At 38.3% G+C, this 144179-nt stretch overlaps 5 protein-coding genes across 8 annotated transcripts; all 5 read left to right on the top strand.

The window, feature by feature from the left end:
- Positions 1-379: 379 nt before the first annotated feature.
- LOC143890137 (very-long-chain aldehyde decarbonylase GL1-5-like) lies at positions 380-10340 on the top strand. The gene is made up of 10 exons (XM_077394700.1): positions 380-538; positions 656-879; positions 1044-1276; positions 5714-5933; positions 6824-7199; positions 7291-7398; positions 8130-8330; positions 8486-8584; positions 9377-9550; positions 10030-10340. The coding sequence occupies exons 1-10, from the start codon at positions 479-481 to the stop codon at positions 10189-10191; spliced, it is 1857 nt and encodes a 618-aa protein (XP_077250815.1). The 5' UTR covers positions 380-478; the 3' UTR covers positions 10192-10340.
- A 40567-nt stretch (positions 10341-50907) lies between these two features.
- Positions 50908-118559, top strand: LOC143890134 (very-long-chain aldehyde decarbonylase GL1-5-like). 2 transcript variants are annotated; one of them, XM_077394697.1, is made up of 11 exons: positions 50908-51066; positions 51184-51407; positions 51559-51791; positions 56229-56448; positions 57315-57690; positions 57782-57889; positions 58621-58821; positions 58977-59075; positions 59868-60041; positions 60521-60721; positions 118412-118559. In XM_077394697.1, exons 1-10 carry the CDS (start codon positions 51007-51009, stop codon positions 60680-60682), a joined length of 1857 nt encoding a protein of 618 aa, XP_077250812.1. In that variant the 5' UTR covers positions 50908-51006; the 3' UTR covers positions 60683-60721; positions 118412-118559. The 2 variants fall into 2 exon arrangements, with proteins under 2 accessions (XP_077250812.1, XP_077250811.1); XM_077394696.1 differs by lacking the exon at positions 118412-118559 and having other exon boundaries at positions 60521-62270.
- LOC143889182 (uncharacterized) lies at positions 66231-68796 on the top strand. Of its 2 annotated transcripts, none has more exons than XM_077393380.1 (4): positions 66231-66569; positions 66668-66762; positions 67256-68336; positions 68458-68796. In XM_077393380.1, exons 1-4 carry the CDS (start codon positions 66489-66491, stop codon positions 68563-68565), a joined length of 1365 nt encoding a protein of 454 aa, XP_077249495.1. In that variant the 5' UTR covers positions 66231-66488; the 3' UTR covers positions 68566-68796. The 2 variants fall into 2 exon arrangements, with proteins under 2 accessions (XP_077249495.1, XP_077249496.1); XM_077393381.1 differs by having other exon boundaries at positions 67256-68367.
- LOC143890135 (very-long-chain aldehyde decarbonylase GL1-5-like) lies at positions 98622-118559 on the top strand. 2 transcript variants are annotated; one of them, XM_077394699.1, is made up of 10 exons: positions 98622-98730; positions 98929-99152; positions 99277-99500; positions 102650-102848; positions 105736-106111; positions 106253-106357; positions 110667-110867; positions 114231-114329; positions 115126-115299; positions 118191-118559. In XM_077394699.1, the coding sequence occupies exons 1-10, from the start codon at positions 98671-98673 to the stop codon at positions 118350-118352; spliced, it is 1824 nt and encodes a 607-aa protein (XP_077250814.1). In that variant the 5' UTR covers positions 98622-98670; the 3' UTR covers positions 118353-118559. The 2 variants fall into 2 exon arrangements, with proteins under 2 accessions (XP_077250814.1, XP_077250813.1); XM_077394698.1 differs by having other exon boundaries at positions 102650-102869.
- An 8494-nt stretch (positions 118560-127053) lies between these two features.
- On the top strand, positions 127054-129252 carry LOC143891257 (uncharacterized). Its single transcript, XM_077395878.1, has 3 exons — positions 127054-127110; positions 128153-128485; positions 128575-129252. The coding sequence occupies exons 1-3, from the start codon at positions 127054-127056 to the stop codon at positions 129250-129252; spliced, it is 1068 nt and encodes a 355-aa protein (XP_077251993.1).
- Positions 129253-144179: the final 14927 nt, after the last annotated feature.

Below are 144179 nucleotides of genomic sequence, written 5' to 3'. Positions count from 1 at the left end.
AAGAAGAATATTACACAAGACTGTAATCAAGGTTAACACAAGAAGAAAATTCTAAAACAATTAGGCTCTATTGATAATATCTAGAGTTTGACTTTTACAGTTGAATTCACCTACCCTAATAAATATTTTAATGTATGTACCAAATGCACCAGGTATCATTCAACACTAATTTTACAAGGTACTATGGATTTACATGGATAGAGAATTATGAATGTAACTTAGATTTACTAATGCATGAGAATTACCTCTTTTGGAGTAATTTGTTGACAGGAGGAAAGCCCGTTGCACTTTGACTGAATGTTACAACTACTATCTCCTCTGGCTTGAATGCTGGATGAATTTTTAGGTTGTATTTCTTATGTTATATATAGTGAGATCCCCCAAAGTCATCTAAAGCCATTAGAAGTGGGCAAAGCCTATATACATTCCTCTAAGTAGGCAAACCAACAAAGAAGAGAAAAGGTTGGAAGAAAAAAAGATGGCTTCCAAACCAGGCCTCCTCACTGAATGGCCATGGCAAAAGCTTGGAAACTTCAAGGTATTCCCATTTTAGCAGAGTTCTTTGCCTTCTATCTTCTTTTTTTATCTCTCTTTTTTGGGCACTTGTTAGTGGGTTTTTAGTAATCTGATGGTTCTGTTTTTTTTGTGGTGTAAGTACGTGCTTTGGGCACCTTGGGTAGTACAGAGCACATATTCATTCCTGACAGAAGGAGAAGGAGAGAGAGATCTTTCCAACTTTCTGATCTTCCCTTTTTTGCTGTCAAGATGGGCTCACAACCAAATATGGATAAGCTTATCTCGTTTCCAAACGGGTAGAAGCAAGCACAAAATAGTTCATAAGGGTATTGAATTTGAGCAAGTGGATAGAGAAAGAAACTGGTTAGTTCTCTCTCTCTCTCTCTCTCTCTCTCTCTCTCTCTCTCTATATATATATATATATATATATATATATATATATATATATATATATATATATATATTTTTATTTTATTTTTAATTTTTTTTAATTTTTTTTATTTACGTGTTTGAGAAATTAATGGCAGGGATGATCAGATACTTTTGCTTGGAGCTTTTTTATATTTGGCTAGTAAGTATTTTCCCAATGGTGATCACTTACCATTTTGGAGAACCGATGGTATTATCATCACTATTCTCCTTCATGTGGGTCCTGTGGAGTTCCTCTACTACTGGCTTCATAGAGCATTGCACCACCATTACTTGTATTCTCGCTATCACTCACATCACCATTCCTCTATTGTTACAGAGCCCATAACATGTAAGCTGCTCTTTTCCTTTATTTTAACACTGCATGTTTAGAAATGAATTATATTATGCTACTGATCGATATTCGCCCTACCATATATTGATAATATGACAAATTGTCTTTTCTTTTTTAGTTAAAAGACAAGGTGATCGAGTTTGTTAGTAGGAATATTAGGAGCCTATATCTTATCTTAATTAAACACTGCAAAATAGATGTTATGAGAATATGAGAGCAGCGTCCTCATTTTGGACTGTGCAAAATGGAGGTGACATGAAAGTACAAGGGTGCAAAAAAGATATGGAATATGTATGTTTGATGCCTAACACATAAATGCCACCTAAATAAGAAGAAGAATGGTTTTTTGGAGACAAGGTGGGATTTTTGACATACAAGCAAGGCCAGGGGTTGACTACGATATTGAGGTTAGTGGTAGGAAGAGGCCATCAGGAAGAGGCCGTGATGAGGATGGCCTCTCCCTACACACCTTGCATGTAGGCCACACCACCCCATAGGCTCTCTCCAGGAGCGATGCCAGAAATTTTGCACAAGGGGGGCAAAAATTATAGTAATTGTTTTTCTCCAAACAAATGAAAGCAATATTATAGTAAAGGGGGGCATATTTTAGAAGGAAGGGATATAAAAATGGTAAAATTAAAATTTTAAACTTATTTTCTATCTTAGGGATGATTGGAAAGGGGGGCATATTTTTAAAAAAAGGGGGTAAGTATAAAAAAGGTATTAAAAAGAGGGTAAGTATAAAAAATATATTAAAAAATAAAGGTATATATTTTTTTCCCAAAAAATTAAGTGGGGCAATTGTCCCCATTCCCTTTCAAGTGCCATCGCCTCTGGCTCTCTCGAGTCTCAACCGAAACCTCAGCGGTTTGACAGTAACAAGGTTTTAAGGGGCTGATTTTTTAAAAATTCAGAGAAAATGCTTAGGCTCTGTTTCTTCTACGCAAAAAATGGACTTAAAATTTGATTTAAGTTGAACATAAAACAAATTTTACGTCGAAAGAAACAGTGCCTTAAAAAAAGGGAAATGATATCTGCGCCAAGTGTTTTGATAAACATGCGCTCAACTTGTTTGTCGTGTAGTATTTAAAGGGATGTCAGAGGATATTACAGTTCTCAAAAAGCGCTTAAAACCCTTTAAATGCTAGACGACAAACAAGTGGAGCGCATGTTTATCAAAAACACTTGGCCCAGATATCATTTCCCCACAAAAATTGTGGGTATATAGATACAAACTTAAAAATAAAAAAAGGAATAAATCTGAAAAATATAAAATGATTGTAGTCCAACATAATGGCTGATAATTATAAGATTCAGAGAAAATCTTTAGAAAAATGGAAAAGATGTTATTTATAGGGTGTGTGCTTATGTGGTCACATAGTGCAATATTTTTCGAAAAGTATTGTACAATCCACTCCATAGGATGATCCAAACTGTCCATTTGTTCAGCAATAGCGTAAATAGGTCAATTGTACCCCAATACTCACTTCCATATGATGATCCTAACCCTCCGATCTATAGAGGTTTGAAAAATACTAGACTATATGGCCACTCACCATAGCAAATCCCATATATGTTTATAAATTTGAAAAGGCCAATGATATTAGCAGTTGGACACTACCATGTATTTATGAAAAGGCCAAAGATATTAGCAGTTGGACGCTACCATGTAGTTATGAAAAGGCCAAAGATATTAGCAGTTGGACACTACCATGTAGTTATAGTTGCACTAAATCACGTTGTCTTTTATTATTTAACTAAAGTGTCGAAGCTTATTACAATTCCCGAAGAGGTGTCAAAAACCAATTAAAAAAAAAAAGGTTGAGTATCATTTAGTGACCATTGGGAACATGATTTTACACGTACTTTGATGAAAAAAAATCTCAAAACGGGTGTAAAAGTATAAAAGTAGGTGTAAAATCATTTCCCTAATGGTCATTAAATGATGCTTAGAGGGCACTTGTTAACAAAACTAAAAAAGAAAAGAGGTGACTTACTACAATTATCAAAACAAGGTTGTGCGAATATCATTTCCCATTTGGAAATTAAAAGAATGAAAATATGAATAAGTGAGAAAAATGAATTATTTGTACAATACTTTCTCAAAAATAGTGGACTGTACGTGCTTACACCGTATAAAAACTCCGTATAAACACATGATGGGCCGAAAAGTAAATTAAATGCGAAAAGTAAACTTTCAACCAACCGCATTCATGAAACGAAATAAATATGGATCCACTCCGTACACTCTGAAAAAAAAAAGCATGGTTGGGCTGATCCTGTTCGCACACAATTTGTCAAATCAAATAAATGGTGGGCCCACCATTGGCATATTATACTAGAACTGGCAAACGGGCGGGCCGGGCCGGATTTGACCTGGCCCATACGGGTCCGGGTCAAAATGACCCGAAAAATTTACGGGTCACTAAGCTTGGACCCGCACCGGCCTGGACGGGCCGGGTCGACCCGCGGGTCACCCGGATTTTTGACATATTTTTTAAGATATTTTTTGTTTGTATAGGGATTTGCTAGCCACCTTCGCCAACCATTTATGTTTACTGTTTGAAAGATTTGTCTTATTGTGGAAGATTGGCAAAAAGTACGATTTTTGAAAAGGTGGCTAGCAATAAATAATAATCACTGGGTACAAAGTTTTAAATGAGAAATTAGGGAAAAATTCTAAACCCTAAAAATTAAGAAAAGAAAACCGAAAGAATGCACTAAGATATGACAATTACTGAAAAAACTACAAAGAAAAAGCAAAAATTATGACAATTACAGAAAAAAAGTCAAAAGTGCTAAAATAAAACCTTTTGAACTTTTCTACGGGCACCCGCGGGTCAATTTCAAACGAGTCAATGATTGGTGACCCAGACCCAAAATTTACGGGTGGGCCGGGTGGACCCGCGGGTCCGGGTCACTTTTTAACCGGTCTATATTATACTAGTTACAGTAAAGTGAAGTGACATATATATTCTCACCTTTTCTTTCCTGCGACCGGGTCACTTTTTAACCGGTCTATATTATACTAGTTACAGTAAAGTGAAGTGACATATATATTCTCACCTTTTCTTTCCTGCGACAATTCCCACTAATGTATTAATGACTACTCTATTATACTACAAGGGGCTGTCCTAGGAAAGAAAAGGGAGCGAATATATTATTTCCCTTGTTAAATGAATATAGCATCACATACAAGACAATGATTTTATGTATGAGAAATTATACTGTGGCTCTATTTTACACATGTGGGAAAAGGTACACTGAGGCAAACCAATTTGGATGATCTAAAATGTATTCATGGGATTTGTTGGTCCCCAGCAATGATAGTTTGTGCCATAAAAATCTGCACTATGCTTCGTTTGGTTGCATAAAAGCTCGGCAGGCGCCGTTGGATTGAATGTGAAATATTTCACATTCGATATTGTTTGTGCCATTCCACGTTTGGTTGCCAAAATGCATTGGACTCCCATTTATTCCCTTGGATTTATCTCATGTAATAATTGTTTGTCTCTTACTTGTTCCTTTATTCTAAAACCAAAGAATTATGGTTGAATTTTCTAGGGAATGATGCTCTCTCTATCTCTCTTTCCTCTCTCCATATATTGGTAATGACACCCCCTACTTTTTCTTCTACCCTTCCATTATTTGCTGCACAACCAAATACTACTACACAATTTTCCGAGGTAATTCTAGGCAAATTAAAATTCTTGTCTCTTCCCTGTGACTTCCTATTCCACTAATCTCCGAGCAACCAAATGTAGCGTAGGATGACACAAACTCTTAGATATATTTGCTGTAAAATAAGCGTCTTTGGAGAGTTGAAAACTGAGAACATTGAAAAAAAATGAAAAAGAAATCGACGATTTAGTATCGTTTTGTGGAGAAATTATTTGGGGCACGCCTTATCTATGATGTTTACCAACAATTGAATCGTTTAGATAATCCAAATAGGTGAACCCCACTTTACTTTTTTCAACATGTGTAAAATTCGACGGCTATGTTATTTCTAAGCTTTTGCTAAAAAAATGAATTCGAATCAACCTAAACCTGACCCAATTTTATGGTACAAGCTTAACCCAAATTCCCAAAAATCAACCTGAGTTGCACCCCTTGGTGATGTTGATTTTGAAATTCTCTAATTTATTGGCCAAAATAGCCATTATAAATTGGGATATCTTGGCCAAAATATCCTTCCGATGCCGCAATATTGGCTGAAATAAATTTTACTACCTTTATTGATATATTGATATTGGACTAGAGGGTCCGATATTAGTATATCTCGGCCGAGATATATGAATAGACGGTTAGATTTTTAATCAATGGAAAAAAGAATTCTGTGGCCACTTTCACTTTGAGCAAAATACCTCAGATATCTGTTCTATGCTTCTATCTAACACTTTTATTTGTTTTGATTTTTTGTATGTGACACAGCTGTGGTTCATCCCTTTGCTGAAATCCTGGTTTATTTCGTACTTTTTGCAATCCCCGTGATAACTGCAACGCTCACAGGAGTGAATTCCGTGGTAGCAACAGCTGGTTACTTTACTTACATTGATTTTATGAACAATTTGGGGCATTGCAACTTTGAGATAGTACCCAAGTGGCTCTTCAACGTTTTCCCCCCTCTTAAATATATCATGTACACTCCCTCGTAAGTTTCCATATCCCTTAAGCTTTACATACATTGGCAATTTTCTATTTTTATTCCAACTATTTTTACACATTGGGTCACGTTCATATGAAAAAACCCTATAAACAGAAAAAATTTAGGCAAATGATAAATACGCCCCTTGTCGGTTTTCATTACTTGGGACACCCAAGTGAAGTGTACGGCGGCAATCACGCCCCTTCAAATCCTTACCATGTGATGACGATGTACAGCTGCCTCTTTGCAGTCATAGATAAAGTTCACCTGGGTGTCCCAAGTAATGAAAAGGGGCACATTTATCATTTCCCAAAATTTTCATTATTTAATTTTCAGACAGTATAGTGGTGTCCACTTCTTAGGCGGATCCAAACCGTTCAATTAATGGGCCACAACTATATAGTCCATGGGATGATCCTAACCATCAGATCCGTAGAGTCTTCTATTATGATTGAGAGAGAGAGAGAGAGAGAGAGAGAGAGAGAGAGAGAGAGAGAGAGAGAGAGAGAGAGAGAGAGAGAGAGAGAGACTTGGGCCATGTTTGGCAACCATGAAAAACACAATTCTTCCATTGAGTATTTGTGGGGCTCCAAGTGAGAGATGGGTGAGAGACAGAGTGGTGAAGTATAAATAATTAAATAACACCAACTCTAACAGCTTAAGCCCTTGGAGAAATTGGCTGTTTCATATATTCCAGTTTTCTTATGTTTCCAATCTTAAGCATATGAAGTTTATGTTAAAAATTTGTTATAAGTTTTCAATTGAGAAAGTAAAAATTGGATAATTTTTAGTGATGGAAGAATTAGGAAAAATCATAACTTGGAGAAGAAAGCGGCCCTACTAGAATATTCTGGGTCAACCTTTGATTGATCCAAACCGTTCATTTCGATCTACAGGTATCACTCTCTCCATCACACCCAATTTCGAACCAACTATGCACTCTTCATGCCATTCTACGATTACTTATATGATACGGTGGATAAGTCTTCGGATGACTTATACGAAACTTCACTGGAAGGAAAGGAGGAGAGAATAGATGTAGTTCATCTTACCCATCCAACTACATTACAATCAATCTATCATCTACGGCTAGGATTTGCCTCCGTGGCTTCTAAACCTTATGCTTCTAAATGGTATTTATGGATGATGTGGCCAATGACGTGGATGTCGATGTTGCTAGCATGGATCTTCGGTTCCACCTTCACTGTGGAGAAGAACCGATTGAATAAACTCAAAATGCAGACATGGGCAATACCAAGATATAGTTTTCAAGTAAGAGATATATTAATCCTGCATTTTAGATTGGCCATCTTTCACCTTGTGTTTAGATGATTTTGAGAATAGGTTCCACCTTCATGTACAGTATTTATTATCATGGCAAAGAGCAAAGATCAATAGCTTGATTGAGAAAGCCATACTGGATGCTGAAGAAAGTGGGGTCAAGGTGATAAGCTTAGGTCTTCTAAATCAGGCAAGTTCAACCACCTTCTTAACTATGAATTCTTGCTTCCATTTTCTTACAATGTAGTTTCTTAAAAACCCATATTTATTGTTAAATTATCCCCAGTAATTACTTTGGTAAAGTTGGTGCAAGGGAGGGTTAGGGCCACTCACCTAATGTTTTAAATATATCAATCTATAATAAGTGGGATTGATAAATTGAAGGGCGCTCTTGCGAAGGAAAAAAAAAAAAAAAAAACCCGTCTAAACAGCGGTCCTATTGGCCTTCTCAACAAAGTTCATTTATTGTTCCTATAATTTTATGTTTTTCCACATTTTCATATTTTTCTATGCCCTTATAAATGAACTTTGTTGAGATGGACCAATGAGGTCGCCCTTGTAGCTGATTTTACAAGGCCGCCCTTCAGTGTATCATTCCTCATATAATATATGCTGAACATGTTTCTTTCCTTTGTCATTTGTTTTCTTTCTATGGAAATTTTTTATTGGAAAACATTTTTCAGTAAATATTTTTATAGCTCATGAGTAGCATGGGTGGGGCCCACCTTTTTACAGCATGTTTTGATATGGTAGGGCCCACCATCTATGCCCAAATCTATGCATAGGGTGGGTCCCAAGCCCATGCATACCGTGGGGCCCATTATTTTACACCCCTACATATAGCATGGGCGAAGAATGCTAGTAAATAAAAGATGGTTTATTTCCTTTGTTAAAGCTATATAACTTGGCCTCAAATTACAGGGGGAGGAACTAAACAGAAATGGTGAGTATTATCTTCAAAAACACCCAAAACTCAAGATCAGAATCGTAGATGGGAGTACCTTGGCGATTGCCGTTGTGCTTCATAGCATTCCCAAAGGAACAAAGAAAGTTCTTCTAAGAGGAAACCTTTGTAAGACAGGTTGTGCCATTGCCTTAGCCTTATGCCATATGGGTATCCAGGTACATTTACTCATTACATCTACAAATGCCATTTTTTTATGTACTAAATGGGAGTGTTCAAGCTTATATATTTGGATTTGGCGAGTTAATATTGCCAATTTTTCTTGTTGTAGACTTATGTTGTAATGATTGTAACAAGGGTTGAGTTGGAACAGGTTACTACGGCTTGCAGGGATGAATTTGAGAAGCTGAAATTAAGCTTCCCGGGAATGTTTGGGAGTTACTTGGTCTTTTCTGATAGTCTTAACGTGGAGGTAACATTCTTTTGAGTGAAGATGGGTTAAGAATATTTTCATAAGAGGAAAATGCAAAGGCCCTGTTCATTTTGGATTTTGACAATTGATTTTGAATCATTGCATTTAGTGTGAAACAACCAAGTACTAGCTTTTGGAGTAATTGGTTGTTTCACATGGTATTAGACCTATTGCCCCTTGGCAGGTCCTGGGTTCAAAATCCAACAACTCCTTGATAATAAAAATACAAGTGTAAGGCCAAGTGGCCATCCCAAAAAGAGGGGAACAAGTGAGCGGAGTGTTGATGTATAAATGATTAAATAACACCAACTCTAACAGCTTGAGCTTTTGGAGTAATTGGTTGTTTCACATTTAGGCCCTGATTGTTTTGGATTTTGGATTCCAACTCTGATTATTTGACTCAAAATTAAACGTAACTTTGCGTCCAATAATCAGTTTTGTCTCACAATCAGTTCTCAAAATCCAAAACAAACTGGGTCTAAAATAGTTAATAACTTCTAAAGAAGCCTTAAAGTGACATGTGCAAATAAGATTAATCAAGATAATGTTATTTTCCAATAAGGCTCAGTTTTAGTAGCATACGACTATTATTTGCGCGCATAAGATTATGTATAAATAGGACTATATGCAAGGCTTTAGTTTTTGTAAGAACAAAGTCCAGTATGATATATGCCACATTTTTCATGCTCAAACGAGCCATGTGGCAATCCAGGGTCTATTTTAATTTGTTATTTATTCTTAAAGTCATGTTTTAAGCGTCATGGCATTCTATGATCCCATTGAGTTTTGTAGACATGGTTGGTGGGAGATGGATTGAAAGAGGAAGAGCAGAGAAAGGCACCCAAGGGGACACATTTCATTCCTTTCTCACAGTTTCCTCCAAAGATATTTCGCAAGGACTGCACTTACTACACCACCCCTGCTATGAAGATACCTAAGAACCTTGAGAACATGCATGCGTGTGAGGTCAGTACTTTTTCATTATTACTGTTACATTTTTTGTTAACCAAACTTCCTTCGCAGTTCATTGTAAGCAATTTTTCATTCACCACGTTTGTAAGATGATTAGTATCATTAATACAAATTTTCATTTTAGACTTTGACAATCGATTGTGAGGCCCTGTTCGACTCCAAAAGTAACTTAGTAGTTATTTTATAGTTAATTCTTTTTAGTTATGTTTTGAATTCAAATAGAGACAAACATACGAAAATACATAGGATAGAATTTGAGACAAACATAACACCATACAACTTCATAAATCACCTTTGAGGAGATTTCTAACTTATTGAGGCTTAAGCTTATACTTTTAGAAGCAAATGTGAAATTTTACTATTGATTAAAATATAATTTAATTTAGTTTAAGTAAATTGTGCAAATAGTAATATAATTAATGTTTATACTTTAAGGTAATATTAATTTTCATTTCTTTGCATATGTGTGGCAGAACTGGCTCCCAAGGAGGATTATGAGCGCATGGCGTGTAGCAGGAATAGTGCATGCCTTAGAAGAGTGGGACGAACATGAGTGTGGAGACAAAATGCTTGACATTGAGAAAGTATGGGTAGCTGCTCTTAACCATGGCTTCCTTCCACTACTCCAGGCTTGATTATCCTATAAGTATATATTTGTATGTTTTATCGAAATATATAACTCATGATGGGTTGTTATAATCACCCCCACAATTTACTAATTCCCTCATTGTTTAGTACAAAAGGGTTTTTGGTCTTTTACTTAGTACAAGGTGACTTAACGCAATTATCAAACCATGGCAGTGCAAATATTAGTAGCCTAAAAAATTTTACTTTTCATTAATTGAACCAAAGCCATGAAAAAGAGAGAACTTTCCAAAGAAAGCTCATTAAAGATTTTTCCTATCAATCAAACACGCCCGTAAGTGGGATTGAAATAAAGGGGCAAGAGAGTTAACGGGAAGGTCGGACAGGAGTGGAGAAAGGAATTGGATAGTCAAAAGGAAAGGTAAAAGTTGGAAGCTTGGGAAAAAACGGTCAAGAAAATTTCAAGATGGGAAGTTGGTCATGGTGTCAAACTTGCCGGCATGGCCCACAAAAGTAGTGGCCCACATGGCCTGTCGATCGCTCCCCTAACCCGAGATCTAGGCCGGGCATGACACGAGTCAGCACCGCACACTTGCAAGGCGAACCCCAACCATGCAAGGCATTCGATATCATACATACAATTTAGCCGACATATTCAAAATAAACCCAGGCAACTATCATAGTGTCACAGTACGTAAATGGATATTAAATAAAAATAATGCAATAAAGTCTCACACAATCCCCATATCAAAACTTAACAATTAACGTTCATAATAACCTAATAATAGTTACTCACTCTAGGAACTTGTAAATCAATGATCTAAGACCCACAAAGCAGCTCGCCTGGTCTCTAAAATTTCACGAGCCAGTTCCAATGTCTGAAAAATATAATCCATGGGTGAGCTAACATCACCAGACATGCAATTGCTACACCTTTTTGTTGTCTGGTAATCTCTATGAATTTGGGTGTTACTTTGGCAAACGAACACATCAAGTAATAAAAAATGTTAAATTTTTTTTTTGCGTAGGAAATGCTCAAGGATCCCTTGCAATTGGCATCCAAACAGAGCCTGATGTTTCAAGGGGCCACACTTGCAACACTTGCAGCCCGCAAGCAATAGGGCAATGATATCCCCCCCTCCTTCCCTTTTACAGAAATCGTTAACTTTTAAAGCATTTGGAGTTACCGGTTGCACCTCCCCCCTTCATATATCCTAACAGTATCTGTTGCCTATGCAATAGATGTAGTCATTACTTGCTCTCCCATCAAACACATGGCATCGATCAAGCTTCGCCTATGGTCCCACCAAGAAAACATAAATCATTGATTTTTGTAGTCATTTATCTTAGGCATGGATTGTCCAATCAAAGATGATCTAAACTCTACTTTTGCTGGCCTTATGATTGCCATTTAGTCAATCGTGTGAACTACATCACCACCAACTCTATGCACCGACTCTTCAAGAGTCCTTTTGTTTTTATTGTTTTGTTTTATAGATAGATAAGAGTTTGTCTTTTATGAACTTCTATAGGATTTGTTTAGAAGAGTCTAGTTTATCTCTAGTTCCATGTGGTTATCCAACACAATGATGTATGTAAAGTGGACATGTGAATACAGTGATGTATCTTCCACGTTTTTATGCGAGAGTGCCACTCTTTCGTTTTTCTGCAGAGAAGAGCTTTCACGTACAGGCCGAGTGCTTTTTATGGTTTTTTGTGTATAGCAAATTCTCTTTCATTCAAAAACATACCAAAGAAAGTTTACCAGTGGTATCAAAGTAGGTGTTCAATCGGAATACCAGTTTGTTCTTGGATTTGCTTCGAGGGGATATCAAAGTGGGAATACCGGTTTGTTCTTTGGTTGCTTCGAGGTGATATCGAGGTTGAAAGAAGAGATGGCGAAAAGTGTTGGTATGTTGGCGGGAATCGAAAAGCTCAACAATACCAATTACATCTATTGGAAGTTGTGCTTGGAGTCGTATCTTCAAAGCCAGGATCTATGGGAGATAGTGAATGGCAACGACACCGAGGTACCAGAAGAGGGAGCGGATACATTACGATAGTTGAAGATCCGTGCGGGAAAAGCGTTGCACGTATTGAAGGCGTCAATACAGAAGGAGTTGATTGAGCATATTAGATATGCAAAAACTCTAAAAGAAGCATGGGAGGCACTCCAATCTCTCTTTTCACGTGCGAACGATGGACGGTTGCAGTTCTTGGAGAACGAGATCGGCTCATTAGCACAAGGTAATTTATCCGTTTCTAATTATTTTATGAAAGCTAAAAACTTGTGTAATGAGATATCTCAATTAGATGAGGAATCTAAGATTAGTGAAAACCGGATGATGCAGAATCTAAAAACTTGTGTAATTTATCTGTTTCTGACAATGAAAAATTACTAGAAAACCGTAATTTTTATTGTTATGGATGTGGTAAGCCTGGTTATATTAGAAGAAATTGTCGGGCTAAGATTGAGACCGATGATGTGAATGTTGTCATCGAATCCAAAGACAAGGAGGATGACGACGATGGTGAATAGGACATGCAAGATTCTTTTGCATGTGATGTGGCAGTGGAAGAGACTGTTATGAAATATGACTTTGAGGGGGAGGTTTCTTTTGCACTGAATGTTGCAGAATCCCCTATTATGACAAGTCAAGTGTGTGCAACAAGTTCTTCGGGAAGGAAGAGTATTGACTATGAGAACAATTGGTTGATTGATTTTGGATGTTTGCACCACATGACTGGAAATAGTGTCCTCAAATATGTGTATCACGTACCGAGTATGACGAAGAATCTAGTGTTGGTAGCGCAGATCACATCAATAGGCAGATATGTGCTATTTGGACCCGATGATGTAAAGGTGTTTGAGAAAGTGGATGTTTCTGGCAATCCGATCATGCATGGAAAACGGATGGAGACGATGTATGTACTATCAGCAGGAACGACTTATGTTGATAAAGCTCGCCGGTGAAACTCCGGAGTTGTGGTATGCGCGTCTTGCTCATGTCGCGTATGACAAGTTAAAAATTATGGCAAAATGAAATCTTGTCAGAGGTATACCACTTTTCGAGAATGGCGGAGATATGGTTTGTGCTGGATGTCAATTTGGAAAAGCACACCGTCAACCTTTTCCTCGATCAGAGTTTCACTCAAAACGACCATTGGAGTTGGTTCACTCCGATGTATGCGGTCCAATGAAGCACAAAATATGTAAGTGGAAAACGTTATTTTCTTATATTTGTTGATGATTTTTCGAGATACGTGTGGGTTTATTCTCTACAGGAGAATCTAAAATCTTTGAAAAGATCAAAGATTTCTGTGCACGTGTAGAAGCCAAAATGGGATTTAAGATCGGTTCTTTGAGAATAGATAATGGTGGAGAATACACTTCTCATTTTCTTTCCACCTATCTAAGAGATCATAAGATCAAAATTCAATTCACTTATCCTGAAACTCCACAGCAGAACAGAGTTGCGGAAAGAAAGAACAGGCACTTAGTTGAGACGTGCCGGAGTATGTTACATGTGAGGAATGTCCGTCCTCAATATTGGGCAGAATGTATACGCGCGGCCGTATATGTAACTAATCATCTTCCGCAACAACGACTTGGCTATGAGTTACCTTACCAAAAGCTCACTGGAAAAAGACTGTCAGTTACACACTTTAAAGTGTTTGGTTGTGTTTGCTATGTGCTTGTGCCAAATCAAATGAGGACAAAGATGGAGAAAGCGGCAGTTCGAGCCATGTTCATTGGTTATGATGAGCAAAGGAAAGGGTGGAGATGGTTGGATCCATGTACGACAAGGGTCTGTGTCAAGAGATGTGGTGTTCGATGAAGCATCATCTTGGTGGTCCGTGGAAGATACCGCAATGCCGGGCTCAACATATTTGATTGGCAGTTTGAAAGAGAGATTGGATTCGATTGTGCTACCACAACAAAATCATGGTGTAGCAAATCTGGATTCGATCCAAAAGATGAAAAGCACAGTTGATCTCTCACAGATGGATGGTGATGTGTTAGAGTCAGAATAGGAGGCGCCATGTCAAGGTTCAACGGCAACTCCACATAATGGCAGTTCGATGAGCAAGAACTCTAGTCCATGGAAGACTGGAAAATGTCCGTCGCATGAAAAAGATGTTCCAGTTTCACCAGAAGAGTTAAGACCATCACAACTTGAGAATTTTGAAGAGCGTGAGTTTAGTGCATCTAAACCACGGAGATTGACGCATATTCCAAAGGCGAATCCGAAGTACGCAAATTTGGCGTGTTTTTGTAAGGTAGAGGATTCAACATTTTTTTATGATACAAAAGGCGTCAAGGAGTGACGAATTGATAGATCAAGAAAATTTTCTGGGAAGGAACTTAGCGTGGCTTGTGAAGAGTTAACGCTGAAGGGGAGTGCTAGTCACTGATGTCTCGTGCACGGCGTCGGAGGGGTCAGGCCGACGGGGTTGATTCATAATGGGTTTGAGTAGTTTGGCGAGTCGGTGTTGAGGGGGAGAATTGTGAACTACATCACCACCGACTCTATGCGCCGACTCTTTAAGAGTCCTTTTGTTTTTAGTGTTTTGTTTTATAGATAGATAAGAGTTTGTCTTTTATGAACTTCAATAGGATTTGTTTAGAAGAGTCTAGTTTTATCTCTAGTTCCTTGTGGTTACACAATACAATGATGTATATAAAGTGAACGTGTGAATAAAGTGATGTATCTTCCATGTTTTTATGCGAGAGTGCCACTCTTTCATTTATCTGCAGAGAAGAGCTTTCACATACAGGCCGAGTGCTTTTTATGGTTTTTTGTGTATAGAAAATTCTCTTTCTTTCAAAAATATACCAAAGAAAGTTTACAAACAGATCTGATCACATAAATGAGCAAAATAGTAAGTGTCTGGGCCACAATTTGAAGAGAGCAATGGCCAAAATATACGCAATGCCAATGTCCTATCAACCCAAATAGCTGAACTCCAATATTTTTTTTAGGGAAATGATATAATTCGGCCCTTTTGCTTCCCCGGGCCACCCCCTTGTCGTTTAAAAGAGTAGTCATGACTCATGAGCATGTTTTTAAATTCCAACACATATTCGTTTGAGCATAAAGGGAAGAAAATTACCTTACAGCCATGCCCACCACAACCATTCAAGGTGGCTAAAAAGAAGGACATTGCTTCCACCAGCAAGTCCAAGAAACCCTTAGGTATTCTTAATCAAAAGGATTTTGAAAGAGAGTGTAAAGAGTTTGCAAAGATTTACGATCTAGTGGCAAAAGAGGATTATGTCCTCCAGAATGAGGCCGTTATTAAAATTCCTCCTAAGGAGAAACCGTTAATGAAAGAATATGAGGATTTATTTTCTGAGGAACTACCAGATGAACTACCTCCTATGCGAGACATTCAGCATGCCAGTGATCTAGTTCTTGGATCCTCTTCGCCGAACTTGCCCCACTATCGCATGAACCCCAAAGAACATGCCGAGTTAAAGAGGGAAATAGATGAACTTTTGAGCAAAGACTTGATTCGAGAAAGCATGAGTCCATGTGCGGTACGCGCATTGCTTACGCCAAAAAAGGATGGAAGTTGGCACATGTGCGTCGATAGTCGAGCCATAAATAAGATCACTGTCAAGTATCGATTTCCAATTCCTAGACTTGATGATATGCTTGACATGATGGCTGGCTCTGCCATCTTTTCAAAGATAGATCTTAAAAGTGGGTATCACCAAATTAGAGTTCGAGTTGGTGATGAGTGGAAGACCGCCTTTAAGACAAATGATGGTTTATATGAATGGTTAGTTATGCCTTTGGCTTAACAAATGCACCAAGCACATTCATGAGAATAATGACACAAGTGCTTAGACCATTCATTGGCAAGTTTTTGGTTTTTTACTTTGATGATATCTTAATTTATAGTAAAACCAAAACTGCCCACTTGTATCATCTTCGACAAGTATTTGAGACACTCAAGAGAAAGAAACTATACGCAAACCTGAAGAAATGCACGTTCTTCACCAATCAAGATATATTTCTTGGGTTTATTGCCTCAATTGAGGGTGCGGAAGTTGATCCTGAGAAGGTTAGGGCTATTGTTGAGTGGCCAGAACCCACTAATATTCATGAGGTTTGAAGCCTCCATCGATTGGCAACATTCTATCGGAGGTTCATTAAAGGGTTCAGTTCCATTATGGCTCCCTTGACGGATTGCATAAAAAAAGGGGAGTCCATGTGGACCAAGAGTGCCACGAAAGCATTTCAAGAAGTTAAGAAGCTCATGACTGAGGCCCCAGTATTGCGTCTACCAGACTTTTCTAAGGTACTTGAGGTTGCATGTGATGCATCTGGTGTCAGAATTGGTGGTGTTCTAAGTCAAGAGGGACACCCAGTTGCCTATTTTAGTGAAAAACTTAATGAGGCTAGGCTAAAGTATACTACTTACGAGAAAGAATTTTATGCAGTAGTCCAGGCTTTGCGCCATTGGAGACACTATCTGCTACCACAAGAGTTTGTGTTATACTCCGATCATCAAGCACTCAGATATCTTAACTCGCAGAAGAAATTGAAACCAATACATGCGAGATGGGTAGAGTATCTGTAAGAGTACACTTTTGTCCTCAAACATCGTCCAGGTGTTGAGAATACAGCTGCAGATGCCCTCAGTCATGTCACACTTCTCATGACTTCTAAAGCCTTCCAGAAGATCAATGCCTCATGTGAATTTCAAGCGTGGAGTCATGTTAAGAACTTATTGAATTCCATGAGTGTAGAAGTCATTGGGTTTGACAAGATAAAAGATGAATATGTCAAATGCCCAGACTTTGGAGTAGTGTATGCTAGCTTGAACGATGGACATTCCGATTTATGTTTGATTATTTAATGCGGGATGGTTATTTGTTCAAGGGAACTAAGTTGTGTTTGCCTCGTACCTCCTTGCGAGATTTTATGGTATGGGAATTATATGCTGGAGGAACTGCAGGACACTTTGGTCGAGATAAGACCATATCATTGGTTGAAGATAGGTTCTATTGGCCTGGATTAAAGAGAGATGTTAGTAGGATTGTTAGCCATTGTCGAACTTGTCAAACAACCAAGATGCATAAACAGAATACGAGATTGTATACTCCATTGCCCGTACCATAGGCCCCGTGGGAGGATGTGAGTATGGATTTTGTTTTAGGCCTTCCGAGAACTCAAAGAAGACATGATTCTATATTTGTAGTGGTAGATAGGTTCTCAAAGATGGCTCATTTTATCCCTTGTTCTAAGACATCCGATGCTTCTGTCATTGCTCGGATTTTCTTTTCTGAGGTTGTGAAACACCATGGTCTCCCAAAGACAATTGTCTCCGATCGTGATGTTAAGTTCACCAGTCACTTCTGGAGAACCTTGTGGAGTATGATGGGAACTGAGTTGAAATTTTCTAGTGCGTACCACCCACAAACAGATGGTCGGACAGAGGTCATTAACAGGAGTCTAGGGAATCTCCTTAGGTGTCTTGTTGGTGACAACCTTTCTAGTTGGGATAGAGTTCTACCTCAAGCTGAGTTTGCCTATAATAGTTCTGTGAATCGTAGTACAAGTCTTTCCCCTTTTTAGATTATCACAGGCTATTCCCCTAGAAAACTAGTTGACCTTATTCCTGCTGTAGCTAGTGCCAGTTCTAGAGTTTCCGAGTCTGCCGAGTCTTTTGCGCAGCATATTCGAGACTTCCATGCAGAAATGACAAGAAAGAATATAATTAGTAATGAATCATATAAATCTTATGCAGATGTACATCGAAGGTTACAAGAATTTAAAGAAGGTGATATGGTAATGGTAAGAATTAGGCCTAAACATTATGGTAAACGTATAGTTAGCAAACTACATGCTTGTGGCGCAAGACCTTTTAAAATAATTAAAAAGATTAGTGCTAATGCCTATGTTTTAGATTTACCACCTGACATGGGAATTAATAATACTTTCAATGTTGAAGACCTTGCACCATACCATGAACCCTTTTCTGCCGTTGAAAATTTCAAATATGTTTCATCGCCGCCCATCCCGGTACTATCTTCTTCTAGCCCACCATTACCCAGATTTGACAAAAGAAAAGAGGTAGTAGAAGACATATTGGATGAGAAGATTGTCTCCACTCGCACCGGTGGAGTCAGAAAGTTCCTAGTTCGATGGCGAGGACGACTACAGATCAATGATTCCTGGATCACAGTTGACGAGCTTCAGGAGCTTGATCCAGATTTGTTAGAGCAGTACGAGCAGTTTAATTCACCGGAGGTGAATTTTTCCAAGCAGGGGAGAAATGATGGGGACATCAACAACAGGCGTGGATTCAAAGTTTACAACAAGAATGATGGCGTAGGCTCTAGCATGGGCCACAGACATTGCCGTTTTTTTTATTATTTACTTTTTATTTGTAGCCTACTTTTTAGGCATCAAATCCCACCCGTTTGGTGTGTTTTTAGTATTATTAGAAAGGTTTTTCAGTTCCTATCTAATGGGCCCAAGATCACATGATTTGGATGTGATTTGAGCAAGTTATGAGTGTTTTTAGGAAAGGGTATAGGTCAATTACGGGATTACTATTTTTGGTAAGTTTATATCTTTATTTAGCTTTGATTTAGATTAGATGAATGGTTGAGATCAGTTCTTAATTTTAGGTTATTTTCTAGGGTTTCTTTTTCTATATATACATCTTATGAAAACAATGTAAGGGACTTTTGAATATTGAATAGAATTGAGATTTTCTTTTGTGAAAGTTATTGTGGCTTGGACTTCTTTTTCTCTTCTCCCTTAGGTGGTTTGAAACCATCTTCTCTCATCTCCTCTCCTCTATTATCTTCTATTTCTTCAATCAAATCAGCACAAAGAAGGTTAGTAAATCAAATTTTCTTTTTTTTCTTTGTTTTTGAACTCTAAAATACAAAAACCCAAAATTCATAGATCTCTCTCGTTCTTCAATATCTCGTTTCGAGACTTTGAAGGATTGTTTTTATGATTAGACCTTAGCCTAAACACTCAAGAATCATAGCTTTAAATCCTTTTTGCAGCCAATTGAAAATTCGCACATTTTTTAAGCCTGAAAACCCTTTTTAAATATCTATAGCCTAAACCTACCATCAAATCAGAGCCTAAACCCTAGATTAACCTTTCTTTTACCTTCTAAACCTTAACCTAAGATTTGGACAGCAGTATTAAACTAAAATTTCAGATCTGCAAAATTACCAAAATACCCCTACAACCCAAAATTAGACCGTTTTGAGCTTTTTACTGCTGCTGGACATTTTTTCTGTTTTTCTTCATTGGATATTATTATTTTCATGCTTGTGTGACATCTATTTCATTGGTACTTGCATTAGCTTTTAGTTATTTTAATTGATTGCTTGCGTAGGCTTAGTTTCAGACTAATCTTTCTATTATCAATTCATGTAACGAGTCTTTATCGCTTTGATTGATTTGTATAAGGTTTAGTTCATGCTTAGTTACAATCTTTATAATTATTTATGCTATTTAAGTCTCAGTATTGCTGCTGCCCATAGATTAATTAGGAGTTAATTCGGCCCTAGGTAAGTTGTTAAGGGTTCTTTTAATTTTCCATGTAAGCCCTAAATTGTCTTAAAGCCTTAATCCCATTAGGAGTGTAGGATTTTTCCTAAATTAGGTATTGTCCTGCATCACTCTCATGTGGGCATTGGCGGAGTACTTAGCCAAGAAGGTCATTCCGTTGCTTTCTTTAGTGAGAAACTCAATAAAGCAAATTTCTCTGCCTATGATAGGGAATTTTATTCCATTATTTAAGCACTTTGGCATTGGGAGTTCATTTTTGAATTCTGATCACGAAGCTCTCAGCACATCAACAATCAAAGAAGCCTAAACCGAAGACATGCAAAGTGGTTTCTTACAAGAATATACTTTGTGTTAAAGCACGAGAGGAAAATGCAACCAAGTGGCGCATGGTCTTAGCAGAAGAGTAGCTCTTTTTAATTCCATGAGCTTGTAACTTGAAGGGTTTGACAGTATTAGAGACATTTATGCCATTGATGAGGACTTTGGTGAAATTTGAAAACTTTGTAAAGAAGGGCAGCATAAAGATTATCTTCTCCAGGATGATTTTCTCTTTGAAGGTGTTGTGCAGATGTCTTGTATTTTGGCATTTATATACGTCTTGTATTTTGGCATTTATATACGACACGGATTAATGTATGCGACGCACACGCGGGTCGAGCTACATGTTAGGGTTGCGGGATGAGGTTTTTATTCTTTTGTGTATTCTTGGCCAAGAAGAAAAGACTTTGTAACCCTAATAGTGAAAATCTTCCCCCCCGTGGAAGTAGGCAGTGCCTTTCTTGTGTGATTGTGTTTCTCTGCATCGTTCTTTTGCTATTTTGTTGCACATCGTGTTCGATCCGTGTTGAGAAGTATTTCTCGGATTTTCTACAGATGGGATTTGCTTATGCGTTCCAAAATGCTTTCTTAGAGAGTGCGTTATTAAAGAGCTACATTAGGGAGGTTTAGGATGACATTTTAGAAGAGAAAAATTGGTTTACTAGTGAAAGAGAATTATTTTTGGCCTACCATTTACTGAGATGTAACCCGTTATGTGAAGAGGTGCTGAATATGCTAAACATGCAAGGGACATAGTCAAAACTATGGTTCCTACAATCCACTACTACTTCCCTAATGCCCCATGGGTAAATGTTAGTGTGGATTTTGTGGTTGGCTTTCCAAGAACTCAGAGATGTAATGATCTATTTTTGTAGTTGTTGATCGCTTCTCTAAAATGACTCATTTTATTCCTTGCAAGAAGACTATGGATGCTTCCTATATTGCCAATCTTTATTTAAAGGGGGTGGTTAATCATCATGGTTTTCCCAAATCCATTGTTTCGGATAGGGATACTAAATTCCTTAGTCATTTTTGGAGTTGTTTGTGGAAAAGAATTGGTGCTAGCTTGCTTTATAGTAGTGGTTATCACCCTCGTACCGATGGACTAACCAAGGTGGTAAATCAAAACTTGGAAAATTTTCTTAGGAAATTGGTGGCAAAGAGGCCCAAGCAATGTGATATGGTTCTTCATCAAGCAGTGTTCTCTTATAATTATGTGGTCAATTGTTTTATGGGAAAATAGCCCCTTTGAGATGATCTGTGGAAAAGTTCCAAAACACTATCTTGATCTTGCACCCATTCTTAATCCATGATTGTCAAACAAGAGGGCTAAAGAATTTTCTACCACCATGACATGAATTCATGAAGAAGTGACGAAGAAAGTACTGATAAGTACAAGAAAGCGGCTAATACTCATTTCCGAATAAAAATCTTCAATGAAGGTGATGTTGTGTGGGTTTATTTGATGATGGGATGATATCTCTCTGGTTCTTATAACAAGCTCAAGGAGAAGAAGATTAGTCCATGCCGAATTCTAAAAAAGATCAACGACAATGCATACAAGATTGTGCTCCTGCCAAATATCAACACTCACCCAAGTTTCAATGTTCAAGACTTATCATGGATTGTTTGAATAGAACTCGTGGGCGAGTACTTTCTCACCCAGAGATGATGCAGTGTCAACTTGGCAGCCATGTCACGTTTAGGTGGAGTGTTTGATTACAACTCGTGGGTGAGTTCTTCCTCCCCCAGAGATGATGCAGTGCCAACTTGGTAGCCATGTCACGTTTAGGTGGCTTGGTTGTAGTATCCAAAGTTGTTTTTTAATGAATGCTTGGAAGACTTTTTTACAACTACCTCATTTATTAGTCATAGTAAATTGTATTTCATTAAGAAATTTAGTAAGTTGTGCTTTATTAACTAGCGCCTAGTAAGTTGTATATCATTAACTAGGTCTTGTAAGTTGTGTTTTTTTAAGTATAGTATGTTGCGGTGTTGAGAATTGTAGTAGTTAATGTTATGTAGAGATTCCTGTGTGTAGTTAATGTTGTGTAGAGATTCTCATGTAAGAGTTCTATAAGATGTGTTGTATGAGGAGTGGGGGATTTTGGACATACTTAGATTATTGATAATATATCAATTTGGTTGAGTATTGCTCCCGTTTCCTTTTTCTTCTCTTGGTTGTGTTCTTATGTTCTTCTTTCTTCTTCTTCCCTCTTGACCACCCGCCTTACTTACAATCAATTTAGTTTTTTGAAAAGTTCATCAAGTATTCAATTAGAGAAGAATGGTATAGCTTATGTTTTTTTGGCAGCAATATACTTACTGTTTTTATTTTAAGTTGCTGCAAATAGAAATTAGACTTTCTGTAGGTTGATCTAAGGCTGAAATTACTCCTATCCCAGTGATTAAGAATTTAGGATTAACACACTCACAATGTCTATACACACATACACATATTTATATATGAATTTTTAAAGTAATTTTGTGGAAGTTAATGAATAGTTATGAGTTTGTCCAATAGGTTTTGGCTTTTACCATACATTGATAATGTTTTGTTCAAATTTATTATTGTTCATCTCTCTAATTCTATTTTGCACAATTTGATTGGTGTATTTGCATGATTATTCAATTTTCTAAGCTATCTACTTTTGGTTTATCCCTAGTAGTTTAATTGCATCAAGTTTTATCTCATTGTTAAATTCTTATATAATTTGTGTTCTTAAATTTATTAATATTTCGCATTTTTTAGTGTCCTTGAAAGATAAGAAATTAGGATTATACGATTTTTGGTTTAAGTTAACTGGATATTGACAAGACGTTGGGAAGATACCCAAACATTCAATAGTATTCATATTGCTCTTCATTTCTTACCGGAGTTGGTCAGTAATTTCAAAGAAATAGGCCACATGGGAAATGCCATTGTGTTATAAAAAGGTAGCACGGACATCCTTGGTTGTAAATGACCAAGATGATGAAATTTCTTCAAGGACCAAGATGATGAAATTTCTTCAAGCATGAAAACATGCTGTGAGAAAAATAAGTGTACAAACCCTATCATTTATCTACTTCTTGGGAAATACCTGAATTTTCTGTTCGAAATCTCCTAATTGAATTAGATCAATGAGAAAAGTCTAGGTTCTGGGAAATGAATTTGTAAGACTGGGTGTGGACCTGTACAACAACTGCCGGTGTTGTATGGCAGTTCTGCATACAATCTTGCTTAGTATTACACTGTTACTTGGTTAGTGAAATTTGGGAAAGTGCTTCTTAATATTTTAGCTAAAAACTAGCATGGAATGCTGAGAAACAGGTTTCATAAAATATATATCTACTTGGTGCTTCTTGAGAATTGCTCATGCCTTCAATGTTAGGCTCTCTGTCTGTCCAGAACAGAGATGGCTTCTATCTGCACAAAGCTATTCCGTTTTTGGTAGCTTTTGCTTCCATTTTAGCTATAATGCACTGAATCAATCAAGATTGCATTCCCCATGTTAGGCACCAGGCGCAAAAAAAATGAAACGAGCAAAATAATATTATCAACTTATCTATGTAATCTGAGTATTTTGACTGCTTTATGTGGGTTGTAACAGTACACAATTATCCCGATTCTGATAGTTGCACGTTCATTCTTAATTTTCATGCAAGCTATCTTGTTTCAAATTGTTCATGGGTCTTTGTTTACTATTCTCATGCATCTTCTTTGTGTTTTTTGTAGTGATACAAGCGACTCAGATGAAGATGACGATACAGAGTATTGTATCTGTACCGTAATGTAGACCTCGTACAATGCACACATTTATTGGCATTTACTGGCCAGCTCGAATCAACACGGTCGCCACACTACTGATTTGAATTTGGGACTTTCATGTGTTTGCTTATTCAACTTGCTTGCGGATAGTGGGATCAAAGGTCATGCCAATGGAAAGGCATAATTTCTCCTGATGTGGCATGAATTTGTTTATTTCGGCTGCCTGGAAATTTGATACATCAAGTTGGTTTGATCAACAGATTCTATTTATCATTTGTCGGAGACATCCTTGGCACTTAGAGATGGAAGCAGATGAAGATGAAGAAACCTTTCCCACCCTGTCTGTAAGATATTTATACACAATATAGTTTTCAATGATTTCCTAATGCATCTGAAACTCTCATCCGTATGATTTACATGCTCACTTACCATACGTGGTTGGGCCTGTAGCTTGACGGTTGAGGCTTTGCATCTCAACCTTGAGCTCTCAGGTTCGATCCCAGCTTACCTACCCAAAAAAAAATAATGCTCACTTACCACACACTACTATGAACATTATGTCATATAGTCATGCTTAATAACACACTTAGTTAACCTCTGCTTTGTTCATTATATTGCTCGTACCAATGCTCAAAAGATTTGCATATTGGATCGACTGGAACACTAATAAGATACTATTTTTTTGGGCAGATGCCAACAAGTTCCATGGTTATTACCTAACAGATTGTACCATTCAGGAAAAAAAAAACCAAGCAGATTGTAGCTATTGTGAAACTTTTTAAAATCTATGCAAACCAAGCAGATTTGAAATTAATATGCAGCTCTTAAAAAAATCTATGCTTTGTTTCTTTCTTGATAGACAATGTATGACAATAATGTTTGGTATGATATGGTTTTAATGGATGCTTCTCATATCCCTCATCATCGACCTTTGCAATTTGACATACCATTGATGATGGTAACGAAAATACCTATGCGTTTATTAAGTATAGCCTCTAGATTGTATTGGTTCATTTGAAACAAACAACCATAAAGGTAAACTTGGGGAGAACATAAGTTTTCTTATTTGGGAAAAAAATTATTTGATGAACTTTAAAATTCCAAACTCTTTTATTTGTTGTGTAGGAAGGAATGCTCTTAAAATATTGTGGCGTCCAAACTAGTTCAGGTCCCGTTAGATGAATTTGGTGATGTGCTTCCTACAGATCTACCCATTTGCCTCCCCTATGTGATGGACAACACCATATTTGATCTAACACCAGGGTTGTTCTACCGACTCACATATAAATAGAGAGAGAAGCCTGTTTAAGCCATTACAGTGCTTTCTTTAGATGACATAAATGTGTCAGAAGGAGTAGATGGATTCTCCATGTAGACTTGTTTGTTAAGATTCTCGTGAAAAAAATCAATCTTTATGTCAAGCTGCTGAATTTCTCATCTTCCTTGGCAACAAGACAAGCTTTAATCCATTCGAAATTCCATTAGGTTGCAACTTTGATTTGAGTACCCATTTACAACCAACAACATTCATGGATGAGCGGGAAATAAGATCCCAAGTACGATCGACTTCAAGAGCCGCGATTTCTTCTTCATTGACATCTCTGCAAAATGGGAGATGGCAGCCTATTTATTAAGAACACGCCAGAAGTAAGATGGTCAACCCAAAATCTTAGACTAATGTTGGCATGAAACATCATTGGTAATCCTACGATGCTAAGAAAATTCTCCACCTCCCATATGTTTGAAATATTTTAATTTTCTAATCAAACTAACACTCAACTTACTTTTGAAACTTAGGCCCTGTTTGGACTGCAGGAATTTTCAAGGAAAGTTTAGAAAGGAACAATCCTTTTAAAAATTCCTACTTTTTTTACACAAGAAAAACAATATAATGAACAGACTCTACCTATTCAATTTTTTCTTAGAGAAACCTTCTTATGGTAATATCCGTGTAAATTAACCATAATAATATCATTTCCCTTTAAATCGTGGAAAGAAAAAAAATTCCATCAAAAATGTTTTTCTTGCAATTCAAACACGGCCTTAATGAAAATTTCCAAGCGATAAGATTAGTGTCACATGAAATAAATCCAGGTAAAAGGAGTGCACTTGTCTATAAAAGTCACATAATACTTGTAGTTTTTAATGAGATTTATGATATTACCGGAGAGAATCATGTGGCTTTCAAGCATGTTAGAAGGTCGGCTAATGAAGTAGCGGATTCTCTAGCTAGCTAAGAGAAAGGGTTGGTTTGGAGTCGGTGGAGGATATGATTTTCTTCCTCCTTGATGTTGTTTTCCCTTGACTTGTATATGTAATTCTCTTTTGTATCCTTTGACCATCTCGGTCTTTTTAATGAATTTTATCATTCAAAAAAAAAAAAAAAAACAGTACTTGTAGTTTTGAGTGGAGCGTTAGGGTAGATCCCCATAAATAATAGTAAATTTTCATAAATGCTTTATCACAATCATTAACAATAGGGATAAAATGATATCAAAAAAAATTTTCCAATAAAAAATTATTTAAATAATCTGAGTTTTTGTCAAGAATCAGCATTACTAGAGTTTCTAAGATGGAGAAAATCAACAAGAAGTCGCCACCATCCTCATGTCTTACTGAGTGATTGGAGAAAAGGCCAACTTCCCAACCTAGTGTGCCAATCAACTATGAGGAGGTTTTCTTCTTTCCTTATTTATTGAAGAAATGTTTTTCCAAGAAATGAAAAAACCTTATCAAATGAGTTAACCAAACTTTGGAAAGCTAATTCTCTAGAGTTTTTTCTTTAAAAAAAAATGATTTCATACAAACTAAGGTTTTAAATTTCAGTTTCGATCGGCATGGAAACGGAAACATTTCGGTTTTGGTGGAAATCTTGTAAAATCACAGAAACGTATGCAAATGATGAAATTTTAAGATGACTTTGCGAAATGCTAGAATAAGCACAAACACATACTTAGAAACCATCACATAATCAAGAGAATCATTCATAATAGCTTGATCACATAGAACTCCTAGTGACATAAGTGTGTCCCACGTCGATCTGACCTCCGATGCATAAGATACGGTTACCTTGTTGTTCAGTACAATTATGTTGGCTACCAAATATCATTCTCTGCATTAATGAAATGCAAATCATAATATCCTTCTAATTTTTTCTCATTCAGACCATTTCAGTCGAATTTTAGGAATTTCGACGGAAATAGTGAAATGGTCTAATTTCGGTTGAATTTCAGAGGAAATAATGACATGGAAGGAATTCACTGAGATTTCATTTCGGTGGGGATGGAAATGAAAAAAACATTTCGGACGTTTGGGAGAAATTTTGGGAAAATTAAAACCATGATCCAAACATGCCCATAAACTCTTTCCTATCTACTGTTGCTACCATTCTATTGGTGCTCATATCCTCGATGACAACGCCATCCAAATTAAACTCCAAGTTATAAGGCGTATTAGGTGAACTGGCTAACATATAAAAAGTTATTTTTAATTTTGGACGCAGAGAAGAAGATTTTTAATGGAAAAGAAGTGGGTCGCTCGATATGCCTCTCATGGCTGTTACAAAGGGTTCATAACCATACCCAAGGCCACGAAGTAGCCAAAAAAACACCGTAGTTTGACCTGGAAGCAACTTTCCTACGGCTCCAAAATCATCAAAGATAGCTTTGACTTTTCTAATATGTTCATTTAAAGGATGTGTGAAACAGCCAATTACTCCAAAAGCTTAGACTGTTGGAGTTGGTGTTATTCAATCATTTATACTTCAACACTCCCCCTTACGTGTGGCCCCACTTTTGGGTTGGCCGTACACGTGGATTTTTAATATCAAGGAGTCGGATTTTTGAACCCAAGACCTGCTGTTAGGCAATAGCTCTTATACCATGTGAAATAACCAATTACTCCAAAGCTTAAGCTGTTAGAGTTGGTGTTATTTAGTCATTTATACTTCCAACACTCCCCCTCATGTGTGGCCCCACTTTTAGGTTGGTCATGCATGTGGATTTCTAATATCAAGGAGTTTCAGTTTTTGAACCCAGGATCACAATCAGCTCTATACTTTAAGAAGAAATTACTCCAAAATCTTAAGCTGTTAGAGTTAGTGTTATTTAATCATTTATACTTCAACAAGTAACTTTAAGAAGAAATGACAGTTGTTAGGTCAGTCAGAACTCTCTTTCTTGAGAATCTTGCACAAATATTTCTTCAGTGGCCTTGAAGCATTGAAAATATGGTGTCAATTCCCGTAACAAACCTGTGTCGTGGGGACGCATTCGGTATTAAAATAGCTTGTTAGCTAGAAAACTAGTGACCCGTGACACCTGGAAAATCTCTCGAGAGTGTGACAGTAATCTACCCTCATTAGGCAGTCTGACCACTTCCAACAAATGTAATTTGGATATCAAATCTCTCAAGGCCCTCTACATCAGTGCTAATCAGAACGGAGATTTTGAGGTTTCGGATTGAAGGCTTCTTCATTGAGAAAACCCAACATAATGTTCTGGCTTTCAACAACGTATGTCCTCCATATTAGATGTTGGGGGTTCTATGCAAAAGCAAAATATCCCACATCGGAAAAGTGAATGGATGTGGATGAGCTTATAAGGACTTGGGTACCCTGTCTTAGTAGCTAGCTTTTAAGGGTGAGTTCTACCCGGTCCCAACAAGTGGTATAAGAGCTGGGGCGTGGTAACCCCTGTGTACCCTCGAGGATGGAGAAAATTCTCCGGGAAAGATCTCGGTAACCTCAGTGTACCTTCGAGGACGGTGAAATTCTCTATCGAAGATCTCATAGTTCCCACGTTGCCTCCGCGCGGAGGGGAGATATTATCCGTGTTGCTTCCACATGGAGGGGGAGATTGTTGGGTGTTCCATGCGAAAACAAAAGATCCCACATCAGAAAAGTGAATGGATGCGGATGAGCTTATAAGGACTTGGGTACCCTCCCCTAAACAACTAGCTTTTAAGGGGGAGTTCTATCCGGTCCCAACAATAGATATTTGGATCGAGCTTGACTAAAGCAAAATTTCAACATTCAATGTGGAGGTAGGGGTGGCAAAATTGGCCGAATTGAACCGAAACTGAGTCGAAACCGAACCGAAAATTTGGTTTCGGTTCGGTAGAACCAAACCGATTCAAATTTTGGTTCAGTTTCGGTTCGGTAGTACCAAACCGATTCAAATTTCTGTTCGGTTCGGTTTGGGGGTCAAACCGAACCCAAACCGAACCGTTGCCCTCGATTTGCAATGAATATGAGTAAGGGGTGGCGAAATTGGTAGAAACCGAAAGTTCGGTTTACCAAACCGATTCAAATTTCGGTTCGGTTCGGTTTGAGATCAAACAAAACCGAAACCGAACCATTGCCACCCCTATGTGGAGAGGTATGGGTTGGTGAGAAGTCGAATGAAAAACAATTGTTGAAGGATTTGACAAAACCGAAACCGAACCATTGCCACCCCTATGTGGAGAGGTATGGGTTGGTGAGAAGTCGAAGGAAAAACAATTGTTGAAGGATTTGAAAAGATACTGTAATGGCTTTGAAAGGTTGAGCATTTGAGAAGATGGAGTGATAGCTTAGTTGAGGTGAATTAGATCTCGATCTCAAGGTGAGGATAGAGATAGGTATCCCACTGTATATAAAGAGATGTTTTACAAAAGAATATGGAGTTATCTTCCAAAGAAGAGTAAAAATACAATAATTAGCAATATTTGCATGAATTGATTGAGAAGTATTTACACCAAACCTTTCTAGTGAATCCTTGTTGAGGATTGCATTGTTGAAACAACTAATGCACATTGTGTTTGTTGGATGAGAATGATAAGTTGTTGCTGCAAATTTTCAAAATAAAAGAGTTCTGGAAATAATTTTCAAAATAAAAGATTTTTCAAAATTGATTTTCTCCAAAGTTTGTGGTAAGACTAAAAGTTTAATCCCATATGGAAACGTTAGCATTAAAGAGGGGTTACTCGATATTTATCTCAGGGAAATGATATCAGCACACCCATGGCTTGCGATTGCTTTTTGGGAACTGTAATAACCTTTGATGGCTCTTTAAATAATAAAAGACAAGAAGTGTTTTTGCAAGTATCAAAACATGGTTGTGCTGATATCCTTTCCCTTATTTAAACTCTTTTGTCTTCTCACTTGGAGGCCATAGGACCTTGCAATGCACCGTCCCATGCACACACGTCCAAGTGGAACAGTGGTAGTAGGTTGTGGGAACGGTACTTTGTTGGCAATCTGGACCACAAGATCGCGATCAGACTTGTCCCGACGGTCGGGAGAATTGCCATCATTGGCAATCTCACAGTAGAAAAATCGCAAAGGTCTAATTTGGACTCCACAATCGTGTGAGGGGATCGGACCCTATTTGAATGCGACTTGGACCGTGGAGACATTGGTTACTATTTTTTAATGCGATTTGGACCATTGAGACTTTAACTAATAGTCACATCACAGTCTGCATTGATCACTTACTATTTTTGAATGCGATTTGGACCATTGAGACATTAACTAATAGTCACATCACAGTCTCCATTGATGAGCTACGATCAAGTGGTGCAATTCCACTTGAAAGGGCACTAGAAAGTCGATAAAAAGATAGGAATCCATCAATCCAAATACAATACAAATAGGGAAATGTTATCAGCACTACTGTATTTTGTTGAGGGCACTCCTCACTTTGATGATCCAAACCGTCCATTAGATGGGCCGCAGCCTAAATAGATTGTGCCTCAAAAAATATATTCCATAGGTTAATCCTAACCCTCTGATATTTTTTCTCCAGCAAATTTACCATTCATGTGTTTTCTTCATCGTTTGCTATTCAGAGTCCTCTCATTTCTTCATTTAGCTACTAAGAGTCCTTTCTTTCTACTGTTTTCAGTTACTCCTACATAATAAAACCGTTTTAGAAACTATGTGATTGACGCATCTATCTCTAGGTGAGAATAGAGAGAGGTAGTCCATTGAATATAAGAGATCTTTTACAGAAGGATAAGATAACAATACAATAATTACCAATTGTGTTTACCTTTAGAAGAAGAGAAGTGATATTTACCCCCCTTTTCATCACCAAGGACACCCCGCAGTTTATCAATGGCAAAATGGGGCCCATGTACTTTATGTCAGAAAAATCCAGAGGCTTTGATTGCACAGTACACTGGCAAATGGGTGTCCCTGGTGATAAAAGGGGCATAAATATCATTTCCCTTAGAAGAATTGTAAAAATTCAATAATTAACAACATTGACAAGTGTGCAAGATTTGTCTCTGATTGGACTGCAAGAATTTTCTGGTTAACAAACACAACATTTAAGTAGTTTGGTAGGGTATTTCATGTAGATGATGAGAGAATTTCATGTAGAAGAATTGTAAAAATTCAATAATTAACAACATTTACAAGTTTTGAGGCATATGTTGAGTAAGGGAGTCTATTGAATCCTGAAGTGGAGATCCCATTCACAAGATTGAGGCGTACAACTAATCAATGACTAAAAAGACATTGTAGGACTTGTTTTGGATTTTCAGAAGTGATTGTTAGTCCAAAACTGATTATTGGACTTAAATTTATTTGTTTTGGATTTTGAGAACTGATTGCGAATCTAAAACCGATTATTTGACTAAACTGATTATTGAACTCAAATGATGTTTAATTTTGAGTCCAAAAATATTTCTAAAATTTGCTACCTTTTTACACACAAAAATAGATGACTTGAACCAACCCTATTCATTTTTTCCTAAGAGGGACCTTCAATTTACTATAATATCCCTCTAAAATAATAATAAATTAATAATAGAGAGAACGGTTCCTACACATATGTGTAGATAAGTTATCTACACACTAGCTTAAAATACAGTGGGGGCCAAATTATTTGGGTGATCCAAACCATTCATTTTTAAGGCCCTCACATAGATAGAGTGTCCACAAAAAATCAGATCCATAGGATCATCCTAACCATTCGAACTGTGGAGGCAAAAAATGGACTAATTTGTAAAGGTTTAAAGACATCCATTTTACCTCCACAAATCGTAGGGTTGGGATGATCCTATGGATCTGATTTTTTGTAGACACCATATCTATTGGAGGGCCTTTAAAATGGATGGCTTGGATCACCCAAACAATGTGGGCCCCCACTGTATTTTAAGCTAGTGTGTAGAGAACTCTCTACACATATGTGTAGGAGCCGTTTTCTCTTAATAATAATATCATTTCCATCTAAATTGTTGAAAGATAAAATTTTCTAAAGGAAAAATTTTCCCCCAAGAATGATTTTCATGCAAAAGGAATTCTTATTAAGGATTGAATGGTGGTGACGAGTGACGACTCGTGCACATGTTGGACAAGAATGACAAGCTTCTATATCTTATGTATTCTTTGTACCGTCAAAGAGTTTGCTTTCTATCGTTATCAAATAGTAGTAAAGATTATAAAGCAAATAAAACACAACATTTAAGTAGTTTGGTAGCGTAGGGTACCTCATGTAGATGATGAGAGAATTTCACTCAAAACAAACTCAACATTTAAGTAGTTTGGTAGGGTATCTCATATAGAGAAAGACGGATTTCACAACACCGGAAAATCCTCTTCTCAAATAGTGAAACCAAAGTTTACACTAGCCCAAGATAAACAACCAAGTAGAAGAAGAAAAATGCCAAAAAAAGATGTGCTTCAACATATGATAGAAAGAACAATACTACAGGATAAACAACAATAAAAAGAAGAAAGCTTCAAGAGGAAAGCTTGTATACAAGAGAGCTTCAATGGAGCTTCAATGGAGGTCTAGGTTGTGGAGAGTCTCTATCAAAATGAAGTTATTGAGAATCGGCTTAGTCAAGGAAAGTAAAAAGAAAGTAGGTTAGGTAAGTGGTAGTGGGTATGGGAAAGTGGTGTCATTAATTCTTAGAGAAGTGGTGGGTTTGGAGTTCCAAGTAAGGGTTTGAATTTGAAATAGGTAGGTAGTAGGAAAAAATGTAGTAAGCATGTGTGGCTCACACATGTGCAAGCTAGGCAAAAAGACCAACATGCCCACGGACACAAAACTACATATTTGCCCTCACTACATTTCTCAAAATAAAAATAAAATAAAGCAACCCAAAAAATACACTTTAAAAATTAACACCTCGTGCATGTGGATTTCTAATATCAAGGAGTTTCAGTTTTTGAACCCAGGATCACAATCAGCTCTATACTTTAAGAAGAAATTACTCCAAAATCTTAAGCTGTTAGAGTTAGTGTTATTTAATCATTTATACTTCAACAAGTAACTTTAAGAAGAAATGACAGTTGTTAGGTCAGTCAGAACTCTCTTTCTTGAGAATCTTGCACAAATATTTCTTCAGTGGCCTTGAAGCATTGAAAATATGGTGTCAATTCCCGTAACAAACCTGTGTCGTGGGACGCATTCGGTATTAAAATAGCTTGTTAGCTAGAAAACTAGTGACCCGTGACACCTGGAAAATCTCTCGAGAGTGTGAGTAATCTACCCTCATTAGGCAGTCTGACCACTTCCAACAAATGTAATTTGGATATTAAATCTCTCAAGGCCCTCTACATCAGTGCTAATCAGAACGGAGATTTTGAGGTTTCGGATTGAAGGCTTCTTCATTGAGAAAACCCAACATAATGTTCTGGCTTTCAACAACGTATGTCCTCCATATTAGATGTTGGGGGTTCTATGCAAAAGCAAAATATCCCACATCGGAAAAGTGAATGAATGTGGATGAGCTTATAAGGACTTGGGTACCCTGTCTTAGTAGCTAGCTTTTAAGGGTGAGTTCTACCCGGTCCCAACAAGTGGTATAAGAGCTGGGGCGTGGTAACCCCTGTGTACCCTCGAGGATGGAGAAAATTCTCCGGGAAAGATCTCGGTAACCTCGGTGTACCTTCGAGGACGGTGAAATTCTCTATCGAAGATCTCATAGTTCCCACGTTGCCTCCGCGCGGAGGGGAGAGATTATCCGTGTTGCTTCCACATGGAGGGGGAGATTGTTGGGTGTTCCATGCGAAAACAAAAGATCCCACATCAGAAAAGTGAATGGATGCGGATGAGCTTATAAGGACTTGGGTACCCTCCCCTAAATAACTAGCTTTTAAGGGTGAGTTCTATCCGGTCCCAACAATAGATATTTGGATCGAGTTTGACTAAAGCAAAATTTTCAACATTCAATGTGGAGGTAGGGGTGGCAAAATTGGCCGAATTGAACCGAAACTGAGTCGAAACCGAACCGAAAATTTGGTTTCAGTTCGGTAGAACCAAACCGATTCAAATTTTGGTTCAGTTTCGGTTCGGTAGTACCAAACCGATTCAAATTTCTGTTCGGTTCGGTTTGGGGGTCAAACCGAACCCAAACTGAACCGTTGCCCTCGATTTGCAATGAATATGAGTAAGGGTGGCGAAATTAGTAGAAACCGAAAGTTCGGTTTACCAAACTGATTCAAATTTCGGTTCGGTTCGGTTTGAGATCAAACAAAACCGAAACCGAACCATTGCCACCCCTATGTGGAGAGGTATGGGTTGGTGAGAAGTCGAATGAAAAACAATTGTTGAAGGATTTGACAAAACCGAAACCGAACCATTGCCACCCCTATGTGGAGAGGTATGGGTTGGTGAGAAGTCGAAGGAAAAACAATTGTTGAAGGATTTGAAAAGATACTGTAATGGCTTTGAAAGGTTGAGTATTTGAGAAGATGGAGTGATAGCTTAGTTGAGGTGAATTAGATCTCGATCTCAAGGTGAGGATAGAGATAGGTATCCCATTGTATATAAAGAGATGTTTTACAAAAGAATATGGAGTTATCTTCCAAAGAAGAGTAAAAATACAATAATTAGCAATATTTGCATGAATTGATTGAGAAGTATTTACACCAAACCTTTCTAGTGAATCCTTGTTGAGGATTGCATGGTTGAAACAACTAATGCACACTGTGTTTGTTGGATGAGAATGATAAGTTGTTGTTGCAAATTTTCAAAATAAAAGAGTTCTGGAAATAATTTTCAAAATAAAAGATTTTTCAAAATTGATTTTCTCCAAAGTTTGTGGTAAGACTAAAAGTTTAAATCCCATATGGAAACGTTAGCATTAAAGAGGGGTTACTCGATATTTATCTTAGGGAAATGATATCAGCACACCCATGGCTTGCGATTGCTTTTTGGGAACTGTAATAACCTTTGATGGCTCTTTAAATAATAAAAGACAAGAAGTGTTTTTGCAAGTATCAAAACATGGTTGTGCTGATATCCTTTCCCTTATTTAAACTCTTTTGTCTTCTCACTTGGAGGCCATAGGACCTTGCAATGCACCGTCCCATGCACACACGTCCAAGCGGAACAGTGGTAGTAGGTTGTGGGAACGGTACTTTGTTGGCAATCTGGACCACAAGATCGCGATCAGACTTGTCCCGACGGTCGGGAGAATTGCCATCACTGGCAATCTCACAGTAGAAAAATCGCAAAGGTCTAATTTGGACTCCACAATCGTGTGAGGGGATCGGACCCTATTTGAATGCGACTTGGACCGTGGAGACATTGGTTACTATTTTTTAATGCGATTTGGACCGTTGAGACTTTAACTAATAGTCAGCTACGATCAAGTGGTGCAATTCCACTTGAAAGGGCACTAGAAAGTCGATAAAAAGATAGGAATCCATCAATCCAAATACAGTACAAATAGGGAAATGTTATCAGCACTACTGTATTTTGTTGAGGGCACTCCTCACTTTATTCAAAGTACAGCATGGCCCGCACATAGGATGATCCAAACCGTCCATTAGATGGGCCGCAGTCTAAATAGGTTGTGCCTTAAAAAAAATATTCCATAGGTTAATCCTAACCCTATGATATTTTTTCTCCAGCAAATTTACCATTCATGTGTTTTCTTCATCGTTTGCTATTCAGAGTCCTCTCATTTCGTCATTTAGCTACTAAGAGTCATTGCTTTCTACTGTTTTCACTTACTCCTACATAATAAAACCGTTTTGGAAACTATGTGATTGACGACGCATCTATCTCTAGGTGAGAATAGAGAGAGGTAGTCCATTGAATATAAGAGATATTTTACAGAAGGATAAGATAACAATACAATAATTACCAATTGTGTTTACCTTTAGAAGAAGAGAAGTGATATTTACTCCCCTTTTCATCACCAAGGACACCCCGCAGTTTATCAATGGCAAAATGGGGCCCATGTACTTTATGTCAGAAAAATCCAGAGGCTTTGATTGCACAGTACACTGGCAAATGGGTGTCCCTGGTGATAAAAGGGGCATAAATATCATTTCCCTTAGAAGAATTGTAAAAATTCAATAATTAACAACATTGACAAGTGTGCAAGATTTGTCTCTGATTGGACTGCAAGAATTTTCTGGTTAACAAACACAACATTTAAGTAGTTTGGTAGGGTATTTCATGTAGATGATGAGAGAATTTCATGTAGAAGAATTGTAAAAATTCAATAATTAACAACATTTACAAGTTTTGAGGCATATGTTGAGTAAGGTAGTCTATTGAATCCTGAAGTGGAGAACCCATTCACAAGATTGAGGCGTACAACTAATCAATGACTTAAAAGACATTGTAGGACTTGTTTTGGATTTTCAGAAGTGATTGTTAGTCCAAAACTGATTATTGGACTTAAATTTATTTGTTTTGGATTTTGAGAACTGATGGCGAATCTAAAACCGATTATTTGACTAAACTGATTATTGAACTCAAATGATGTTTAATTTTGAGTCCAAAAATATTTCTAAAATTTGCTACCTTTTTACACACAAAAATAGATGACTTGAACCAACCCTATTCATTTTTTCCTAAGAGGGACCTTCAATTTACTATAATATCCCTCTAAAATAATAATAAATTAATAATAGAGAGAACGGTTCCTACACATATGTGTAGATAAGTTATCTACACACTAGCTTAAAATACAGTGGGGGCCAAATTATTTGGGTGATCCAAACCATTCATTTTTAAGGCCCTCACATAGATAGAGTGTCCACAAAAAATCAGATCCATAGGATCATCCTAACCATTCGAACTGTGGAGGCAAAAAATGGACTAATTTGTAAAGGTTTAAAGACATCCATTTTACCTCCACAAATCGTAGGGTTGGGATGACCCTATGGATCTGATTTTTTGTAGACACCATATCTATGTGAGGGCCTTTAAAATGGATGGCTTGGATCACCCAAACAATGTGGGCCCCCACTGTATTTTAAGCTAGTGTGTAGAGAACTCTCTACACATATGTGTAGGAGCCGTTTTCTCTTAATAATAATATCATTTCCATCTAAATTGTTGAAAGATAAAATTTTCTAAAGGAAAAATTTTCCCCCAAGAATGATTTTCATGCAAAAGGAATTCTTATTAAGGATTGAATGGTGGTGACGAGTGACGACTCGTGCACATGTTGGACAAGAATGACAAGCTTCTATATCTTATGTATTCTTTGTACCGTCAAAGAGTTTGCTTTCTATCGTTATCAAATAGTAGTAAAGATTATAAAGCAAAACAAACACAACATTTAAGTAGTTTGGTAGCGTAGGGTTCCTCCTGTAGATGATGAGAGAATTTCACTCAAAACAAACTCAACATTTAAGTAGTTTGGTAGGGTACCTCATATAGAGAAAGACGGATTTCACAACACCGGAAAATCCTCTTCTCAAATAGTGAAACCAAAGTTTACACTAGCCCAAGATGAACAACCAAGTAGAAGAAGAACAGTGCCAAAAAAAGATGTGCTTCAACATATGATAGAAAGAACAATACTACAAGATAAACAACAATAAAAAGAAGAAAGCTTCAAGAGGAAAGCTTGCATACAAGAGAGCTTCAATGGAGCTTCAATGGAGGTCTAGGTTGTGGAGAGTCTCTATCAAAATGAAGTTAATGAGAATCGGCTTAGTCAAGGAAAGTAAAGAGAAAATAGGTTAGGTAAGTGGTAGTGGATATGGGAAAGTGGTGTCATTAATTCTTAGAGAAGTGGTGGGTTTGGAGTTCCAAGTAAGGGTTTGAATTTGAAATAGGTAGGTAGTGGGAAAAGATGTAGTAAACATGTGTGGCTCACACATGTGCAAGCTAGGCAAAAAGAACAACATGCCCACGGACACAAAACTACATATTTGCCCTCACTACATTTCTCAAAATAAAAATAAAATAAAGCAACCCAAAAAATACACTTTAAAAATTAACACCTCATGTAGTTGTTGATGAGAGAATTTCACTCTGATATTAAGGTTACAGCTTTCTCTCTCCTTTACTGCTATCAAAAATCGAACTTTTAACCGTTTCAAGTAACTCTAACGCTGCATTTTGATTGCCAGAATCAAGAATCGGAATTGGCATCCTATTCCGATTCAAATTATCTGTTTCCTATTCTGATTCTCTTGGAATCAGAATGGAGAATCTTAAAATAAAACGTCTAATTAAAAAAATTCATTAAAATTTCATTCCCACCCGTGTGGAATCAGAATACCAGCTCTTTCTTGGGAAACAGATTCCAACAGTGTTCCCTATTAATTCCACTATGGTATCATTTCAGCCCATAGTTAGCAAAATCCGATTTGGGAAAAAAAGAAAAAAAAAGAAAAAGAAAAAGAAAAAAGGGACGAGATAAATGCAAGATGAATACTGTATTGGTTCAGAAAAAACATTGTAAAAAACAAAAACACACAAAAAAAATATGTTTAAAATTGTCATTTACAAAATATAGCATGGTAAAGTTGGAAAGTAGGCCAAAAATATGTTTAACACGTTTTGCTAAAAAAAACGGAGTTATTAATTTATTGTAAAAGATTTGTTTTTTTAAGAAAACACACTTTAAAATGGTTGTTAACTGTGTTTGGGCATAAGTGGTTTCTTTCAGTTTTTTGTAGGGGTGCAACTTGGGTCGGGTCGGGTTGAGCTTTTTGCTAAAAAATGAATAGGAATCAACCCGACCCCGACCTGTTTTTAAGGTAAAAGCCCAACCCGAATTCCCAAATATTTACCCGAGTTGCACCCCTAGTGTTTTTTAACCAAATGCCGGAATCGGGAGGAATCAGAATAGTATGCCAATTCCAGCAATTCAAAAAAGCACCTAAACTGAACCCGGGCACTGTAAATACTGGGGTAAAGAGTAGAGTACTACACCAGTGATTACACATCAAAATACATCTAGTGTCGGGCACCGTCCAATTCCTCGTCATGACAACACGAGAGAGGGAAGACATTATCCCTCTTAAAACGTTGGCAGATGTGCCCCCCTCTGATGTCATACAGTTGGAGGTAATAAATGATACAATTATACTTCATCTGCTCTCATAAAATCTAACATCACAATTCACTCTCCTAAGTTGAGTTGAATGGGTGGCATCTTTCTTACACAATTACTATGAATTTGAAAGAAATATCATCTGAGATGACTCAAAAGAGTCTCTGTTGGACTCCCATTTACAAGTTTATGGCATATGATTGTACAAATAATCAATGACTCAAAAGACCTTGTCGGCCGTGTTTTGGATTTTGAGAACCGATTGTGAGTCCAAAACTGATTATTGGACTCAAATTTATGTTTGTTTTGGATTTTGCGAACCGACTGCAAATCTAAAACCTATTATTGAACCAAATAATAATGTTTAATTTTGAGTCAAATTATCGGTTTTGGCCTTACAATCGGTTCTCAAAATCCAAAATATACAGGGCTTTAATTTTGAGTCCAATAATCAGTTTTGGACTCACAATCGGTTCTCAAAATCCCGTAGAATGCCCAAGAAGATTCACATATAGCAATGGGTGTCATAATGATTCTAATTTTTGATAAAAATAACAAAGAAAGAGTTTTTGAACAGAGGAAAGTGTTCCTGCGCAGCTGCGAAAGGAGCTTCCCTACGCTTAAGTGGCTTAAAAAGCTTCGTATAGCGGGTCCACCTTTGCGGGGTCCACAAAAAGTGACCAATCGGTGGCTTTTTAGGCCACTTAAGCGCAGGGAGTTCCCCGCGCAGCTGTGCAGGAATACTTTTCTCTTTGAACAATCACTGTTTTAACTAAATAAAACAAGGGTTATGCATGGAAGTGGAACTAAAACAAGCTTCAAGTAGAGCTTGAGCTCAAAGACTATTCAAATCAATGTTCTAGGAGCTGGAAACCGTACCACATGAGTTGAAAGAGAGATTTGAAATATGGCCTTGGCATGATAAGAGACTCTCAACTTTTGTTATGGGTAGGAGTCTTATAGATAAGGATTATCTAGATTAGGAGTTTTTATAAATAACATGTATGTAGCCCTTCTCTAAAGCAATAAAAAAAACTTATTTGATAAATCGTGTCTGTGCACAAAGGAGGATTGATCCTTCCCTTGAAGTGGATCAAGGGGCTGATCTTCCCTCTAGGAAGACCAAATCCGTGACAGACCGAGTAACAGTTCAGCCTACTGCCTATGGTCCCACACACATAGGATGCTTCAAGGCTTTTTCATCAATAAGCCCGAGGAAAAATATGTCCTATAAAGATGTCATGAGTTTTCCTTTCACATTGGACCCAGATGCACAGAGACCACTTGTGCAAATGACTTCAGTCCTATGCTAATTTCATTGAAATTCATGGTGGATTTAGATCATTTAAAAGGCGGCCCAAAAAATATGGTACGGTGGGCACCCGTCACATTTAATGGGCAAAAATCCATTCTTCATGTGACAGTGATCACTTGACACTAGCAAATTTTAGGGCCCAGTTGAACGTGATCACGTGTCTGAGAGCCTACTATAATATACCATATTTAAAACTTGAGATTTGCTAGAGACCATCCCAGAAGGCGTTTCACGGGAGAGAACAACTACATAGGATCACTTTTCAACAGAATTTGTCTTATTCATGAAGAGGCTGCTCTCTCATGCAACAGGTAGCCCGCGAAATGCCTTCTGCATTGGTCCCTAGCAAAGCCCTTAAAACTTAGTATCATAGACTATTAAATTGTACCATGATCTAGATTATTCGTCAATGTGAGCTACTATGGAGGTTCAGTAATACAATGATCCCTACCATCGAGTACGGGTGCCTAATTAGATGGCTAAATCCATTGTACAGAGGATTTGGTTTTGGGTTCCATGGCCTATTCATGGATGGCGACTCTGAGTTTGTTTAGATACGTCTCGAATCTGGACTTGTTCCCGAATCGAGAGGTACTTCATTTATATCGCCACTCGTGCTATGCTATAAGGGTGGCACCATTTCGAGAGTTCCTTGGTAGAATTCTCTTTCATGTGGAGATCTAGAGGATGTAGGGACTCGTTTCCTCATCATCCTCGGATCGAGGTCCACAAATACCCCTTGGATTTGGATTTGGAGGTGAATTTGGATTTCCAAAATCCATGGATTTGAAATCAAGAATTTTAAAATTCACAAATTTATAAATAATGTCATTTGGATGACCACGTATAGATTTGGATTTCAAATCTAAATTTTTTGTTTTTGTTTGGATGCTCTTTGGATTTGAATTTGAAATCTAACAAAACCAAAAAGCCCTAAAATACTTGATATAAGGGCATTTCAGCCATTTTCCACAGATCTTAAATCGTTTTCTCTGTTCTTGGGGTGCTAGCTTTCTTGCTGTGGATCGTCTCTTTGAGACGCTAGTTGCTTGTTCGGGGTCTTCCCTTTAGATTTAGGGCTTTGCCTAGTTTGTGGTTATGCTTGCGTGTTCCTTTTAAGAGTGAAAGCATTTAAAAGTCCTAAAGCATTGAAATTTTAAAATTAAAAAACATTAGAAATTTAAAACATAAAAAACATTTGAAAACTTTAAAAACATCAAAAACATTAAATCATTTGAAAAGTGTTGTGTTTTAGTGGTAGTTGTGAAAGTTCGTTCCGAACTACGTTGGCTTGATCCATTTTCACAGGGTACGTAGTGCAGCTTAGGATCCACATCCCAAGTCCAGCCAAATCTTTCAAAATAAACCATTTCAAACCTTTCAAAAATACTAAACTTCTTCAAAACCTTTTTAAAAAGATCTTCCCTTAGAGTTAGGAGTCTGTCCTAGATATTTGGGGTGTTTTAGAGTTAGGAGGCTGTCATGTTTGTGTTGATATGATGTGTCTTGTCGTATGAGTGTCCCTAGAGTTAGGAGGCCGCGAGTCATGGTCGGTTAGACATTTAGTCGAACCGATAGCTAAACTAGGAAGCATTTAATCAGCCCATGGTTTTCCTTAGGATGCACAGCCTAGTTACACATAGGATGTAGGGCCCACCTGCATTAGCTTAAGGCTAATCAACTTGCATTAGTTAGGGCATATAGAGAGTCTTAAAAATTACAATTCACTTGAACTTAAGCAATCGTACAAAAAGCTTTAAAAATCAGTCGAGTCTAGTTTATCGAGTTTAAGATAGTAGTTCTAGATGGTTAGGCATCGTAGTTTAGAACAGGTCATCAAACTACGTTGATTCTGATTCTTCCAGAGGCCGGAATACGTAGAGCAGCCATGATGGATGGCTATCTTGGTCCGAGTCAAGTATTGCATTAGAGTCTTAGGGTTTGTCATGTCGAGTTGTGTTTGAAGTCAAGTTGTGATGTGTGTTTTGTTGTATTTTCTTACTTTCTTGTGCAGACCTTATACCTTTAGTTGTAGAATGCATGTGTTTGCACACCAGAACTTAGACACCAATTAGGTACGACACTCATAACCTAGTTATTCTTAAGTGACACTTATTTCATTTCTTTTGTGTGTGCTTATTAATCATCTCCGAGACATGCATGATTAGGTAGACGTCTTCTTGGAGATATATGTTCCCATTTCATTTGACTTTCGCTAAAAACTCTTCAAAATCAATAAATAAATGGCATAAGAGACCAAGTGCTTGCACTCGGACGAATTGGGGGTGCTCTTCGGACCTTCTTCATTCGTAATCAGGCACAAACCCATATATATTTCTGGTTATCCATTGCATAGAGGATTTGGTTTTTGGGTTCCATGGCGTATCCATGGATGGCGACTCTGAGTTTGTTTAGATACGTCTCGAATCTGGACTTGTTCCCGAATCGAGAGGTACTTCATTTATATCGCCACTCGTGCTATGCTATAAGGGTAGCACCGTTTCGAGAGTTCCTTGGTAGAGTTCTCCTTCATGTGGAGATCTAGAGGATGTAGGGACTCGTTTCCTCATCATCCTCGGATCGGGGTCCACAGATACCCCTTGGATTTGGATTTGGAGGTGAATTTGGATTTCCAAAATCCATGGATTTGAATTCAAGAATTTTAAAATTCACAAATTTATAAATAATGCCGTTTGGATGACCACGTATAGATTTGGATTTCAAATCTAAATTAATTTTTTGTTTGTTTGGATGCTCTTTGGATTTGAATTTGAAATCTAACAAAACCAAAAGCCCTAAAATATTTGATATAGGGGCATTTCAGCCATTTTCCATGATCCAGGGGTATTCTAGTCATTTTACCCAATATGTTAATGTCATAAGGGTGTTTTAGTCATTTTCCATGACTCAGGATATTTAGTCATTTTCACTCGGTATATAGGTGTATTCCGGTCATTTTGCATGACTCGGGGGTATTCTAGTCATTTTACCTAATATGACGTATCTTTATCTCATGAGGGTATGTTTAGTCATTTTTGTCAATTTTCATGAGCTTTGATATAGGGGTATTTCGATAATTTTCTATGATCTTGGGGTATTTTAGTCATTTTACCCTATATGAGGTTATTTTGATCATTTTATGTCATAAGGGTATTTTAGTCATTTTGCACGACTCGGGGGTATTTTGTCATTTTTACCTGGTATAGAGGTATTTCTAGTCATTTTACCTAATTTGGCGTATTTTTATCACATAATGGTATTTTTAGTCATTTTAGTCAATTTTTATGAGTCATCGGTCATTTTTACTTGATCTAGGGGTATTTTAGTAATTTTTCATGATATTAGAGTATTCTAGTCATTTTACCCTGTATGATGTTATTTTGATCAATTTTATGTCATAAGGGTATTTTAGTCATTTTGCACGACATGAGTATTTTGTCATTTTTACTTGGTATAGGGGTATTTCGGTCATTTTGCCTGACTCGGGGATTTTCTAGTCATTTTACGTTATACGATGTATTTTGATCATTTTTTAATGTCATGTGGGTACTCAAGTCATTTAACACTTTTTTGGTATGTTTTGGTCATTTTAACCCCTTGTGGGTCAGATTTAGATTTATAAATAACCTCTCGCGGAAAGGATTTATAAATCCAAAAAATTACACTAACATGAGGAATTTGTAAATCTTGTGGATTTCACTCAAATCCAAATCCAGATGTCACAAAGGCTTACCAAACGCCAAATTTGCATTTCAAAATCCAAATTCACCTCCAAATCCAAATCCAAGGGGAATCCAAACGGGCCCTAATCTCTCAATCTCTCACTTGTCCGTTTGTGTTATTCGACCTTCACTTAATATAGCCACTTTTTTTTGGTAGGCATTGAACCACGTCATTCATCTCCAACATATTTATTATTTAGATTCTCCATAATAATCAGAGACAGATAAGATAGGCATTTAAAATTTGAATCTTACATAAGATAGCCGTTTGAATTTTGAATTTTGAATTTTGAATAATCTGTTGCGACTCCCAGTGTCTCTGAGAGAAGCTTTATCCCTTGTAATATGTTGTAACGATATCATTCCATTTTTTACAAATAGAAACGTAATCTCCTAGCATATAAATTTATAGTGGTAACCTGTGATCGAACCTGAGACCTGAAGGTTAAGATACAAAGACTGAACCATTGAACTAAAGGCCTTACACCAATATAGCTACTAGTTGATTGGTGAGAATAATAAATGAAGGTGTAGAGCTAAGTCATCAATCATCATCCAACTAAATCACGTCAACTCAAAATTATTACATTTGTCACACATTTTGGTGACATGAACCATTATTGTGATGAGCTACCCATAGAAGTCGATAATGGCTAGATCAAATTGACAAGATCCAAGCATAGAATGACTCAATGAATTTGCCGGACGAGGATCACATTTACAAGTTGAGGCCTCCAAAGAATTGATGGGCCAAAGTCATCTTAGAGGGATGACTGACAAGACTCATATATGGCGATGGTTCCTACAATGACTGTATTCCCTAACCTCAAAAAAAACAAAAGAGAGAGAGAGAGAGAGAGAGAGAGAGAGAGAGAGAGAGAGAGAGAGAGAGAGATTGAAAATAGTAAATACCTAATGATTAGCCAATGCCCTAGTTGGGGTCCTGCCTAACCCCATCTTACCAATAAAAAAATAAAAAAAACAACCAATGCCCTAGTTGTGTTAGATTTTGAGAATCTATTTTGATTTTAAAACTGATTATTGGACTCCAAACTAAACATAATTTTGAGTCCAATAATCAGTTTTGGACTGAAAATCTATTGTCAAAATCCAAACCAAACATGGACAAAGGTAAAACAATAAAGTGTACTGTCTACAGCATAGACTCACTATCTAGGTTATGTACCATTGGTGATCTGGTCTATGAATTTTTTTGGGCATCACAAGTCTGGCCTATTGCATTTAGTCCCACATCCTCTTCAGATGATTCTAGACTTTTGATCAAGCACAAGAGAAAGTTATCCTTTAAATGTCTTCAAGTCCTTATTTTATGCACGTTCCAAATGAGATTTCTGTTTCACATGGCTCTATCTTTGCACATATAGAGATTCAAAAAAGGAAAAAAAAGAAAAAGAAAAAATCAATCGTTCATAATCAATATTGGATTCCCAAAATTGAAATATTCAAAGCTATGGGATCTCATGTATACACAATGAAGATTGTCAGTATAAGAATTAAATTAATTGGGAAATGATATATTAGCCCCTTTTCTTCCCCTGGCCACCCCATCTGGTGTATTTATGAGTACTCTTTAAGCAAAATAATCGCTTATTAGTCCCTAAGAAAAGCATATTATCTTAGTAGTCCTACTTTTAGAAAATGTTTGCTAAAAGGTCCCTAAAACTCTCCTATGTCAATTTTCTCCGTTAAAAATTCTAATATGTCAAATTTACCCCCAATCCATTTAATCTGTTTTAGCGTTTTTTGATTTCCTTCCATTATTTTCAAGAAAAAAACTAAGAAATAAGCAAAATATTATGTCTTCCAATATTCTCTTCGAAAATCTTGCAAAATCTTTCAAAGTTGTTAATATTTTAGCCCATTTTGACTTTCCTTTGATGTTCTTCCTTTTTCTCCTAAGAATAGAAGCTAAACCCTACTTCTTATTCCAAAAAAAAAAAAAAAAACTAAAACCCTACTGTATTGCAACCGGTGGCCGTGATCAATTGGTTTGCAAGAGATTTTTGGGAACTGTACGTAGCAGCTCTTTAAATACAAGATGGATTAGTGCTTCTCTTACAAAATGCCTTCCACTTAGGCCCCATTGGATTGTAGGAATTTTATTGGAAAAGTTCGGAAAGGAAAAAAATCTAAAATTTCTTATTTCTTATACATAAAAAAGATAAGGTAAACTAACCTTATTCAAAATTTCAGTTAGGGACCTTCAGTTTATGATGTTATCCCTCTAAATTAATTAGACATAATCCCCATCTTAAATCATTGAATGAAATTTTTTTTCATAGAAATAATTTTCCTTCAGAGTTATTTTCTTGCAATCCAACCAAGGTAGGATTTCTTGGAAAAGTTAGAAACGAAAAATATCCCTAAAATTTCTTACTTTATTCCAACCATATTTAATTTATTTTAAAGATATTTTCAATTTATTTAATTCCTAAAATGATTTTTTTATTGAAGGATTTTCGAAAAGAATATTGGAAGAGATAATATTTTGCTTATTTACTATTTTTTTGAAAATAATGGAAGGGAAATAAAAAAACGCTAAAACCGATTAAATGGGTTGGGGGTAAATTGACGTAGATGAGTTTTAAGGACCTTTTAGCAAATATTTTCGTAAAGCGGGACTACTAAGATAATATGCTTTTCTTAGGGACTTATAAGCAATTATTTTGCCATGTATCATTTCCCAATTAATTTTTGTTTTCTAGTTTTCCAATCGTGATTTCATGGAAATCTAAAGCTGATTTAGATCACTTAATGTGGGCCCGCATGAGAGCGACAAGAGATACAAATACTTCAGGTGAACATTTTTTTTTATGGGCAAGCTGGGGTTAGGCAGACCCCTACCGGATATATTAATTAAAAGAGAGATACAACAAGAAATCCAAAAGGCAAACAAAAAAAAAACAAAAAAAAAAAAAAAAAAAAAAAAAAACACAAAGGAGGGCAAGAGGACCCTCAACCCAAAAAGACAAGACCACCCAAATGGGGAAAGAAAAGAAAACAATCTGGCACCCCGTGACAAGCCCCAAAGGCAAAAAATAAATTATCCTAATTTTAGAGGGGTCTTTCAAATTCTTACTGTTTTCTTTGTGTGATTCTGTACTCCAAAAATCTGCATTATTCTTAATACTTTGGCCCAGGTCGTTTCAGATTGTGAGCTCCCTTTTTTATTATTGGCTCAAAATTAGCCAAGAATCATATGGGAGGCTGAAAATCGGTTGTTATGATCTGAAACGAACAGGGCATTTGAAATCTCGGTTAAACGATTATGCTGCATTAATCTTTACGAATGTCTTATAATATATGTCAGTGATTAGCTCTATTCCACACTATGGGTGTGTTTGGCGTACCGTTTGAAATAGCGTTTAAAACGCCGTTTTGCAAAACGGTGTTTTGCCCAACGGCGTTTTCATGTTTGGTTGGCCAGATCAAAACGGCATATTAAACGGCAAACGGAGGTATTATGTGTTTGGTTGCAAATGGCCCAAAACAGAGTTTTAGTGGTAAAATGACCAAAAAGGACATTTTTTGGTTGCTCTCAATGTAACTCAACTACTCTCTCATTAGGCCCAATATTAAAAGGTCATTAGGATCTCATTCAAACACTACTAAAATTAAACATCTTTGCCAAAAAAAAAAAAAGGCTATACCCTTGGGGTTCTTCTCCTTCTTCTTCTTAACGGCTGGATTTGCCGGATTTGACGGACGAGTGGAGGCGCTGAGGCAGTGAGGCGTGAGAGGGTTTGCAACTTTGCAAAGTAGATGAAGAAAGTAAGAAACTAGGGTTTTTTTTAATTCTTTTGTCTTTAAAAAATCAAAATTAAGTGATCATATAATGATATCAGCAGCTCCTTGTTTTGAATTAAATATTAACATTTTAACAAATTTGTGTCCTCAAGAATGATATTAACACCCCAACTTTTTTGGTATTTGACGTTACGCATAAAATCGCAAGCATATACGTAAAAATGGGTTTTGGTGAGGGCAAACACGTAAAAACCCACAGCCCAAAAACTCCGTTCAAAATGGCGTTTTGCAAACGGACCTCCCCCCTCTGTTTGCAAAACACCGTTTTGAGGGTTCAAAACGGTGTTTCAAACGGTGGCTGCGCACCAAAACACTCCCAAACGGCCATTTGGGCCCAAAACGGTGTTTCAAATGCCAAACGGTGTTTCAAACGGTACGCCAAACACGCACCATATGGGGGGCAAATTGGACCATGCTTTTTTGCTTATCTGTAATATATACTAATCATTTTAATTTCTATCCATTGTCATTCACTTTCTTAGGGAAATTCTTTATTGGAATAACTTTTCCTCTAGAAATCTAGTTAATGTATAAGGAGATGATAAATTCTCACCCCCTATATGATCATTCGCACAACCTATAACGTGAATTGTGGCAGACTTTAACGATTTTTGATGTCAAATCACGTTATAAAGGGGTGCGAGCTATCCTACAGTGGGTGCAAATTTATCATCACCCTAATGTATATTATAATAATACCTAAGCATGGTGGGGCCCACCATCTTACACCTCATGTTTTGATGCAAGAGGCCACCATCTCCACCTAGCTAAGTCCATTCATAGAGTGGTGCCCACTATCTTGTCCCTAATGTCATTTATGGGGTGGGGCATACCATTTTATGGGTGAGGCCCACATCTCTATCATAGCCCATACAGAGTGGTGCCCATACCTAATGTCATTGATGGGGTGGGGCCATCATATCTAACCAAAACTATGCATTAGGGTGGGGCCACTATGGTATAACCATGCATAGCATGGGTGATAATACTGGTATGATATAAGAGACAGAGGGCATTACACCTTGATTAGGACTAATTTGTGAGTGAGGGCTGCTAGGAAGAGGTACGTGTTATGGACGTCCAAGATTACATTCTTTATTTTGCCATCTCTACTCCATGGGCTTAAAATACAGTGGGGGCCACATTGTTTGTGTGATCCAAAGCATTCATTTGATGGGCCCTCACATAGATAGATTGTGCCCAAAAAATCAGCTCCATAGGACCATCCTAACCCTTCAATTTGTGGAGGCAAAAAATGGACAGATTTGTGAAGGTTTATACCCGTCCATTTTTGCCTCCACAAATCAAAGGGTTGGGATGGTCCTATGGAGCTGAATTTTTTGGGCATGCCCTATCTATGTGAGGGCCCATCAAATGAATGCTTTGGATCACCCAAACAATGTGGTCCCCACTACATTTTATGACCACGGAGTAGATAACTTATCTACACCGGAGTAGGAACTCTTTTCTCATTATGTATATGATATTGATATATTGGTATATGGGAAAACTGTTTTTGAGCTCGAGCTTAGGTAAGCTTATCTGGGCTCGAGCTCCAAAACATTTTGGGCCCACATTTTTGGGGTGATCCAAAGCATTTATTTGAAAGGCCCTTATATAGATAAGGTGTCCACAAAAAATCAGGTAGTTAGGGTCATGGTTTTAAATTTTGACAAAAATCCAAAATTTCGGATTTCGGTGGGGACCGAAACTGAAATCTGGCGAAATTCATTATTTCTCCATTTACCACATTTCGTCCAAAATTTGGATTATATGCCTTGTTTAATTAAAAAAAAAAGTGTTACAAAATTTTGGCCGAAATTTTGGAATTTCGGCGAAAATTCGGTCCGGTATTTCGAACCAAATTACCAAATTTCAGACCGAAATTTTGAATTTAGCTGAAATTTTGGTTTTCGGTGGGGTCCGAAACGGTTACTGAAACCAAAATTTTAAACCATAGTTAGGATCATCCTAACCCTTCCATTTGTGGAGGGAAAATGGCAGATCTGTGGGGACTTAACAGTCTCTGTCCATTTTTGGCCTAAACTTTTGAATGTGTTAGGATGATCGTATGGACCTAATTTTTGGTACACACCCTATCTACTAAGGGCCTTTCAAATGAATGCTTTGGATCACCCAAAAAATATGGGCCCACATGAGTTTTTGACGCTCGAGCTCAGAAACAGTTTTCCCTTAGTATATATGATATTGATATGTTGGTATTTTTATTACGTTAGGAGATGTAGACTTGCATATTTTTCTTATGGGACTTGCTAGGCAATTCTGCAGAAAGCCATTCCCAGGATTACTTTTTTAAAGAGAGAACAGCTAGCCGCCTCTATCAGTTTTTGTCTAACTCATTTTATTCATCTGTTGAACAAGTAATCCTAGAAAGGCTTTATGTGGAATTGCCTAGGAAATGCTACGTCTTATACTAGCTATTAGAACTTCATTTATAGCTCCCTGGTGAACTGTGAGAATAACAAATGAAGGCTGGTGAATGGTGAGAATGACAAGTTATTGAAGGTTGGTAATTATTAACGTAGAGCTTGGGATTTTCTATGAGGTTTATATGCCACGGTAATATCTCCTTTCATCTTAGGCGTGGAAGGATTTCCTCCATTTTTCTTTTTATGAATGGGGCCGTACCTACAAGAAGAATATTACACAAGACTGTAATCAAGGTTAACACAAGAAGAAAATTCTAAAACAATTAGGCTCTATTGATAATATCTAGAGTTTGACTTTTACAGTTGAATTCACCTACCCTAATAAATATTTTAATGTATGTACCAAATGCACCAGGTATCATTCAACACTAATTTTACAAGGTACTATGGATTTACATGGATAGAGAATTATGAATGTAACTTAGATTTACTAATGCATGAGAATTACCTCTTTTGGAGTAATTTGTTGACAGGAGGAAAGCCCGTTGCACTTTGACTGAATGTTACAACTACTATCTCCTCTGGCTTGAATGCTGGATGAATTTTTAGGTTGTATTTCTTATGTTATATATAGTGAGATCCCCCAAAGTCATCTAAAGCCATTAGAAGTGGGCAAAGCCTATATACATTCCTCTAAGTAGGCAAACCAACAAAGAAGAGAAAAGGTTGGAAGAAAAAAAGATGGCTTCCAAACCAGGCCTCCTCACTGAATGGCCATGGCAAAAGCTTGGAAACTTCAAGGTATTCCCATTTTAGCAGAGTTCTTTGCCTTCTATCTTCTTTTTTTATCTCTCTTTTTTGGGCACTTGTTAGTGGGTTTTTAGTAATCTGATGGTTCTGTTTTTTTTGTGGTGTAAGTACGTGCTTTGGGCACCTTGGGTAGTACAGAGCACATATTCATTCCTGACAGAAGGAGAAGGAGAGAGAGATCTTTCCAACTTTCTGATCTTCCCTTTTTTGCTGTCAAGATGGGCTCACAACCAAATATGGATAAGCTTATCTCGTTTCCAAACGGGTAGAAGCAAGCACAAAATAGTTCATAAGGGTATTGAATTTGAGCAAGTGGATAGAGAAAGAAACTGGTTAGTTCTCTCTCTCTCTCTCTCTCTCTCTCTCTCTCTCTCTCTCTCTATATATATATATATATATATATATATATTTTTTTTTTTTTTTTATTTTTTTTTTAATTTTTTTTAATTTTTTTTATTTACGTGTTTGAGAAATTAATGGCAGGGATGATCAGATACTTTTGCTTGGAGCTTTTTTATATTTGGCTAGTAAGTATTTTCCCAATGGTGATCACTTACCATTTTGGAGAACCGATGGTATTATCATCACTATTCTCCTTCATGTGGGTCCTGTGGAGTTCCTCTACTACTGGCTTCATAGAGCATTGCACCACCATTACTTGTATTCTCGCTATCACTCACATCACCATTCCTCTATTGTTACAGAGCCCATAACATGTAAGCTGCTCTTTTCCTTTATTTTAACACTGCATGTTTAGAAATGAATTATATTATGCTACTGATCGATATTCGCCCTACCATATATTGATAATATGACAAATTGTCTTTTCTTTTTTAGTTAAAAGACAAGGTGATCGAGTTTGTTAGTAGGAATATTAGGAGCCTATATCTTATCTTAATTAAACACTGCAAAATAGATGTTATGAGAATATGAGAGCAGCGTCCTCATTTTGGACTGTGCAAAATGGAGGTGACATGAAAGTACAAGGGTGCAAAAAAGATATGGAATATGTATGTTTGATGCCTAACACATAAATGCCACCTAAATAAGAAGAAGAATGGTTTTTTGGAGACAAGGTGGGATTTTTGACATACAAGCAAGGCCAGGGGTTGACTACGATATTGAGGTTAGTGGTAGGAAGAGGCCATCAGGAAGAGGCCGTGATGAGGATGGCCTCTCCCTACACACCTTGCATGTAGGCCACACCACCCCATAGGCTCTCTCCAGGAGCGATGCCAGAAATTTTGCACAAGGGGGGCAAAAATTATAGTAATTGTTTTTCTCCAAACAAATGAAAGCAATATTATAGTAAAGGGGGGCATATTTTAGAAGGAAGGGATATAAAAATGGTAAAATTAAAATTTTAAACTTATTTTCTATCTTAGGGATGATTGGAAAGGGGGGCATATTTTTAAAAAAAGGGGGTAAGTATAAAAAAGGTATTAAAAAGAGGGTAAGTATAAAAAATATATTAAAAAATAAAGGTATATATTTTTTTCCCAAAAAATTAAGTGGGGCAATTGTCCCCATTCCCTTTCAAGTGCCATCGCCTCTGGCTCTCTCGAGTCTCAACCGAAACCTCAGCGGTTTGACAGTAACAAGGTTTTAAGGGGCTGATTTTTTAAAAATTCAGAGAAAATGCTTAGGCTCTGTTTCTTCTACGCAAAAAATGGACTTAAAATTTGATTTAAGTTGAACATAAAACAAATTTTACGTCGAAAGAAACAGTGCCTTAAAAAAAGGGAAATGATATCTGCGCCAAGTGTTTTGATAAACATGCGCTCAACTTGTTTGTCGTGTAGTATTTAAAGGGATGTCAGAGGATATTACAGTTCTCAAAAAGCGCTTAAAACCCTTTAAATGCTAGACGACAAACAAGTGGAGCGCATGTTTATCAAAAACACTTGGCCCAGATATCATTTCCCCACAAAAATTGTGGGTATATAGATACAAACTTAAAAATAAAAAAAGGAATAAATCTGAAAAATATAAAATGATTGTAGTCCAACATAATGGCTGATAATTATAAGATTCAGAGAAAATCTTTAGAAAAATGGAAAAGATGTTATTTATAGGGTGTGTGCTTATGTGGTCACATAGTGCAATATTTTTCGAAAAGTATTGTACAATCCACTCCATAGGATGATCCAAACTGTCCATTTGTTCAGCAATAGCGTAAATAGGTCAATTGTACCCCAATACTCACTTCCATATGATGATCCTAACCCTCCGATCTATAGAGGTTTGAAAAATACTAGACTATATGGCCACTCACCATAGCAAATCCCATATATGTTTATAAATTTGAAAAGGCCAATGATATTAGCAGTTGGACACTACCATGTATTTATGAAAAGGCCAAAGATATTAGCAGTTGGACGCTACCATGTAGTTATGAAAAGGCCAAAGATATTAGCAGTTGGACACTACCATGTAGTTATAGTTGCACTAAATCACGTTGTCTTTTATTATTTAACTAAAGTGTCGAAGCTTATTACAATTCCCGAAGAGGTGTCAAAAACCAATTAAAAAAAAAAAGGTTGAGTATCATTTAGTGACCATTGGGAACATGATTTTACACGTACTTTGATGAAAAAAAATCTCAAAACGGGTGTAAAAGTATAAAAGTAGGTGTAAAATCATTTCCCTAATGGTCATTAAATGATGCTTAGAGGGCACTTGTTAACAAAACTAAAAAAGAAAAGAGGTGACTTACTACAATTATCAAAACAAGGTTGTGCGAATATCATTTCCCATTTGGAAATTAAAAGAATGAAAATATGAATAAGTGAGAAAAATGAATTATTTGTACAATACTTTCTCAAAAATAGTGGACTGTACGTGCTTACACCGTATAAAAACTCCGTATAAACACATGATGGGCCGAAAAGTAAATTAAATGCGAAAAGTAAACTTTCAACCAACCGCATTCATGAAACGAAATAAATATGGATCCACTCCGTACACTCTGAAAAAAAAAAGCATGGTTGGGCTGATCCTGTTCGCACACAATTTGTCAAATCAAATAAATGGTGGGCCCACCATTGGCATATTATACTAGAACTGGCAAACGGGCGGGCCGGGCCGGATTTGACCTGGCCCATACGGGTCCGGGTCAAAATGACCCGAAAAATTTACGGGTCACTAAGCTTGGACCCGCACCGGCCTGGACGGGCCGGGTCGACCCGCGGGTCACCCGGATTTTTGACATATTTTTTAAGATATTTTTTGTTTGTATAGGGATTTGCTAGCCACCTTCGCCAACCATTTATGTTTACTGTTTGAAAGATTTGTCTTATTGTGGAAGATTGGCAAAAAGTACGATTTTTGAAAAGGTGGCTAGCAATAAATAATAATCACTGGGTACAAAGTTTTAAATGAGAAATTAGGGAAAAATTCTAAACCCTAAAAATTAAGAAAAGAAAACCGAAAGAATGCACTAAGATATGACAATTACTGAAAAAACTACAAAGAAAAAGCAAAAATTATGACAATTACAGAAAAAAAGTCAAAAGTGCTAAAATAAAACCTTTTGAACTTTTCTACGGGCACCCGCGGGTCAATTTCAAACGAGTCAATGATTGGTGACCCAGACCCAAAATTTACGGGTGGGCCGGGTGGACCCGCGGGTCCGGGTCACTTTTTAACCGGTCTATATTATACTAGTTACAGTAAAGTGAAGTGACATATATATTCTCACCTTTTCTTTCCTGCGACCGGGTCACTTTTTAACCGGTCTATATTATACTAGTTACAGTAAAGTGAAGTGACATATATATTCTCACCTTTTCTTTCCTGCGACAATTCCCACTAATGTATTAATGACTACTCTATTATACTACAAGGGGCTGTCCTAGGAAAGAAAAGGGAGCGAATATATTATTTCCCTTGTTAAATGAATATAGCATCACATACAAGACAATGATTTTATGTATGAGAAATTATACTGTGGCTCTATTTTACACATGTGGGAAAAGGTACACTGAGGCAAACCAATTTGGATGATCTAAAATGTATTCATGGGATTTGTTGGTCCCCAGCAATGATAGTTTGTGCCATAAAAATCTGCACTATGCTTCGTTTGGTTGCATAAAAGCTCGGCAGGCGCCGTTGGATTGAATGTGAAATATTTCACATTCGATATTGTTTGTGCCATTCCACGTTTGGTTGCCAAAATGCATTGGACTCCCATTTATTCCCTTGGATTTATCTCATGTAATAATTGTTTGTCTCTTACTTGTTCCTTTATTCTAAAACCAAAGAATTATGGTTGAATTTTCTAGGGAATGATGCTCTCTCTATCTCTCTTTCCTCTCTCCATATATTGGTAATGACACCCCCTACTTTTTCTTCTACCCTTCCATTATTTGCTGCACAACCAAATACTATTACACAATTTTCCGAGGTAATTCTAGGCAAATTAAAATTCTTGTCTCTTCCCTGTGACTTCCTATTCCACTAATCTCCGAGCAACCAAATGTAGCGTAGGATGACACAAACTCTTAGATATATTTGCTGTAAAATAAGCGTCTTTGGAGAGTTGAAAACTGAGAACATTGAAAAAAAATGAAAAAGAAATCGACGATTTAGTATCGTTTTGTGGAGAAATTATTTGGGGCACGCCTTATCTATGATGTTTACCAACAATTGAATCGTTTAGATAATCCAAATAGGTGAACCCCACTTTACTTTTTTCAACATGTGTAAAATTCGACGGCTATGTTATTTCTAAGCTTTTGCTAAAAAAATGAATTCGAATCAACCTAAACCTGACCCAATTTTATGGTACAAGCTTAACCCAAATTCCCAAAAATCAACCTGAGTTGCACCCCTTGGTGATGTTGATTTTGAAATTCTCTAATTTATTGGCCAAAATAGCCATTATAAATTGGGATATCTTGGCCAAAATATCCTTCCGATGCCGCAATATTGGCTGAAATAAATTTTACTACCTTTATTGATATATTGATATTGGACTAGAGGGTCCGATATTAGTATATCTCGGCCGAGATATATGAATAGACGGTTAGATTTTTAATCAATGGAAAAAAGAATTCTGTGGCCACTTTCACTTTGAGCAAAATACCTCAGATATCTGTTCTATGCTTCTATCTAACACTTTTATTTGTTTTGATTTTTTGTATGTGACACAGCTGTGGTTCATCCCTTTGCTGAAATCCTGGTTTATTTCGTACTTTTTGCAATCCCCGTGATAACTGCAACGCTCACAGGAGTGAATTCCGTGGTAGCAACAGCTGGTTACTTTACTTACATTGATTTTATGAACAATTTGGGGCATTGCAACTTTGAGATAGTACCCAAGTGGCTCTTCAACGTTTTCCCCCCTCTTAAATATATCATGTACACTCCCTCGTAAGTTTCCATATCCCTTAAGCTTTACATACATTGGCAATTTTCTATTTTTATTCCAACTATTTTTACACATTGGGTCACGTTCATATGAAAAAACCCTATAAACAGAAAAAATTTAGGCAAATGATAAATACGCCCCTTGTCGGTTTTCATTACTTGGGACACCCAAGTGAAGTGTACGGCGGCAATCACGCCCCTTCAAATCCTTACCATGTGATGACGATGTACAGCTGCCTCTTTGCAGTCATAGATAAAGTTCACCTGGGTGTCCCAAGTAATGAAAAGGGGCACATTTATCATTTCCCAAAATTTTCATTATTTAATTTTCAGACAGTATAGTGGTGTCCACTTCTTAGGCGGATCCAAACCGTTCAATTAATGGGCCACAACTATATAGTCCATGGGATGATCCTAACCATCAGATCCGTAGAGTCTTCTATTATGATTGAGAGAGAGAGAGAGAGAGAGAGAGAGAGAGAGAGAGAGAGAGAGAGAGAGACTTGGGCCATGTTTGGCAACCATGAAAAACACAATTCTTCCATTGAGTATTTGTGGGGCTCCAAGTGAGAGATGGGTGAGAGACAGAGTGGTGAAGTATAAATAATTAAATAACACCAACTCTAACAGCTTAAGCCCTTGGAGAAATTGGCTGTTTCATATATTCCAGTTTTCTTATGTTTCCAATCTTAAGCATATGAAGTTTATGTTAAAAATTTGTTATAAGTTTTCAATTGAGAAAGTAAAAATTGGATAATTTTTAGTGATGGAAGAATTAGGAAAAATCATAACTTGGAGAAGAAAGCGGCCCTACTAGAATATTCTGGGTCAACCTTTGATTGATCCAAACCGTTCATTTCGATCTACAGGTATCACTCTCTCCATCACACCCAATTTCGAACCAACTATGCACTCTTCATGCCATTCTACGATTACTTATATGATACGGTGGATAAGTCTTCGGATGACTTATACGAAACTTCACTGGAAGGAAAGGAGGAGAGAATAGATGTAGTTCATCTTACCCATCCAACTACATTACAATCAATCTATCATCTACGGCTAGGATTTGCCTCCGTGGCTTCTAAACCTTATGCTTCTAAATGGTATTTATGGATGATGTGGCCAATGACGTGGATGTCGATGTTGCTAGCATGGATCTTCGGTTCCACCTTCACTGTGGAGAAGAACCGATTGAATAAACTCAAAATGCAGACATGGGCAATACCAAGATATAGTTTTCAAGTAAGAGATATATTAATCCTGCATTTTAGATTGGCCATCTTTCACCTTGTGTTTAGATGATTTTGAGAATAGGTTCCACCTTCATGTACAGTATTTATTATCATGGCAAAGAGCAAAGATCAATAGCTTGATTGAGAAAGCCATACTGGATGCTGAAGAAAGTGGGGTCAAGGTGATAAGCTTAGGTCTTCTAAATCAGGCAAGTTCAACCACCTTCTTAACTATGAATTCTTGCTTCCATTTTCTTACAATGTAGTTTCTTAAAAACCCATATTTATTGTTAAATTATCCCCAGTAATTACTTTGGTAAAGTTGGTGCAAGGGAGGGTTAGGGCCACTCACCTAATGTTTTAAATATATCAATCTATAATAAGTGGGATTGATAAATTGAAGGGCGCTCTTGCGAAGAAAAAAAAAAAAAAAAAAACCCGTCTAAACAGCGGTCCTATTGGCCTTCTCAACAAAGTTCATTTATTGTTCCTATAATTTTATGTTTTTCCACATTTTCATATTTTTCTATGCCCTTATAAATGAACTTTGTTGAGATGGACCAATGAGGTCGCCCTTGTAGCTGATTTTACAAGGCCGCCCTTCAGTGTATCATTCCTCATATAATATATGCTGAACATGTTTCTTTCCTTTGTCATTTGTTTTCTTTCTATGGAAATTTTTTATTGGAAAACATTTTTCAGTAAATATTTTTATAGCTCATGAGTAGCATGGGTGGGGCCCACCTTTTTACAGCATGTTTTGATATGGTAGGGCCCACCATCTATGCCCAAATCTATGCATAGGGTGGGTCCCAAGCCCATGCATACCGTGGGGCCCATTATTTTACACCCCTACATATAGCATGGGCGAAGAATGCTAGTAAATAAAAGATGGTTTATTTCCTTTGTTAAAGCTATATAACTTGGCCTCAAATTACAGGGGGAGGAACTAAACAGAAATGGTGAGTATTATCTTCAAAAACACCCAAAACTCAAGATCAGAATCGTAGATGGGAGTACCTTGGCGATTGCCGTTGTGCTTCATAGCATTCCCAAAGGAACAAAGAAAGTTCTTCTAAGAGGAAACCTTTGTAAGACAGGTTGTGCCATTGCCTTAGCCTTATGCCATATGGGTATCCAGGTACATTTACTCATTACATCTACAAATGCCATTTTTTTATGTACTAAATGGGAGTGTTCAAGCTTATATATTTGGATTTGGCGAGTTAATATTGCCAATTTTTCTTGTTGTAGACTTATGTTGTAATGATTGTAACAAGGGTTGAGTTGGAACAGGTTACTACGGCTTGCAGGGATGAATTTGAGAAGCTGAAATTAAGCTTCCCGGGAATGTTTGGGAGTTACTTGGTCTTTTCTGATAGTCTTAACGTGGAGGTAACATTCTTTTGAGTGAAGATGGGTTAAGAATATTTTCATAAGAGGAAAATGCAAAGGCCCTGTTCATTTTGGATTTTGACAATTGATTTTGAATCATTGCATTTAGTGTGAAACAACCAAGTACTAGCTTTTGGAGTAATTGGTTGTTTCACATGGTATTAGACCTATTGCCCCTTGGCAGGTCCTGGGTTCAAAATCCAACAACTCCTTGATAATAAAAATACAAGTGTAAGGCCAAGTGGCCATCCCAAAAAGAGGGGAACAAGTGAGCGGAGTGTTGATGTATAAATGATTAAATAACACCAACTCTAACAGCTTGAGCTTTTGGAGTAATTGGTTGTTTCACATTTAGGCCCTGATTGTTTTGGATTTTGGATTCCAACTCTGATTATTTGACTCAAAATTAAACGTAACTTTGCGTCCAATAATCAGTTTTGTCTCACAATCAGTTCTCAAAATCCAAAACAAACTGGGTCTAAAATAGTTAATAACTTCTAAAGAAGCCTTAAAGTGACATGTGCAAATAAGATTAATCAAGATAATGTTATTTTCCAATAAGGCTCAGTTTTAGTAGCATACGACTATTATTTGCGCGCATAAGATTATGTATAAATAGGACTATATGCAAGGCTTTAGTTTTTGTAAGAACAAAGTCCAGTATGATATATGCCACATTTTTCATGCTCAAACGAGCCATGTGGCAATCCAGGGTCTATTTTAATTTGTTATTTATTCTTAAAGTCATGTTTTAAGCGTCATGGCATTCTATGATCCCATTGAGTTTTGTAGACATGGTTGGTGGGAGATGGATTGAAAGAGGAAGAGCAGAGAAAGGCACCCAAGGGGACACATTTCATTCCTTTCTCACAGTTTCCTCCAAAGATATTTCGCAAGGACTGCACTTACTACACCACCCCTGCTATGAAGATACCTAAGAACCTTGAGAACATGCATGCGTGTGAGGTCAGTACTTTGTCATTATTACTGTTACATTTTTTGTTAACCAAACTTCCTTCGCAGTTCATTGTAAGCAATTTTTCATTCACCACGTTTGTAAGATGATTAGTATCATTAATACAAATTTTCATTTTAGACTTTGACAATCGATTGTGAGGCCCTGTTCGACTCCAAAAGTAACTTAGTAGTTATTTTATAGTTAATTCTTTTTAGTTATGTTTTGAATTCAAATAGAGACAAACATACGAAAATACATAGGATAGAATTTGAGACAAACATAACACCATACAACTTCATAAATCACCTTTGAGGAGATTTCTAACTTATTGAGGCTTAAGCTTATACTTTTAGAAGCAAATGTGAAATTTTACTATTGATTAAAATATAATTTAATTTAGTTTAAGTAAATTGTGCAAATAGTAATATAATTAATGTTTATACTTTAAGGTAATATTAATTTTCATTTCTTTGCATATGTGTGGCAGAACTGGCTCCCAAGGAGGATTATGAGCGCATGGCGTGTAGCAGGAATAGTGCATGCCTTAGAAGAGTGGGACGAACATGAGTGTGGAGACAAAATGCTTGACATTGAGAAAGTATGGGTAGCTGCTCTTAACCATGGCTTCCTTCCACTACTCCAGGCTTGATTATCCTATAAGTATATATTTGTATGTTTTATCGAAATATATAACTCATGATGGGTTGTTATAATCACCCCCACAATTTACTAATTCCCTCATTGTTTAGTACAAAAGGGTTTTTGGTCTTTTACTTAGTACAAGGTGACTTAACGCAATTATCAAACCATGGCAGTGCAAATATTAGTAGCCTAAAAAATTTTACTTTTCATTAATTGAACCAAAGCCATGAAAAAGAGAGAACTTTCCAAAGAAAGCTCATTAAAGATTTTTCCTATCAATCAAACACGCCCGTAAGTGGGATTGAAATAAAGGGGCAAGAGAGTTAACGGGAAGGTCGGACAGGAGTGGAGAAAGGAATTGGATAGTCAAAAGGAAAGGTAAAAGTTGGAAGCTTGGGAAAAAACGGTCAAGAAAATTTCAAGATGGGAAGTTGGTCATGGTGTCAAACTTGCCGGCATGGCCCACAAAAGTAGTGGCCCACATGGCCTGTCGATCGCTCCCCTAACCCGAGATCTAGGCCGGGCATGACACGAGTCAGCACCGCACACTTGCAAGGCGAACCCCAACCATGCAAGGCATTCGATATCATACATACAATTTAGCCGACATATTCAAAATAAACCCAGGCAACTATCATAGTGTCACAGTACGTAAATGGATATTAAATAAAAATAATGCAATAAAGTCTCACACAATCCCCATATCAAAACTTAACAATTAACGTTCATAATAACCTAATAATAGTTACTCACTCTAGGAACTTGTAAATCAATGATCTAAGACCCACAAAGCAGCTCGCCTGGTCTCTAAAATTTCACGAGCCAGTTCCAATGTCTGAAAAATATAATCCATGGGTGAGCTAACATCACCAGACATGCAATTGCTACACCTTTTTGTTGTCTGGTAATCTCTATGAATTTGGGTGTTACTTTGGCAAACGAACACATCAAGTAATAAAAAATGTTAAATTTTTTTTTTGCGTAGGAAATGCTCAAGGATCCCTTGCAATTGGCATCCAAACAGAGCCTGATGTTTCAAGGGGCCACACTTGCAACACTTGCAGCCCGCAAGCAATAGGGCAATGATATCCCCCCCTCCTTCCCTTTTACAGAAATCGTTAACTTTTAAAGCATTTGGAGTTACCGGTTGCACCTCCCCCCTTCATATATCCTAACAGTATCTGTTGCCTATGCAATAGATGTAGTCATTACTTGCTCTCCCATCAAACACATGGCATCGATCAAGCTTCGCCTATGGTCCCACCAAGAAAACATAAATCATTGATTTTTGTAGTCATTTATCTTAGGCATGGATTGTCCAATCAAAGATGATCTAAACTCTACTTTGGCTGGCCTTATGATTGCCATTTAGTCAATCGTGTGAACTACATCACCACCGACTCTATGCACCGACTCTTCAGGAGTCCTTTTGTTTTTAGTGTTTTGTTTTATAGATAGATAAGAGTTTGTCTTTTATGAACTTCTATAGGATTTGTTTAGAAGAGTCTAGTTTATCTCTAGTTCCATGTGGTTATCCAACACAATGATGTATGTAAAGTGAACATGTGAATACAGTGATGTATCTTCCACGTTTTTATGCGAGAGTGCCACTCTTTCATTTTTCTGCAGAGAAGAGCTTTCACGTACAGGCCGAGTGCTTTTTATGGTTTTTTGTGTATAGAAAATTCTCTTTCATTCAAAAATATACCAAAGAAAGTTTACAAGTGGTATCAAAGCAGGTGTTCAACCGGACTACCGGTTTGTTCTTGGATTTGCTTCGAGGGGATATCGAAGTGGGAATACCGGTTTGTTCTTTGGTTGCTTCGAGGTGATATCGAGGTTGGAAGAAGAGATGGCAAAAAGTGTTGGTATGTTAGCGGGAATTGAAAAGCTCAACAATACCAATTACATCTATTGGAAGTCGTGCTTGGAGTCGTATCTGCAAAGCCAGGATCTATGGGAGATAGTGAATGGCAACGGCACCGAGGTACCAGAAGAGGGAGCGGATACATTACGAAAGTTGAAGATCCGTGCGGGAAAAGCGTTGCACGTATTGAAGGCGTCAATACAGAAGGAGTTGATGGAGCATATTAAATATGCAAAAACTCCAAGCACGGTTGTAGTTCTTGGAGAACGAGATCGACTCATTAACACAAGGTAATTTATCCGTTTCTAATTATTTTATGAAAGCTAAAAACTTGTGTAATGAGATATCTCAATTAGATGAGGAATCTAAGATTAGTGAAAGCCGGATGATGCGGAATCTAAAAACTTGTGTAATTTATCTGTTTCTGACAATGAAAAATTACTAGAAAACCGTAATTTTTATTTTTATGGATGTGGTAAGCCTGGTTATATTAGAAGAAATTGTCAGGCTAAGATTGAGACCGATGATGTGAATGTTGTCATCAAATCCAAAGACAAGGAGGATGACGACGATGGTGAATGGGACATGCAAGATTCTTTTGCATGTGATGTGGCAGTGGAAGAGACTGTTATGAAATATGACTTTGAGGGGGAGGTTTCTTTTGCACTGAATGTTGTAGAACCCTCTATTATGACAAGTCAAGTGTGTGCAACAAGTTCTTCGGGAAGGAAGAGTATTGACTATGAGAACGATTGGTTGATTGATTTTGGATGTTTGCACCACATGACTGGAAATAGAAATAAGTTTATGCGGTTGCGAAAATATGATGGAAATCATGCTGTTGTCACAGCGGATAATTCTATCCATGCTGTGAAGAATGTGAGCGATGTGACGGTTACCTCACTGTGTGGTGAGGGAAATAGCATCCTCAAAGATGTGTATCACGTACCGGGCATGGCGAAGAATCTAGTGTTGGTAGCGCAGATCACATCAATAGGCAGATATGTGCTATTTGGACCCGATGATGTAAAGGTGTTTGAGAAAGTGGATGTTTATGGCAATCCGATCATGCGTGGAAAACGGATGGAGACGATGTATGTACTATCAGCAGGAACGGCTTATGTTGATAAAGCTCGCTGGTGAAACTCCAGAGTTGTGGCATGCGCATCTTGCTCACGTCGTGTATGACAAGTTAAAAATTATGGCAAAACGAAATCTTGTCAGAGGTATACCACTTTTCGAGAATGGCGGAGATATGGTTTGTGCTGGATGTCAATTTGGAAAAGCACACCGTCAACCTTTTCCTCGATCAGAGTTTCACTCAAAACGACCATTGGAGTTGGTTCACTCCGATGTATGCGGTCCAATGAAGCACAAAATATGTAAGTGGAAAATGTTATTTTCTTATATTTGTTGATGATTTTTCGAGATACGTGTGGGTTTATTCTCTACAGGAGAAATCTGAAATCTTTGAAAAGATCAAAGATTTCTGTGCACGTGTAGAAGCCAAAATGGGATTTAAGATCGATTGTTTGAGAATGGATAATGGTGGAGAATACACTTCTCATTTTCTTTCCACCTATCTAAGAGATCATAAGATCAAAATTCAATTCACTTATCCTGAAACTCCACAGCAGAACAGAGTTGCGGAAAGAAAGAACAGGCACTTAGTTGAGACGTGCCGGAGTATGTTACATGGGAGGAATGTTCATCCTCAATATTGGGCGGAATGTAAACGCGTCGCCGTATATGTAACTAATCGTCTTCCGCAACAACGACTTGGTTATGAGTCACCTTACCAAAAGCTCACTGGAAAAAGGCTGTCAGTTAAACACTTTAAAGTGTTTGGTTGTGTTTGCTATGTGCTTGTGCCAAAGCAAATGAGGACAAAGGTGGAGAAAGCGACAGTTCGAGCCATGTTCATTGGTTATGATGAGCAAAGGAAAGGGTGGAGATGCTTGGATCCATGTACGAAAAGGGTCTGTGTCAAGAGATGTGGTGTTCGATGAAGCATCATCTTGGTGGTCCGTGGAAGATACCGCAATGCCGGGCTCAACAGATTTGATTGGCAGTTTGAAAGAGAGATTGGATTCGATTGTGCTACCACAATAAAATCATGGTGTAGCAAATTCGGATTCGATCCAAAAGATGAAAAGCACAGTTGATCTCTCACAGATGGATGGTGATGTCTTTGAGTCAGAACAGGAAGCGCCATGTCAAGGTTCGACGGCAACCCCACATAATGGCAGTTCGACGAGCAAGAACTCTAGTCCATGGAAGACTGGAAAATGTCCGTCGCGTGAAAAAGATGTTCCAGTTTCACCAGAAGAGTTAAGACCATCGCAACTTGAGGATTTTGAAGAGCGTGAGTTTATTGCATCTAAACCACGGAGATTGACGCATATTCCAAAGGCAAATCCGAAGTACGCAAATTTGGCGTGTTTTTGTACGGTAGAGGATTCAACATTTTTTTGTGATACAAAAGGCGTCAAGGAGTGGCGAATTGATAGATCGAGAAAATTTTCTGGGAAGGAACTTAGCCTGGCTTGTGAAGAGTTAACACTGAAGGGGAGTGCTAGTCATTGATGTCTCGTGCATGGCGTCGGAGGGGTCAGGCCGACGGGGTTGATTCATAATGGGTTTGAGTAGTTTGGCGAGTCGGTGTTGAGGGGGAGAATTGTGAACTACATCACCACCGACTCTATGCGCCGACTCTTAAAGTCCTTTTGTTTTTAGTGTTTTGTTTTATAGATAGATAAGAGTTTGTCTTTTATGAACTTCAATAGGATTTGTTTAGAAGAGTCTAGTTTTATCTCTAGTTCCTTGTGGTTACCCAATAAAATGATGTATATAAAGTGAACGTGTGAATAAAGTGATGTATCTTCCACGTTTTTATGCGAGAGTGCCACTCTTTCATTTATCTGCAGAGAAGAGCTTTCACATACAGGCCGAGTGCTTTTTATGGTTTTTTGTGTATAGAAAATTCTCTTTCTTTCAAAAATATACCAAAGAAAGTTTACAAACAGATCTGATCACATAAATGAGCAAAATAGTAAGTGTCTTTTAAGAAAAGCGGGTCACAATCTGAAGAGAGCAACGGCCAAAATATATGCAATGCCAATGTCCTATCAACCCAAATAGCTGAACTCCAATCTGTTTTTTAGGGAAATGATATAATTCGGCCCTTTTGCTTCCCCGGGCCACCCCTTGTCGTTTAAAAGAGTAGTCATGACTCATGAGCATGGTTTTAAATTTCGACCGAAACCAAAATCCGAAATTACCTCAACATATAAAATCTCGGTCGAAATTTAGGAAATTTCGGTGAAATTTCAAACAAAATATTAATTTTTTATTCCTTTATAAAATTTCAGCCGAAATTACTGAAATTTCGGCAAAATTTCAAACAAAATATTAATTTTTATTCCTTTACAAAATTTCAGCCAAAATTACAGAAATTTCAGCCCAAAAAACCTACATTTTGCTTGTCTTTACCGAATTTCGGCCAAAATTGAAATTTCGGTTTCGGCTAGGTCCGATATTTCAAACCATGGTCATGAGTCATGACTCGTGAACACACCAGAGGGGCTGGCACATGAAATACATAAGCCTTGGTAAGACAATGACGCGAATACCACTTTTCCTTATTTAATTGGGAAATTTTATTACATAATCCGCTCCGCATCATTACTTCAACGGTCATATTTTCCAAAGACGAAACCCCAACAGCCCATCTTCAAATTTTCTCGACCGTTTTGTACCCACCTCCCAACTTTCGAATGCCTTTCTCCGCTCCCATCCGATCTTCCCGTTAACACTTTTTCCCCTTCATTTCAATCCCAATTTCTATCACAATGTTCTAATCCCACCTTCCTCTCTGAAGATCAAATCATCTTCAGAAAAAAAAAATCAAATCAAGCAAACATATCTCTAAACCATTTGTATTATTATGGGGTGTTTTCTTGCTTGTTTTGGTTCAGTTGAGGGGAAACGTAAAAAACCCAAAAGCAAAACGCTCCCTAGAGACTGGGTAAGAAGTTTCATTAGCTCAATAATCTTAACTTTTTCTTAGCTTTCTTTAATTTCATTCATTCATCAATTCAATAACTAATATTAGTTTTGTTGCAGAGCCGAGGAAACTATGAATCTTTGCAAACCACTTACCCATTGAAGGAAATTAAATTAGAAGCAGAAGAGGGTTCACTACAAGATCCAGAATCTAGGTCATCCATTAATTTTTCTTGGGTGTTCTCTTATAAATGTTGTTTATTTGATTTCTTTGAGTTTATTTAAGCTTAATCTGTTCTCGGATTCTGAAGTCATAGTTTCCTCTTAAGGGTTTGTCACTGTTTTCATTTTTTTCTTATCTACAACTCCCTTTTATTTCATTCTTAGCTTTTATTGATGAGATTAAAGTGTATTCCGAGATCCATTAATTTTCTTGGGTTTTCTCTTATAAATGTTGTTGATTTGATTTCTAATTTTGGGCCAATAATCGGTTGGGGGGGCCTCACAATCGGTTGTCACACTCTGAAACGAATAGGGCCTTAGTGTTTATTTAAGCTGCTCTCAGTTTTGATCCCATAGTTTCCCAAAAGGGTTTGTCATTTTTTTTCATTTGTTCTTGTCTAAAACTCCCTTTTCTTGCATTCTTAGCTTTGATTGATGAAATGAAAGTGTATTTTATTCCATTATTTTTTTTCTTATTTTTTTCAGAGATAAACATGAGGACCTGAGCTTAAGCAACCGAAAGAAAGTCACCTTTGATTTGAATGTGAAAACATATGCTGAGGTTTTGATTCAAGAAGTTCCAAACAATTCAATTGAGGTTGATTGCAAAGACAAAGAAAAGGATAAGGAAGATAAGAACACAGAAAAACAAAGCTCACCCCTTTCTCTATCAGTAGAAAATTCGACTCCATCAAGTACAGGATCTTATCCCGCGAACCATAGATACCAAAATTGCATAACCAGTGACAATGAAGAAGAAGAAGAAGCAGAATATGACGACAGTGATTTTGATGATGGCGATAATGATGATAATGGAGAAGAAGAAGAATCTTTCGAGTCCTATTTCTCACTTCCCATGGAGACTGAACGAGAAATTTCATCAAATCCCGTGGCCGAGGAAGAGGTTGAAGATTCAAATTCCAGACCCATTTGCGGTTCTCCAGATAGGAAATCGAACTTTTTGGCTAATGGGGCTCGAGATCGGAGCCAATATGTTCACTCTGTGTTGAACCCAGTTGAAAATATATCTCAATGGAAAGCTGTCAAGGCGAAAACGCCACCGTTAAAGCACCAGAAGGAAAATATCGAATTAGAGCAACAATTACATATACCATTCAGTTCAGAGCCAACTTTCAAGACCCCAAAGCCTAAAATTTCAGCTGGTACATACCCAAGTTTCAATGCTTCCAATCAACCTCCAAAGCAAGAAATTTCGGTTGACACTAGCCTTTCAAACTGGTTGATTACGTCAGAAACCACACCCGGTAGCAAGACAAGCATTGCTGAGTCTGAGTCATCTGAAAAGAGCACATCACGGAGATCAAATTCATCAATAAATATGGACGATCGACCAATTTTAGGTGCTTTAACAGTGGAGGAGCTTAAGCAGTGGTCCGTGACTTCGTCGCCAAGAAGGTCACCGAGTCGCAGCCCGGATGATATCCCCATTTTGGGTACTGTAGGAAGCTACTGGAATCACAAAAACCAGGCCGTGGGTTCGGGCTCTCCTCATATGTCTGGTTCAGACTCTAAAGGAATACCAAATACAACTAGCAAATACGGAGAGGTATTGAGAGTGTAAAGCAGGAAAGCATGAGGTTTGGTTTGAAATTTGAAGTGGGAGGAGGTTATGGGTGTTTTTTTCATTACTTGATAATGAGAACTGATAAAGTGTGTTTGATGTGCAGGATAAGAGAGTGAACTGGCACTCAACGCCATTTGAGGAGAGATTGGAGAGAGCTTTGACCCATGGTGAAGCTGAAGCTTACTCAAGTTACCCTCCTAGAGTATGTTAGATAAGTTTGTGATGCTCAGTGATTATGATTGTGTGTTTACCTTATTTATTTCTGTCCCCAATTCTGTTGAAGGTTTTGTCTAATTTAAGAGTCCTATGCAGTTGTGTTGTATTGCTAGAGAAGTGGTTTGGTGATTGTATTTATTATTGTTTAAACAAAAGGAAATAAATGAAACATTTTGCTAAGTGCATTTATGCATGATCATCTATAATTGAATGATTGAATTGTAAACCTTTCTTTGTTAATTTGGAAGAATAAAAGTAACGATTGGAACAACCAAGAGAGAGAAAAATTGCTATATAAAAACAATAATGTGAAACAGCTAAATACTCAGGAAGAAAACGTTAGAAAACACTCCCTTTCTCTGAAAACGGTGGAAGATAACTTTATTCAATGCACTCATTCTCTTTTTATATACAAAACTATAATGATAAAGCTAAATACTATCCTAACGTTATCTAATCTTTAGAGACCGTACATCTCCAACTATAGGAAACGTTAGCAGGCTCCTTCTCTGACTATAATTAAACTTCTAGAAATTCTAGATAGATATTTCAATCTAATCCAACCACAAAACAAAATAGAAAAGGACTCTAAGACTAAGTCGGTGTGAGTCGGTGATGACGTTCACAATTCTCCCCCTCAGCACTGACTCACCAAACTATTCAAATCCATTATGAATCAACTCCGTCGGCCCGACCCCTCCGACGCCGTGCACGAGACATCAATGACTCTAGCACTCCCCTTCAACGGTAACTCTTCACAAGTCACGCTAAGTTCCTTCTGAGAAATTTTTTGCGATCTATCAATTCGCCACTCCTTGACGCCTTTTGTATCTTCAAAAAATGCTAAATCCTCCACCTTACAAAAACAAGCCAAATTTGCGAACTTCGGATTCGCCTTTGGAATACGTGTCGATCTCCGTGGTTTAGATACGCTAAAGTCACGCTCTTCAAAATCTTCAAGTTGCGATGGTCACAAATCTTCTGGTGAAGCTGGAACATCTTTTTCACGCGACGGACTTTTTCCAGTCTTCCATGGACTAGAGCTCTTGCTCGTTGAACTGCCATTTTGTGGAATTGTTGTCGAACCTTGACGTTGCGCCTCCTGTTCTAACTCTAACACATCTCCATCCAACTGTGAGAGATCAATTGTGCTTTTCACCCTTTGGATCGAATCAGAATTTGCTACACCATGATTTTCCTGTGGTAGCACAATCGAATCGAATCTCTCTTTCAAACTGCCAATCAAATCCGTTGAGTTCGGGATTGCAGTATTTTCCACGGACCACCAAGATCCAAGCATCTCTTGACACATAGACCCTTTTCGTACATGGATCCAAGCATCTCCACCCTTTCCTTTCTTCATCATAACCAATGAACATAGCTCGAACCGCCGTTTTCTCCATCTTTGTCCTCATTTGCTTTGGTACAAGCACATAGCAAACACAACCAAACACTTTAAAGTGTCTAACCGATGGCCTTTTTCCGGTGAGCTTTTGGTAAGGCGACTCATAACCAAGTCGTTGTTGCGGAAGACGATTAGTTACATATACGGCCGCGCGTATACACTCCACCCAATATTGAGGACGAACATTCCTCCCATGTAACATACTCCGGCAAGTCTCAACTAAGTGTCTATTCTTTCTTTCTGCAACTCCGTTCTGCTGTGGAGTTTCAGGACAGATTAATTGCCTTTTGATCTTATGATCTCTTAGATAGGTGGAAAGAATTTGAGAAGTGTATTCTCCACCATTATCGGTTCTCAAACAACCGATCTTAAATCCCGTTTCGGCTTCTACACGTGCACGGAAATCTTTGATCTTTTCTTCACAGCATGGACAAAATTATCCGCCGTGACAACCGCATGATTTCCATCATATTTTCACAACCGCATAAACTTATTTTGATTTCCAGTCATGTGGTGCGAACATCCAGAATCAATCAACCAATCGTTCTCGTAGTCAATAGTCTTCTTTCCAGAAGAACTTGTTGCACACACTTGACTTTTCACAACAGGAGATTCTGCAACATTTAGTGCAAAAGAGATCTCCCCCTCAAAGTCATATTCCGTAGCAGTCTCTTCCACCGACACATTACATGCAAAAGAAGCTTGCATGTCCCATTCACCATCATCATCACCTCATTGTCTTTGGATTCGATGATAACATTCCCATAATCGGTCTCAATCTTAGCCCGACAATTTCTTCTAATATGACCAGGCTTACCACATCCATAACAATAAAAATCACGTTTTTCGTGTGATTTTTTATTGTTATTAGCCCGATCATCTCTCTTATATCCATCCTTCGGTTTTTTATTTTTTTGCCACTTCCGCTTGCTATTCACCGCAAGCGCTTCCTCACTCTCTTTCACAGATAATCCGGCCATCTGCCTTGCCAACATCTCTTGATTAATCAAGAGATTCTTCAACTCCAGGAGAGACGGTTGCGTTGGCCAACTACATATAGCGGTGATAAAACCGCTAAACTCAGGCCTCAAGCCACGGATAATCATTCTCCGCATCCGGCTTGCACTAATCTTAGACTCCTCATCTAATTGAGATATCTCATTACACAAGTTTTTAGCCTTCATAAAATAATCAGAAACAGATAAATTACCTTGTGTTAATGAGCCGATCTCGTTCTCCAAGAACTGCAATCGTGCATCGTTCGCCCGTGAAAAGAGAGACGAGAGTGCCTCCCACGCTTCTTTCGGAGTTTTCGCACCTCTAATATGCTCAATCAACTCCTTCTGTATTGACGCCTTCAATACGTATAACGCTTTTCCGACACGGACCTTCCACTTCCGTAGTGTATCTGCTCCCTCTTCTGGTACCTCGGTGTCGTTGCCATTCACTATCTCCCATAGATCCTGCCCTTGAAGATACGACTCCAAGCACGACTTTCAATAGATATAATTGGTATTGTTGAGCTTTTCAATCCCCGCCAACATATCAACACTTTCCTCCATCTCTTCTTCCAACCTCGATATCACCTCGAAGCAACCAAAGAACAAACCGGTATTCCCACTTCGATATCCCCTCAAAGCAACTCCAAGAACAAACCGGTATTCCGATTGAACACCTGCTCTGATACCACTTGTAAACCTTTCTTTGGTAATTTGGAAGAATAAAGTAACGATTGGAACAACCAAGAGAGAGAAAAATTGCTATATAAAAACAATAATGTGAAACAACACTATTGTCTCAGGAAGAAAACGTTAGAAAACACTCCCTTTCTTTGAAAACGGTGGAAGATAACTTTATTCAATGCACTCATTCTCTTTTTATATACAAAACTATAATGATAAAGCTAAATACTAACCTAACGCTATCTAATCTTTAGAGACCGTACATCTCCAACTATAGGAAACGTTAGCAGACTCCTTCTCTGACTATAATTAAACTTCTAGAAACTCTAGATAGATATTTCAACCTAATCCAACCACAAAACAAAATAGAAAAGGACTCTAAGACTAAGTCGGTGTGAGTCGGTGATGACGTTCACATGAATCCCATCCCACTAAAGTCAGCACACAACAATTCATGATTGGTTGGTGATTGAATTTCCACTTCCCATCATCTGAGCAGGATTGGTGTTTGGATTTGCTTATTGGACTTGTTAGAAAGAATTAAGCATTTAACACAAAATCCTCATTTGCCATATGGATATGTTTTGATCAAGGTGATAATATACTGCAAATATCGCTCGATTTGAATGATTAATGATTCCAGTGTGTTGTTTACAAAGTGTTGGTTAAAGAAATAAACATTTTATACAATCCTCTTTGTTGTAGAGGATTGTATAAAATGTTTACAAAGTGTGTTGTTTACAAAGTGTTGGTTAAAGAAATAAACATTTTATACAATCCTCTTTGTTTTGATTAAGGCTACAATATACTGCAAATCACTCAATTTGAATGATTCATGATTCTAAGGATGATAAATATCTGTTTAACAGAGTGTTGTTTACATGTAATGGGATCTGTATACTGTGCATGAAAAGAGAAACCGAAGGCGTGTGAAGAATGCGATGCTAATGTACTTAATGAAAGCTTTAATACGATAATGTAAACAAGAAAGTGATAATGTACTGAATGTAAGCTTTAATACGATAATGTAAACACCTTGATTTAGAAAAGTCCCAACGTCTCAAAACTAAGCACATAATTGTCAAAGGATGAAGACTGAACACAAACCAAAGAGCACAAAAAAGAAATGTACAAAAACTCATTTATCTAATCAGTTTTAAAGCCTTCCCACTTCCATTAGAATATTTCCTTGGCAACTTCGAACAGTTTTCTTTGCTCTGTGAGAAGTATAGGTTTGTAGATTGTGTGTAGATGAAAAACAGGGAAGTCCCACTTAAGATTCAAAAGCTAAGATTACAAACATACTCTGCACTGTGAAAACAACAGCTCATACAAATTGAAAAACCAAAGCAAAGAGAGCTCTCGGAATGCCACTAACTATATATATATATATATATATATATATATATATATATATATATATATATATATAGAGAGAGAGAGAGAGAGAGAGAGAGAGAGAGAGAGAACGGTTCCTACACATATGTGTAGAGAGTTCTCTACACACTAGCTTAAAATACAGTGGAGGCCCACATTGTTTGGGTGATCCAAGCCATCCATTTTAAAGGCCCTCACATAGATAGGGTGTCTACAAAAAATCAGATCCATAGGATCATCCCAACCCTACGATTTGTGGAGGTAAAATGGATGTCTTTAAACCTTCACAAATTAGTCCATTTTTTGCCTCCACAGTTCGAATGGTTAGGATGATCCTATGGATCTGATTTTTTGTGGACACCCTATCTATGTGAGGGCCTTAAAAATGAATGGTTTGGATCACTCAAATAATGTGGCCCCCACTGTATTTTAAGCTAGTGTGTAGATAACTTATCTACACATATGTGTAGGAACCGTTTTCTCATATATATATATATATATATATATATATATATATATATATATATATATATATATATATATATATATATATATATATGAGGGCAGTGTTCCTGCGCAGCTGCTTAGTTAGCTTAACTGAGTAGCTGCCCCAAAAACTCATGTGGCCACATTTTGGGTGGGATCCAAAGCATTCATTTGATGGGCCCTTTCATGGGTAGGGTGTCCACCAAAAATCAGCTCCATTGGATCACCTTAGGGTGTCCATTTGTGGGGCAAAAAATGGACAGATTTGTGGACAAACAGTATCTGTCCATTTTTGGCCCCACAAATGGACACCCATTGGTGATCCAATGGAGCTGATTTTTGGTACACACCCAATCCATGGAAGGGCCCATCGAATGAATGCTTTGAATCACCCAAAAAATATGGGGCCACATGAGTTTTTTGGGGCAGCTGCTCAGTTAAGCTAACTGAGCAGCTGCGCAGGAACACTTTGCTCTATATATATATATATATATATATATATATATGAGAAAACTGTCGGTGCGCTTAAGCTCACCATTTTTTTGGTGCGCTTAAGTTGTTATAACGCCTCCCATTCGTTTAAATGTTTAGGTCCCCCTGGGTCCCGCTTAAGTGCACCAATGGGAGGCGTTATAACAACTTAAGCGCACAAAAAAAATGGTGCGCTTAAGCTCACCTAGAGTTCTCTCTCTCTCTCTCTCTCTCTCTCTATATATATATATATATATATATATATATATATATATATATATATATATATATATATCGCTTCTAAAACTACTATAACCATTATATATATATATATATATATATATATATATATATATATATATATATATATATCGCTTCTAAAACTACTATAACCATTATATGCAAATAATCTATTTGCAAACAATCATAGTTAACTTTAGAACCATTAGCATATAAGGATGATTTTACAGGCTAAAGAAGCCCTTAATCTCAAAATTGTGCTGTAAGAGAACCAGAAGAGAAGAAGAAAGGTAGAGTGAACCCAAAGCCACCCCAATAAATATGGGAATCTTGAAAATAATCTTGCTGACATCGAAACTCACTCTCGTAGAGCTTATATGACTGGTAAAGTTCTAATCTTTAACATGACACACAAAACGTTTACGGTGTGAAATTAAGCATTACATGTGTTATGGTACGAGTCTACTCATAGTGTGTTATGGTGGGAAATTCAGCATTACATATTCTCGTACGAGTCTAATCATAGTGTGTTGCACTTTTCTACTCGATTATTTTGCGCACTGTAATGGAGATTCTGCTGTTAATTTCTAGTTTTGGTACTTGAGTATCATCTCTTCTAGTCTACCAATCTGGTTTTAACTAGCACGAACAGGCAATGTTGGTTTCAACGAAAAATTCGCGTATGCCCATTATAACTGGAAAAAAATACGGATATCATTTGTTTTACACCCATTCTATGTTGAAACAACGTATGAGTGAAACATTTCCATCCCCTCAATCAGTGACTCTAATATATATGCAAGATTCAGACCATTGATTTGAGATGTTATTGTAAGTGTTCGATACAATATGAACACCGGCAATGGATCTTAGCGATTCAACATTGAGAAAATCACATGTAACAATATGAAATAAATTGAAATGAGAAAAAGACATACCGGAAGCCATGAATCTTATTTTTCTCTCTCTTAAGGTTTCTCTTTGCTACACAATAGTCGGTGATGGGGACCAGTTTCCTTTCTCTTCAAGCGTGGATTCTTAAAGTTTGGAAACAAATTCGTTGTGTGCAAATAGGACCCAAGAGTACTTTTTATAAGCGTTTGTGGGAAGAGATGCGACTCCTCATCGCGCCGATCCCTCTCCCCAAACGTCTCTTTACGTTTATACCTTTTCACATAAAGTCTTTTCATTAAAGACTTTTCACAAAAGTAATTAACTAACCAAATGATCTTGACCGTCGATCTTGCAAAAGCCACATCCACCGTTAGGATTATTTCCTAACATTCTCCCACTTGGCTAGCAAGATCTTTGAGTCAAACAAAAGGATCATAACTTTAAATTAGTTAGATAATAAACCCAACATTCCGTTTAGCAAAAACTACCAACAATAAACCATGTAACCATTGGGTCACCAACTCTACCCAATAGCCTACCCCATGATTATATTATTAGTAATTCTTACTAACATGAATGTAAAAGCATACATGCATAAGATGTAAACATGGTCCAAAATAGTCTACAGACATTCTACCTCTTACTCACAATCCATTTACGTAATGTGCACAAAATGGAGCGGTAGAAAATAATATATATCAGAATCATAAAATAAAATGTGATCACAACAGTGTATCTCAATACCTAATGCAGACTCCCACTGTCATAGGCTATCAAAAGTGTCAACCAACCTTATGCGCGCTACATGCTCTCTGAAGAGCTTTGGTGACAAGCCCTCAGTCAAAGGATCTGCCAACATAAGTGCGGTGCTTATGTAATCTTCAGATACACACTGATTCTGAACTTCCTCACGACAATATGTCAATACATTGACCACATTACTTGATTTGTCGTTCTTGGAATTGTAAAACCGCAGCGGAATTATCACAATACATTCCCAGTAACTTGTCGACTATCAACAAGATAAAACCCTGAGATAAAATTCCGCGACTTCAAGGCATAGTACAAGGCCTTGAAGTACACAATAAACTCCGTACCCAAGGTAGAAGCAACTGAGTGTCAATTTGACATTCTTCCACGATTTAGGACTTTCTGCAAAATATATTAGAGCAGAACTCAAGGTGTTCCGACAACAGTCGGAATTAGATTAACCAATCACACTAGGGTTATCTCATTTACTTTATGTGAGCATTAAACCTTTAGTCCCTTACAGACAATATATAACCTTTTGGCAAATTTCCAATGATCCATACATAAATAACATTGGTACTTTCTAAATTTGCCCACCATGTAGGTTATACACAGATAGGTGCAGATTTAAATATTCAATAGACCCCAATTGCGGAACTATTAGGGAACCTCTTTATCTACTCCTATAACGAATCGATCCTGGGACCTTGGAACTGACTGAATATATTACCCTTAACTATAGGAACACTACAAATTGAGTAATTTATCCATGTTCAATACTTAGGACTTTACCAAGATAGACTTTCTGCAATCTCAGCAATCCTCGAGTCCCAACTAGGTGAATCTAAACTCCTATTATGTAGGATGCTTCACCTGAATTCTTTTGTATGAATATCATTGAACATGGCTAAGTACTACTAGCAAGTAGTATACCATCAACACATAACACGAGGAAAATAATATTACTCCTCCGACCTTAAGATATATCCATTATCCTGTGACAATTCCTTAAAACTTAACATAGAGAATACTTGATGAAACTTTATGTACAATTGTCGAGAAGTCTGCTTTAAACCTTAAGCAGAATCTCTAAGTCTACAGACTATGTGCCTCTTTCCTTAGCCTCAAGGATTGTTCGGTAGTTGTCACCACCAAAACCTCTATAATGTGGGTTGTTAACTTATATGTGTCTTTTAATGTTCCAATGAGCATTGGTACCACCTTATCTTGGATCACCAGTACCGGTACTACAATCTGGTTCTCCTTAAAGGTGATTTTACTAAAAACACTACACTCCCACTAAGGTCACCATCCTTTAGAAGTCTGGGCACATTTAATCCCGAAAATATACGTACTATGGGTCAATCAACAAAACCTAAAACCCTTAAATACTTTAAGATAATCTATGAAATTGCAACTTATGGTCATAGAGCTTAATCACTATATTCGTGGGTTATAAACTTTTGCCTCATGTAAACAACCCAAAGTTGCATGTTTCCCAATTTCAGCTTCCTTATGACCTATAAATCTTAAAGGGTCTTAGGCACAGCCTTACTTGGATCACAAAATACATGGGTGTTTTAAGAGTTTTAACCCACAATTTTAGGCAGCAGAGAGTTGCATAAATGACTCTTATTGTTTTGATCGTTTATGTCAAGTTAATTCTCGACTCTTACCTTATAGATCACAAACAAAGATAGGGCCTCTACTTCTGATTAGAGAGACACATTTAAATATGGCTAGAAAATTTAACCAAAAGGGTAACACCTTCCACCACCAACTGTCAGAGTCCAAAGATCCAAGATGTCATTGTGAATGACCTTTAGTAGATCAATACTCTTGGTAACACCCTAAACCGATTAATCTTTGTATATTTCTCCTTCAATGTACCCCGTATCATTGTTTAAATCGATAAAATCAAGTGAATCTAGAATTCTTCTTTTACCCAACTATCCTCAGATATGTGGTTAAAAAACTTAACCTACTGATTGGATAAATTCTTGTTCACGCGATTTCATTTATTTCTAACAATACTGATTATCTTATTCTAATGCAAGGTAGGCCAAGTCTGACCTTGAGAGAAGTGCAATCCAAGTCAATAAGGATTGCCCTGAAGAGAACCAAAATCACTAAATGGGAAATGGAAAATTAGAGAGAATCCATTATACTTCCAAACCTTGATTCATAGCCAAAGGAATCAAGTTTTTCTAGAATAAGATTTCTAGTTCATATGAAACCAAAATTTCAGAAAAGAGTGGCGAGTAATAATGGATTCAACAGCCACCTTTATTCTATTTCCCGATATAATGGTATACTCTTCTCTACTAAGCACCTAACTCGCACCAAGACCTCACATAGAATTCTAAATGTACAAATCTTTTTCCGGAGTACTTACGAAATAGAAATCATAATATACAAAGATATGGTATTAATTCCAGGCCATATCGAACTTAAGGGATCCATACTTTAAGTATGTGTCATTTATTATTCAAGATAATGGCACTTGATACAAAGTTCACTCTCTTTAATTGATAATGCTAAGACTGGTCTATATCTTCATGACTCTAATGCTGCCATTTAAAATAACCAAGAGGTGTGTCGAAAGTGAGCACAACCAAGGTTCTGAATCTAAAGCCTTTCAAAGTGTACTCAAAACTACAACTTTGGTGAATATACTTTAAGGTTATCAAAACACATCATAAGGGTATTTACAAGTGCTTCCAATGATCCTCTAAAATATTCACTAACTACATTCAAGAACTCCTTTGCATTTTCGAGTCTTAAAAATATCTCGAATTGCATAAAAATGGAGGTCTACCATTACTACTAGAGTGATACTAACATTGAACTCCCACTATTCATAAGCATCTTTTAGATGTGGGTTTAGTGAGCCTGTCATTCAATGATACATAGTCTAGCCTTTTGTAGTCTTGAATTATGCAGATCTATTCCATCACTTGCTAAGGTTTCTGACCCACTAAAGTACTCAACATAATCGGTATCTAGAAAAGACACTAAGATACCAACAACTTCAATGTCACAGACACAGACTTGCAGTTCCAAACATGCTCACTTCTTATAACACCTATTCAGTCCAGAAATGGAGTTTAATTAACTCAATCCACGATTTTAATCAATCCAACTGAAAAGAATGACTAAAATGTATAAAATCATGATGATACATAAGTGTGCTTCTAATTAGATACCATATGTGCCATCGTGGGTCGTCCATTGGACCGTGCCATGATGTAGAATTGGTTTCTAGTTTAGAAAACACAATACCATGATTATGAAGAGACACCGGTGTATCACCGTGGTCGTCCGTTGGGCCGTGCCACGGCACACAATTGGTTCTCACATACAATACTCAATCAATCTATCTTAAGGGAAAATTAGTTAGATTGCCCAGAATCACAAAAAAACATAAAAATGTGACCCCGACGAAACATCAGACGTGTCATTGTGGGTCGTCCGTTGGGCCGTGCCACAACACACAAACGATTTTCAATTCAGGAAATCACAATATTGTGATTCTGGCGAGACACCAGGCGTGTCACCGTGGGCCGTCCGTTGGGCCGTGCCACAGCACACAATTGGCTCTCCCATGAGACCAACTAGGGCCTGATAACCCTATACTTGAGGCGCACATCACCGTTGAGCAGAAGTATAACCCCAAACCAGGTTACCCAGGCCTAGCCCTCTCATACCGCCTATTTGTGCAAAACAACAGTCATCCGTTGGGCTAAGTGTTGCTCTTGGACAAATAGTCGCAATTGAAAGTGGTTCATAGTCATAAATGTGTCATTGTATGCGACACTGTTCTCAAAATTAACCACGTAACCTTAAGCGATTTCGTTTCCCAGTTGGAATCGCAGTTCTTTGTTCATTCATTTAGTGACCAAATCATAACAAGATATAGTTCAATTTCAACTAAAAATAATGAACAACGTAATAAACTTGTGTATATAAAACCAACTTTTAAGTTCCATGATCAAACATAGTTCAATGTTTTAGGATTTGAAAATACACACTATCAGTTTATTATAACCATAAGCTTGGGTTTTAAGCATATCTGGCATGAACTAATGTGCATTCAAGTTAAAAGTTTAGTCCCATATATGATTTCAACTAATCATTTTAACCCTTAAGTTATATGCAAAACATAAAGCATATAAACAACATATAGGGGTGTTTAAGTTAAGAATTAGAAACCAAAGGTGTTCATAGTTTTAATCATTAAACAACATCAAAACTTTACATAACTGGGTCTCCATGGCATTTAGTTAATTCTTCAAGAGTTTGAAATCAAAATTAAACTCAAGGCCCACTTTAAAAAACCCAAAAGTTATAAAATTACACTGGAATTTTAAAATCCAGACTCCGAACAACAAAACAGACCTTGGAAACGGGTTCATAATGGTCTAAAACCATAGGAATGGTCTAACCCAAGTCTAAAACCCCAAAATATTTGACTTAAAATCAAACTTACAAAACCAAAAGTCTTGATTTTACACTGTCACTATATCATACAGTGCTTAAATACCAAAAATGACCTCAAAAATAGATTCAAAATGGTGCAAAACCTCCAGAACCACTATAATCTGGCCAAAAATCTCACAAAAATGGGCCAAACCGAGTCAAACACAGATTTGGGCCGTTTAGGCCTATGGGCCGGTTCAGGTCAGGTTGGGCCATGCGGTCTGGTGGGCTTAGAGGGTCTACTGGGCCATTTTTAATTGAAAAGCCCGTCGCGGATCCTTGATGGGCCCGCGCGGCCCGGTTCGGCCCGCCAAGCCCAACACTATTCATCGTCTTCTTCATTAAAATAGTGAAGATTCCAGCAAAATCCGAAAAAACACTCAAAGTTCGATTTATTATTGCGGCTTCGTTTGAAGTCCGATTGAGGCTCACAATATGCCGTTGGACTCGTCTCTCGACGAACTTCGCAACCACACCGGAAAATCTCCAGTCGGACAAGCCGGTCGCCGGCGGCACACTGTTTTCCGGCAAGGTCCAAAACTTCCCCAAAAGTTAAAATTTTCATCTTTAAATTGCCGCCAAACGCAATCCAGACATCGGATCGACGAACCGTTTGTTGCGTTGGATTCATGGGAACACAAGCAACGTTTCAGTGCCATTTAATCATCGATCCGACTCCAAAATTGATGGCGGCACTCAAAATACAAGTTTTCACAAACCCTATTTCAATTACTTTTAATGCGATTTTCTCGCCATTTTCTCGCCGGAACCGTGGCTCTGATACCACATGTAAGTGTTCGATACAATATGAACACCGGCAACGGATCTTAGCGATTCAACATTGAGAAAATCACATGTAACAATATGGAATAAATTGAAATGAGAAAAAGACATACCGGAAGCCATGAATCTTATTTTTCTTTCTCTTAAGGTTTCTCTTTGCTACACAATAGTCGGTGATGGGGACCGGTTTCCTTTCTCTTCAAGCGTGGATTCTCAAAGTTTGGAAACAAATTCGTTGTGTGCAAATAGGACCGAAGAGTACTTTTTATAAGCGTTTGTGGGAAGAGATGCGACTCCTCATCGCGCCGATCCCTCTCCCCAAACGTCTCTTTACGTTTATACCTTTTCACATAATGTCTTTTCATTAATGACTTTTCACAAAAGTAATTAACTAACCAAATGATCTTGACCGTCGATCTTGCAAAAGCCACATCCACCGTTAGGATTATTTCCTAACAGTTATTACTAGATAGGCCATAGCTCAACTGCCCTCATTTGAAAACCACAAGTCCTTCAATCAAATGGTATAATCGCCTAGCAGCTTTATTTTGGGGCTCTCGAAGATTAGAGATTCAGGAGAAGATAAAAATGTGCTTCATTAAACTGTTAAATTCGCAACAGCGAAGGATTTTTTCATATGAAGTTTGAGGGAAATTTCGTTCTTCTCTGTCAATAGCACATACACCAAGACTTCATTGTAGAAGCATTCTGATACCAGACTTTATCCAACCAGTTTCCCAGGACTTAATTGCAGTCCTTACACACATTGCCTCTGGTGGAAGCATTCAGAAGGGAATGAAAATTGTTGCTCTTGTTTTTTTCCTTTCAACTCGGTTCATCTCACACTAGCCACACCTGTAAAAAAAAGGTCATCTCTTATCTAGGCAAAAATATTTAGGGGCTGTTTGGATACGTGGATTTTAGAATCCAGGTTTTAGTTTGAAAGCGGTGTAAAATTCTGGATTTTACAAGCCACTAGGATTTTAAGTAAGAAATCCATGTTTTAGAAATCTCTCCCCCATCCTGAGATTTCTAAAACCTGGAAACACGGGATCTCCTACTCTCTCGCTTGACTAAAAGAGGGGCGAGAAATCAGAAAACGATGGACGGTCTCCTTCTCTCGTCTCCCGTCCAGGATTTTGAGGAAATCCAAGATTTTAAAATATCGATATCTAAACAGGGTACATACATCTGTACTTCCAACCTGGACACATGCCATCAATCTGGACCCATGCAATAAATTAAAAAGGGTGGCCCAGTGCATGAGGCTCCCGCTATTGTGGGGTCTGGGGAGGGCTAGATGTATGCATGGGACAGTCACGACTGTGATTTTTTTTTTTTTTTTTTCTGTTAAAAAAGAAGAGGGCAATATAAAAGTCCTCTTACTGTATGGTTAGGATTATCCGACCAGTGTGATGATTTGGCTAGTGCTTTTCCATAATGAGAGACACTAGATGAATGATCCATGTCGATATGTCTCACCAATGATCCATTATGCATATTTGTCTATATATAGGGGACCGGTATCGGCACTGCCATATTTTGATAATGGTACAACTCACTTAGTTTTAGCTATTTTTAATTAGCTTTTCAAGGCTGTAACCATCAAAAAAAAAACAAAAGGCTTTCAGGGCTGTTCCACATAACATCTAAATGAAACAGTCCTTTCATTTGGTGGCTTTGTTCATAGACAAGATAGGTTGATGGCTACTTATTGGATGATTAAAATATGAAAGCAACACCTACAAGATCCAACCTCAGTAATTTTTTTTAAATGGTTGATATCAGGGGCGGAGCCCAGAATTTACACTTGGAGGGCCGGACTAATTTCGCTTGCCTGCATTGCTCCAAGGGGTGGAGTCAGGAATTTGGTCCATGGGGGCAAAAATGGTTGTTATAGCATGTTGGGGGGCCACACTTTTACACTTCCTGTTTTGATAGATTTCACTTCAAGCATGGCCTCTGTTATAGCACGTTGAGGCCCACATGGTAGGATGATCCAAACAGTTCATTTGTTGGGTCACAAATAAAAAGGTTGCACCGCATTAGTCGTCTCCATAGGATGATCCTAACCGTTCGATCTATAAGGGGCAATATCCTAACCATTCGATCTATAAGGGGCAATGGTTGCATCTCCTATGGAGATGATTTAGGAGATGCACCTATTTACAATGGGGCCCAACAAATGAATAGTTTGGATCATCATATGAAGTGGGTCCAAAATTTTGAAAAATGCTAGACTTCACGTGTACACAACTTATAAAATTGTCAAATGTGAATTCCTTTAAGGCCCTGTTTAGATTGCAAGAAAAACATTTCTGATTTGTGACAGAAATAGGGTTTTTTTTTTTTTTTTTTTCCTTTTTCCGCCATTTAGAGGGAAATGCATGATTATTGTTAACTTAGATGGATATCATTATAATTTGAAAGTCCCTCTAAGTCTAAGTAAAAATTGAATAGGATCCGTTCAAGTTATGTCTTTTCGTGTGTAAAACAAGTAAGGTCTTTTCGTGTGTAAAACAAGTAAGATATTTTAGAAAAAATTTCTGTTCCAAACTTTTCCAAAAAATTCTTGCAATCCAAACTTATATAGAAACTTTAGGGGCCGTTTGGATACACGGATTTTATAATTCAGGATTTCTTCAAAATTGTAGCTAAGATACAAGAGAAGAAGCGGACCAGCCATCGTTTTTTACTTGTTTTTGACTTCTTGCCCTTCTTTCCGTCAGCAAGAGAGTAGCAGATCCACCCATATTTCTAGGTTTTAGAAGTCTCAGGTTGCGGGAGAGATTTTTAAAACCTGATTTTCTCGCTTAAAATCCAAGAAATGCTGCTAGGACAGCATGCAGCGGCTGGATCATGAACCATCTTTTACACTGTTTTCAAACTAAAAACCTGGATTCTAAAATCCGTGTATCCAAACGGCCCCTTAGTGTGTGAAAGAGATACTATAGCCACATTAAGGATGATCATAACCGTCCGATCGATGCCTAATTTCCCGGCTTTAGCGTATAAAATCCGGATTTTAGCTTTGTAACATTTGGGATTATAAAATCCTAGATTATAAAATCTAGGACTTTACAATCCTGGATAATAAAATCCATGAATGGCCCTTTGTATTTTGTGAAGAGAGAGAGAGAGAGAGAGAGAGAGAGAGAGAGAGAGAGAGAGAGATGATGTGGGTATTAAAGAGAGTAAACAAAATCGTTGTGCATTAATTAGTGACACATGCAGGTGGGTATTTAGGAGAAAAGGGGGCATAAATTAAGGGAATATAAAGAGAGAGGGGGGCATTACTTGCGGAAAGATGGGGCCTTTTATCAAGGGCGTTAATTGATAAGCATTTAAATATGATTTTTTTTTTCAAATTTCCCCTTGCCCCCACCTGGCTCAGCCACTGATTGGTCATTGGGAGGGGGGCCATGGACATTAAAGGAGCTAGGCATCCATGTACAGACATTCACCATTAAAAGGATTTTGTGTGTCATTGGGCGGGAGGCATGCCCCCCCTCATTCTATACGTGCTTCCGCCCCTGGTTGATATTTGTTAAGAACGAGCGACTATGACCAAGGTAGTTGGTGGTAAAGGAAATATAGAAAATGAAAAATACAAACAAAAGATCCTCACGGAGTAAGGAAAAAAATAATTCTTTGACTCTGCTTGAGGAAGGTGTCCATTGACCATTTGGTACAAAGATTGCTTGAAAATTGCAAACCATCGAGTTTCAGCAAAGCAAAGAGCCTACCTTAATGAAGGGGGTCATGTAAGTGTTCGATACAATATGAACACCGGCAACGGATCTTAGCGATTCAACATTGAGAAAATCACATGTAACAATATGGAATAAATTGAAATGAGAAAAAGACATACCGGAAGCCATGAATCTTATTTTTCTTTCTCTTAAGGTTTCTCTTTGCTACACAATAGTCGGTGATGGGGACCGGTTTCCTTTCTCTTCAAGCGTGGATTCTCAAAGTTTGGAAACAAATTCGTTGTGTGCAAATAGGACCGAAGAGTACTTTTTATAAGCGTTTGTGGAAAGAGATGCGACTCCTCATCGCGCCGATCCCTCTCCCCAAACGTCTCTTTACGTTTATACCTTTTCACATAAAGTCTTTTCATTAATGACTTTTCACAAAAGTAATTAACTAACCAAATGATCTTGACCGTCGATCTTGCAAAAGCCACATCCACCGTTAGGATTATTTCCTAACATTCTCCCACTTGGCTAGCAAGATCTTTGAGCTAAACATAAGGATCATAACTTTAAATTAGTTAGATAATAAACCCAACATTCCGTTTAGCAAAACTACCAACAATAAACCATGTAACCATTGGGTCACCAACTCTACCCAATAGCCTACCCCATGATTATATTATTAGTAATTCTTACTAACGTGAATGTAAAAGCATACATGCATAAGATGTAAACATGGTCCAAAATAGTCTACAGACATTCTACCTCTTACTCACAATCCATTTACGTAATGTGCACAAAATGGAGCGGTACAAAATAATATATATCAGAATCATAAAATAAAATGTGATCACAACAGTGTATCTCAATACCTAATGCAGACTCCCACTGTCATAGGCTATCAAGTGTCAACCAACCTTATGCGCGCTACATGCTCTCTGAAGAGCTTTGGTGACAAGCCCTCAGTCAAAGGATCTGTCAACATAAGTGCGGTGCTTATGTAATCTTCAGATACACACTGATTCTGAACTTCCTCACGACAATATGTCAATACATTGACAACATTACTTGATTTGTCGTTCTTGGAATTGTAAAACCGCAGCGGAATTATCACAATACATTCCCAGTAACTTGTCGACTATCAACAAAATAAAATCCTGAGATAAAATTCCGCGACTTCAAGGCATAGTACAAGGCCTTGAAGTACACAATAAACTCCGTACCCAAGGTGGAAGCAACTGAGTGTCAATTTGACATTCTTCCACGATTTAGGACTTTCTGCAAAATATATTAAAGCAGAACTCTAGGTGTTCCGACAACAGTCGGAATTAGATTAACCAATCACACTAGGGTTATCTCATTTACTTTATGTGAGCATTAAACCTTTAGTCCCTTACAGACAATATATAACCTTTTGGCAAATTTTCAATGATCCATACATAAATAACATTGGTACTTTCTAAATTTGCCCACCATATAGGTTATACACAGATAGGTGCAGATTTAAATATTCAATAGACCCCAATTGCGGAACTATTAGGGAACCTCTTTATCTACTCCTATAATGAATCGATCCTGGGACCTTGGAACTGACTGAATATATCACCCTTAACTATAGGAACACTACAAATTGAGTAATTTATCCATGTTCAATACTTAGGACTTTACCAAGATAGACTTTCTGCAATCTCAGCAATCCTCGAGTCCCAACTAGGTGAATCTAAACTCCTATTATGTAGGATGCTTCACCTGAAGTCTTTTGTATGAATATCATTGAACATGGCTAAGTACTACTAGCAAGTAGTATACCATCAACACATAACACGAGAAAAATAATATTACTCCTCCGACCTTAAGATATATCCATTATCCTGTGACAATTCCTTAAAACTTAACATAGAGAATACTTGATGAAACTTTATGTACAATTGTCGAGAAGTCTGCTCTAAACCTTAAGCAGAATCTCTAAGTCTACAGACTATGTGCCTCTTTCCTTAGCCTCAAGGATTGTTTGGTAGTTGTCACCACCAAAACATCTATAATGTGGGTTGTTAACTTATATGTGTCTTTTAATGTTCCAATGAGCATTGGTACCACCTTATCTTGGATCACCAGTACCGGTACTACAATCTGGTTCTCCTTAAAGGTAATTTTACTAAAGACACTACACTCCCACTAAGGTCACCATCCTTTAGAAGTCTTGGCACATTTAATCCCGACAATATACGTACTATGGGTCAATCAACAGAACCTAAAACCCTTAAATACTTTAAGATAATCTATGAAATTGCAACTTATGGTCATAGAGCTTAATCACTATATTCGTGGGTTATAAACTTTTGCCTCATGTAAACAACCCAAAGTTCCATGTTTCCCAATTTCAGCTTCCTTATGACCTATAAATCTTAAAGGGTCTTAGGCACAGCCTTACTTGGATCACAAAATACATGGGTGTTTTAAGAGTTTTAACCCACAATCTTAGGCAACAGAGAGTTGCATAAATGACCCTTATTGTTTTGATTGTTTATGTCAAGTTAATTCTCGACTCTTACCTTATAGATCACAAACAAAGATAGGGCCTCTACTTCTGATTAGAGAGACACATTTAAATATGGCTAGAAAATTTAACCAAAAGGGTAACACCTTCCGCCACCAACTGTCAGAGTCCAAAGATCCAAGATGTCATTGTGAATGACCTTTAGTAGATCAATACTCTTGGTAACACCCTAAACAGATTAATCTTTGTATATTTCTCCTTCAATGTACCTTGTATCATTGTTTAAATCGGTAAAATCAAGTGAATCTAGAATTCTTTTTTTTACCCAACTATCCTCAGATATGCGGTTAAAAAACTTAACCTACTGATTGGATAAATTCTTGTTCACGCGATTTCATTTATTTCTAACAATACTGATTATCTTATTCTAATGCAAGGTAGGCCAAGTCTGACCTTGAGAGAAGTGCAATCCAAGTCAATAAGGATTGCCCTGAAGAGAACCAAAATCACTAAATGGGAAATGGAAAACTAGAGAGAATCCATTATACTTCCAAACCAAGTTTTTCTAGAATAAGATTTCTAGTTCATATGAAACCAAAATTTCAGAAAAGAGTAGCGAGTAATAATGAATTCAACAGCCACCTTTATTCTATTTTCCGATATAATGGTATACTCTCCTCTACTAAGCATCTAACTCGCACCAAGACCTCACATAGAATTCTAAATGTACAAATCTTTTTCCGGAGTACTTACGAAATAGAAATCATAATATACAAAGATATGGATCCATACTTTAAGTATGTGTCATTTATTATTCAAGATAATGGCACTTGATACAAAGTTCACTCTCTTTAATTGATAATGCTAAGACTAGTCTATATCTTTATGACTCTAATGCTGCCATTTAAAATAACCAAGAGGTGTGTCGAAAGTGAGCACAACCAAGGTTCTGAATCTAAAGCCTTTCAAAGTGTGCTCAAAACTACAACTTTGGTGAATATACTTTAAGGTTATCAAAACACATCATAAGGGTATTTACAAGTGCTTCCAATGATCCTCTAAAATATTCACTAACTACATTCAAGAACTCCTTTGCATTTTCGAGTCTTAAAAATATCTCGAATTGCATAAAAAATGGAGGTCTACCATTACCACTAGAGTGATACTAACATTGAACTCCCACTATTCATAAGCATCTTTTAGATGTGGGTTTAGTGAGCCTGTCATTCAATGATACATAGTCTAGCCTTTTGTAGTCTTGAATTATGCAGATCTATTCCATCACTTGCTAAGGTTTCTGACTCACTAAAGTACTCAACATAATCGGTATCTAGAAAAGACACTAAGATACCAACAACTTCAATGTCACAGACACAGACTTGCAGTTCCAAACATGCTCACTTCTTATAACACCTATTCAGTCCAGAAATGGAGTTTAATTAACTCAATCCACGATTTTAATCAATCCAACTGAAAAGAATGACTAAAATGTATAAAATCATGATGATACATAAGTGTGCTTCTAATTAGATACCATATGTGCCATCGTGGGTCGTCCATTGGACCGTCCCATGATACAGAATTGGTTTCTAGTTTAGAAAACACAATACCATGATTATGAAGAGACACCGGTGTATTACCGTGGTCATCCGTTGGGCCGTGCCACGGCACACAATTGGTTCTCACATACAATACTCAATCAATCTATCTTAAGGGAAAATTAGTTAGATTGCCCAGAATCACAAAAAAAAAAAACACAAAAATGTGACCCCGACGAAACATCAGACGTGTCATTGTGGGTCGTCCGTTGGGCCGTGCCACAACACACAAACGATTTTCAATTCAGGAAATCATAATACTGTGATTCTGGCGAAACACCAGGCGTGTCACCGTGGGCCGTCCGTTGGGCCGTGCCACAGCACACAATTGGCTCTCCCATGAGACCAACTAGGGCCTGATAACCCTATACTTGAGGCGCACATCACCGTTGGGCAGAAGTATAACCCCAAACCAGGTTACCCAGGCCTAGCCCTCTCACACCGCCTATTTGTGCAAAACAACAGTCATCCGTTGGGCTAAGTGTTGCTCTTGGACAAATAGTCGCAGTTGAAAGTGGTTCATAGTCCATAAATGTGTCATTGTATGCGACACTGTTCTCAAAATTAACCACGTAACCTTAAGCGATTTCGTTTCCCAGTTAGAATCGCAGTTCTTTGTTCATTCATTTAGTGACCAATCATAACAAGATATAGTTCAATTTCAACTAAAAATAATGAACAACGTAATAAACTTGTGTATACAAAACCAACTTTCAAGTTCCATGATCAAACATAGTTCAATGTTTTAGGATTTGAAAATACACACTATCAGTTTATTATAACCATAAGCTTGGGTTTTAAGCATATATGGCATGAACTAATGTGCATTCAAGTTAAAAGTTTAGTCCCATATATGATTTCAACTAATCATTTTAACCCTTAAGTTATATGCAAAACATAAAGCATATAAACAACATATAGGGGTGCTTAAGTTAAGAATTAGAAACCAAAGATGTTCATTGACTGGGTTTTAATCATTAAACAACATCAAAACTTTACATAACTGGGTCTCCATGGCATTTAGTTAATTCTTTAAGAGTTTGAAATCAAAATTAAACTCAAGGCCCACTTTAAAAAACTCAAAAGTTATAAAATTACACTGGAATTTTAAAATTCAGACTCCGAACACCAAAACAGACCTTGGAAACGGTTTCATAATGGTCTAAAATCATAGGAATGGTCTAACCCAAGTCCAAAACCCCAAAATATTTGACTTAAAATCAAACTTACAAAACCAAAAGTCTTGATTTTACACTGTAACTATATCATACAGTGCTTAAATACCAAAAATGACCTCAAAAATAGGTCCAGAAAGGTCTGTAACCTTAGGAACCAATCTAATCCGAGCCCAAAACTCCAAAACTTTTGACTCAAAACCAAATTTATAAAGTCAAAAGTGTTAAAAATACACTATAAGTGTATTATACAGTGCTCAAATGGCAAAATGGATAGCAAAAATGGTTTCAAATGGTTGCAAAACGTTCGGAACCAGTTTTACTTGGGCTAAAACCCTAAAATATTTGACTCAAAAACCAACTTGAAAAATCAAAAGTTTTTGAATTTACACTATATCTATATGATACAGATGCCAAATGCCAAAACTAACCCAAAAAATGGATTCAAAATGGTGCAAAACCTCCAGAACCACTATAATCTGGCAAAAAATCTCACAAAAATGGGTCAAACTGAGTCAAACACAGATTTAGGCCGTTTAGGCCTATGGGCCGGTTCAGGTCAGGTTGGACCATGCGGTCTGGTGGGCTTAGAGGGTCTACTGGCCCTTTTTAATTGAAAAGCCCGTCGCGGATCCTTGATGGGCCCGCGCGGTCCGGTTCGGCCCGCCAAGCCCAACACTATTCATCTTCTTCTTCATTAAAATAGTGAAAATTCCAGCAAAATCCGAAAAAACACTCAAAGTTCGATTTATTATTGCGGCTTCGTTTGAAGTCCGATTGAGGCTCACAATACGCCGTTGGACTCTTCTCTCGACGAACTTCGTAACCACGCCGGAAAATCTCCGGTCGGACAAGCCGGTCGCCGCCGGCACACTGTTTTCCGGCAAGGTCCAAAACTTCCCCAAAAGTTAAAATTTTCATCTTTAAATCGCCGCCAAACGCAATCCAGACATCGGATCAACGAACCGTTTGTTGCGTTGGATTCATGGGAACACAAGCAACGTTTCAGTGCCATTTAATCATCGATCCGACTCCAAAATTGATGGCGGCACTCAAAATACAAGTTTTCACAAACCCTATTTCAATTACTTTTAATGCGATTTTCTCGCCATTTTCTCGCCGGAACCGTGGCTCTGATACCACATGTAAGTGTTCGATACAATATGAACACCGGCAACGGATCTTAGCGATTCAACATTGAGAAAATCACATGTAACAATATGGAATAAATTGAAATGAGAAAAAGACATACCGGAAGCCATGAATCTTATTTTTCTTTCTCTTAAGGTTTCTCTTTGCTACACAATAGTCGGTGATGGGGACCGGTTTCCTTTCTCTTCAAGCGTGGATTCTCAAAGTTTGGAAACAAATTCGTTGTGTGCAAATAGGATCGAAGAGTACTTTTTATAAGCGTTTGTGGGAAGAGATGCGACTCCTCATCGCGCCGATCCCTCTCCCCAAACATCTCTTTACGTTTATACCTTTTCACATAAAGTCTTTTCATTAATGACTTTTCACAAAAGTAATTAACTAACCAAATGATCTTGACCGTCGATCTTGCAAAAGCCACATCCACCGTTAGGATTATTTCCTAACAGGTCATACACCAGACAACGAATCTAAACATGGGAAGATGCAATCCACGAACTACAAATCCAAACATGAACCTAACCACGGCATACCGAAAAGAACCAAATTCCGGAAATAACGTACAGGAAGGATGGAAGGGAATATCTTATATCCTGCAGGGTGGAGAGGCAATCATATTTTTTTGGATAGACATTCTCAACAAGCACTTGAATCCACTTGGTTCACACATCTAGACTAGTAGAAGCAAAGCAACAAGCGAAATGTGAACTATGTAAAACAAAAATACAGCAGGTTCTAAATTTCCATTGATAACAGGAAAAAAGATTGTTTATATAAAAAAGATTCAGGGAAAAAGAGTTAACCAAATATTGAAAATTTAATTTTCCAATAAATCTTTTCCATAAATTCAAACAGGCAATCCGGATTTCATGAAAAGAAAACTTCTATGGTTTTCATGAGGAAGGACTCCCTCATTTTTTATATGAAAACGTATCAATTAGGGGTGCAACTTGGATTTTACCCGACCCGCATCCAACCAACACGAAAATAACACGGGTTGGGTTTAGAAATCATGGGTCATGAGTAGGGTCTGGTTTTAGTTTGAAAAGCCCAGCTCAATCTTGCGTAGGATCGGGTTTAAAGAAAAAAAAAACCCCAAATCCGACCCAACTTATAAAGGTGTACTATGACATTCTTAAATATCTCTTGAATAACATCACAAATTATTATTCAATATATATGTGAGGGTCCATCAAATGAACGGTTTGGATCACCGAAACAATGTGGGCCCACTGTATTTTAAGCCGTCGGTGTAGCTAAGTTAGCTACACGTATGTGTAGTGTAGCTACACTACACATACGTGTAGCTAACTTAGCTACACCGACGGCTTAAAATACAATGGGCCCACATTGTTTCGGTGATGCAAACCATTCATTTGATAGGCCCTCACATTGATAGGGTGTGCCTAAAAAATCAGCTCCAACGGATGATCCCAACCCTTCAAACTATGGAGGCAAAAATGGACAGATTTGTGAAGGCTTTTACACGTCCATTTTTGCCTCTACAAATCGTAGGGTTGGGATGATCCTATGGAGCTGATTTTTTGGGCACACCCAATCTATGTGGGGGTCCATCAAATGAATGGTTTGCATCACCGAAACAATGTGGGGCCCATTGTATTTTAAGGCGTCGGTGTAGTTAAGTTAGCTACACGTATGTGTAGCTACACTTTTCTCTCTCTCTCTCTCTCTCTCTCTCTCTCTATATATATATATATATATATATATATATATATATATATATAAATGGTTTTCAAATGACCAGGAGGCTTAGGATCGCCAAGGGATTTTGGTTTTCAAATGTGCATGTTCCTCCAAATAATTGAATTGCCTTATTCATCGACTACTGAAAAGTATGAATGCTAGCTTTCGAATTGTGAACTGATTTCTTCCGAAAATTTCCACTAAAAATGTTTTATTTTAGTATGCTTATCTCTGCTAGGTAAGTTTTATAACTACTTTCGGCTCCATATATATATATATATATATATATATATATATATAGAGAGAGAGAGAGAGAGAGAGGAAAGTGTCATGGTCGGGCTCACATTGTTGGGGGATCCAAAGCATTCATTTGGAAGGCCCTTTCAACGATAGGTGTCCACAACAAATCAGTTCCATTGGATCATCTTAGGGTGTCCAATTGTGGGGTGAAAAAATAGGCAGATTAATGGACAAACAGTATCTGTCAATCTTCACCTCCACAAATGGACATCCTATGATGATCCAATGAAGCTGATTTTTGGTACACACCCCATCCATGATAGGGCCTTTCAAATGAATGCTTAGGATCACCAACAATGAGGAAAGACCGAAAACAGGGGCAGACCGAAAATAGGGCCTTTTAATGCTCCGTAACGCGTTAGCAAAACCTTTGTAATATTGAGTTTTGGGTTTTGCTAACGAGTGCCCTTAGGAGCATTAAAAGCTCTCTTTTTTAGATGGCAGTCCCTCTTTCCCCCACGTTTCATTAAATGCCTGCTACTTTTGTCAACATCAAGAAAAGATTGAAGCTTTGGAGGGGTGTCTATATCAAAAACAGCTTTCTATTATTAGCATAGTTAAATAGTAAGAATAGTTGCTTTGATATCGACACTCTTCAAAAGCATCTCTTTTCTTACCCCTACCTATAATAGAGTTAGTATAGGAAAAGACAAACAAAAGGGTGGAAATTCAGGGAAAGGGGTAGAAGAGAAATCATGTGATGGGTGGCCATACACCCGTATTTTTCAAAATGTACGGCCCACTCCATAGGATGTTCCAAACCATCCATTTGTTGGGCCACAATGTAAATAGGTTGTGCCCCAAAAATCATGTCCATAGGCTGATCATAACCCTCCGATCCATAGGATGATCCTGAACCTTCAATCTATTGAAGTTTGCTATGGATTGGAGGGATATGATCATCCTACGGAAATGATTTTTGGGGCGCAACCTATTTACGTTGTGGCCCAATAAATGGACGGTTTGGATCATCCTATGGAGTGGGCCGCATCGTACATTTTGAAAATTACGGGTTTGTACTGCCACCCATCAGCCCATCACAACTAGAAAAAATGGAAAATAATGACAATCGATTTTTGGTCCATGTTTTTACTTTTTACAGCCCCGTCCAGTGCATTTATGACTCATCTTCTACACTAAAGATCCAGCTATATATATGGGGGTGGGGGGGGGGGGGGGGGGGGGTCAAGTGCCCCCCACGCTCGACCCCCCTGGCTCCGTCCCTGTACTCACCTTTCACTCCGGTAGAAAACTCCCGTAGAATATGATCCAGCTATATATATGGGAGACCTACTTTTGTTTTGATATGGGCACTCCTCTCTTTAATAGGCAGGGGTAAGAAAAGAGAGGCTTTTGAGGAGTGTCGATATCAAAGCAACTGTTCTTACTATTTAACTATGCTAATAATAGAAAGCTGTTTTTGATATAGACACCCCTCTAAAGCTTCAATCTTTTCTTGATGTTGACAAAAGTAGTAGGCATTTAATGAAACGTGGTGAAAGAGGGGGTGCCATTTAAAAAGAGTAAAAAATAGAGCTTTTAATGCTCCTTAATGAGTGCCCTAAGTTAGCAAAACCCTTTATTGGGCCACAACTTATACAGGCTGTGCCCAATAAATGATTTCCATTGGATTATCCTAAATATAGAGGCCTATGGAAATGATTTCTATAGCACAACCTATTTACTTGTGGATTATCAAATGGACGGTGGGGAGCCGTACAATACTTTCTAAAAAATAATAGTCTATAGGGCTATACACCGTACAAAATCTTTTGTAACACGAAAAGGAGAGATTCTGACGGTCCCAATCGAAATAAATGGTACCTAAAACGACAACTGCACATATAATTAGGGGACCCCATATATGTTAAATTGACCCCTATGCTTTCTCTCTCTCTCTCTCTCTCTCTCTCTAACCAGAGGAGACAGAAAGAGAAAGACGCCTCGGGTTGAATTTATGGGCTGTAGAAATTGGTAGCCGTAGATGCTAAAGAGGAATTTCTTGAGGAGAACATTATACTGTAGAAATGTAAGGAGAACTGATGTAGTCGCACACAACGGAAGCGCAAAAGTAAATCACAAGAATTAGAAATCATAATCCTACGATAGCAAAATTGAGAGAAAAAGAAGAAAACTCCAATAACAACTTTTCTCTTCAATTCATTAATTTCATTATCAAATCAAAATTGCCATTACATGTCTCATCCTCCACCTTTTATATATCAGGAGGGATTCTAAAAATGGAATCTCTTATAAGCAAAAAGAAACAATTAAAATTGGCACCTTCATATTAAAAGCAACCTAAATTGTTTGGGTGATCCAAGCCATTCATTTGAAAGGCCCTTACCTACATAGGGTGCCCACAAAAAATTAGATCCATAGGATCATCCTAACCCATCCAAATGGCGAGGGGAAAAAGGGGAAAAATGGACAAACACAGTTTCTCCACAAATCTGCCCATTTTTCCCTCCACTGTTTGATGGGTTAGGATGATCCCATGGGGCGGATTTTTTGTGGACACCCTATCTAAGTAAGGACCTTTCAAATGAATGGTTTGGATCACCCAAAAAATGTGGGCCCCCACTGTTTTAAGCCGACCGAGTAGATAAGCTTATCTACTCGACCGAGTACGCTCACTTTTCCCTAAAAACATATTCTTTCTTGATCTTCAATGAGCTTGAAGTCATGAGTAACCACCGTAGACTTCAATATATGATCTAATAAAAATGGGTCAAGATAAACTGACAAAGAAATCAACGTAATATTTTTCCATTCGCCCATCCTTTCAATCACTATTAATCCTCCTAATTTGTTGTCAGATCTAAGTTCTTTTAGTCCCTCGTTCATTATTTTATGGCCCTCATCAACCATCACTTCTACCTATTTATTAATCACTTGGTATTCTCCAAAAGGCAAAAACTCATTGTCTGAACTTTTAGGAAGGATTAAATATCCTTCATCTGAATATTCGTCATAGATTGATGGTGACTCACAAACTACGTTTTCTTACTTTAAGTAATAGTATAATGGTTTCAAGTCCTGTGCTACCTTCCCAGTCTTGAGACCTAATTCCCAACGCATGGAATTACCTCGGGTAGCCTCAGCCCTCGCTGACCGTCATAGCGGATATCTCTGGCGTTGGCTCACGGCGTCTACATCTGATCGGTCATCTCTGGCTTGAGAAGAAGTACAAACCAGTCTCAACTGTTCTGTGAGTTCTTCCACTTGCCTCCTCAGAGCTAGGATCTCTTCTTCGGATTCTTCCATCGCATCATGAACTGCTGCTCGATCCATTTGCCTCACTCTTGATGCCATCGAAGAACGCTCGAACGCAAACTCAAGCTCTAATACCAGATGATATAGTCGCATGCAACGAAATCGTGAAAATAAATAACAAGAATTAGAAATCGTAGTCTTATGATGGCAAAATAGAAAAAAAAAACTCCAAGGACAAACTTTCTCTTTAATTCATTAATTTCATAATCAAATCAAAAGTGCCATTACATGCCTCAACCTCCACCTTTTATAGATTAGGAGGGATTCTAAAAATGGAATCTCTTATAAGCAAAATGAAACATTTAAAATTGGTACCTTCATATTAAAGGCAATTTAAATATAAAAAAATAAACTCAGTCATAAATGACCTTATTTAGCTATGCATGGAATGGATATATTCCTTATTTCGCCATGCATGGAAATAGAAATAAATATGTCCTAATTGGCACGAAAGAAAATAGAAATAAATGTATCTAATTAACATGTATGAAATTGGAAACAAATCTGCCCTATGAGTTGGGTTGCATCAAGAACGGTGAGCAAATTCGAAGAGGGTGTACGGAGGCGAATTCAGACAAAGAAAAGCAATAGCAATTGGTGTTGTTTAGAATGTATTCGGTGTGAGCTGTCGCAATGTTGATCCCTATTAACTTTGGATCCATGGGTTGCTAGCCCGTCTCGCCATTCATGTCTGCACATGACCTCCTACCATCGTGCACTATCTTTGCTTCTGTGTGGATAGAATCAAAGAAAAAATCCCACACCCGAATTGCAGTTCGGGGAGGATGGGCTGTTACGAATCTAAGTTGTTCGTAAAGTGATTTGATCTTCTTAGAGGGAACATCAGCCTCTTGATCGATCCACTTTGAAGGAAGGATTAGTCCTCCTTTGTACACAACGACACACTTTCTGGAATAATTTTCTTCATTCATTTATAAAAGAGTGCGTACATGTTATTTATAGAAAAATCACTAATCTAGATAACCCTTATCTATAAGAGTCCTACCTATACTAAACAACTTAAAGTAAATATGAAAATAAAAAATAACTAAAGAGATTTATTTCAGCCCAAGGTGGGACCCGTTTATGGACGTAACATGGGTTTGGTTAACTAGGAGTCGTCGGAGTTTAACGTACACATTATTGTGTACGTTAAACTCTTGACGTTTCATGTTTGATAATTAAGGCAAATTTTAAAGAAATGCAAAAAGTTTTAGCAAAAACGTTATGGGTTTGCATTTAGAGAAGGTGGAAGGTGAAATAAGAAAACAATGAGATTTAAACGAATTTAAGATAGAAATGTTGTTTAATGGGTTTTATGGGTCATTATTAGAAACGTTTTACGTTAAATAGGGTATGCATGGGTTTATTTGGAAACGGACATTGGAATTGGTAGGACAGAAAATCTAGAAATACCAAGAGGTTATTGCTCTGAATTTAGAAAATGTGGAGGAAGGGAGTTAATTATTATTTGTAATTTAAACTGAAATGGATTATTAATGGTGAATTATAAGGAAATTGGTGCTGAGAGAGAGAGAGAGAGAGAGGATTGGACCAGATCTATTAGATTTTTTCCATTTATAAATGATAATTATTAGCGTGTGAAAATACAATTGAAAAGGAATCATTGCACTAAGTATGGTTAGATGTGAATTGTGATTAATTTCATAGAGAGATATAATCGGTGAGATAAGATTATGGGAGATTTAATAGAATTTCGGAATTTTTGAAGATTGGAAACGGGTAGGGTAGGAAAATGAGATACTGTGGAGGAAGGAGGGAAGTCCACCTCAGCCCCCAATTGGTAATTTCGGCCGAAATTTAATAATGAATAAAATATTGTTTTTTTTGGTACCAGATTTAGACCGAAATTTCAAAATTTGGATTGAAATTTCGAAATTTCAAGGTCCGACACAAGTACGGAAACTGAAATTTTAAACCTGGTTTGTAGGCTCACTTTTCAGCAGATTTTATCTTATTCATTTAATTCATGTAAGGTAGATGTTCTTTCTTGCAACAACCGGCTGTGAAATGCCTTTCTCCAAAAGTCCCTATCAAATTCCATACCTGTAGTCTTGTATAAATTTGAGTAGTGGGCTTTCAAAACAAGAACACAAAACGGAGGAAGAAAGAAAAATGGCTTCCAAACCAGGACTCTTCACCGAATGGCCATGGCAGAGGCTTGGGAGCTTCAAGGTATTCCCACTTTCTTCTTCATTTCATGTATTTTTCTTTCAACATGCGTATATTTGCCTTAACATAATGATTTATATTCTATTTTTTGTCTTCTTTCTTCCTTTTTTGGGTTTGTTATATGTGATGAGTTTTTATTAACTAATCTCCCAACTCTCTTGCATTTTTTGTTTTTTCTTTCCTTTGGCATGGTCCTTGAAGTACATGATTTTGGCACCTTGGGTAGCACACAGTACATACTCATTCGTGACCAAAGGAGAAGTGGAAAGGGATCTGTTGAGCTTTCTTATCTTCCCTTTTCTGCTATCGAGATGGATTCATAACCAGATATGGATAAGCATATCTCGGTTCCAAACGGGTAGAAGCAAGCACAAAATAGTTCACAAGGGTATTGAATTTGAGCAGGTGGACAGAGAAGCAAACTGGTTAGTGCTCTCTCTCTCTCTCTCTCTCTCTCTCTCTCTCTCTCTCTCTCACACACACACACACACACACACACACACACACACACACACACACACACTCACTTGTTTTAGAAATAAATGGCAGGGATGATCAGATCCTCTTGAATGGAGCTGCTTTGTACGTGGTTACTAAGCACTTTCCCGGGATATCCCTTTGGAGAACCGATGGTATTATCATCACTATTCTCCTTCATGTGGGTCCAGTGGAGTTCCTCTACTACTGGCTTCATAGAGCCCTGCACCATCATTACTTGTATTCTCGATATCACTCGCATCACCATTCCTCTATTGTTACTGAACCCATAACATGTGAGCTTTTCTTTCCCTTATATATGCATTATATTCCCGACATATACGATTGAAAATTCATCAAATAAGTGCCCTAACTTGTACTTCTCAACTTTTTTATACATATATAATACCTGCATATATGATCGCAAACTTATACTTCTGCCTTGGGGTCGTTCATATTGCTCAACGGATTCAGTTTGGATAGATCCACCTATGTCTTGGTCACAAACTAGATTGCTTAGGGGTTTTTACTTGGCATTTAGGTGCCACACAAAACTTCTTGTTTGGTTGCATGCTAATATAGCATTGACATCCCTGGAGACTACCAACAGGGACACATGTGTCACCCTTGTCACCTCCTGTTGAAGCCTAAAAGAACAACAAAGGTGAAATTTTGCTTGAATTTCTTAGGAATGCTCTCTCTTTCTCTCCTCCCTTTATATTGGTAATGACACTCTCTACCACTACTCTACGAGGTTGACAACCAAACACTACTTATCACTATTTTATATGGTAAGTTTCAGGAAAATCCAAGGCTTGTCTACTCCGTGTTACACCCTCTTTAAGGTGAATACCTGCAACCAACCAACGGAACCTTTTTTGGAATGTAATTTTTGAACCACATCGTGGTTGATTTCTAATTGGATTGTCTATCAGAGTGCCCAAGGCCAATATTCTTAGTTTGTACAGAGTTAGGGCTTAGCGTTAGAGAATAGCCATTGAATCTAAAAGTGGAAAATTGAGATATTATGTATAGTTTTGATTAGAATTTTTAAATAGTACAATAATATCGTTCATTTTTTTTTTATGGGTAATAATAATATATATGTGGTCAATAATATCATTCATGACATAAATGAATGAAAATATGAAAGATTCTTTTGTACATTAACATCCTCCAATTGGATCGGGACGTTCCAACGGACTTTGTTGCTCCTGGTTTCGGACTAGAGGATATGGATTCTGTAAGATCCCATGTGGGAAAGGGAGAAGAGATTTCTGGGCTATATATGTGGATTCTCCCTCACCTTGTGTAAACGTGTTTTCAGCGCCTCCAAGGGGCGGGCCTCTACGGAGTGGATCGGGCAAAAGTATAGATTAGGGGTGCAACTAGGGTCGGGCTTCGGATTTCCCAAAGCCCTACGCTACCTGAGAATTATCTGAGGTTAGGTCAGGTCTAATCAAGGTTTTAAATTTCAGGTGAAATCCGAAATTTCGGTGAGGACCAAAATCGAAACGTTCTGAAATCGAAATTGCCAAAATTTACCAAATTTAGGTCTTAATTTCGGAAATTTCAGAAATTTTGGCGAAATTCTTTATAAAATATTAATTTTTTATTCCTTTACAAAATTTCAGCCAACATTTCGCCCAAGAAAATGACATTTCGAGCGCTTCTACTGAATTTCGGGATTTCAGCTAAAATTTCGGTTTTGATGAGGACCGAAATTACCCCCGAAACTGAAATTTAAAACCTTGGGTCTAATTTTTATAGGAAAACCCGAGATTCGTAAACCCAACCCTACCCAAGATAGTTTCTCAGGTAGGGTCGGGTCGGGTTTTCATTTTTTAGCATAGGATAGTGACTAATTTTAAAGATTGTAAAAAAAAGTTAAAACAAATCTTCAAACGAAAATTCTCTAAATGTATGTCATGAAGTGTATAAATTTAAGGACACTGTATTTTCACATAACAGACATGATCACCTCAATGAAAAGAATTGTAGCAGTATAATGTATGTCATGAAGTGTATAAATTTAAGGACACTGTATTTTCACATAACAGACATGATCACCTCAATGAAAAGAATTGTAGCAGTATATTGAAATATAATTTGCTATGTTATTCAATAGGTATTTAGAAAAGTCACAGTACACCCATATGAGTCGGGTTTTCCAATTTAAAACTGGACCCAACCCAAGACCCATGATTTCTAAACCGGATCCATGTTATTTTTGCTAACATACCAACTTCTCCAAAAGCTTAAGCTGTTAAAGTGTAAAAGATTAAATCCAAACCATCTCCATCAGCTTAAGCTTTTGGAGTAATTGGTAAGTTTCATATGGTATCAAAGCCAAAGGTCTCGAGTTCAAACCTCCCGGATAGCAAAAATCTACATGCAATGGTCAGCCCAAAGTGGGACCTCATGTGCCATGTGTTTGCCAAGTGAGCCACACGTGAGGGGGAGTATTAAAGTATAAATGATTAAATACTACCTTCTCCAACAGCTTAAGCTTTTGGAGAAGTTGGTAAGTTAACAATTTTCCGGTCAGGTAAAACCTGACCTAAGTTGCATCCCTCGTACTATAGATGGAGCACCTATTCCATGATGATATAAATAAATTAAGGGCGGTGATATCCCCCCGCCTTCTACTCTACAGCGGGTACAACACCTCCAAACCGGTGTATCTCTCTCTCTCTCCCTCCAACATGAACGGTTGGTGAGCAAGGTAGGCCCCTCCCATGTTTTTCAAAATGAACCGTACAGCCCACACCATAGGATGATCCAAACTGTCTATTTGATGGGCCACATTGTAAATAGGTTGTGTCCGAAAAAATCATTTCTACAGGATGATCCTAGCCCTCCGATCTAAATAGAGACTGCATATTATGGAAACCTTACAGATCGGAGGGTTGCAATCCTCCTATGGAAATGATTTTGGGGGCACAACGTATTTACGTCTCCGCCCGTTAAATGGACGGCTTCGATCATCCTATGATGTGGACTGTACAATTCATTTTGAAAAATATTTATGTGGGGGCTACAATTGGGATACTGTACGACCCACACCATATAATGATCCAAATCAAGGTAAATAGATTGTACCCCCGAAATCATTTCCATGGGATGATCGCAACCCTCCAATCTATAGATCGGTTTCCATAATATGTAGTTTCTCTTGAGATCGGAGGGCTAGGATTATCCTATCGAAATGAGATTTTGGTACGTCGTAGCCCATCAAATGGACGGTTTGGATCATCCTATGGTGTTGGTCATACAATTCATTTTGCAAAATATGAGTGGGACCAGTCTGCCTCCCCCACGCCCGAAACCCACCCCCCGCGCCAAAAAAAAAAAAAAAAAAAAAAAAAAAAACACCTATTTATTTTACCGGCAGCTTATGTCCAATGTGCATTTATACGTTGTTTATTTTATGTCTGTTTGACAGCCGTGGTACATCCTTTTGCGGAAATGCTGATCTACTTCATACTATTTGCAATACCTTTGATGACTACGGCGCTCTCAAGAACGGCTTCCATTGTATCAGTCTATGGTTACATGACTTTTATTGATTTCATGAACAACTTGGGGCATTGCAACTTTGAGATTGTTCCCAAGTGGCTCTTTCACATCTTCCCTACGCTCAAGTACATAATCTACACTCCCTCGTAAGTTTCTAGCCCCAACATTATATAAATTTTTAGTAAATTAAAGGAGTAGAAGAACAGATGCTTATTTCCACAGGATGATTTGTTTTAAATGGTGTTTTTTTTTTTTTTTTTTTGAAAAAAAACGCGTTTTATCGGTGTGCAGTATAAAACTCCCTTTAAAACTTTTACAACCAATAAAACTCCTTTTTTTTAGCAAACATTTTAAACGCGTTTAAAATGTGTTTTAAATACTTTTTTTGGCCAAATTTCCAATTTTACCGCCACCATATTTAGAAAATGACAAAATTCTAAAATTATTTTCTTGTGTTTCCGTTTTTTTTTCTTGTAATGAAAACACTAAGAAGCAAGCTCTACCAATTAATTAAACAAATGAATAAATGAATAAATGAATAGAAAATCTATAATGCCATTCAAATAAAATGCGGATGCGGGCCAAAATGTGGCCAACACAACTCCTAGTTGACATTGTGTGGTGCTTGGTTGACGCGGCTGAGTACTTACCTAACACAGCCACAACTAGGGAGAGTCCAAAGAGTTTTGGCTGATTTTGTGCAGAAAAATATGGATTCAGACAAGAATGCGATCGAGGTAAAACGAGCTGACTCAGGCGAGTCAATGATGACACAGGGGAGTTTTTAAACTATGGTTGATTGAAATCATGCCAAATGAAAGGGATTTCTTTCGGTGCCATTTGGATGTATGGAAAATAAATTATGGAAAAAGTTCTATGGAAAATAAAATTTCAAGGTATAACAGGGTTGCAATTTACCTTGAAATTACTGAATTTTTTTATTTTAGAAAAAAAATCGATGAAATGGGTTAGGTGGAACTCATTTTCCGAGGAAAAGTTTTTCAAAGATAAATTTCCAGGTATCCAAATAGCCCCTAAATTTATTTCTTGTTCTAACATTACAGAGATAAGTTCGGACTTGTTGAAAAACGACCTCTTAAGCAATAGTGAAGAATTTTTTTGAAAATAATACCATAACAGAAAATCTAAAGCTGTCCAATTTTGTTGAATTGGCAAAAAATGGGCATCTCATCCCTAAGCATTAGGCCTATAATTAAGGTTTAACTTTTCTTGGCGGAACCCTAATTGAGGCTTGAGTGATCAAGAGGCTAGGGTCATCCAATCAAGGTTGGATCATGAAAATGAACTGGACTTGTGCCTACCAAGTAGATCAATGGACCCTATGAGACGATTTATTGCGCAGATATGAGATCTGTTGGGGCGTTGCGGTTATGCCGAGTCAACTCTCATTGCTCAGAGGGGAAAACCCATGCATCCAAACGGCCCCTAAAAGAATATTGGCAGGATTTTCCTTCCCTAGTCTCTGAAGGCACGTTTGGCTGCCACGAAATTGTTTTGATGATAAATCGGGCTTCTCCTAGTGGAGACGAGAGTGAAATCCTTAAAAATCAGAAAGCAAAATTTTTGAAACTAGTGTTTCCGGTGATGAGTTGCTGCGAAAAGTCTGGAAAATGTCGGTCCGGTTTTTAGTAGACTTTTTTGTTTCTGGAATTTTAGCTACTTCACTAGTTTCCAGGATTTCGTTTCCTGATTTTTAGGGACTTCAACCCTCATGTCCACTTGAAAATAATGAATAGGGTTGGTTCAAATTATCTTTTTTTGTTAGGAATTTTTTGAAATATTTTATCTTTCGAAACTTTTCCGGAAAATTCCTGCAATCCAAACAAGACGTTTGATTTTCGTTGGAGATGATGCATTAGTTATTGAAGTTTTGGAGGCTTCTTGGAGCATTTGATGGTTTATTTGAATTTCTACATGCTAATTTGTAATTTTCTTTATTTTATTTGATGATTTACGAGTAGATAATTGTACTAGTGTATATCGTCGAAAAAACAACTAATAAGTGTTGGAATCTTTTCTTTGGAGAAAGTTTGGCTAAAAAGTTATGGACAAATATGTCACATAAAACAAGAATCTTAACGAATATCCTTCAAATTGTAAACGAAGATGAATGGTAATAGCAAATGTTAATTAATGTCACAATAGTAAATATTTTCAATCGTACAAAATTTTGTCAAACAAAGACTGTAAAACTTTCATGCCGTATTTTACCACAGCCAAAAACATAATTACAGCGGTAAAATTTTACCTCAGACACTTTTATGCCCCCTTGCGTTCTATGACGAAGTAAGTGTATCCATATCTGATAATGCTCCATTGCTTTCAACGCCAAATGGGCTTAAAACAAAATTTACACCCATATTTACATTTAAAAATGAGTGCAAAATTTGTCCTACAGCCGTTTTTACTTCAAAAGAAACTGGGCCTAAAGTAAAAACAAATTAAGGCAAGATGAAATGATGCAAAATGCCTAAATGTAATATTAATGAATTATTTTTAGGGAGATGATATCACCATTCACCACTACCATATTTTGATGATCGCACTCCTCACATTATTAAAAAGTACGGTGTGGCCTACACCATAGGATGATCCAAACCGTGCAATAGATGGGCCACAGCCAAAATAGGTTGTGCCCCAAAAAATCATTTTCATAGGTTAATCCTAACCCTCCGATCTATAGAGGGACTGAATATTAGAGGGTTGATCCTAACCCTATATAGATACAGAGGGTTGGGATCAACCTATGGAAATGATTTTTGGGGCACAACCTATTTAGGCTGTTGCCCATCTAATGGACGGTTTGGAATCATCCTGTGGTATGGGGCATACCATACTTTTTAATAAAGTGAGGAGTGTGAATCATCAAAATACGCAGTGGTGATATCATTTCCCTATTTTTAACGGTATTGTTAAGCGATATTTCTCATTGACATTAAAAAAAAAAAAATTCCTTACGCCGTGTTAATTGTAAATGGTTTCATTAAACAGGTATCATTCTCTCCACCACACGCAATTTCGTACTAACTACGCACTCTTCATGCCAATGTACGATTATATATACGGTACGGTGGACAAGTCTTCGGATGACCTATACGAAGCTTCGCTAAAGGGAAAGGAGGAGAGGACAGATGTTGTGCATCTTACCCATCCAACTACATTACAATCAATCTACCATCTACGGCTTGGATTGGCCTCCTTAGCTTCAAAACCTCATACTTCCAAATGGTATTTATGGATGATGGGGCCAATTTCATGGGGGTCTATGTTACTGACATGGATCTTTGGTTCCACCTTCGTTGTGGAGAGTACTACGTTGAATAAGGTCAAAATGCAAACATGGGCAATACCAAGATATAGTTTTCAAGTAAGAGATAGCAATTGTTGCCCATTTGGATTGACTTATTAGTAGAAGAAATTATAACTGTTTTTTAATGTTTTCAGAATGACAATTTTTCTTATTTTTTTAGTTGAATATTAATGCTTAATGTGATGCCTTTCTTTGCAGTATTTATCATGCAAGAGAGCTACAATTAATAGATTGATAGAGGAAGCTATATTGGAGGCGGAAAGAGAAGGGGTCAAGGTGTTGAGCTTAGGACTTCTAAATCAGGTAAATACAACACAACAAGTCTGTAAATATTATCACACTAATACGTTTTGCTTTGTACACGACCAGTTTATCCTTTGAGATATTAATCAAGCTAGTAGTGATCTTATCTTGATTTTCATCAGTTCGAAGAGTCCCTTCGTGGATTTGAAGGTTCCCCTTCGTGGATTCTAAGTTTTTCCAGGAGACGATAAGATTTTTAATATCCTTAATAATTTGGTTACAATCTTTTCTTTAACCTATCTAAACAACCTGGTTTTTTTTTTTTAAATAAGAAAAACAATCTTCTAATGAAAAAGGCAAAAATCTCCCTTTTGTACCAAAACCTTATGTTAGAATAGATAAGGAGGAGAAGAAGAGTGAGGGAGAAGATGAGAGATTCTCCACTAGGGAGCTCCCATGTAATATGATGTATATATAGGCCCAATTAGGGCAACATGATACAAAGACTATAATACTCCTCACACATACATGTAATGACCAAACTACCCTACAACACTCTTCAACACCTCCCTTTGCTAAGAGTCCAACTATTCTTACCTCTTCTCTTTCACAACAAAGAGCACAAGCATCCTCAAAATATTACCACAAATTCCTTGAACAACAAAACAAACACCATCTCAATTATTTATCTTGTAAGAATCTTATCACTGGGGCGGTAAGATTGCATCTTCGTACTACTTCTTATCTTCAAACAAAGGCTCTTTGAAGCCCACTATTGCCGCTGAAATCTACCTAATGTAGAGAGGCACACCTGAGGAGATGACCTGCACTCATGAGCAAATGGTCAGAAAGCCATTAGAATAGATAAGGAAGGAGAAGATGAGAGATTCTCCACTAGGGAGCTCCCATGTAATATGATGTATATATAGGCCCAATTAGGGCAACATGATACAAAGACTATAATACTCCTCACACATACATGTAATGACCAAACTACCCTACAACACTCTTCAACACCTCCCTTTGCTAAGAGTCCAACTATTCTTACCTCTTCTCTTTCACAACAAAGGGCACAAGCATCCTCAAAATATCATCACAAATTCCTTGAACAAAAAAACAAACACCATCTCAATTATTTATCATGTAAGAATCTTATCACTGGGGCGGTAAGATTGCATCTTTGTACTACTTCATATCTTCAAACTAAGTCTCGTTGAAGCCCACTATTGCCGCTGAAATCTACCTAAGGTAGAATGGGTCCCAACTGGAGGCACACCTGAGGAAATGACCTGCACTCATGAGCAAATGGTAAGAAAGCCACTCGGTGTTTGGACTCCAGGAAGGCTCTCCAATGCTCAAGTCAAACCTAGAATAGTAATATGCGCTCTCTAATGCGCTCTCTAGAATTGAATGAAGACAAAAGCAACTGTGTACCGTGGAGATTGTGCCCCTATTTATGGAAAGAATTAAGAGTCCGACTTGCCATTGGCTAGGTGTCCGTCATGTGTCCATTTCCGATTGGATGTAACATGTCCACTTCTAATTGGTTGGCAATTTTTACCCCAACACTCACTAACATCAATGAATATTTGATTACACATACACTCTCACATTCATGGCCCATGCTATGCATGTTGTAAAATGGTAAGGCCCCACTCCATCAAAGCAAGAGGTGCAAAATGATGGGCTCCACCCTTTGCATGAGTTTGGGTGGATGGAGGGACCTACCTATTAAAACATGAGTTGTAAAATTGTGGGCCACACTCCATAAAAATATGTGTAAAATGGTGGACCCCACCTTATGCACAGTTTTGCGTGAGGACATTGGGCCCCACCCCAACAAAACAACGTGTACGATTGGGGGGCCGACCCACCCAAAAAAAATGGTGTTAAATGGTGACCCCCACCCATGCTATGCACAAGCAGGTTTAAATATTTTCATGGAAAAATCCAAGGCCTAAGTAAGTTATAATTTTCCTTTAAAATAGTGATTTTTTTATATTGGAAAATAATTTCGATGTAAAATGTGTTCAAAAAATATTAGAACATTTATTTTCTTTGGAAAAAATTTCCAATAAAAAAATTTTCATAGAAAAAAAATCAAATAAAAATTTCATGGAAAACATTTTCTAATAAAATTTATTCATGAAAGAATGACAACCAAAAGATTCATGTGTACGTGGGGTATCTTATAAATTATAGATACATATATAAATGGGTTGAAGTGATGATTTCTAGTACATGGTCTAAAAAAAACCTTGTGTGTGACTTTCTTTACTGGAAACTGTTGAGAAATCTGATAAGCAGAATCCAATCTGACTGTGCACAAAGAAACAATATAGTAGAAATAAAGAAACTACAAGATGCACAAACAAGAAATTTACGTGGTTTGGACAAGATGGCCTTCGTTTGACACTTGAAACAACGATCACTGCCAATGTTTTTTTTTTTTTTGAAAAGGTGAAATTCTATTAGAAAGAAATGGACAACGAACAAGACAGTAATGGGGTCAAAGAGAAAGACTCTACAAGGACAACAGAACTCAAGGGGTAAGTAATCAAGTCTCTGATGTCAATCCAGCTCGAGCTAGCTAGTCCGCTTCTCCATTTGCCGATCTCCTAACGTGATGGTAAAGAACTGAGTGACCCACCACGCGGTCAATCTCATCCTTGAACTGAGAGAATCTCCATGGGTGAGGACACCCCTGGCCATCTAATAACATTTAGGGAATTTCTTTCCGCTATGAGATAGTCCAAATCACTACCCTCTATCAATCTAATACCCTGAAGGATCACTCTGACATACTTGAATCCTTGGTATCGATCGGTCCAGAGAAATCCATGCACTTGGTGGAACTGTTTTCATCTCTAAGAACCCCTCCAATACCTGTCGACCCTAGGTTGCTAAAGCTATATCCATCAAAGTTTTAACTTCAACCATCCAGGGTTAGGGGGATTCCATCTAGGAGCGACAATCTCCGGATGGTCCCTACCGAGACAAATCTCCTTCCAGCAGCATCTAATATATGTGGTCGAATACAAGCTGAAGTTGGATAGGACGTTAGCCCAAGAGATGACTAAAGCTACAATCCTTGAATAAATAGAGAATGTGCTCTTATCTACGTTTTTAATTGTACAAGCATCTCTCTTTCAAACGGACCCAGAGAGTGGCCAGCAACACAAGCTTCCACAAGATCCTTCCCTTATGGGACCACGGCCCAAAAAGCCAACTGTCGAGAAGCTCATAGATGTGAGCGGGGAGAACCCGTTAGATCCCAAATAGATCCAAAATTCTGGCAGATGTCTAGCGTAATTGCAATGAATAAGCACATATGATCCATTGTCCCCCCCCCCCCATATAAGGGGTACAATGGTCTACTATAAGCATATGGCAACGTCGAAGGTGGTCTATCGTCTGAATCTTGTACTGGCAAGCTGTCCTACCGAACGCGCATACTCTAGGAAGAGTTGGAATGCTCTAAACTTTGGAAAGCTGCGACGGAGGGGACGAATAAGCAAGATATAGGTAGAATGACTTCACTGTGAAGGATCCAAAGTTGTTCAAGATCCAAACCCTTTTATCACTTCACACCTTCCCAACGTAGTAAGACTACCAGGTGAATGAGATACACAACATTGTCCACTACTCTTTCAAAGAAATTTCTCCCAAATTCAATTCTGTAAGAAATCTTGTCTCCTTCTATTCCAAAATAGTCCTTCACAAGAGCATCATGGTCCGTGGATTCTCTAGAGAGGTCCGAGAACTGATCATAATAGGCTCATGCGATGCGGTGACAGGAACACTAAATTGGACCACCCCTACTTACTTGAGACCACGGTCTCATTACCATACATATATCAGAATGAGCATGATCGGATCCTAGCCAAACCACTATAAGCAAACAACTCTTGATACGAAGAAGAGCACCTAAATAACTGCGGCCAGAGAGTCAAATAAGTCGGGAAGAAACCGTCTGAAGTCGGGTCGGACGGCATTGTCTCACCAAAACTTCACTCTATCTCCACTATAAACTCTATCTCACACCCTCTTCAAATTTGAAATTCTGCCTCAAAATATCCCTCCAAACTGTAATGCATTGGGCCTAAATTTATCATCAGATGTCCAATTGCAAGGCCTTGAGCCGTATCTCATGTCAATTACATTTGTCCATAGCTGGGATCACTGCCAGTGTTCAGAACATGCAAAATATTGATTACCAATTTCATGTCTCTATCCCAAGCAATTACATTTTAAACAAAACATGCTCAATTGTATGGCTACTTATTTAATTTTTGGGGTGTAAATTGTTTTCGATTGTGTGGATATTTTGCTATGTTTTTCATTCTCTATTTGTACTCGTGGAATGTAGGGAGAGGAACTGAACAAAAATGGTGAGCTTTATCTTCAAAGGCACCCAGGACTCAAGATCAGGGTCGTGGACGGGAGTACCTTAGCAGTTGCCATTGTACTGCGTAACATTCCTAAAGGAACAAAGCAAGTTCTAATGAGAGGAAAACTTTCTAAAACAGGTTGTGCTGCTGCTCTAGCTTTATGCCAAAAGGGTATTCAGGTATATTGATTCGTTACACTTATAAATGTCATTCTTTACTTTATTTTAATTTTTGTATGAAGTGAACAAAATAAAAGTGTTAAAGCTTATACCATGAGTTAGCCATTTTTTCATCTGATGGCTCATCACTTACCGAACCCTTGACCACTACTCTTATAGTTGTAACTGTGAAATAAACAATTACACCAAAAGCCTAAGCTGTTAGAATCGTTCAATACATGTGGCACATGTGGCCCCTCTTTTAGGTTGGCCATACAAATGAATTTTCAATATCAAGGAGTTGTTGGGTTTTGAACGTAGGACCTGCTGTTAGGCAATAGCTCTGATACCATGTGTAACAACCAATTACTCCAAAAGCGGTTTGTGTGAACTTCTTTGGAAATTTTAGAAGATAGATGGTATTGGAATTAATGAGAGAGTGAAACGAACTGTGCCGTGAGACACAAAATATGCAAAACCGAGAAATTTAATACCGTTTCAAGTATAGGCGATTTCGGTTTCGTTCTCAACCGAAACCCGAAATTTTGGATTTTGGTCGAAATTTAAGACCTTGCCTAAAACTCCTCCCTGTAGCTATCCATACAGTTTTATGTAAACCACACAATAAAAACTCTAAACACCTAGAGACCTAATAAAAAATAATTGCTAAATGGTCGGGTAATGATAATGTTTATAATTCTCCAACGCAGAACCAACTCACACTTAAGCAACTTCAAATCAATCAGGTCATAAATCAAACCCGTCGCTCGGCCCCTCCGACATTGTGCACGAGACAACATTGACTCTAGTACTCCCCCTTAGCGATGACTCTATACCGATCGTGCCAAGTCCCTTTAAAAACTTTATGATCTTCTTGTAGCCAGCCCTTCGAAAGCATCAAGGGCTACAAACACACGAACCATCATAACTGGATTGCACATCTCGTCATAATCATGCCCGTACTTCTGTAAGAATTCTCGAGCAACAAGTCTCTCCTTGAACCTTTCTATTGATCCATCTACTTTCGTCTTTACCTTGTACACCCACTTACACGAAATAGGTACACTCCAACAAGCAGTGGAACTAGATCCCACATTTCATTCTACTTCAAGTCTAGGTTCTCCACTCACATTGCTTCCTTCAATTTAGGAACACCTTTGGCTTCTTCAAAAAATGCTAGTTCGGTAATCCCAACTTCTTCAACTGACGTCACTACATATACCACATCTGCAAACTTTGGGCTTTTTAAACTTTCTTCTCTCGTCATCACCTCCTCCTGAGGTTTTTTTACTCAACATCACCCCTACTAGAATCACTGTCAAACGGAACATTAATCACATGATTCGAACATTCTGAACCAACTGTTCGGTAACTATTGTTTGTGTCTTCCAAACTGCCGACAACCACAATCTTTGTAGTCGTAATAGCTACTTCACACAAATCACCTAGTTTTTCTTCGATGTAGAGAAAAGCACTCCACTCAATGTCTTTTGCCTCTACAAAAAGAAGTCAGTTCCACCGCCTTACTATCTTCTGAGACATTTCACTCCACCATAAATGTCTCTTGATTACAAATCGAATTTATTTCAAAATAATGACTCTTCACAATAGGGGGTTCTAGAACATTCAATGTAACCCCCCCCCCCCCCCCCCCTTTCTCAAAGTCATATTCCGTAGCAGTTTCTTCCACTACCACATCACAAGCAAAAGAAGCTTGCATGTCCCATTCACCATCGTCATCCTCTTTGTCTTTGAATTCGTTGAGAACATTCCCATCATCGTTCTCAATCTTAGCCCGACAATTTCTTTTAATATGACCCTGTTTACCACATCGACAACACTAAAAATCACATTTTTCTTGTGATTTATCATTGTTATTAGCCCGATCACCTTTCTTATAGCCATCTTTCGGCTTCTTATTTTTCTGCCACTTCCACTTGCTATTCACCACAAGCGATTCCTCACTCTCTTTCACAGCAATTCGGCCACCTGTCATGCCAACATCTTTTGATTAATCAAGCAATTCTACAACTCCATGAGAGATGGTTGCGTTGACCAACCACGTATAGCGGTGATAAATCCGCTAAACTCGGGCCCAAGCCACAAATAATCAATCTCCGCATCCGGTTTTCACTAATCTTAGAATCATCATCTAACTGTGAAATCTCATTACACAAGTTCTTGACTTTGATGAAATAATCAGAGACGGATAAATTACCTTGTGTTAATGAACTGATCTCGTTCTCCAACATCTACGACCGTGCATCGTTCGCCCGTGAAAAGAAAAATGAGAGTGCCCACCACACTTCTTCAGGAGTTTTCGCATTTCTAGTATGCTCAACCAACTCCCTCTATATTGACGTACAATGTTTTTCCGGCACGGATCTTCCACTTCCGCAGCAGCGTATCCACTCCCTTTTCTGGTGCCTCGGTGTCGTCGCCGTTCACTATCTCACATAGATCCTGGCCTTGAAGATACGACTTCCAATAGTTTTAGTTGGTATTATTGAGCTTTTCGATCCCCACCAACATACCACCACTTTCCTCCTCCTTTTTTTTCCAACCTCGATATCACCTCGAAGCAATAAAAAAACAAACCAGTATTCCCACTTCGATATCCCCTTGAAGAAAATCGAAGAACAAACCGGTATTATGATCGAAGACCTTGCTCTGATACAACTTGCACGAACTTCTTTGGTAATTTTAGAAGATAGATCGTATTGAAATTAATGAGAGAGGGAAACAGACTGTTACGTGAGACACACAATATGCAAAACCGAGGAAGCACTAAAAAAAACTTTTGCTGAAACGTGAATTCACTTAATCGTGGAAGGTCTGTTACAATCTCAAATCCAGTACTTCTGTTTTATATGCATCCAGAAGTTTGATTATTTATGATAACTACACCACCTATAAAACAGGACTCTTCCTATTAAAGCAACCAATCCTAGATAACCTAAAACGAGTGTTTAAAAACTCATTTACTCGATAAGGAACTCGCCCGAGCCGACTCCTTTTACCTTGCCCACGTTCCCGTGTTGCACCACATCCGCATTCCGTATTTTGCCCTACAAAGTCAATAAACTCCTTTGACTCTCCCGAATTATGACCGCGTCAACCGTGTTTTTGGCCGCATCCACGCAGAGTCGACAAGGATTTTTCTTGGCCGTGTTCCGTGTCGCATCCGCGTTTTTAAACACAGCCTAAAACTACTCTTTGTAGCTATCCATACGGTTTTATGTAAACCACACAATAAAAACTCTAAACACCTACAGACCTAATAAAGAATAATTGCTAAATCGTCGGTGATGATAACGTTTACAGTTTGAGCTAGTGTTATTTAATCATTTATACTCCAACACTGTCATCTTTGGGCTGGAACAGGTTACAACCGCTTGCAAGGATGAATTTGAGAAGCTGAAATTGCTGCTCCAAGCAGAGTGTGCGAGCTACTTGGTCTTTTCTGATAGTCTCAATGTGAAGGTAATATTCATTTGAGTACAGAGGGTTTACATATATACTAATGAGTGGGAAAACACACTTATTTTGTGGTTTAGGGTTCTTAAAACTCAATAGATGACTATTGTTGCTTTTTTCGAATTTAATGCTGAAAATTTTAGGATGCTACCAAAATCGATCTTTATTGGCAAATAAAATGATTTTAAGTTAATTTTATTTGCAATTAAGACATTATTGCCCCTTCAGAAGATATTAATTATATCATTTCAATCACTAATATAACCATTAGGGAAAAGATATATTTGCCCCTTTTACTTCCTTAGGCCACCCGCTTGTAGTGTAATAGGGTAGTCATATGCAAGGTTTTAAGTTTTGATTTATCCGTAATTCCAAAATTTCTGCAGAATTTACCGGAATTTTACCGAAATTTCGGCCAAAATTTCAGTAAATTTGGCTGAAATTTTGTAAAGGAATAAAAATAATAATATTTTATCACGAATTTGGCCGAAATTTCTGAAATTTTGACTGAAATTCGGTAAAGTTCGGCAATTTCGGTTTCGAAACGTTTCGGTCCTCACTTAAATCCGAAATTTAAAACCTTGGTCATATGTACACTAGATGGGATGGCCCAGGGAAGAAAAGGGGGCGAATATATCACTTCCCTAACCGTTATTTTCAAACAATCATATTCAAATTCAAAATCATTTATGTGCAAGATCATATGCAAATTTTTTTTAGAGATATCCAAAAGGGTATATGGTTGCTTGAAGAGTTGTTTAGAGTGTCATGAAAAATGCTACAAGCATGTTGAGTTTGACAGACATGGTTGGTTGGAGACGGATTGTCGGAGGAAGATCAGAGGAGGGCATACAAGGGGACTCGTTTCATTCCCTTCTCGCAGTTTCCTCCAAAGAAAGTTCGCAAGGACTGCACTTATTATCTCACTCCTGCTATGAAGATCCCTAAGCACCTTGAGAACATGCACGCGTGCGAGGTCAGTACTTTGTAACATGGTTGTCTAGGATATCTCTTTAATAAATTTTCCTTCACAACTCATGTTTAATTTGGGTAAAGAACTATAATTATGTGAATAAATTATATGCTATTATGAATAGCTGATAGAATCTCGAGATATTAAGTTGCATTGAGCTCTCCCTAGAGATGATGATACTACACTATCTCCATATTTTTTCGTGGAAAATGATAAATTCGCACCCCCTGTAGGAAAATTCACACCCCTCTAAAGGAGGCTATGTGGAAGAGTAACGCTTTTTTAAGTCAATTCACGTTAAAGGGATGCCAATTATCCTACAGGGGTTGCGAATTTACCATCCCCTTTTTTGTAAAGGGATTTTACCTATAAATCACTTATATGTAAAGTATATGAGAGAACATTTCCGACACACTTGTGTAGGTATACCTACACACTACCTTAAAATACAGTGGGGGCCCACATTATTTGGGTGATCCAAACAATTCATTTGAATGGTCCTCACATAGATAGGGTGTCCACAAAAAATCAGATCCATAGGATCATCCCAACCCTACGATTTATGGAGGTAAAATGGACGTGTATAAACCTTCACAAATTAGTCCATTTTTTGCCTCCATAGTTTGAATGGTTAGGATGATCCTATGGATCTGATTTTTTGTGGACACCCTATCTATGTGAGGATCATTCAAATGAATGGTTTGGATCACCCAAACAATGTGGGCCCCCACTGTATTTTAAGGTAGTGTGTAGGTAACTTACCTACACAAGTGTGTAAGAAATGTTCTCTCAAAGTATATAGTGTTAATTATCATTAATCATTTTCAAAGTTCTTGAATATTACTTATGTTAACATAAATTAGATACTAAATCATATTTTTGGTTGTACAATATGGAGTACTATTAGTTTACTAGTAATGTTGGGTGTCATGTGATGTTTGATTACAAAAAGAAGCCAAAGCCCCACAACTTACATAGGGGTGCAACTCGGGTCAGGTTCAACCCGAAGAAAAGTCAGATCAGTTAGGGTTCGGGTTCGGGTTGAGAGCTTGGGCAACCCGACCAAGTGAAACCCGACATTTTTTTATCAAATTTCTTTCTTTTTTCTATAAGCTTTAAAGCTCAGGTTGGGTCGGGTTTGGGTTGGTAAAAAGGTTTCCTCGAGCTAGGTCGGGTTGGAAATTGCCCGAGTTGCACCCCTACGGCAAGACTACTTACCTGCTACTCTACCTTGCAGCCCCTTGTCTACTGATTTGGCACCTAACTCTACTACTAAAAAACCTTTAAAAGGTACTATTTTGGGAACCCCTCTCTCTCTCTCTCTCTCTCTCTCTCTCTCTCTCTCTCGTCATTTTTATTTTTTATAGATAGGTTGCTGGTTAAAAAGAGCATACAACGTTGGAAATTATCTTTGAGGAGGCATCTAATTCCTCTCAAGTTTGTGTTATGTGCCTAATTGGCTGTAACGCAAATAAGCAAAAACAAAAATAGAAAAGAAGGGGAGAGACGTTGATTCGAGGCAACCGGACCTCCTAATGGCTCGATTCGAGAGGAACCATGACTCTCTTAGAACAAAGTCTCCTTTGTGCTGTAAAATTCTTCTCTTTTATTTTCATTAACATAAACTTCTTAAATACAAGAATGAAGGTAGTGCCGCATAACTACCCCATTAACCCACTTACATAACACATAACAAGTAACCAACACCCACTAACAAGACACATTTTCAACAACTAACTCCCACTTAGGGGTGTAAATGGATATTGGGAAATTCGATTACCGTCCGCATCCGAATCCGTTTAAAGCGAATATTATCCGAATTCGTTTCAAGCGGATATTATCCGAATCCGTTTATGAGATATCCGGCTCTTGGCGGATGCGAATCTAGTCAATGGTATATCCGATCCGTTTAACATCCGAATCCGAGAAGTAAATCCTTTTTATTTCTTATTAATAATATCATTAATATTTATTTTTAGTAATAACACACTATCTTTTGTTTCTATAAGAAAAGTGAATATTCTTTTTAGAAAAATAAAAATAAAAATAGCCCAAACCCATTCCATCAAAATAACCCAAACCCATTCCATCATGTACAAAAAAAAAGGAAAAACCCAAAGACCACTACCAACACTATCATCCATCCCCATCGCCTCCTTCTGCCTTTGTTTTAAAAGGAAGAAGAGGATCTCATATATTTTAGGGTTTGAGAGTTAATTTTGTGAAGAGAATGTAGAGGTCTAGTTTTAGGGTTTGGAAAATTCATTCGAGTAAGTAGGAGAAAAAAGATAAAGTGCTGCAATAAAATGTTCGAATTTACCGGATAAACGGATACGGATAATATCTGAATTCGAACAATATCGGACGGATACGAATTCGGTAATAGATATTAAATATCAGTCGAATCCGAATCCGTATCCGAATTCGGATAGTATATACTGTAATCGAATTCGGATATAGCCATATCCGCTCCGAATTCGATCCGTTTACACCCCTACTCCCACTACCCTTAACCCATACACCACAGCTAACACCATAACCCTAGAACACATCCCTACAACTAGACAATAATCGGCTATATCCGCTCCGAATTCGATCCGTTTACACCCCTACTCCCACTACCCTTAACCCATACACCACAGCTAACACCATAACCCTAGAACACATCCCTACAACTAGACAATAATTAGATTATAACTACCTATATGCACCATAATTATATGCACATAACAGTTTGCTTCCTGCATAATGCGAGAAGAAAACGAGGGATTCTATTATGCATCAAAAGGGATTCTGATTAAGCCCAAGCAAATGGTTTAAAGGACAATTTTATTTATGCTTTTTTTCTTACCAATCAACGAACATATAACTTTCCACATTTGCATTTATGACAGAACTGGCTCCCAAGGAGGGTTATGAGCGCATGGCGTGTAGCAGGAATAGTGCATGCCTTAGAAGAGTGGGATGCACACGAGTGTGGTGACAAAATGCTTGACATTGAGGAAGTATGGATAGCTGCTCTTAAGCATGGCTTCCTTCCACTATTCCAGGCGTGATTAGTTATCCTATAATTTTATATCAAAATAAATAAATCATGGCCTATCAAAAATAAATAAATAAATCATGAATCTATAATGTGCATCTCTATAGGGACTTGGTTAATCATAAGTAAACGATGAATATTATAGATCTTGTAAGGGGCTTTTATATTGTTGTATTTTTCTTATAAAACTTTTTTACTGTCAATGGGAGTTTTCTGTCTATATCAGTTTCATGGAGAATATGTACATAATGGGTTGTGGGTTGTTATAATCAAAGGTTAAAATTTCGGTTTCGGTACCAGTTTCGGACCTTGAAATTTCGAAATTTCGGTCGAATCTGGTACCAAACCCGAAATTAATATTTTATTCAATATTAAATTTCGGTATTTCGGTGAAATATTAAATTAATATTTAATATTTTATTCAATATTAAATTCCGAAATTTCGGTCGAAATAAATGACCGTTTCGGTTTTTACCCATTTCGGTGTCGGTCTCCACCTCGAAATTTAAAACCATGGTTATAATCACCCCCACAATTTGCTGTTGCTCTTTTACTTAGTACAAGGTGAGTTAACGCAATTATCAAAACATGGCAATGCAAATATTAGTAGCCAAGAAAAAATTTACTCTGCTTTAGATTGAACCAAGTTAGTAAAAATGTTTTCTCCAAAAAGTGGTTTGGTGATTTTATTTATTATTGTTTAAACCATCCTAGAGTGGTTTAGTGATTGTATTTATTATTTTTTTAAACAAGGGAAATAAATGAAACCCTTTGTAAAATGCATTTAGCATGATCATTATAATTGAATCCCATCCCACTTAAATCAGGACAACAATACATGTTTGTTGGTGAGTCTCCACTTCCCATCACCAGAGCAGGATTGGTTGGTGATTGAATCTGCTTATTGAACTTGTTAGGAAGAATTAAACATTTAACACAAAATCCTTTTTGTTCATATGGAGATGCTTTGATCAAGTCTATAACATATTGCAATTATCACTCGATTTGAATGATTCATGATTCCAATGATGATCAACGTGCTATTTACAGTGTTATTTAAAGAAAGTGAAAAGAAAAACTGAAGGTCTGTGAAGAAAGTGATACTGATGTACTTAATGAAAGCTTTAATATGATAGTGTAAACAAGAAACCGATACTAATGTACTTAATGTAAGCTTTAATACGATAATGTAAACACATTGATTTTGAAAAGTCCCAAGTCCCAAAACTACGCACATAATTGTCCAAGGCTGAAGACTGAAACACAAACCAAAGAGCACAATAAAGAAATGTATAAAAACAACCTCCATTTTCTCATTTATCTAATCAGTTTTGAAGCCTTCCCACAGCCATTACAATATTGCCCTGTCAGCTTCGAAGAGTTTTCTTTGCTCTGTGAGAAGTATAGGTTTTTAGATTGTGTGAAGATGATGAAAAGGGAAGTCCAACTTAAGATGCAAAAGTTAAGATTACAGACATACTCTGAACTCTGAAAACAAGATCTTATACAAATTGAAAAACCAAAGCAAGGAGAGATAATTTATACAAATTGAAAAACCAAAGCAAGTAGAGATAGCAGTGAAAGATTAAGGTCCTTTGGAAATTAGTGAAAGATTGCAAGACCACAGTGAACAACAAAATCCATGTATGCTCACAAGGTTAACAACATCTCCCTCCCCCTCAACACCCCCCCCCCCCCCCCCCCCCCCCCCCCCCGCGCCAACACACCCACCCACCCACACCCACGCAAGCACCCGCACCCACACCCACACACCCAACCGGTGTACCTTTTACTCTTACCATACAAATTTGAGTTTGAAGATTCAGAGACTTTGGATTTCCCCACAAAAATAAGTCTTTTTTGAGTGAACCTTATTTGCAAATGGGACAATAAGATCTCTTGGGACGCCACTAATTATATGGTTTCTAAAACTACCATAGCCATTATTTGCAAACAATCATGTTTAACTTCAAAACCATTAACATATAGGGACAATTTTTTGAAGAATTTGAAGAAGCCCTTAAATTGTGCTTTGAGAGAACAAAAAAAGAAAAATAAAGGTAGAGTGAACCCAAATACTACCCCAATAAATATGGCTCTGTTCACTTGCCTTCTTGAGAAAGGAAAGGAGAAGAAAGTAAGCCAAATTTTCCCGTGATTGGACATGATTTGACATTTTCCGCCGTTCACTCGTTTTATCGGGAAAGCGGAATTACACAGGTGGAAAATATAAATAATGACGTGGAAAACCAACTTTCTTGCGCTTTCCCTCTAAATTTTCTCACCAAAAAGATGAGAAAATCACTTTCCTAAGAAAACCACTTTGCCTGCATCCTTTCTTTTCCTTTCTTGGCCAAGTGAACAACGGAATTTTCTCACAAAGGAATTTTCTCACAGTTTCTTTTCCTTTCTTTTCCAGTTTTTCACGTCAGATTCTTTTCCTGCAGCTAGAAAACAAGTGAACATAGCCTATAGGAATCTTCAAAATAATCTTGCTGACATGTAACCTCACACTCAGAGAAATTATACTCGCACCAGTCTAATCATAGTACATTAATCTTTCCTGCTCGGATTATTTTGCCCACTGTAATTGATATTCTAATGTTAATTTCTAGTTTTGGGATCAATAATCTTCTCTTTTTGTCTACCAACTTAGTTTTAACTAGTATGTACTGGCAAGGTTGGTTTCAACCTAAAATGGGCGTAAAACAAATTTTGCGCCCATTTTCAAGTGGAAAAAACTAAGATAACATTTGTTTTATTCCCATTTTAGGTTGAAAAGCCATAGCTTAACTGTCCTCCCAATCAGTGGATTTAATATTTATGCAAGATTAAGACCATTGGTTCGAGATGGGTTTCACCAGATAAGCCATAGGTCAACTGTCCCCACATTTGAAAACCACAAGTCCTCCAATCAAATGGTTTGGAATGCCTAGTAGCTTGATTTTGGGGCTCTCCAAGATTAGATATTCAGGAGAAAATAAAAATGTGCTTCATTAAACTGTTAATTTCGCAACAGCAAGAAAACAAGCATTTTTGGATTTTTTTTTTCATGTGAAGTTTGGACGAAATTTCGTTCTTATCAGTCCTACACATTGCCTCTGGTGGAAGCATTGAAAAGGGAATGAAAAGTGCTCCCTTGTTTGCTCTTCTTTTTCCCATTCCACACCTGGTGAGAGATGTCTATATACTATAAACAGAAACTGTGTATAAACTATAGACCATCTCTCAACCAGCACACATGCCCATCTATCGGATAATCATGACTGATTTTTTTGTGAAAAAAGAAGAGGGCAATATTCAAGTCCTCCTACTGTATGGTTAGGATCATCCGACAAAACGAATGTGATGCTTTGGCTAGTGCTTCTCCATAATGAGAGCCACTCGATGAATGATCCGGATCATGCTGATGCCAATATATCTCACCGATGATCCAACAAGAAACCATGCCCATATTTGTCTATATTTAGGGGACTGATATCTACACTAACCATATTTTGATGGGTTGTTCATAGTCAAAATAGCATGAGGACTACTTATTGGATGATCCAAATATGATAGCAACAACTACAAGATCCAATCCTGCAGGGTGGAGTGGCAATCATATCTGTTTGGATACAAGCACTTGAACCCACTTAGATCACACATCTAGACAAATAGAAGCAAAGCATGGCAAGGGGCGACATGTGCACCATGTAAATAAAAAATACAGTAGGTTCTCAATTCCCACAGTTAGAAAAAAATGATTTCCATAAAAATTTAGCTCACCAAATACTGAAATATTTATGACGTTCATTCAAACATGCAATCCGGACTTCATGAAAAGAAAATTTTCAAGGTTTTCAAGGGGAAGGAGCATGCTCCAATGCCCAAAAACAAAACTTAAAAAAGAAATCAAAAGATGCAGCTGTCCAAACCCCTAGCCATTCCAAGACAATATCAACATATAACTCCTTTTGCGATCTCCAACAGAGATCTTGAATACAACTCCATCCCAAAGCCAACCGGATCAATCCATTCTACCAGTCGCCATCCACTTCTGCCAACTAAAAGAGACAATGCTAACTATGCCCAAAAGGCCCCCTCAGCAGCAACAAGCGAATAAGTGTCCCGAGACAAATCGAGCATCTGCATTGTTTCATACTCACACCTTGCTATTCTTTTAACTCAAATCATGGAGAAATATACATTGAGGAAAAGATTTTCCAAGTAGCGAAGAACAAGGTTCCTCAAGCAAGCACACTCTGATGTTCATTTACTATTCTTCAATTAGAACCCTTGTCTGAGTAATTCCGCCGGATCCCAGTCACTAACAAATCCTCCTAGTAAATGAACTATAACCACCCAAACAAAATTGGCCACATCATCCCTAACAACTTGAGAAATTACGTTTCCACCAAAGCCCAGCACCTTAAGAAACCATCTAAAACCATGATACCTGCTATCCGCTAGAAAATCTCCTGAATGCGACCAAAACAACCAACAAGACTTTCTATCCCCAAAAAAAAGACTTAAAGCAAAGGCCCAGAAACAAAAGGAGAGCGGGAGAGGAAACCGAAACTAAGGGACCTAAACCTAGGACTATTTACAATCAGGAAGAGACCCCTCTAATTTCTGAGAGCATTAAGCACTCGTTTTCCTTTTCCTTTCTCCTTCCTTTCACGACAATCCCTTTCTTCCATTGCCGAGAACATGTTCTTTGTTTCCCGATGTTTTCCTCATATCATATACCAAAAACATCCCCTATTGACAACATTTCATCCAAATCGTCAGATGCCTTCTCCTTACCCTTGGATACCTCAACCTCCTCCGAGTTCCCTTCAACTTCTTTTACTTTATCATCTTCCACGATTGAAAGCCGCGAGAGAACCTTTAGGCTAACCTCCTTATCGAAAGAATCCCAAGACGACTTCGATTCCTCATCTGGAACCTCAACTGGTAGCACCAACCCTCTATTCACCTCCGCCATCTCCGCTTCCCAACGTTGACGCCTTTCTCTATGCTCCTCCAAGGCCGCCTTGAAATGAGGGAGTTCATTGACAGGAACACATATTTCTTTTAAGTTATGGTGGCCGGTCAGATTGAAAAAATCCTCTGTGTTCTCTCTCGCATCCTTTTTGAACTGCTTCAAATCCTTTTTTTAGAATCTCCATGGCAATCTCTTTCGGAGTCGGAGATTCCTCGGAATCCTTCTTCTCATCATAAACCACAGCCTTCTTCGATTTGGCTACCTCAAATCCTTCCATAGTAACTAGATCGCCCTTCCTTTTCCTATCTGAAACCTCTCCTTCATCGACCGAGGTGGAATCATTTGGCTTGTCGAAATTTTCAAACATTTGTTGTATTTCTGAGACTACTGTTTTTTTTCTTCCGCTCCTCTCATCTAAATAGACCCTGAAATTTCCTTTTAAAAAAATATAGACGGCCTTTCGTTGCCAATAGATGAGCCTTTGATATCACACCCCTGCCTGTGGGACTAGCTTTTCCAACACGGAGACTCTGGATGCTCCGTTTGGATGCCAGAATTTTTTTGGTTCCTGGGACTTTTGTGGAATTTCTGCAGGAAACCCACGTTTGGTTGCTGGTTAAATAGTGGGGTCAAAAAAATCCCAAGAACTAAAATAACCCCTCACCAAACCTAGAATTTCATTACTGCCAGACCCTGGAATTTCTCTTCCCATTGAATATTTTTCCTTATACGGTGGGGAAAAAAAATACCGCAACCCAGGAGAAAACCCTACGGTGGCAAAACAACTCTTCCTATCTTCTCAAATCAACTCGTCTCTCCTCAAATCAACGAATAACCTGTCCCTTCCTATCTTCAAGACAAAAGGGTACCCTGCAAAAAACCTATACTGCAAAGAAAGAATGGAAGTTTGCAGAGAATAAAATCGTGTTGAAAATCCTGTGATGGTGGTACGTGTAGGTAGGGAGGGTTCTATAAGAAGGAAGAAGAGTGCAAAGAAGGGTGGTGTATGGAAGGGAAAGGGAAGAAATCTATGCGTGCATCTGAGGAGGAAAGCACAGCTTCTAGCCCATTCGTATCGAGGCAATCGACCCACCGAAGAGTAAAGCGAGCTCGACTAAATCTTCAACAGGTAGAACCCTTGCAAAATCGATTTGTGCTTTCGTTTAATGAAATTAGGGGTTTCAATAAGCCTGTTTTTTTTTTGAAAATAAACTGAATTTTGAAGTGGGTTTGTTCTGTTCTACAAATGTCTGTTGCTATATATTGCATACTGTTCCATGATGTTTCAAATCCTTCACAAATCACAACTAACAGATCTACAAATAATGAGTATGATGAGATTGGACGATAATGAAATTGGTAAGGAGCTCATATTTGCCAATATCATGAGGCATATGTTTAAGGATGAGATAGTGCTCTAGGTAGTAGTGTAAAAATAGTGTTGCACGTAGTTTTATAAAAATGAAATAGTGCACTTGTCTACTTAATTCAACAAAATGGCCCTAGAATTTCGTGGAGAAGAACTTGGAGAAGAACTCTTCCACCTGACCATAGCTTCGAAGTCTTCTCTTCTTTCTGTTTTTTATTCAATTTTTTTTTTCACGAATGAATCCATTAATAAAGAGAAAATATAATAGAAAAAGTGCTTCCAAGGTAGATCCCACAAAAGATGAACATGGCAGAACTTCAGTCTTTTGTCAAACAAGCATATATTTTTTTCCTAAAATCGACAGATGTCTTTACTCCCCTGCTCTGAAGTGGCTTTCCAATTCAAGCAATAACCCTCCTTTCTTGCTCCACATAATACTTCTTGTTCCAAAACCTTAATCCTGCCCTGGACACACATTTGTGCGTAAGTCACGTAATCAACAGTCGTTAAGACTGATTAAGTAAAACATGTGCACTGATTTTCAAAACTAGCACAACTGCAGTTTTTTTTTTTTCATATTTAACATATTTCCCCTTTTAGGTCCTAGTCTCGGTTTCCCTAGCATTACTCTTGATAGTAATATGTAATGTACATTATCAAATAGAAGCCAGGCTCAACCCTCCAGCAATTTACCATCTCAAATCTGAGATAGATAGTTTTAATAAACTACAAATCATCTTTATCAAATCATCTTTTTTGATGGATGGCTGATAGAACTTGTTAATTTTTATGAGTCAGATAAGGGACTAATATCCAATTGTGATTGAATTGTTCCTGCAATTTCCATTCTTATGCAGTTGTCTTCACACGTACGTCTGTAATATTGCTTGCCTAGAATGTGAAGTCAATGTACTAATCCTTGACATATGAATCTTCCAGTCCTAATACTTACCCATACTTCCATCCTTATTTCTTGAATAGATACATTCATTTCCCATTTCTTCATTATAGTTATTCATTTGCAATGAGCTTACCACCAACCGAAGATGATGGTAATGGAGAAGATGATGGAATGAATATGGTTAGACAAGGGTGCACTTTGGTTGCAGCCGGTTCCGCTTTAGCCTTGGCGGCAGTGATGGAAGAAGAGCAAGCATTCTTCGAATGTTCTCCTTATGAGAACACCTATCTCACCCCACGCACATTTATCCCCTATGTTGTGCGAAGTGACGAGCGCTGTCATGATCTCCTTCGAATGAATGTGGACTGTTTCACAAGGTTTGTCCATATATTAAAGGGTACCGGGCGGCTAAATGATACAATCCACTGCTCAGTGGAAGAGCAGTTGGCGATTTTCTTATACATCATCTCACATGACCAGAGGAACCGCCGTATGAAGGCATATTTTAGAAGATCAGGGGAAACGGTTAGTCGATATTTCAGTAAGGTTCTTAATGCAATTATGAGTATGACAGACTTACTCATAAAACCTCCATCATCGGATACACCGCCGCAGATTAGAGCGAATGAAAGATGGTACCTTTACTTCAAGGTATTGACTTTCTAGCCTTGTAATTATTCCTTTCTTATAAACAACGTCAGCAACATTTTTCCTTCTTATGATAGGATTGCATTGGGGCGGTCGATGGGACACATATTCAGGCTAAGGTGCCATTTCCTATGAAAGGTCGATTTCTATGTCGTAAGGGGTGGACTAGCCAGAATGTACTAGCTGCATGTGATTTTGACTTAAAATTCACATTCGTCCAAGCTGGTTGGGAAGGATCTGCGTCTGACTCTAGACTATTGGGGGAACTGCTTGCTGATGAGAGGGGAATTATCTGCCACCCTGGGAAGTATTATCTTGTGGATGGTGGATTTTCCTTGCTGAGTCATTTCATCACCCCGTTCCGTAAAACGAGGTATCATCTGAATGAATTTCAAACTAACAGGCCACGAACCCATGAGGAACTATTCAATCATAGGCATTCTTCAGCTCGAAATGTAATTGAACGTGCATTTGGTGTGCTTAAGAAACGTTTTCCCGTCCTCAATGGCGAACCAATGTACCCCTTCCCCAAACAGGTTGATCTAGTCATAGCCTGTTGTTGTATTCACAACTTCATTAGAGGCGTAATGCCTAGGGACCGAGTTGTTGCTGCTGTCGATCGTGAATTAGCCTCCACAAGTACTAGAGGTGGAGACGATGATCAGGAGGAGGAAGTTGATGAGGAAGAAATGCAGAGGGAGCCATGGCTAAGTAGAGCTCAGGATGGGATAGAAGGAAATAGAATTAGGACTGAAATATGTTCAGCTATGTGGAGAGATTATAGACCCTCTGCTTGATATGGTTCTTGTTAATAATTTGTAAGCTTCATGTATGGTGCATTAGTTTGGATTGTATGGCACATCTTCTCGTATGCCACTTATAAGGTATACTAATTTTGGAGTGTATGTCACTGATGCTTTATATTAAGACTCTTCTATGTAACTTCTTTCACTTCTTTGAATTATATATCACTTCTATGTCATTCTTTTATTGTAGAATCAGAGGGCTCCTTGATGATTGTCATGTAATTTTCTCCTTAAAATTCCTATACTATTGGGTTATGGGAGAAATCATTGCTTTCATTATCTAGTATCACTCCTCTTGAGTGAACTTAGTCCTAAACCTCTTATGTGTGTGAGTCCACGCAGCTTCTGCTTGAGATTTTAATTCATATTCTTTTCTGAGTTTTGCTTACCATTAATCGTCCTGCATAGGGTATTAGACTTTCTTGGTTTTGCATTTGCTGCTGAAATGATTCATGGGGTTTGATGGGAACTCTGTCGTTTTGGAGATTTCACCAGATATAGTGTGTTACAATTGTTTTCTTTTTTGTTGGGATTGAAGTAGGGTTTTCTGATTGGGGATATGAAATGGAATTACTTCATTTGATCAGCTGTTTTTTTTGGGTTTCTATGGGTTGGTACTGTTGGTTGGGTTTTTAACCTCTATTGTCAATGGTGTATTTGCCTTCCATTTCTCAACATTTATATTTACTTCAGATATTGCCAATTAGACTTTAGCTTCTTTTTTTTTTTTGTGATTTGATGCAGGTTATGTTGGGATAATATCCAAATATTTAACATTTAATTACTGTGATTTTATTTGCAACAATAAGCACATCCAAATCCAGCCTGCTGTTTGCAAGGTTTCAACCTTTCAGAAAACACAGAACCTCTGCATCACTGTCATCTCCCAACATCTCAACTGCTGTGTCACCCAACAGGGCAGCTAAATAATATTTTTGCATCACTGTCATCTCCCAACATCTCTTCTGCCATATCAATACAATTCAATTTGACCATTCAAATTCATAATGTTATGATATTAAGCAAGGTTTCAAAGCTAATCTGAGATTATGGTAGTGGTAACTGTTTATAAACCCACGGATATTTGTTCTTGCATTTTTCCCAACTGAAATCTTTTCAGGTGATGGATGACGACGCTGACACCAGGAAAGCTAAGAATGCGAAATGGTCTATGGACATGGATAGGGTATTAGTTGCATCATTGCGCCATCAATGTGCGGAGGGGCAGCCATGCCTCAACGGATTCAAAGAGACTGCTTATGTGTACTGTAAGACGGTCGTGAATGAGACTTTCAACCTCCAACTGAAACGCACACAAATCGAGAATCGTGTGAAGGGGATGAAGAAGGTATATAAGATCCTGCATGGGTTAGTTAACAAAAGTGGGTTCGGCTGGGACTGCGAGTTGAAGAGGCTCACGGTTACAAATGACGTTGGTGAAAATTTTGTTCGGGTAAGAAGTGGCTACCTACACTACTTAAAGAATTATTCTCCCACCAGTCAATATATTTTTTCACTGATATACTCTTCTTTATTGTGTAGGATAACCCCGATACAGGTAAATTCTTTAAGAAACGTTATGATTTCTATGATGACTGGGTTGAAATATTTGGGAAGGACATCGCAGATGGGGAATTTCGGAGAAGTAACAGGGATCCGCCACGGCCAGTTGTAGAGGAATTCTACAGTCCCCAAATGCCATCTACCGAAGATGATTGCTTCAAAGAGTTCCTCTCCCATGATGACTATATGGGTCAGGATTCTCCCAATTTCAGTGCTCCCCAGATGCCGACCCCGATGACACACACTTCATCGACTATGCCAAATATTGGTAGGTCGATCCCGCTTCAGTCACCAAGTCCAATGGAAACGAGTTTGGGCGGTGAGGGAAGTAGGTCAGGTGGACGCAAGAGGCGAGGTTCTAGTGATTTGAAGTCAACTTTAAACACTTTCGCTGCTAGTGTCTCACAGATTGCGGTTGCTATTCAAGAGAATACGGCTGTTGTTAAAGAGAATAATCAGAAGGAGATTATTCTGTGTGACCAGATCATGGCGGCACTAGAAGAAATTGATGGTCTTGATCGTGCAGCGCTCGCTGACATATATGAGTATCTAAGCACACACCTGACAGAAGGGCGATCGTTTATTCGCCGTGCGAAGGACTTCCGAGAAATGTATGTCGCTCGATTCATTCAGAGCCGGTCAGTTGGGAGGGAGTGATAGATGGAGTTGCCTACTTCTAACTTCAATGGTGTTCTGGTTGATTTGTTGTTGTGGTTGCTTCTATCTTGTTGTTGTATGCTTCTATCTTGTTGTTGTACTCTTCTCTGTGTTTGACTTCTATCTTGTTGTTGTGCTACTGTTGTTGTACGCTTCTTTATGGTATGAGGACCACCCCTTCCCCCCTATTACTGATATTAATGTAATGCTTAGATGCTTTTTTTTCAATCGTATAATGCCTGAATGATCTTCTTTCAATAATTGCTATAGGTCCACTATTTATTAGCTTGATTAGTCTTGAATTGGAGAAGAGAATATATTGTGACAATTGGGTTTTCTGATGGCTGAACTTCACTTTCAATAGCTCTTGGCTAAAAAATGCCTTTTTCCAATTCGGTTTTATGTTTCTCTTTTCTGGGTCTTCTCTATATTGCATTTGCTTCCTTTTTATCCATATAGCTATCGTTTGGATTTGCGTTTATGCAGGTGAATGGCAAAACAAAAGTTCTACGTGATTTTTAAGGGAAGGCAGGTTGGCGTATTTGACAATTGGCAGGACTGCCATCTTCAGGTGAACAAGTTTAGTGGAGCTTGTTACCAATCATATGGGACCAGGCAGGAGGCAGATGTTGCCCTTCATGCCTATTTACATGGCAGCAGTGGGTGCATACAAAATGAGAAATAGGAGAGCAGCGTTCAAGGGTATTCACTAGCGTCAACAAGTTCTGCCTCGTTGTAGACACCCCATTTTGACCGTGCCCTATACCTCCATGTTTTGTGCTTAGCTTTTTCAAATCGGTGCGTTAGGACCCCAAATTGCACCCTGGGCTAGCTTAGGGTCCCACCAAGGTCCCTATGAAATTTCGTCAAGATCCGTTCACATTTGCTTAGTGAACGAGCTAAGGCAGGGTCGCGGTGCAAGTTCGGAAGGGCGGAGGTGAAATACGTCATTTCCCATGTACAAGAGGGCATTCTTGGAAATTTCTATTTCTTCCTCTTCAAGCAATGAGTAAGGGCCATTAGATCAAATTAGAGGGTTAGGATCATGTAGAGGGAGGGGAATCTTTGCCCCATTTTTTTTTACTTGGACACCCCCCCTGTAGGTCATAATTCGTTAAAAATCACATAGAGGAGGGCTGTCCAAGGGAGAAGTAGGGGGGTCAATTTCATCATCTTGTTTTTAATAAAACCCATCAAGCTAGGGTTTGAGGGAGGGAGGAAGGATTCTCTTCATTTTCTCCTCCTAACAGAGAGAGCTCATGGTTGCAGCCACCAGAGGGGGAGAGGAAGAGAGAGGAATAGAAGGAGAGCAAAGGCCATTCTCGCCCCTATCACCATCTCCAACCCCATCACCCATCTCACCCACACCTAGCAAAACCCAAACCCAACTCCGGTCATCTTCTCCGGCTGTCCCGCCGGAGATCCAACCGTTCCTATCTTCTCCGAGCACTCCCCTCGCCGCCGTCCAACACCACCACCCCTTTCTCAAACCCCACCATCAGCATCCTTCAAATCAACCACCTTCCTTGCCACCAAAACTCCATTTTCGGCCATATTCTCCGGGAATCCCACCGAAATCCGACCGGCCTCCATCTTCAACCTTCGATCGGGTTTAACCCCATTTCCCCACCACCAACCTCCACCCACCTCCTCCATCTTCACCATCTACCTAGCCGAGCCACCACCTACACCCCCACCTTTAAACCCATTTGGTCCTTCTATTTTACGTAGAGAAACAAAAGGGGTTTTTCCATTTTTCAAAATTCACAGAGAGAAGAGGGAATCACAGAAAGAGAGAAAGGGATTTTGGGGAGCTTTCTTCTCCGGCACCACCTCTAACCGGATCTCCGATCGGCCGCGACCACCTTCTTCTTCTTCTTATATATTTTTACCACCATTAAAACCATCTCAACCACCACAAAACCCATTTCATTCTCCCTCAAACCCATTTCATTTTCTCCTTAATCCAACCTCTGCAAACCCACCATCATCTCCCCAAACCCTTCTCCATTTTGTATAAGAAAATTGCAGAGAGAGAGAGAGAGAGAGAGATTTTTCTTATTCTTATCTTCTTCTCCGTCGAGAATCCGCCAGAATTCCGGCAAAAACCAAAGATCTGATCATCCCCGTCTCAAAATCTAAATCAGTTTCGTTTCTGCAAATTACCGACAATCTACGTCAAATTTTGGGTAATTTTCTGGCTCCCTCTAAAATTCATGATTTGTATGGGTGTTTTGTTTACTATTGATAGTGTTAAAGCTATGATTTATTTTTTATACTATCAATTTGGGTTTCTCTGTATGCCAATTGATTTTTGCATTATTGTTAAGATAAAGAAGCCCATGTCGGTATCTCTTCTCGGTCTCTCCAAATCTGCCCATGTAATTGCTCGGAACCAATTGTTCCCCCTCTGCTGGTTAGATTTTCTCATGTTTGAGTTCAAGAGATCATGGTGTTTGGTTAATGGTGAGAATTAGATGGCATTAGCCATGATTGGGTCATCTCTTATGTGTCTTTCATCATTAATGTGTCTCTCCTAGAGTAAGGCAAGCTGACTTTAGTGTGATTATTAAAGTTTAGTAGTTCCCATTTGATTGCGTTTTCTTATCAAGCATATATAAAGTAATATATTGGCTTTAGGACACTTGAAAGATGATGATGAATGGGGGGTTGTAGAACATAGCTGATTGTGGTTGTACTGATACCATATCTTTGGCATTTGGATGTTGATACTAATAATGTTTGATAATTGCAGCTCCACCTTGCATCTTTTCTGTCCAATTGGGTTTTGAATGCCTTGGAAACATTGTGGCACTTTGCTAGGTTTGTAAATGCTAAGAGGTGAGATGCTTAAGAGAGAAAAAAATCACAGAATGTTTCTGTTACCTTCCCCAACTCGGTTTGTGATCTCTATCTGAGAGTGGTGCTTGTGGTCTGTAACTTTGGAAATAAAAGAATCTCATTTTTCAGGGCGATGAAGGCGCTAGCCCAAGCCCATCCTTAGGGGACTTGCTCAGTCCGAGTAGAGCTCCCCTCCTTTGTATATAGGAGACTTGCCCAGTCTCATCAGAACCTTTGTTTACGTCATTTGTGTCTCAGAGACAAGCCTTGTCTCATATAGAGAGTTTCCCCTTTAGGAGGCTTACCTAGCCTCATGTTAGAGTGGCCTCCTCTTTTAGAGCGAGTCTTAGACTTGGTAGTGTTATTAGAGAGTCTCTGACTCATTTGTACTCCTTCCTTAGTGTTTTTAGTTTGGAGTTTTTCCATTAGAGACTAACTCAGTCATATAGAGCATTCCCTGCTTGGGATCTTAGATTGTTTTCTCTGTTCTTGGGACACTATCTTTCTTGTTGTGGTCCGTCTCTTTGAGACGCTAATTGCTTGTTGTTTATTCGGGGTTTCCCCTTTAGATTTAGGGCTTTGCCCTAGTTTGTGGTGTTGCTTGCGTGTTCCCTTTAAGAGTGAAAATATTTTAAGGTCCAAAAGTATTGGAATATTTGAAAACTCAAAAACATTAGAAATTTAAAACGTCAAAAACATTTGAAAGCATAAAAAACCTTTGAAAAATCTAAAGTGTTGAGTGTTTTTAGTAGCGTAGTTGGAAAGTTCGTTTCGAACTACGTTGGCTTGATCCTCTTCCACGAGGTACGTAGTGCAGCTTGAGATTCTTATCTCAGGTCCAGCCAAACTTTGTAGATAAATATACTTTAACCATTTTTCTTTAAAACCGTGTTTTCAAAAAGCTCTTCCTCTAGTGTTAGGAGTTTCTCCTAGATAGAGAGTTTTAGAGTTAGGAGTTTCTTTTGATAGGTTGTTTATTTGTTTATTTGTTATGTGCTTGTTTTAGAGTTAGGGGTCTATCCTAGAGTTATAGGAGCGCCTCCGTCTGGTCAGTTGGTGATTCACATCGCCGACTGATGACTAGGTCTAAGATGCGTTAGTCCACCTTTTGTTTTCCTTAGGAAATACAGCCTAGTTACACATAGGTTGTAGGAATCACCTGCATTAGCTTAGGGCTAACCTGCATTTAGCTAGGGCATATAGGGTGTCCTAAAATCCACAATCCACTGGAATTTAAATAATCGTACAAAAAGCTTTAATAACTAGTCCGGTCTTTTAGATCGAGTCTAAGATAAAGGTCTAGGTGTCTTAGGCATCATAGTTTAGAATAAGTGCGAAGAACTACGTTGCCTTGATTCTCGTGGAGGCGGGGATACGTAGGCTTCTTTGGATGAACATCAGACCATCCGAGGACTCAGGCTAAATCATTTAGAGTCTTAGGATTTGTTGTGTTATATTGTATATTTTGTTGTGTTTTCTTACTTTCTTGTGCAGACCTATACCTTTAGCTGTAGCATGCATGTGTTCGTCCACCAGAACTTAGACACCTGTTAGGCATGTCACTCATAACCTAGTAGTCATTAGGTGACACATCTTTTATCTTACTTTATGTGTGCTTATTATTTCGTCCCCGAGTCATGCATGATTAGGTAGACGTTCACTCGGGGATATTTGTTCCCATTTCACATGATTTTTTTTTACCCAAACTTCTTCGAAGTTAATGAAAAATGGCATAAGAGACCAAGTGTTCGCACTCGGGCGAATTGGGGGCGCTCTTCGGACCTTCTCCATTCGTCATCAGGCACGGACCTTTTGTATCTCTGGTTATACATTGCAAACAGAGCATTTGTTTTGGTTCCATGGCGTGTCCATGGATGGCGACTCTGAGTTATTTTTAGGTACATCTTGGTTTCGAGCCCTGGCTCCGGGTCAAGATGTATCTCTTTCTTTTTATATCGCCACTCATGCTATGCTGTGAGGGTGGCATCCGTTTCGAGAGTTCCCTGGTAGAGCTCTCCTTCACGTTGTGGAGATCCAGAGGGTGTTAGGGACTCGCTCCCTCACTCGTCCTCGGATCGGGGTCCACACTCGTCAACTTCCTCTTCTACTTAGATATGGTTGTTATGCTTGGTGCTGTTCTTTTCATTTTACTGGACATCTGTAGTGGCTGTAAATATGCTTGGGATTGTAAATATGGATCAAAACCAATTTTTTTTTCCGCTTCACTCTATTTATATATAAACAACGATCTTATGGCGTGATAAAATGTTTACCCTTTACATGTTGCAAATAATGCGTAGGCAACGCTTTTTATTACGATATGCGAATGTTTTGTTCGAAGCAATCGGTGGCAACGCTTTTTATTACGATATGCGAATGTTTTGTTCGAAGCAATCAGTGGCAGAATGTGAACCATATTTGGTATGAGGTTTAGATCGAAGTCACCACAAATAATGCATGGCCTACCAATTTAATTTTCCGTTCTTGCAATTGATCTCATGCTTCCAAAATGGACTATTCAGCCCTCACCATAGGATGATCCACAACCGTCCATTGATGGACCACAATGTAAAGAGGTTGTGCCCAAACTATCATTTACATGGGTTGATCCTAACCTGGGCACTCAATTTTTATTTTTTTGTTATGGAGTTCATCTACGGTGGAGGGCTAGGATCAATCTATGGAATTGTCTTTTGCCACACAACCTATTTAAATTGTGGCCCATCAAATGGACGTTTTGGATCATCCTATGGTGTGGGGTGGACAGTCCATTTGGAAAGAAGGGGGTGGCTGTTGTCATAAATGGTGTTCAATTTATCAACAAATTTGAAGAAGAATTTTTTTCTTCCCAACAGTTCAAGCAACCAAACAAAGCACCGGATTTTTTTTTACCGGGATTTCTTTTTTCCCACCATAGTCCCGCTCAACCAAACATGGGATTTTTATTTTACCAGGTTACTTCCAGGGAGTTTTTTTTCCCACCAATCTCCCAGGAAGATTTTTGTTCCACAAAAGTCCCAAGAACCAAAAACATTCTGGCATCCAAACGGATTTTGAGAAGATTTGACACGATTTCTTAGGAACTGGCCCCTATTAGCTACCGCTCGTTTCGACTTCCCATCATTCCTCTTGTACCTATCCTTAAATCTATTTTTTATTTTCACTACTTTCGAAGTTTCCGCCGACTACAAATCTATTTCTTCAGCAATGCAATTTCTGCTAGCCTTCTTACGAGATCCAAGTGTCCTTGAATTTAATGCGATCTGATCTGCTACTTTCCCACGCCTTCCATCCTTTCCACACAGTGATGCCTTACTAGCTTCTGCCCCCGCGACCCCTTCGGACAGCTTTTTAGAAGTCAATTTGAATTTCAAAGTGGTATCGATCAACGGCTCGTTGCCCTTTACATATCCTGCTTTTAGATTTTTTTTCCTTCGTTTTCTGAGAAAATATTTTCCTCTGGCAACTCGACAGAGTTTCAACAGCCGGACTCCGCATGGGAGACAGAGATATCCTTGGCGATTGATTCACCCAAACCCAGCCGATTCTCATTAATGAGGGTATCCTCCGCTACAGCTTTAACTCCTACTAGATAGGAAGAGGAGGCCACTTTAAAACTAAAAAAACGGAACAAGTCATGTCCACTGAGATGTAAAGACCTTTGCAGAGGCAAAGGCCATACATTGGTCATGATTCCCATAGGCTTGAGTTTGAAGAACTTACCCAAAAAAATTTCCCAGGGCCTCCACAGTTGAGGTGGACCAAGCATGGAGTAGAATATCATAAAATCTTATATGAATAGTCATAGCACCAGTATTAAAAACCGGGCTCCAAAGCTGCAGAGAGTGGAGGTATCCAGGGAGACCCCAGAATCTTTTGGCCCAACCCCAGACTTCTTCTAGAAGCCAAGAACTGTTTTTCATGCAGCCCACCAAGGAGCATTTTAGTGCTCACCTACATTCCTCCACCAGGTCCGACAACATTGTAATCTTCGATGAACCCCTTGAAGCCGTGACTTCCACGGGGATTACAGCCTTGTCAGTTCTCGAAACCCGGACTCTTGCAGCCAAATTTTAAAATGATTCTATTCATTTTTAATATTTAAAATACAATTTTTGGTCATTTCTTTCTTGATGCTTGTTAGAATAAGCCTATGGGCATTTTAGTAATTGTACCGTTCTTTCAGTAAATAAATAAATCAGTGACGGAGAGACAACCCTAACTCACTTTTCTCTTTTCCATCTTCTCTCTCAACATGGTATCAAAGCCCTAGGGTTTCTGATCCCTAGGAAAAACTCTTAGCCACCATCTTCTTCATCCCCAAGCTTCTCTTCCCGTGACCTCCTCCCTCTCCCCGTGACTCCCTCCCTCTCTCTGTGTCTCGTGACCCCCAACCCCCTCCCTCTCTTCCTCCGACCCCCCCGGAACCCCCACCTCCACCCCACGACCCTCTCCCCTGGACTCCCCCCCCCCCCCCCCGGCGACTCCAACCCCTCTATCCTATTCCATCAGACCTCTTCCTATCCCTTTTTTTTAAAAAAATAAACCCTAACCCTACTTTACAGTTTCTTTCCTTACTCTTTCCACTTCATGTGCTGAATTAGTTCCATTCCTCTCCCTTTCATCTCTTCCTGTCTTCACTATGGCCCCATCTATGCCTTGGTCCTTGGCTCGTGAGACCACGCTATGAGCCCTCTCCTTGATTAGTTGGCCGTCCATCCTTATTTTTCCTGCTCTCTGTAACCGTTGGTTGGTGCTATTTCAAGTCTCTCATCTCTTGTTGTCCTTATGGATCTCCCTGAGTCCCTGTCATTGTAGATCCCTCCCTAAATATGACCACGGAAGCCCGTACCACTACATCATCTTCGGCTACCTCTTCCTCTTCTCCACCTACCTTGGCACCTGTGAAGGGCTCTTACCCATAGCTGAATATTGCCAAGTTTGATGGAACCAATTACTTACCCTAGAAAGTTGCAGTTGAGACATACCTCATTGGACGAGGTAAAGTTAGTTTTCTTCGTCAGGATCCCCCTCCGACCAAGGGGACCCTTCGTATATTCGTTGGGAATAGGAAGATGCCTTGATTCGTAGTCTTCTCTGGCAGAGCATGACCCCTGCCATTTCTTCCACCATGATACTCCTTCCGACTGCCAAGGAGATCTGGGATCACACGGCCTCGACATATTCTGGAGTTGAGAATCTCATCCGTATCTGTGCCACTTATTCTGAGTGGATGCGTCTTAGACGTGGTGACATGTCTCTTGAGACTCACTATGGGAAGTTTATCTCCTTATGTCAGCAGCTTGACATCTTCATGCCTCTCACCTCTGATGTTAATGTTCTCCGTCGGCAGCGAGAACAAATTCGGATGGTGCAGTACTTTGAGAGCTTCGGACCCAAATTTACCCATCTACAACATCAGATTCTAAGGTCCGGCATCATTCCAGCGTTGCGTGAGACTTATTCCCGTGCACAACAATGCCTCAGTGAGACTCCATCCTGGCTCCCATCTGATAGTACGGCTCTCGCAACATATGATGGTGGTGGTGGTTCTCGACCACCTAGAGGAGGCGATTCCTTTTCCAGGGCTCATGGCCGTGGTGGCCGTGTTGGTAGTGGACGTGGCCATCCTTACTGTACCCACTGCCACCGTGATGGCCACCAGATCGAGATTTGTTACACGCTTCATCCAGAGCTACGCCCACCTCGGTCAGCTCATCTCACCACCGCTGGGCCCTCTGACACAGTACCTTCTGCGTCTGGTTCTACCTCAGTTGATGAGTTCTTCAGTTTCACGAGGGCCGATTATGAGGAGTTACAGCGGCTTCGTCAGAGTGCCTCCCATCCCACAGCCATGGTTTTAAATTTTGACCGGGACCGAAACCGAAATTTGGCGAAATTTCAAATTTCGGCCTTTACCAAATTTCGTCCGAAATTTTGAGAAAATGCCATTTTAATTTTAATTTTTAAAAAGTGTTACAAAATTTCAACTGAAATTTTGGAATTTTGGTGGGGTCCGAAATCGGTACCGGAACCGAAATTTAAAACCTTTCCCACAGCAGGCTTTGCTCAGCCAGGTAGTTCACCCACGACCTTACTCTCTAGCTCAAGGTTCTGGATCATTGACTCAGGAGCCTCAAATCATATGACTGGTAACTCGTCTCAGCTCCCTTCGTTTCGAGCTTTTCCTTCTGATTTTCAGTCTATTACTCTATTTGATGGTTCCACTACTCCCATCACTGGTATTGGCACCACTTGTCCTTCACCTCATCTGTCACTATCATCTGTATTGTGTGTTCCTAAGTCTCCTTTCAGTTTACTTTCTGTGAGTCAACTTACGAAGAATCTTACTTGCTCTATCTCATTTTACCATTCTTATTGTGTATTTTAGGATCTAGGAGGACGATTGATCGGGACGTGAGGTGATCTTTACCGCCTTGACTGCAGTCCTTCTTCTACTGCTTTACATAGTTTTGTGGATGCCTTTCAGTGGCACTGTCGACTTGGTCATTCATCACTTCAGCGCCTCCAGCGGACATCTTTAGTCCTGCGTTTGTTTCTCCTTTTCAGTGTTCGTCATGTGAACTCGGGAAGCATAACATAGTGTCTTTCCCTTCCCGGTTTGTTAGTCGAGTCGATAGTATGTTTCAGTTGGTTCATTCGGATGTATGGGGACCTTCTAGGGTCGCGTCAAATAATGGATTCAAGTATTTTATTATTTTTATTTATGATTATTCACGTATGACATGGGTATATTTATTGAAGGACCGCTCCCACATCTTTTCTGCATTTAAATCTTTCCATGCTAAAATAAAGAATCAATTTGGTGGTAATCTTAAATGTCTTCGTACAGATAACGCTCGTGAGTTTTTCTCTGCTACTCATGGTTTTCAGGAATACCTCTCCTCTCATGGTATTACACATCAATCCTCATATGCGTACACCTCAAAACATAATGGTGTAGCCGAGAGGAAATTGCGCTATCTCCTTGAGGTGGCACGTACACTACTTTTTCAGATGCAGGTTCCTAAATCTTTTGGGGGGAAAGCCATTCTTACTGCATGTTTTCTGACAAATCACCTTTCGTCGTCTGTGCTAAATGGTGATTCTTCATTTCGAACCTTATACCCGCAGCAGGACCCTTTTCCACTTACGCCACGTGTCTTTGGCTGCGTCTGCTTTGTCCATCATTTGGGTCCTGGTTGTGATAACTTGATCCTTGGTCTGAACGGTATGTATTTCTGGGCTACTCTCATACCCAGAAAGGATATCGATGTTATAGTCCCCGTCTGCGTAGATGGTTCGTATCAGCCGACGTTACATTCTTTGAGTCTGAACCCTTCTTCGGTTCTACTTTTGTCCCTCCACCCTCCAGGTTAGAGTCTGAGGTGTCCATCTCTCTTCCTGTTATTTCGGAGAGTGTACCTGCATATGTCCCATCCACTTTGCCTGCCCTCCTGGCCAAGTTGACTCTTGTGTTCCCAGTGTGGTTCCCCCACCTATTTAGTTTCAATATCAACGTCGTCAGCAGCAAGCATGGCAACCTCACACCGACAAATCGTCTTCACAGCCAGAGATCTCCTTACCTTCTACTCAGGTAGCCTCCTCTTCCTCTCATGTAGTAATATTTGACTCACCTATCGCTTCGCGCACTCGTTCACATTCTACTGCACATCCCATATCTCAGTTTGTTTGCTATGAACGTCTAACTCCTGCTTTCAAAAGTTTTGTGCTCTCTATGCCTTCTGTTGTGTTACCACAGTCCTTGGGTGAGGCTCTCAAACACCCAGGTTGACGAGCTGCCATAGACCTTGAGATGGGTGCTATTACCACAATCCTTGGGTGAGGCTCTCAAACACCCAGGTTGGCGAGCTGCCATAGACCTTGAGATGGGTGTTCTGCATTCTAACTACGCTTGGGATCCGGTTTCTCTACCTACTGGTGCTCGACCTGTTGGTTGTCGTTGGGTGTTCTCCATTAAATATTTGCCTGATGGTACTGTTGAGCGACTGAAGGCTCGTCTTGTTGCTAAGGGGTACACTCAGACTTTCGGAGTTGATTACAATGAGACATTTTCTCCGATAGCGAAGATACCTTCAGTTCGAGTTTTGTTGTCCCTTGCTGTCAATAATGGCTGGCATCTTCACCAGTTAGATGTTTTAACTATGTCTTTCTGCATGGCGACCTCCTTGAAAATGTGTATATGGAGCAACCTCCAGGGTATGTTACCCAGGGGGAGTTGTCCTCTTCCGTATGTCGCCTCAGGAAATCCTTATATGGGTTGAAGCAATCTCCACGTGCATGGTTTGGTAGATTTAGTGAGGCAGTTATGAGGTTTGGCCTCAAACAGTGTGCCGTGGATCATTTAGTATCCAGTATCAGTCCTCAGGAGGATGCATTATGTTGATTGTATATGTCAATGATATCATTATTACAGGTAGTAACTCAGGGGGAATTCAAAAACTAAAAGCTTTCTTGCAAAAAGAGTTCGCTACAAAGGACTTGGGACGTCTCAGATATTTTCTTGGGATAGAAGTGGCATACTCCTCTAGTAGTTTATCTCTATCACAGAGAAAGTATGTTTTGGATTTGTTGGAGGAAACAGAAAATCTTAGTATAAAACCTGTGTCTGCACCCATGAATCCCAATGTAAAACTAGTTCCAGAAGAGGGTAACTTGTTGAAGGATCCCGGTAGGCATAGAAGACTTGTGGGCAAGCTCATATGCCTTATTGTTACTCGTCCTGATATATCCTATGCCATTGGGTAGTCAGTCAGTACATGACCTCTCCTCGTACTTTACATTGGAATGCAGTAGTTCAAATCCTCAAACATCTGAAGGGTGTACCAGGAAAGGGCTTATTATTCAAACGGCATGGTCAAACGCGAATTGAGAGGTTCTCGGATGCTGATTGGGCTGGATCTCCTGCTGATAGCAGATCGACTACCGGGTCTTTTACCTTTGTGGGAGGTAACCTGGTTTCATGGAAAAGTAAAAAGTAGGACGACATTACAAAATCAAGTGCTGACGCCGAATACAGAGCAATGGCGCATACTACTACAAAGATTATTTGGTTGAGGTCACTCCTGTCTGAGATTGGCATTATATTTCCTTCACCTTCACAGTTATATTGTGATAACATGGTTGCCATCTATATTGCGACAAATCTAGTCTTCCATGAGAGAACAAAGCATATTGAAGTCTATTACCATTTCATTCGTCAAATAATTCAAAAATGGGAGATATGTGCTATATTTACTCGTTCTGCAGAACAGTTGGCTAATATGTTCACGAAGCCATTGAATAAAGCAAAGTTGACTGACATTTGTAGCAAGCTAGGAATGTATAACTTATACATTCCAGCTTGAGGGGGGGTAGGGCTGGCAATTTCACCCGGAAAAGCGGGGATCCGCCCCACCCCGCCCCGCTTGGGGAGGGGATTCCCCGATTTGAGTGGGGAAGGGGAAGGGGAAGGGGATTAAAAAAATTCCCTGGTGCGGGGAAGGGGAGGAGAAGGGGATGGAGTTGGCCCCGCCCCGCCCCGCATTAATGCCATTTTTTTCTTGTATTTTTTTAAGTGTTTTTTTTTTTTTTTTGGAAAACTACTAGAAACCCCTTGGATCAAAACATATCTACAAGATTCCCCCAAAATTTTCATAATTTCCATTAGTACAGTTCCCTGAAATAGCTTTTTATATTTTCTTTTACCCATAATCCATTGGGCATTGTCCCTCATTATATTAGTATATTACCCTTAGAAATCCCTAAAATCTCTCCATCGAACCATCACTGTAAGGCAACATTAAATTCTTTGAAAATCTCCCTCCCCCAAATAAAGGTAACATCTCTCTGATGAGTGATGAGATTTTATATGGTGTGCGCTCGTATAGTCCATTATTTTTCAAAAAGTAGTGTATGGGCTGCACCATAGGATGATCCAAACCGTCCATTTGATAGGCTACAATTTAAAAGTACTTTACATGCCACACCATAAATCATCCAAACCGTCCATTTGACGGGCCACAACATAAATAGATTGCGGCCCAAAAATCATTTCCATAGGATGATTGCAACCCTCCGATCTATAGAAGGTACCATAATATGCAATTCCTCTATAGATCAGAGGGTTGGGATTATCCTATGGAATTGATTGTTTGGCCACAACCTATTTACGTTGTGGCCCATCAAATGGACAGTTTGGATTATCCTACAATGTGCCCATCAAGTGGAAGGTTTGGATCATCCTATGCCTATGGTAGTATGGTGTGCCCATCAAATGGACGGTTTGGATCTTCCTATGGTGTGGCACGTACAGTACTTTTTGGCAAGTGAGATTGGGAATTAGGGATCTGCTAGGGACTATGCTAGGGACTATTGATCAATTAAATGAATATGAGAGCAACCACCTTTGTCCCCATGTTAATAAAATGAATAAGACAATCTTAGCCTATGTGGGTTGTGTGGTTACTCTCACATGCAACAGCCAAGCCGCAACATGCCTGAAGTGATTGTCCCTTGCAAATCTTTAGTTTTAAACCTAACATTTAACAAAGTAAAGTGATTGTCCCCGAAGGATGCGGGGCGGGGAAGGGGAGGGGATTAGATATTCCCCGTGGGGAGGGGAGGGGGATTCCCTACCACCCCCGCAGTGGGGAGGGGAAGGGGAGGGGGAAAATTCCCCGCAAAGGGGAAGGAGTAGGGGACCCCAACATCCGGCCCCGACCCGCCCCGTTGCCAGCCCTAAGGGGGAGTGTTAGATAAGCCTATGGGCATTTTATTAATTGTACTGTTCTTCCATTATATAAAAAAATCAGTGAGGAGTAGATAACCCTAACTCACTTTTCTCTTTTCCAACTTCTCTCTCAACAATGCTATCAAAACTTCTTACAGAAATGTTTCTTCTTATTGTTGCCTAGCTAGTTCTTGCAGCTAAAATTCCATGTCAACATTTTTTATGCTACCTTCACTGCAACCAGCAATCAAATGGAAAAGCCAGGAAAGTTGGTCTAGTCTAACTGTTAATGTTATCAAAGAGATCATAAAGGCATCAACCTACTTGGTTACCCATAAGATAAATAACTCCGTTTGGTTGCAAGTAAAATTTGTCCTAGGAAGTTTTAGTAAAATTTTGGTCCCATCCCATGTTTGGTTGCCTTTTAGCACTAGAATTTTTTTAATCTCACTCATGTAATGATTGCTTGTGTGGTGAATTTTTTTTAATCCCACTCTTGTAATGATTGCCTTTTCATCCCATCCCAAAATAATCCCAGGTACCAAAAATAAGCTTGAGAAGAATTTTTTTCTTCCAAACAGTTCAAGCAACCAAACAAAGTTTATTTTTTTCCCACCATAGTCCGGTCAACCAAACATGGGATTTTTATTTTACCGGGATACTTCTAGGACTTTTTTTTTCCCACCAATCTCCTTGAATTTTTTTTCTCCCACATAAATCCCAGGAACCAAAAAAAACCCGGCAACCAAACAGAGGTTTCCCTCGTGAGACTTTCAAGAATGGTTTTGTGCAGCAGGTTTACACATAAAGCAATATAAAAACCCCAATTCAACAGATGACAAAAGAATTCTTTCCACACACAGCTGCCGACATACCACAAGGCCGAAAGCAACGGGACTGCGCTTGAAGAGAATCATCAAGATTGGCTGCTTCTCCCCACTAAAGGCTTCAAGTTAAACACCAAATATTCGAGCAAATCAGTCATCAATGCTTTTCCACACCTCACCCCATTAAAAAACTTCAAGATTGACTCAATATGGGCACTGACAGGAAGTGCTTTTAGCAAAGGATGTGAAAGATAAGTTCAAGAGAATTGAGAAGGCAGTGATTTGCAGAGCTTAGGTCAATGTGGCACAAGAGTTAAGAAGGCGAAGCAGGTAGGCATCTGATTCCAATTTAGAATGCCGCATCTCCTGTACAAAAGGGAAAATACAGGAGGAAAACGATTACGCCATTGACAAATATCTCAACTACTAGTATGATTATCCCTATCTTGTAGATTATTCATTCAACCAAATGGTCTATATAACACCATCCTTAACAGAAGCCACTCTACTACTATGCAGGAAAACTA

Source organism: Tasmannia lanceolata, unplaced genomic scaffold (assembly GCF_043159265.1).
Source record: "Tasmannia lanceolata isolate RefF3 unplaced genomic scaffold, GAP_Taslan_0.1 ptg000013l, whole genome shotgun sequence".
NCBI classification, from domain to species: Eukaryota; Viridiplantae; Streptophyta; class Magnoliopsida; order Canellales; family Winteraceae; genus Tasmannia; species Tasmannia lanceolata.
Note: the sequence above shows the minus strand (reverse complement) of the source record. Positions and strands in the feature narration are given on the sequence as shown.

Excerpts from the sequence above, each read along its gene's own strand:
- LOC143889182 (XM_077393380.1), top strand. The coding sequence starts at position 66,489 with ATGGGGTGTTTTCTTGCTTGTTTTGGTTCAGTTGAGGGGAAACGTAAA. Across the intron at positions 66,570-66,667 it reads AAACGCTCCCTAGAGACTGG|AGCCGAGGAAACTATGAATC; the intron begins GTAAGAAGTTTC and ends GTTTTGTTGCAG. Across the intron at positions 66,763-67,255 it reads CTACAAGATCCAGAATCTAG|AGATAAACATGAGGACCTGA; the intron begins GTCATCCATTAA and ends TATTTTTTTCAG.
- LOC143890134 (XM_077394697.1), top strand. The coding sequence starts at position 51,007 with ATGGCTTCCAAACCAGGCCTCCTCACTGAATGGCCATGGCAAAAGCTT. Across the intron at positions 59,076-59,867 it reads CTGATAGTCTTAACGTGGAG|ACATGGTTGGTGGGAGATGG; the intron begins GTAACATTCTTT and ends TGAGTTTTGTAG. Across the intron at positions 60,042-60,520 it reads AGAACATGCATGCGTGTGAG|AACTGGCTCCCAAGGAGGAT; the intron begins GTCAGTACTTTG and ends TATGTGTGGCAG.
- LOC143891257 (XM_077395878.1), top strand. The coding sequence starts at position 127,054 with ATGTATGGTGCATTAGTTTGGATTGTATGGCACATCTTCTCGTATGCC. Across the intron at positions 127,111-128,152 it reads TCTCGTATGCCACTTATAAG|GTGATGGATGACGACGCTGA; the intron begins GTATACTAATTT and ends AAATCTTTTCAG. Across the intron at positions 128,486-128,574 it reads TTGGTGAAAATTTTGTTCGG|GATAACCCCGATACAGGTAA; the intron begins GTAAGAAGTGGC and ends TTTATTGTGTAG.
- LOC143890137 (XM_077394700.1), top strand. The coding sequence starts at position 479 with ATGGCTTCCAAACCAGGCCTCCTCACTGAATGGCCATGGCAAAAGCTT. Across the intron at positions 1,277-5,713 it reads TGTTACAGAGCCCATAACAT|CTGTGGTTCATCCCTTTGCT; the intron begins GTAAGCTGCTCT and ends TATGTGACACAG. Across the intron at positions 7,399-8,129 it reads GCTTAGGTCTTCTAAATCAG|GGGGAGGAACTAAACAGAAA; the intron begins GCAAGTTCAACC and ends CTCAAATTACAG.
- LOC143890135 (XM_077394698.1), top strand. The coding sequence starts at position 98,671 with ATGGCTTCCAAACCAGGACTCTTCACCGAATGGCCATGGCAGAGGCTT. Across the intron at positions 99,153-99,276 it reads GTGGACAGAGAAGCAAACTG|GGATGATCAGATCCTCTTGA; the intron begins GTTAGTGCTCTC and ends AATAAATGGCAG. Across the intron at positions 102,870-105,735 it reads TACATAATCTACACTCCCTC|GTATCATTCTCTCCACCACA; the intron begins GTAAGTTTCTAG and ends TTCATTAAACAG.